Below are 120,934 nucleotides of genomic sequence, written 5' to 3'. Positions count from 1 at the left end.
TTGTCTCCCCACCGAGACACACAGAGGACAAGATGCAGGTGCTAGGAGGTCGCAGACTCCTCTCTGTGGGGGCTGCGGCTGTGGGTTGCTGGGGACACTCCTTCACCAAAACATTTCTGCATTAACATTCCTAAGCTCACGTCACAGGCAGTCATATTGGTACTGGCACTCACTCTCGCTGCCAGGCTCAGGCAGAGCGAGAACAGGAAGAGGGAGGGCAGGGGGGGAATAAAAAGAGCCAGGAATGAGTCACCAGTCCAGACAAATTGCCTCCAAGTCACTAAAATGAAGCTGAAGAGAGTGGTCCCAGCGGTACTATGGATCTGGCAACTGTGAGCACCTGCCTTCCTGATGCATTGCAGGGACTTGAGAGTAAGTGGCGTTACACAGGGTGGCTGCTTCTGCCACTGCTTGCCGGAGGGAGGAGGGCTCAGGGTGCAGTGATTGGCACTGCAAAATCCTGCAGTCCTAGGAGGGCACAGAGAAGCTGTGGATCCAGCTCACTGCTCCCCTATGTAGCACCACTTTTGGGTTTCAAAAGCTGCTTCCTGCACTGAGGTGGTGCATGGATAGCGCCAGCAACAGCCCCCCACAGTGAACCGCTGAGGTACCCTGCTGCCAGGAAGATTTCTGCACATTCAATTCATGGGCAGATCAAAGGCAGTTAATTCAGTGATGAGACACATTTTCACTGGTAATGTCCAGAGCAAGCCGGGAGAACATCCTGTGGCGGCAACTTCCACAAATGTCTGCATTGCACATGCGCTGCAGGATGAATTGCCCAAGCCCTATCCAAATGCAATGTAAATTGTGACAACACAAGGCCAGAAGGGCAGAAATGAAGTTTCTTGTGCGGGTATATACCTGTGGAAGGGCAAGGGACACAAAGCCCTTGAGACTGTGATCTAGCCAGCCTTAAACTTCCTAAACATTACTCAAACCAATGAATTCCAAGTGGGTTATTGCTTCTTCTCCAGTTTTTAAGCCTTGGCTTTTGCCTTCTCAGTCTGTCCTGTCCTGCATCATGTACAGCAATGCAGAGAGGAGAGGCTCACCATCTGCATGAAACAACATTCATGTGTCTGCCTACCAGTCGTGGTGCACAGGCTGAGCTCTCCTTCCAACACAGTTCAAGCAGTTTGCACAACCCCGTTAGAGCTGAGGCAGAGAATAGGGCAGGACTGAGCGTTGAGGAAGCGAGCTGGACACCTGGAAGTTGTGATCCTGTGGCTCTGCTTATGCCAACAAGTCCTGCAAGGGGTAGCTGGCCTGAAAAGAGCTCTGCTATTGCATGGCTCTGTTTCTTCCTGCTCCCTGCATAGTGCTGCAGATACCTGCCCTGCCATGACAAAGATAGCCACTGGGTGCTACCTGTGTCATTCTGTGTGTCTCCAGGCAGCACTGTGGCCAGGCTAAGGCATCCTGGCAGCTTTCAAGCCCTTCAATGCCTTCACCTGTTCACCTTTGAGTAGCACTGGCAGGGCATAAAATTGCACAAGCAGGCTTGGAAGGCAAGGTTTTAGACCCTGGCTATATTCTGCTCACAGAGATATTCCCTGCTTCTATTAAGGCTGGAATTGGCCTTAGGAGCTCAAATGCTTTTAATAGCAGTGCCAAATGTCAAAAGCACAAGCACAAGGAGTCACTGATGTTGGCTGCAGGGGAGGGAATGGTGTGAGGACTACAGGGAAGCACTTTGTGCAGGGAATGGGATGGGAAAAGCCTGAATTCCCTTCCTGGCAGAACTGCTCGCACAAAAGGAGCTTAATTTCTTGCCCTGCCCCTTTTCTTCTGGGTCCACGCAGATGAAATCTTGTAGGAGAGTTTGGGGCTGTTGAACTGGAGCTTTTTTCCAAAGAAGGTACAAAAGACATGAGATTGTGCATGGAGCCAGGGGAGGGGGAGATTTGAGACAGACAGCCTCCCTGTTTGCCCATCTGCCCTGAGCTCCATCCACGTGGAGGTGCTCGTAGGGCAGAACAGGAGGGAGATGGGTTTGTGTGCTCAGCATCCACGCTGGGTTCTGAGCATCTTCCCAGCCAGGAGGCTTTGCCGTGTCCCTGCGGCTTTGAGCAGCACCGGTCCTGCCTGCAAGATCCTCGGAACAGGGAGCCCCTCTCCCTGGGCATTCACGGGATTCATAGGGCGCTTTGCACTGCCCAGGGGAGCCGAGCTGAGCACCCCCCTCGTCCCCCCCCGCCACACCACTCTCCCACCACACAACTGCTCTCTGCATTCCTCTCTCCACTGTCCCTAGCTTCTTTTACCACGCTCTCCATCCTTTGCGCTCTCCCTTTGCCCCTCTCCTGCATCTCCCTCTCCCCCTTTTATTCCCCACCCCGCTCTCTCCCCTCGCTCCCCTCCGTTCTCCTGCCCTATCGCCCATCCCCTCCTTCTCCTTCTCTCTGCCGGTGTTCCCGTGCGTGGCGCCCATTGGCTGCAGCCATCCGTCCCGCCCGGCAGCCGCCGCTCCGCTCCGCTCCGTCTCGCCCGGCGGACGAGCCCCGTCTCCCGCGGATGGCGGCGGGAGCGGCGGGAGCGGCGGGCAGAGCCCCGCCGCCGTGAGGGTGAGGGGCCGCTTACCCCGGGCCGGAGGGCAGAGCGGCCGGCCGGACAGCAGCGAGCACGGGAGCGGGTCCCGGTCCCACACCGGCCATGGAGGGGGCGATGGGCAGGTCCGGGAGGAAGGACTTGAGCCTCCGGTAGCGCACGGTGGGACCCGCTTCCCTCCTGGGACCGCTTTTCTCAATTTCCTTTAAGAAAAGAGAAGGGGGAAAAAACATGACACGGATTCTCCCGGTGAAGCAGAGGAAAATGTACATTCCAGCGACACGTAAGTACCAGGCGGCTCTTCCCAGATGTCTCCCGCGGGCGTGAGTCCATGCAGAAGTTAAGTCTGCAGTCCCAGAGGAGGAACCCTGCCCACCCAACCCTTCCGACCCTCCAGTCCCGCCAGCCCAGCCTGGACCCCACCAGAGAGCTCAGCCCCGAGGTGAGGCAGGGGGAGTCCTGAGCTGGAACAGGGCCTTGGGAAACAAGGGGGATAGATGGGGAGGGGGTTAAGAGGGGCTGCAGGTTATTGGACTCTGTTGTCCCTCTCAGCTCCTACTCCTGTTTTGTAACCAGGTCCAGGCTCAGCTTTCAGCATCCACCTCCTCCTCACTTCCAATGCAGACATTTATTAATTTTTTTTTCCCCTACAGAAAGTGATAGCACTGATTTGCATCTCTTCCCTCCTCTCTGCCTTCCTCCTGCTCTGCAGATGTATGCACCAGGTATATTCTGGCAGCACGTTAGGGGATCCCAAGCCACTTGCAACAGGTACTATCCACGTGAGGGACAGACCCCAAGCAGATGACAACACGTTATCAGCCTGAGGGCAAGGTTCCTCATCAATGCAGTGGGTGCTGCCAAAGCAGGCAGCAGAGTGGATTCAACCTAGATGAGGCACTGGTGTTCAGTGGGACACCAGTCAAACTAGCCAGAATGTGCGTGTGATACAGCATTTGAGTTGGTAGATGGTACTTGACAGAGTTAGAATGGCACAGGCAGACCATGCTTGCTTAAAGACAAAGTTTCTCCACTGCAGCTGTCTGAGCAGAAGAACAAATTTAGAGGGAATCGGTGCTTTGTGTTGCATGCTTTAGCATTTTTAACAGGGCTTTTGAGACCTGCAGCTCCAAACTGGAGCTTTACTTGGTTGCTATATCACAGCCTGAGCAACCAGCTTTGAGGTCTGGACCCCAAACACTTCCCCATATGCTCTTCAGTCCCAGCATGAGTGTCCCCATCTGTATTTGATATTTGAAGGGCTCTGTCTCCAAATGCTTTTTTATTTTGAAGTTCTCCTGCATTCTGGAGGAACATCCAAAGGGATTCCTAACTATGTCCCCAACTTTTAGAGGACCATCTTTTTATGAACATACCATTCTGGTCTCTGCCACCCTTTGCAGGGATCTTCGTGTCCAGAAGAGCCACTGCCCTCCCCTTTCCTCCAACAAGTGATTTGCGTCACTGGAACAGCACTGTAAAAACAAAAAAAATCAGAGGAAAGATCCTTGAGCTTAGAAATAGTGTTTCAAATCCCTTTTCACTTTGCCCTTTCATTGCAGTCACTCATGATGTGTGGTACTGCAGGACCCCAGGAGATGGGCTTCTATCAGGACAGTGTGTCACAGCCCAAGGCACCTGCAAATAAAGAAAGTCTAAACAATTCCAGTCCTTCATAGCTCATTTAAGTACAGCAGGAAACATTTATGCAATAGCCTGTAGAAATGGCTTTAAGACATATCTGCCCGTCTGTGGTTTTAAGGGGCCTACTAGATGCTGTTCTTTCAGCATAAGATTTGATACACCTGTGGAGTCTGTTTACATATCTGATATCCATCTAAAGTTCAGGTCTCCCCTAAGGTTTCCAGGAGTTGGAATGACATCTACAAAAAAGAATAAAAGCTGTAGTATTGAGACATTTGTGAAGAAAGATGTGATGCTACAGAGAATCCCATCTGGAAGAAAAGTCTCTGGAGTGTTTCTGGCCTCTTAAAAGTAGTTAACATTATGAGTCCTTTCCACTGAGATCCCCAGTTTTCATTTACATAACAAAAGAGCTTCAGAGCCCTAAGAAATTTATTGGGATGGGTAAAGGTGAGCCTCAGAGTCCCTGTTCTCTTCCACCAAGTCATCCTCCCTTCCAAGGAGCTAGTTCATCAAGATGATGCATAAGGTTTGCCAGGATGTCTCTAGCCTGGAGTATGTGCTGGGCTCTCTATCTCACATATCTGGAGCCCTGACAAAAGGCACAGTCTTCCCTTATCTGTCCCTTCTCTCCCTGCAGCTTCTCACCCAGTGTCAGCAGAGAGCTGGTGGTGAATGGAAAGCTTGTTTGTTCAAGGTTCTCTCTGAGTGAACTGAGTGCTGTTTCCATGCCAAACCCTGATGTGACAAGCCTTCAGGTTAGGAAGGCTGGGATACTGCTTTGGTGTTGCAAACAGCTGGGGCAGGCAGAGCCTCTTCCATTAGCAGTGTGTTACAGGGTACAGAAGGAGAGAGAGAAAACAAGAGAGAAAGAGATGAGAGATCTAGGGTGATCCTTCTTGGTGTACCCCACATAATCTAGCTCTTCCTTTACTCCCAAATTGGTTTAACAGAAAACTAGCCTCCAGCTCAGGTGCTGTGATAAGCCTCTTGGCTTGGATTGAGAGTGGACATGCTTTCATTTCTGCTGGTGGGACTAACAACCCCATGATAACCTGGCCAGTCCAAGACGAGCTGCAGCAAGCAGGAGGATACTCAACGAATGGAGGAACCAGAGCTGGAGTTGCACTTTGTCACTGTATGCTCTTCCCCCTTTTGTTCCTAAGGCACCCATCACTCATAAATGAGAATCAGGACCCTGGTAATTCAAGCCATTAGCAGAAAATGAGAAATTTCCCTGTCCTTATCCTAGCCTGTGGTTCTTCCTCCGGAAGATCCTTCCCTAAGGGAGAGAATCCATTGGCCCACATTGAGCCATGTTTCTGTCCCTCCATGCCCACTGTGTCTCCCAGAGCTAGATGGGGCTGATATTGTCCTACATCTTCCAGCTGCCAGCATCCACAAACTCACCTCAACTTCCCATGCCTATCCATGTTAATGTGGTGGTTTTATCTGTGGCTTTATCTGTTCAGTTGTCATGTCCCCACTATCAATGGCTTTTTTCTCCTCTTTTCACTTCCAGATTGGTAACTGATCCTGCAAGGACACTGCCCTCCGCCCTCTTCCCTGCCTCTGCTATGGACACTTCTGCTTTCAGCCTCCCCACACCGGTGGTGTCCGAGGAGGGGAATGCCTCTGGCAGCTGGGCGGGCTTCACCACCCCTAACAGCTCCACCATCGCCAGTCCTGGTGTGGTTTTCAGTGGTGTCCTCATCCCCGTGGTCTACCTCATTGTCTGTGTGGTGGGGCTGGTTGGGAATTCTCTGGTCATTTATGTGGTCCTGCGGCACTCTGTGAGTGAGTCAGTGACCAATGTCTATATCTTGAACCTGGCCCTAGCTGATGAGCTCTTCATGCTGGGCCTGCCCTTCCTGGCTGCCCAAAATGCCCTGTCCTACTGGCCGTTTGGGTCTTTCATGTGCCGCCTGGTGATGGCTGTGGATGCCATCAACCAGTTCACCAGCATCTTCTGCCTGACGGTGATGAGTGTCGATCGATACCTGGCTGTGGTCCACCCAGGGAAGTCCTCCAAATGGCGGACAGCACGGGTGGCCAAGGCTGTGAGTGCAACTGTGTGGGTGCTGTCTTCTGTAGTGGTGCTGCCTGTGGTCATCTTCTCAGACGTTCCTTTAGGGATGAACACTTGCCACATCCAGTGGCCAGAGCCTGCTTCGGTGTGGAGAGCTGGCTTCATTGTCTACACTGCCACCCTGGGCTTCTTTGGGCCACTGCTGGTGATTTGTCTCTGCTATCTTCTTATCGTTGTGAAGGTTCGTTCCTCGGGCAGGCGGGTGAGGGCTCTGTCCTCCAAGCACAAGCTATCAGAGCGCAGAGTGACCCGCATGGTGGTGGCTGTTGTGGCTGTCTTCGTCCTTTGCTGGCTTCCCTTCTACGTCCTCAACATAATCAATGTTGTCTGCCCACTGCCGGAGGAGCCATCCCTCTTTGGTGTCTACTTCCTTGTCGTGGTGCTGCCGTATGCCAACAGCTGTGCCAATCCTATCATCTATGGCTTCCTCTCCTACCGCTTCAAGCAGGGCTTCCGGAGGGCCATCTTCCGGCCATCCCGCCGAGTCCAGAGCCAGGAGGTGCCAGAGTGCCCCCCTGAGAAGACTGATGATGAAGGGGAAGAGGGTGAGATCAGCAAGATCACACAGAATGGTAATGACAAGCAGGAGCACCCTCTAAGCAGTGGGGAAGGAGAAAGCAACCAGCGAAAACCACTCCCCGAGGAGCCTGGGGGAAGCGAAAAGAGCAACAAGTTGCATGTCAGTTATTTATGATGAAAGGGATGGTGCAGGGGAAAGAGACACTGGGACATGGGATCCCCTTCACCCTCTGTGCTCTTCCACCTCAAAGGCAATGGAAGACATTCATACAGGGGAATATTAAAGTCCAAGACTCTGCTTAAAGATGAAGAGGACTCCATGAACTTCTGGAAAAAGCAAGGTGGTGTTCTTGGCTTTGGAAGAGACACCTGAGGTTTTTGTGGTACCAGGTAAAGGAAGGACTGCATCCTGGGAGAGGGGAAGAAGTGATGGGCACTGACAGTATGGAGAAAGCAAGGTCAGCCCTAGATTGCATGATTCATCCTTAGATGACCCAGTGGTGAAGAGCATCAGCTGCCATCTGACTGTGGCACCTCAAGGAAGTCCTCAAATGGCATACACAATGAATAGGCACCCAGTGCTTTGATTATTTTCCTTATAAACATGAGAAGCGGTTTACCCTGAAAGAAAAATAGGAAAGAAGAATGTGTGCAGCAGACATACCAGCCAGTTGCATGTATGGCTGACCCCCCTTTAGCTCTCCAGTAAGTCACGGGGACAACATTCCTACCCATGCTGGCTGTGGCAGGAGACCACTCTGACTGCTCAAAGCTTCCTCTTTCTTTCCAGGGCTCTCATGGACTCTGGGCAGGCTGATGAGATTTACCTGAGAGAGCAAATGGAACATTTCTTTCCTGCACCTCACATTCTTCGGTGTTTTCCTGGTGCCTATGCACCCTGGTGGAAGGTATAACAAGAGTAAAAAAGAAGACGACAAGGCATGGGTTGGAGGCAGGGCTTCCTACAAGCTGAAATGCCCTTTCCCTTTTTCTTTCCCTAAGCCTTATTGTAAATAAACAGAAAGCCTTTGGACTTAAAAGGCCAACTGGGCAGAACTATCTGTGTGTTTAGGGGAGTGGGGTGCTATAGATTTGGCTTTTGCTCTCCTAAGAATACACAATGTCTTTGAGATGAGTTGATCTCTGTATGGAGTAGTGTTTGGCTAGTACAGGAGATCAAGTCATGTATCCCTGCGTGGGGCAGGGAGCAGATGGAGGTTGGGGGATCTCCAATGTGTGAGAGCTATGGTTGCAGGAGCCTGGGCAATACTACGAACTGATTCATCTTTGGGAAATGGTAGAGTGGCTCAGGATGGATAAGAAATGATGTGTCTGCATGTGAACAAAGGTGATTGTATGCAGAAGTTTGATCACTGGACTGTATGTGTATGGAAATGGCTGAAGAGGATTGTAGATCAAGGAGCCAGGGCTAGTGGAAGGTATGAGTGGGTTGGGCACTGATGCTAATCTGTGTGTGGCTGTGGGGTGTGTACAAATGTGTACAAAGCTACAAAAAGGGGTATGCATGTGTGTAAGTGTATACAAACACTGATGTGGAATAGTGTGTATGTCATTGTGGGATGTTTTAAGTGTAGATAGAGGTGTGTAGGCATGCAAGTACATATGGAAATGTGTGCGCATACGTAAATGCTTGGGTAAGAGCGTGAGAGTATGTGTGTTGCCGAGAGCACTGGATGAGTGGTTGCTTCGGTGCATCAGTTGTTGGAGGGAGGTTGTGGGTGAGCCTGGCTGAGCGTGCAGGCTAGAGGAGCAGTGATGTACAAGGGTGGGTGGGATGAAGGTCTCTCTCTCCACTTTGGCTTCATTCCTGCGGGCTCTGCTAAATGTCTGTCCCCACACCTTGAACTTCTCCATGAGTGTTGTTGCTAAGCTACAGCCACCAAGAAGGCTCTCATAACAGAAGAGCCCTTCATTATATTTGGGCACTTTTCTCCACAAGTAATTTGAGAAATGGGAAGCAGGGACCCACCAGGAGGAGAAATGCTTTCCTGAGGTCAGGAGAAGTTGGAGGAGGCAGTCAATGGAGGGCCAGTGACAAGAGCTGGCTGATGGAAAGATGTCTCACAGATCACTTGAGAGAAGTCACGAGATGTGAAGGGATGGCCTGGGGTCAGGTGTGCTGGGACAGAAGACAAAAGCCCTGGTCTGGGACGAAGAACAAGCTGCAGCAGCTGAGGATTACGGGAACAGAACCACTTTATGAGGAAGCAAGAGACAAGGTCACCCAAAGGTTATGTGTGAAGTGGTGGCCTGGCAGACATTAGGAGAGTTGCAGTGCAGAGCACCTGAGTTCGGGCAAGGACCAAAGGACCATCACAGGGTGTAAGGTGAAGAGACATGTTTTAGCCAAGCCAGAGAGCAGAGGAAGGGTGGAAAGAGACTGCAAACATGAGCAAGCAAAAGACATTGAGCTGTGCTCTCAGCCACTGATACAGCCATCACCTCCCTGACAGAGAAAGATTGCCCCTATGAGTCCTCCATCCTCTTGTTTCCTCTTCAAGCCTGGGGTGCGGATGCCAAGCTGTCCATGTCTGTAGGCGCAGCCTCGGGACCTGAGCTACCAGTGATACCACACAGCTATGGCTTAGCTCCTCTTATTAAGCACGCCTGAGCATGGACAGTCAGACACGCCAGAGGGCAGGCTCAACTCATGGGGAAAAGAAAGTGCTTGGTACCCAGTTTCTATCCCCTTCTACCTCTTCACATCTCCTCCTCCTTCAATCCATGCATCAGCTGCCCACACTGTGGGCCCCAGTGAGAAAAGCAGCCAAGCTATTCATGGGTGAGGGATACACAGTCTGTTGGACTAAAAAAGCCTCTTCTTTTGGGGAAGCTCCCACAGCATCCACTGGAGGAATCACAACAAATCCTAGTGGAATGAAGATGAACTGCCAAAGCTGCTGCCTCTATGTGGGGCAACAAATAGTAGGAAGATTCTGGCTATCAAGTTGTTGGATAGACAGACAACAGCACTTTAAGCAAGGAGCTGTGTTGCTCCTCTTGCAGTGAGGAGCAGGGCAAGGTAAATGCTGGGCACCATTGGCACAGCCATCAGTGTAGGACAGAGGAGAAATGGTAGTAGCTGGGCATCATGTAGCACTGTTGGTGGTTGATGACCAGGCACTGAAGAAGGCATGTGACAGTGAATGAAGACCTTGAAGGAGGCAGCTCAGATGAGTGGGGGGCACATACAGGAAGGGTTTCCTTCTCCACCAAGGGGCTGCCCATCTGCAGTGGGGAGGTGGGGGAGTTCCCTGGCTGCCAACATGCTTAACAGAGCTGCTCTCCACCACCACTGAATTGAGCTGAGGCTTCACTTCGCACGCCTTTGCAGCTCCATCTGCTGCAAGTCACCACTCAAGAAACTCCACCAACTGGTTGGCTTCTTAAAATACCTACATCTCCAAAGAGCCCAAGCACGGCGATGTCAGCACCAAGCCGGTGTGCCAAGGAGGCATCATTGTGATATATGGAGTCTGAGCCCACTAGCAAGGCAACTCTGCAGGGGAGCCTGCTGGGGAAAACCAATTGCATCCCAGAGAGACCTGCAAAAATAGGGGGTATTTAGTTTAAACAGGAGTTTAAAAGGAAAAGGTCACAAGCATCATATTTTTCTGTCTTGTGTTTCCTCCTCCTCTCTATGCCGCATCCTATTTTTCAGTGACAAATCAGGAGAAAAAAATAAAAAGGAGATGAACCAAAAATAAGACTAGGGGAGGGAAAAGAAAAGGTATTTTTTGACTGAAATTCAGGAGGAGAAAATGATCATTACAAAATTTTGTAAACTATCACCACTGATTAAAAGGCTGTTTTTCACTGGAACAGATGTTTGGAATGATGGACAGTACCTTGCTGCCTCCTGACCCCTGCCTCTCTCCTCAGCTCTGCCTTCCTCCTCATGAATCCCCACCTTTTCCTGTGGTGATAGCACCAACTGCCCTTGTCATCCCTCTCCTAACAACGGTGCAGTTGACTCTGGGCAACTCAGAGGCCGGGGGGACCGTGCGCAGGGGCTAAGTGAAATTCTGGCTGTGTTGAGGGGGATTTGTTCCAGTCAGATATGGAAATGGAGTTTTCTATTCTGGGTGCAGAGGCACGGAGATAAGGGCTCCATCAAGCTCTGTGCTGCACAAAAGGTTTCATTCTCATCACGTAGAGATCGGAGCTGCGAGACTAGAAAGGGCCGCAGTGATTTTGGCAGCGTTGTGCAGTGTCTCTTCCCAACAAACGTTTGATGGGGTGTTAGGGACACGGAGAGCCCATTCTGCCGGCTGCTCAGAGAGTTCATATGCGTGTGCCATCATGAACAAGAGCAGATACAGAAAGGTATATGTATGTGATGTGTATACATGCATACAAATGAGTGTTTATGTGATTGCATGCACGTATCTTGGCCTAAGCATGAATGCAAGAACATGGCACATACTCTTTCATATGCACAGTCCAGGCATGGGCTGAAACTGGGAGATGGCAACTGAACATTGCAAATGACCCCTCCACACACACAAACCCACAATACGTGTGCACCCAAGCACATTTCGGCCAGCCCAATAGTGGCCTGGGGTATCTTCAGACCCACTCAGTTTGACCCTTTTGCTCCGCAGTGGAGCTTCAGGAAAGAAACTAGAAGGGCAGAAAGCAGTGATTGGAGGGGGGTTCCAGCGTGGAGAGGTGAGGATGCATTTCCAGGCTGCTAGTGACACAGCCCACACTTAATGTCATTTGAAGCTGTTGTTAGGGAACCGCTGTATTTGTCATCAGCAGGGAAACACAGCAGCTCAGCTCAGACAACAGCAAACCTGTCCAGGCCACATTCTGCTTCAGCTGTTGTACAGGACCATGGAATGGGCGCGTGTGGGGAGTGGGCAGGAAGCAGTTAACCAGTTGTGGAAATAGAGTAGCTAGTAGATGAGAGACAGAGTGGTACAAGGAAAGGAAACACCCTCGAACAGAAGATGTTCCTGTCTCTCCTGAGGATTCAACAGAGAATGGAAATGCTTTATCTGCTCGAACGAGTGGAAAATATGCAAATATTTGCCCATGAAAACTTGGTGTTCTTTGCCTTCCCAAGCATAAAATATGCAAACGCCACGCACAAGGCAGCCGGCTTGCTCAGATCTCACACCACGTCATGCACAAACACATACACACACATCCCCAGCATGCCAACTGCAGCCAGCTAAAGACACGTGCCTGGGCTGCAGCATGTCCTTCTATCCATGACAAACAGGGCCGTGTGGGAAGGAGACAGGAACGCCTTGGCTCACGAACTGGGCGCACACGGACCACTCTCTTCCTTCGGTGGGCTTTAACCGGGGCAGTGCTGGGCGAGAGTCTGCAGAGAGGACGAAGGAGCCCGAGCCACCGGTGCCACCCGTGGGCAAGACCAACAGCGGGCACCGGGGCAGCGCCGGGAGGGAGCCAGGAGGAGGCGCAGGGAGCGGCGCGGCCGGCAGGGGGCACTCGGCAGCCGCCCGGTGGGCCTGGAGCCGGGATCGGGAACCGGGATCGGGGCGGGCGAGGGGGGCCAGGAGCCGGCAGCCGGACCCTGCCCGCTCCTCACACCGCCGCCCTTCTCCCGGTTTAACTCGGGTTTGAGGCAGGGCTGTGCCCGGCGGGGATGTCCCAGCACCCCTGCACGCCCCGCGATGTGCTGGCTGCGGGAACAAGGGGTGTTGTGGGGGTTTTCACCGGGACCCCCTCTCTGACACCACTGTCGTCTTGGAATTCCCACATATTCGCCTGGAGATCCGTGCAGAGCCCTCTGTCAAACTCTCAGAGGCATTGTAGCTACTGGAAGGCATCGTACAGTTGCAGCAGAGGTCTGATGCTGTGAAAAGCGTTGAGCTTTTCTGCACAGGTATCAAACAATGCACATGCCCCATGCCTTGAAGATGGAGTAAAGAACATGCTTGTTCTGGATCAAAAGGCCAGAGAACATGGCAGGACTCTTCCCCTGTTCACTGGTTCTAGGACCATAGAACAGTTTGTTTTGGAAGGGTCCTTCAAAGCTCATCTAGTCCAACCTCCCTGCAATGAGCAGGGACATCTTCAACTAGATCAGGTTGTCCAGAACCACATCCAGCCTGGGCTTGAATGTCTCCAGGGATGGTGCATCCACCACCCTGGGTAACCACCTCTCTGGGTAACCTGCTCCTGTGTTTTATCACCCTCATTGTGAAAAATCTCTTCTTCACATTCAGCCTGAATCTCTCCTCTTATAGTTTAAAATCATCACCCCTTGTCCTATCGCAACAGGCCCTGCTAAAAAGTCTCTCTCCATCAGGATAGTGCTACCAAGCAGTGGCGGAACCTCTCTGTTTCAACCCCCCCGGTGTCAGGGTGGTTCCCTTAGTGGGAAGTACCTGTCACAGATCCAAGAGTTTCTGTGAATTCTTACACACCATCTCCTGCCTTCCCACCTCAAAGTGCTAGTTTCTTTGGTGAGATAGCTCATGGGTACCTCTGAAAAAAGAATATCACTGTCGACCTTCCTTAGCACTCTTTGTGAGAGTGGGGATGCCCACAGAAGTGATCTGCTGTTGGTAACTGCTCAAGGCAGGGCCAGGAGCATTTGTCAGAGAGGACAGCACAGGGGTTAAAGCTCCTGGGTCTACATAGGAGCGGATGGGAGAAGGAGGTATTCAGATGCAGAGAAGCAGAATGCAGCAGACTTGGGTGAAGGTTATCGTTAAGAATTGCCTCAAACAGGCTGCAATGGTATCTCCCACCCAGTCAAGCTGTTGGGCCTAGATGCTCACAAGACTTGCTGGTTGCAGTAGGGTTAGTGCTTGTATTCACATGCCAGCCTTTGGGGTGGGTACCAGGCAGAGATTCTTCTCTCAGTGGTGGGACACTAGAGCTGGAAGAGCTACCTGTGGGCAAAGCGGCAGCCTGGGCAAGGCTCCCTTAGCTGAAAGGCACCTCCAACTGGCACAGCTTGTCAGCCAGTCTCTGATAGCCCGTTCTGCAGTGTCTAGCAGACATGCAGAGTCTCGGACTAGCTGTGGGGGCAGCAGGAAGTGGGAGACAAGCTCCCACTTTCATGCTCAGCGCTGGAGGCTGCCAAGTCTAGCAACAGCTTTGCTGTAGGGATGAGTACAGGTGAACGGCTCCTCCAGATGCTCCTCAGCAACGTGGCACTTCAGCAATGAACAGCAAGAAAATGCAGTGGCTTTGCCAGGCCTTGATCTCTGTGTGAGATAGTCCAGGCTGCCAAGCAGCACGAAGCAGCAATCCCTGCTGGCACAAGCATCCTGGAACTTTGCAGCCAGGGAATGTGTCATTCCTGGTTGGTCCAAGCCCTGCATGGGCAGAAGTTAAAAGGGAAATGTAGTCATACAGCTGACATCCAACAGGCCTGCCCCTCCTCAGCGACGTACAAGATATCCTAAGCCAATAGTTTCATATCATGTTGGTGCTCCTGGGTAACAAGGGCTGGCTGTTACACAAGCCTTGTGCACAGCTGTGGAGTCCACAGGCTGGAAAAGATTTGTCTTATAGAATCACAGAAGAGTTTGAGTTGGAAGGGTGACCTTTAAAGGTCATCTAGTCTTCCCAACTCCCCCTGCAGCCTGGCCAGAGACGATCAGTGATCCCAATATGGCAGAGGGCCAGCTGCTGTTACAGGATAACCCATGGGCACCCCAAACTACTGAGCATAAAAACACACTGCCACCTTTCCATGTCTCATGTGCCACCCTTTCACTAAAGAAGAGCAAGGCAAAGGTACCTGGTAGCGGTCGGGCAGTGAATGGAGAGGAGATGAGCACAGAGCAGTGCTGCCCATCGCTTCCCAGCTCTTGAAACACATGAGCTCTCCTTCCAAGGTTAGCGATGGCAGTAGCCAAAAGCCTGAATTTTGCTTCCAGAAGGAATCAGCTGTTGAGCTGAGCAAATCGTGTGATGCTGTGCGGGGTGGGTGGAAAGAAGGGAGGGAAGGAGGGAGAGCCAAGCCTGACACGGGCCAGAGCAGGAGGGGAGGCACTCACAAAGGCCTCAGAGGCAGGATGGGGAAGACAGTAATTACATAAGAGCACTTGGAAAGCATCTGTGTGGAGTCAGCTGGGCCCCGGCAGCCCTCCCTCCTCGCGCTGCTAGCCAGGAGCAGCTGAGGATAAGGATAACCCAGCGTGGGACCCCTCCGGAGGGGACCGGAGGTAAGAGCTCCTCTGCTTCCCCTCCCGGCTTGTGATGCTCTCAGAGAGTGGGGGTAAGGGGGTGGGGAAGAGGGGAAAGGGAAAGCAGCTGGTGTGGAGAAGCATCCAGGAAGGGGAAGAGAAGGGGATGTTTCTCTTGGTGCAGCTGGTACCTCTGTGCTCCAGAGGTTTTGGGGAGGGAGGAGCAGTGAAGGGCGAGTGTATGTGTGTTTGTGGGTGGATGAGAGTACGTGTGTATGTATAGCAGAGCAGGGGATCCACGTGTGCAGCAGGGGAGCTGAGCTGTACACAGGGGCTGGACAGGGAAGGAAACATCAAAGTCATTTCCTTCCTTCTGCACCTGAGGTAGAGAGGGTTGATAGAATGGAGGCAGTCACTGGAGAGAGCCCGGCTGTATCTCCCTATTTAGCCCATGTCAGGGGGGTTGCAGATAAGGGAGGAAATGGAGGAGGAGGAGGAAGCAGCTGTTTTTGAGCAGGGATTATTGCAGTCCAATCTGGCCAGAGCTCCCCTGGGCTGCCTCCAAGGCAGAGTGTGTGATGAGGGAGAGCGAAGACTGTTGAGCACACAAGGTGCCTTCAGGCTTGGATTACACTTAAAAGTGTGGCTGGCAGAGGGCAGTTGGGTAGCATTATCAAAACTCATATCTTTGAGCACTTCACCATACAAGCCAAGACCTCCTGCAAATGGGGCTGCCCTGGGGAAATGTTGCTGATACAGACAGTTCCTTTCAGGGGGCAGGGTGATATTACCCTGGCAAAAAATGTCTTTAGTGGCATAAACTGCTTCCTAGCTGGGCAATGCCACCAGGGCAAGTCTGTTTGCTGGCCCCCTGCAGGTCGCTGTTCAGCTTAGACGAGACATTAACTACAAAGTCCTGCTCGCTGCCCACTGTGAGCTGTTCTTGCAGCCAGATGAGACAAAGGCAAAGGCCCCAGCTGATGAGGTCCTCCATGGAGAACATTTGCTTGGTTGTAAGCAGGTCAGGAGTGCAAATGGAAATGTGGGATGGAAATGAGGACAATGGCCTCCCTGCTACCAGTTCCCCTTTGGAAAAACAGAGGAGGGCAGACATAAGGCCAAGAGCTGCAAAAGGGGATAATATCATGATTGGAAGTAAGCCAGGCAGGAACACCCGAGGAAGTGAGGCACTGCAGTAGCTTTGATGGGACAGAGAGGAACTCTGCCTCCAGTGTCAGTGTCTGAGCTCTCATGCACCCCAGAAAAGTTACTGGCTTTCAATAGTACTGTCAGCTGCCAAAATCCTCACCAGCAGCAGGCAGGAGTAGACAACACAATGGATCACAAAACCCAGCTTCTGTCAGCTGGCAAGGCTCCATTAGCAAGAAGGGTTGCCCTAGCCTTTCCCCCTCTCATTTTCCACAAGGGGAAACCGAGGCACAGGCAGACATGTGAGACTTACAGTGAGGCTCATTGAACGTCAGTGCTGGAGCCTGGCTAGGAACTCACGAGCACAGCAGCAGATTTCTTGGTCCTCTTCCCGTCCCGGCTGAGAGGCATATTCAGCCCATATTCATTGAGCTCCAGGCTGACAAGCAGCCTGAGAATATCTCCAGGCTTCCCAGCCCCCCTTACTCCCTTCCCCCCAGCTCACAGCACATATTTTCCCAGAGTTTTCCGCTTGCTTCTCCAGTGGTGCTGGGGTCCTGCCAAACGCCAGCCACTCTCTGGGAAGCAGGGCCTCCCATTCCCAAACCAAAGAAGTGGGAAAAGGAAAACAGTAACGAAAAGTCCAAGCACACATAGACATGCACAGAAAGCCTTCCCCCTCAGAAACCTTGGAGCCTTCAACAGCTTCTCTTGGAAACTGCTGGAGGCACAGTGCTGACTTGGCACTTCTGGGGCCCGCAGAAGGGAGCTGTTGCCTGTCCTTCCTTCTGCCTCCCAGAGATAAATATGTGCACGCTCCCCAGGGTATAAGCTTCCAAATCCAGTTTTGCTGCTGGGTAGAATCCCCAAAATCCTCTTCCAACAGATTCTGCAGTGTAAGGAAAGCCTCCTGCCTGTCCCCCTCTGCAACATGCCCTTCATTCCCAGGTCCTTGTGCAGCCACATAGTGCTTACCCCAACAGCATAAGCACGTCAGCTTGGCGCCAGGCTGAGGGCAAAGATCACGGCCAGGGTTTGCTCCAGATCCTCAGCTTTGCTGGCAGGCAGCTGGGATCTAACCAGGGAACATGACCGGTGGATGACACGCGCCGGAGTGCAAGGCTTGGGGCGCTGCCCAGGGAGAGGGGATGACCAGAGAGGAAAAGGACTGATGCCTCTCCCAGTTGGCAGATAAACCTGCTAGAAACATCACGCCTGGGGCGAGAGGCCACAGTGACGTGCAGAAGAAACAATGCAGGACAGCACGAAAGATGAAGTGTGGAGACTGTGAGTGGGACAAGCGCAGCTGGGGAGAGAGCATGGCCAGCCAAGTGAAGGGCTGGGACCCATAGCCCACGAGATAAGGGACTAATGCAAAGGAGCAAGGGCAGAGTCCTGCACTATCCCACCTGAAGGAAAACCTGTCTCTTGCACCGATGCACCTCACCTTTCCCACCCTGAGATGCTCAGGGTGGGCAGGCAGCACTGCCCTGCTGCCTGCCCACCCTTTGCACAGGGAGCTGCAATCTGTGCTGCCTGCATTTTGCTGACCAGAGCTAGGCCGTTGGAAGCAAGAAGGCAGAGAAAAAAAGAACAAACCACAATACATAAGGACAAGGCACTACCTAGGAAAGAGTTAAAAGGCGCCGAAACCCAAGCCGGTTTGCGATGGAGAGTGCCCAAAGCCAGGGAGGGAAAGGGAGGGAGAGGGGAGGGAGCAGGTCCAAGCCCAGCTTGCACACCCAGCCAGCGCTCAGCAGCGCCTGTGCCAAGAGCCAGCTTTCTTAAAGCCATGGGCCGGGGGGCCGGCCTTGCAGGCGAAGGGGAACCCTGGATCAGGGGCTGGGAAGCACCGAGGGGAGCCCTCAGCCTCCCGGGTGAGCTGCCACGCTGCACAGAGATGCAGGCAGAGGAAAGGGGGGCATAGGCTGCGAGAGGGGCTTGCTCGGCTTGTTTGCGTGTCTGTCTTTCGTAAGCATACTTCTCTGCAGGCTGCCTGCTCCGCGCTTTGCTTCCTTACCCTCTGCAGAGGAGCAGCTCCCCTCGGGTCCATCTGCAAAACCCTGGCACTGCTCGCTGCTCTTGGAGGAGCCGCCATCCCCTTGGAAAGGTGCTGGGGTTTGGCTGAGAACCCAGCTGAGCTTTGGGGTTGGGAAGGATGGGATTTGGTGTGGGGAAGGGGCCTCTCTGAAGAGAGATGTGGGTCAGACTCTGGCTGGGACAGGGGGGTTAGATTCCCATGAAGAGTTGATACCTGGAGGACTGGAGAGGTTTTTTATAGCCATCCTCACAGATTTAGCAGCTACCAGAGCATGCTTTTGCTAAAGGGGGTGTGTGGTTTGCCATGTCTCCTTCCCCTATCCCAGCCTGGGGACTGAATCTTCTAGTGGCTCCAGTGGTTTGGCTAGTGAGAGTCAAGCCTTCTTCCAGGGCACCTAGTCTACATTGGTCTGGGCAGAAGGGCATCCTCTTGGGCCATGCGGTTACTGCTCAGATTGCAGCCTTGAGCCTTCAGGGACTTCAAGCATGTGAACTCCCTCCACAGGACCATGCCATTTTCATCCCACCCTTGGCTCCAGCCACAGAAACATGTTTTGTGGTGATCTCTGCTCCATTGCCCGTGTCCTCCCCTTCTTACACCTCACTCTGGCACTTCCTCATATCTTCTCAGGTCACCATGGACATAATTTACCTGCGCACACCCCTCGCCCTCCTTCTTCTCCCTCTTGTTGTGTTTGGGGCACCCACTGATGAACCCAACCTCACAGAACCAGCCTCTGGTGCTTGCAAGCGCTGTTGTGACCCACTGGACTCTTCCACAGATGCCCCACCACTCCCCCCGAGCCACCATCACTTGCCTTACCCAATGCCGGAGGTCCGTCCCTATATCAACATCACCATACTGAAGGGTAAGTGCCCATTTTGGCCCCAGGATGCCAAGGCCTGCTTGGGGACCAGTGGCATTGCATTGAAGGTGACAGCTGGGTTGTTGGCATGTTGGTTATGCTAACAGGCTACCATCTGCCATCCTGAAGGGCTTGTGCCCATCTAAACACTGCGCCCAGGGTTTAGATGTTTTGTGCTGTGACCAAGAGTAGCCTGAGCAAAGGGAAGTCAGTGCATATCCATGCTGTGACCTCTGTGTCTCAGGATGCTGCCTGCTACCAGCTCTTCCTCCCTCCTTGCATAAGAGTGGCAGTGGCAGCCACTTGCCAAGATGGGAGGACACCTTCCTTGCTTCAGACTTCCAGAGTCCCATAGTGCCTAAGGGAAAGAGCAGTCTCTACCCAGCTGCAAAATAAGCATGTTTGGAGAGTAGGCATTGGCACCTGGGAAGGCTGTGGGAAAACCTTCTCCAGCTCCATGGACCACATGCATTTTGGAGCAGGAGGAGGGCAAAGGGAGGGAGCAGCTATTTGTAAGCACCTCCAGGCTAACTAGCAGCAACCTCCAGCTCATTCCACCCTGCTTTGGCTGGCTTGGCTAACGGGAAAAGGATCCCTATTTTAGATCAGCTCCTCCCTTCAGGGCTCCCCTTTTAGCCTTTGCTGTGGGCAAAAGCTTGTTCCCAGCTGGATGCTGCTCCACTCGCTTATGGTTGCTCTGTGGTTCCTCTGGGCTAGCTGGGCAGACGCTCCCCCTTCCCTGCCCAGCCTGGAAATAGCTGCAATCCATCAAGGCTCAGAACTGGGGCAGATAGAAGCCTGGACCAGAGCAGGGTGTTGCAGGGGGACCTGCGTTACCATGCAGGGAATGGAGAGGGGGAAAAGAACAAGGCACACATATGGGATGCTGTCGCTTGTGCTGGAGGCTTCTCTCTGACACCCGTCTCTTCTCTCTATACACAAAGTACATACTGGCACTGCTTTCTCTCTGTATTGATGCCTGCCCAAACCCCAGGGTAGAACTGCAGAATTAATTGTACAGGATGCCCAAAGAATGATGGTATTGTCAAAATACCACCCCTCTAACTTGCACTGCACCATCACCAAGTCCAGCTTGGATCTTTTCCCTCTGACCCACTTCATTGTTCATCTCTAGTCATATTCTTCCACAGGCATTAGCACTTCTTCCCCTTCTCCTGCCTACAGCAACAACAGTGTGCACACTACATGGATAATTGGGTCATAGGGGAGGTGTGTAGCAGGGCAGAGTCAGTCCCTGCCTCCTGTATGCTATTACAGTGTCCTCCTGGAGATAAAGGAGTGTGGAGGACAAAGAAGAGGTCAAGAGCCACAGTAGTACTTTGCACTGCTGGGCTCTCTCTCAGGCTGAAGTCTCCTAGGGATAGGTTCTCCTGCCTCCAGTAAGTCCATATCATCTAGTGAGCAGGGGGTTTGTAAAAGAAGAAATCCCAGTCGCACCCAGATCTCTGTTAGCTCCTTTCCCATGGAGCACAATGGTATCATGACCCTCAGGAGTGTTCTTTTTTCTGGCATTGCCGCATTATGGAGCCATCCTCTGCCTCCTTATTAGGCTTTCTCACCACCACTTCCACCTCTCCTTCTGGTATCACACAGGAGTTGTGTCCTCTGCTTTCTCTTGCAGGAGAGAAAGGAGACCGGGGAGAGCCTGGGATGCCAGGGAAATGGGGCAAAGAAGGACCCCGAGGCGAGCGGGGAGCCCAGGGCCAGAAAGGCAGTAAAGGACAGATGGGCATAGCAGGAGACCCCTGCAAGCATCAGTATGCTGCATTCTCCGTCGGTCGCAAGAAGGCGCTGCACAGCAGCGAGGGCTACCAGGTCTTGATCTTCGACACTGTCTTTGTCAACCTCTACAGCCACTTTGACATGTTCAATGGCAAATTCTACTGCTATGTAGGTGGACTTTACTATTTCAGCCTCAACGTCCACACCTGGAACTTCAAGGAGACCTACATGCACATCATGCACAATGAAGAAGAGGCAGTCATCTTGTATGCCCAACCCAGTGACCGCAGCATCATGCAGAGCCAGAGCCTCATGCTGGAGCTTCAGGAAAATGATGAGATCTGGGTGAGACTCTACAAGCGGGAGCGGGAGAATGCCATTTACAGTGACGATGTTGACGTGTACATCACCTTCAACGGGTACCTGGTCAAGCCCAGCCTTGACTAACTGCCTCTCCTCCTTCTTGGGGTCTCTTTGGCCTTTTCCTTCTTCCTCTCTCTCTCTCTTTACTGCCCGCAACCACTGCAAATCACTTGGAAATGGGCCTGTCAAGTCTCAGGCACTGAGTGTGAAACTTGCCACACTGGCTCCCACCTCACACTCTCTTGTAGCCAGGCCTGTATCTGTCCACTTACAGCGTGACAATACCATCTCTTGCCCCCTCACCTCATGGCCCCAAGTTTGGTTATTGGCTTCTTCTAAATCTGCCAGTGAGCTGTGTCTGGCATTTTGGGTGCTAGAGCAGGAGGAAAGCTAAAGTGCTGCTTCTGGGGATGCACCCCTCCTTGGAGCTTCATACACAATGGGCTCCTGTAGAAAGGGCTAGAAAGTCTCCACTGCTGGGTGCATCCTGGCTCCTCTCCATTCCAACTAGACACACCAGTTTTGCAGCCTGCAACACAGCTTTAATGTCGCCTATAGACCAGAGAGTGGCCTGGGGTCTGATGACCTCCTGTAGCACAAGGAAGATGTGGAAGTGGTGAGGGACGATACTGTCTTTCCAAAAAGGGGGCTGATGGCCTTTTGAAGTATGCCATTGGCTTTCCTTAGACACCCAGCTGGGTCACAGAGTCCAGGCTGGCTGTAAAATCTAGGCCTGGTGGGACTGTACTCCTCTGTGCCAGCTCTGGCTCTTTGAAGAAATGAAAGGCCAGACACTCAGCCAGACCCTTCAGAAGCATCTGCCATTGAATCAGTAGAGTTCACCACTCTATTCCCACTAGGGATCATAAGTACAGAACAAAAGAGAAAGACAACCCTACCAAACCTGCCTCCCAAGCCTTCCCTGGGGTGCTGCTTGGTCTCAATTCCCCAGTTGTAGGAAGCTAGTCCAGACAGTGAACTTCTTTGACAGATTTGCACCCATGCCCTTCTACTGATATCAGCAGTCATCCCTGATGTTTGCTGTTGTGAGGGGAAGAGTCAGTCCCTGCCTCCTGCATGCTATTACAGTGTCCTCCTGAAGGTGGTTCTCCCACATTGGTGTTGAGGGACCGCTGTTTCAGGACTTGAGCTGGAGGCTATAAGGGCAATTACTGTTAAATCAGTTCCATACCTGGTCAGGTTGGCACTTCTTTGCCTCTATGATGGAAGAGAGATAGAGTTGAGACTACAGTGCCTCATCCCCAGGGTTAAAAACTTCCCTGCCACAGTCTGTGCCCTTTTCTGGCAACCTCATCAGAGCAACTGAGAAAAACATGTGGCTAAAACAAACCCTCCCTCTTTTTGTCAGGTTGTAAATATCACAGTAGGAAAGGAATGTCAGTGGTAGGTTTTTCTAGTACCATTTTTACTGGTCTCACATCCCTCTGGGATTGCTATTATCCTGGGAGGAGCAGGTGAGGCTGACTCAGCACTTTGGGAAACCTACTTCCACATGTTGTGGTGCTCCATAAACAGCAATGCCAAGAGTTGTCTCTTTTTTGAGTCTCAGTAGAGGACAAGCAGGAGAAACTGCATTTCTCCACTGCCCATCGCTGATAATGAAGTCTTTTAACTTATGTAGCTTCTGCAGTCTCATGATTAGCTGTGATGTCTGCCTATAGCACCTGGGACTCCCAGAGCTCTCCCATAGGAAGTACACATCGTTTTACAGGACTAGGTCCAGTACACTCAGCCCAGGCTGGCAAAGGTAGAGGGACCCAGGCTAAATGTTACGAATGAACTCGAGAAGAAAATTTCAGGACATTTTCTCTCTTACCTTTTTCACTTACCCTCTCTGCTTTGCTAAGGAAGCTGTATAGACTGGAAGGAGTTTCAGGCACTTTCTGCCCTGGATCCTCTGCACCACTGTCACTTGAGGCAGTGGGTATAAAAGCAAGGTTTCACTGAGGCAAAGCTGGGTTTTTCCCAGGGAAATAGGTGATGATGGGATCATGGGAACTAAAGGAGACTGTGAGTTTCTTCCCCTCCCTTAGCAGATCAAGCATGTGGAATTGCTCAGAGGCAGGATTTCAGGCCATAGCATGCCTGAAAGCAGCATGCTGGAGGAGATACTCAGGTCCGAATCCCTTTGTCTCTTCCTCAACTGGCTGCAAACCCAGGTATTGTCTATTTACAGCATATAGTGGCCCCATGTCTCCCTGGACAGAAAAAAGCCTCAGTAACACAGAATATCTCCAGAAACAAGCTTCCTGCTTCCTCCTTTTCTCTTTGGTGTTTAAATGCCGGTCATAGGTCTCACGTGCTACTCATGAGCAGCCAGATGGTGCCTGATGCACATGAGAGAAGAGGGCAGGGGGACCAAAGGGTATGTTTAACAGGCTTCTTGGTGCTAAACAAGATGGCAAACCCTTGGTGCTAAATCAGATTTCAGGAGTATTGGGTGCTTTCTGGAAGGTGTAGTAGGCTGAGTTGTAATGTACTGTGGAATTAATGGTGCTTTATGTTACAAAACCAAACAAACTCCAAGAACTTCTGTATATATATTTTTTTTTTCAGTGGTATTAAACTTTTTTCGCTGGTTGTTTTGCACTTAGATCTGCTTTTTCCTCCCAGTCTATTCCTTCTATCTCTGGTTATTGCCAAATAGTGTGATGGAAATGACAGTGACCTGAAAGAGACAGGTACAAAGTCTAACTCAGTTCTGAAACTTCCCACGGCAATCCTTGGCAATCTTCTGTTTACTTTGTGGAGAACCATTACCTTAAAGATATTTACTGCTTGAACACTTCTAATTATGACAACTCTCTCCTCTTTGCTGGGAAAACTTTAAGCAAATTCAAGGAAGGATTCTTTGGATATTACCAAAAAAACAGGACAATAAAATGAGTTGTAGGATTAGGGTTCAAATAATTATATTGAGGAAGACTAGGCTAATGCTGGCATGTTCTTAAGGGGTATCAGTCTCTTGTGGCATTTTTAGCACATCCTTCTATCAAGTACTTAGTAAGCATGTGTATTTTCTGTTTTCCCAGTGGTGTTTCTCTTTTCTTTGCCAAGAGGTGAAAGCCAGGAGTACAGATGTAAGAGGGCCATTAAGCTGCTGACAAAACACTTGTGCTTGCTAACAACGCGGTGAGTGGCAGTTCCAGAGTTAAGCTGGACACACATTTTTGGAAGACATACGTGTGATGAGAAAGGCTCGAGGTTCAGGTCAGAGGTGGAAAGACAAATGGAGATTGCTCATAAAGTTGGGGAAAATGGGGAGACATGAGGAGCGAGTAGAGACTTGGAAGCTCGAGTGGAACATCTATGGGGGGCAGAGTTCTAAGAACAAGGAGAAGCCTTTTGGAGGTCTCAGTGCAAGTTGAAGAGGTAAGTGGGATTTTGTTTAACATCTTAGCGGTTTGGACTGAGGGGACTCTCACTGAAGTGGAGAAGTAGACAAGAAAACAAGAGGAGATGCCCATATAGGACCTTCTGTTTTGAGTTTAATTCGTCTTCACATAGCTTCTCCTATGGTTTGACATGTACCAGATGCTTTGTTTGGCAAGGGGTGGAAAACATAATTAGTCCAGCGCTAGGGCTATATATATCTAGTAAATGCAATACTCTGTCAGGTCAGAGCTCAGCCTTCTTCACAGTTTTTATTTACTTCTGAGAAAGAAGGTAGAAATGTGTCCTCAGGAAGTGCAGGGGTTGTGCTTGTGCACTTTCCTGGCCCCTTGAGGTGAGATGCTGGTAGATTGGATGTGACTTTATCATACTTACAAAAGGTGAGGAAGGAGGGAGGAGCGGAAATGTGTAGCCAGACCTTCTAGAAAAGTTTTCTACAACTCATTCCTTCAAGCTACCCACTTTGAGAAGAAAGTGCCACCTGGTAAGTCCCTTCAGCCAAATCCCTTGGCGCTAAGATGCATGGTAACAGGCGGGGTCTGTAGCCAGTGCCACCCATCACACCATGGATGCCTGACTGGGGAGTTGCCGTAGATGAGGCTCAGCTAAGGCAAGGTGGACCCTGCAATGGTGTAGAAGGAACAAGGGGTCAGATCAGCCCTGCTGCCCTGCCAGTGGGTGCAGCCATGCCCTGAAAAGCCATGAGATCTCCATTCACCCAGGGCTGGGCTCTTTTCCATGCAATGGGGCCGCCCTGTGGTATGTGAGCCTGGGGTTGGTGACAGTCAGTACCTCTCTCATGGGCAAAGCAAGAAGCGTGCCCTGGCATGGGCAGATACAGCATTGGTCCTGGGGTGGTTCCTCTCTTTTACCCTAACAGGGCCAAGCTCTGCTGCAAAGGGATCTGCAGCCATATCTCAAGCTTGTTGAAGGTATCTGCCATGAGGATGGCCCTTTAAACTGGTTTCCTGCAGGTTTGTGGTCTTGCAGGTATGAAAAGAGGCAGGGGAGTAGGAGAGAGGAGGCAAAGGGAAGGATATGGTGCTATCTCTGGGGAAGAAGGCACATGTCAGGGCCAGCTCAGGAAGAGCTGAAGGCCCTGCAATAGCTCCTTGCCCAGTGGTAAAGGGGAAAAGAGAAGCAGGGCAAGAATAGGAGACCTTTGACTCTACTGGAGGCACTCAAATAGGCACTGGTGAATGTGCCTGCACTCAAAGCGCAAGGGAGGGCAGGGGCACAGCACAGCCAGACCTATCTCTGTATCTCCCCTGACTCTCTGTCACAAGAGGGGTAGCCATGGGAAAGGTCTCTGGCAGCCCCTTGAGCCTCACCATGGTGCAGAGGCTGCCCCACGTCAAGGGTTTGTGCACCACTCAGGTGGCTGCCACACCGTACCACAGCAGGTTTCCCCTCTGCTCCAGCCTGCTGTCCCTCCTCCCCTCCCAAACCACCCAGACAACCTGCTTCACTCACACCTCAGCCTTGCTTATCTCACAGAGTCCGTGGAGGGAGAAAGGAGTGATGAAATGCCCAAGCCAGCATCGCTCAGCGCTGCAAGCAGAGCCCCTGCCTCCCTCCATCCAGTGCATTGCAGCCAGATGCCAGCAATGGGTTGATCCTGCCCCAGATCTGGCTGGGATGGATGTGGACCGTACCCATGGCTGCGCGGATGATGGGGCAGAGCTGCATTGCCAAGGGCAGTTGTTCCACTGCCTCGCATGGCATGGCCCACCTCTGACCGCAGCGGTGAAACGGGTGCTTTCTGAGCCATGGTGGGCTTCAGAGGGCAGCTTGGTGTGCACCCTGCTGTGAAAGCCACACGTGTACCCATGCACATACGAGCCCCATATGGACATCTCTCACTTTCCTGCCAACGGAAACTGTTGCCCTTTGCAAGCCTGGCTTGCTCTGAAGATGCTATCAGGAGGTGGGTAGAGGAGGGCTGAGGCTCCAGTCCTTTTTGGTGCAAGCACAGCTCCCTCACCTCATGATGTGCCTCCCCCTTCTCTCACAGGCCCTCTCTGATGTCTCCCCCTGCAATTATGCCACGGTGACTGCTAGGGCAGAAGGTTTAAATCAAAGGCTTCTGACAGTTTATCAACCCACAGACCATGCCGTCTCTCGAGTTTGTGTCACTTAACTCACAAATAACCGGGGCACTATTGCAAAATCTCACACTTTCCCAAGAACTCTTGGATTGGATAAGCAAGGGAGTTCGGTGGTCCCATCCACCTGGGAAGTGTGGGAATCCAGCTGTGGCTGAGTGGGAGCTGTGGGACCGGGTTGTTTCCTGATTCATTTAACCTACTTGCATCCATGTCTTCAAGATGCTGACCTGCATCCACCTGCAAGCTGCCGAGGTGCCTCGTCTGCCAGGGAGCCCAGACAGTGAGAACTGGAGTTCACCTCTGAGGTGGGAAGTGTGTCCAAGCCTCACTGGATGCTATGGAGGACAGTTGCAACACTTCAAAGCAGTCAGGGGAAGAAAATGCCCAGGGAGAGGAAGAAGAACAGGTCTCCTGGCTGACACCCATCCTCCAGGCATCATTTTCACTGTTCTGGTCCCCTGCTCTGAAGTCCTGACTACCTCCAGGTGTTTGGCACAACAATGTCCGAGAGCAAGATGTGGGCAAAACACCTCCCATGGGGTGCCTGAGGCTCACTGAGTTCTCCTCTTTTCCCCACACATGCCTTTCTGGGCTCATGGTATTCTCCTATTTGCCCTTACAAATACTGAGGGTTTTTTTGTTCCCATACATCCTCAATTCTTCCCCTGAAGTAGTGGAATGAGGCAGATCACTAGAAAGGGCTTCCCAGGCAACCAAGCCCTGTCCCCTGCCACCACAGGCAGCAATTCAGCAGATCTTCTGGGCCAATTCTGCACACTATCCAAAACACTTCCCAAGCCCTTGCTTTGCCCCAGCTCCCGCTTCTCTCTATGTGGTATGCTGGTGGCATTGTTCGACTCTTCAGAAGACTTACACAGGCTTTTACAGTTGTTCCATGTTTCAAATTTGGTCCCACAAGGCTTTGAAAAGTTTTTTGTTTTTTTAAATTCCATTTGTTCACAATGTGCCAAAGTCTGAAGCACTCCCCTGACCCCGGGACAGGCTTTGAGCTCCTTTGAGCTGCTTCTCCTCCCTCATCCCCAACCCCACCAGCTGTGAAGGCAGAACAGCTATGCCATCATTGCAATGGCTAGACCAGGCAGGAACAGTGGTGTCTTGGCTCAGCCCCTGACCCTCTTGTTCTGCAAGGTGGCAACCTGAGCTCTGGGGAAATGGAGAGAGGATTAATGCATTGCCTTCTCTTTGCTGTGGGGTTGTTTTGGGTTTGTTTTTCCAGTCCTTCTTCTTTATATTCCTGTGCCAGCCCTCCATTGCAAAGCACAGAGCCGGAGAGCTCTCAGTGCAAAGTGCAGGGGAAGCGGTGGGAGGGTCAGGTGAGGACTGAGGAAGGTGAGAAGAAAAGGTCAGTGACGCAAGCCCGGAGCACTGGCTCTCAGCTGAGCCGCTCTGCTGTTTGTCCGGGGTGTGCTATTTCTACCCTGCAACCATTCACACATCTGGGGACCACAACTCCTTCCACTACCCACGCTCTTCCTCCCCCCTTGCGGGGGCTGGGGCAGGGGAGGGGGGAAGGAGGGAGAGATGCTGCACCAGGCTGCCAGCATCATTTCCAAGACCAAAAGGGAAAAAAGAATCCCAAGCAATCCTTTACAGCAGCCACCAGACACTGAGCATCTCTGATGAAGGAACCTGCTGCCTGCAAAATGGGTGGGGACACCAGGAAGAAAGTGGGGATCCTTTCTCTTGGGGAAATGTACTGACACTCTCATCCTTAAAACATGAAAGCAACAATGCAAGTTTCCCCTTAGAATTAAGGTCCCACCTGGGGAGACTGTGGCTGTGTATTGTCCTTGGGCTGGTTCCAGGGTAAGCATTCAAATGGAGCCAAGTGCTTGATCCCCTCTGTGTTACCCCACTGCGTACGTGCGTGTTTGTGTTTGTGCTCATGGATGTGTGCACAGGTGCAGGCAGAGGCCATGCACCTTCCACCACAGCCTGCTCCCAACCATGGGGCACAGCACCCTGCCCAGGGGAGCCCTCCTTAGCCCTACACTGGCTGTGAGGGCTGCAGTTGCTCCTTTGAGCTGCAAGGAGAGGGAGGATGAAATGATGAACTGCTTCAGTGTTCTGTGCCTTTTCCTGCTTCTTATGTGGGAGGTACTGGAGCAACAGGAAATAGCAATATGCTAAAGGGCATTCCCCTCTTGTCCATGCATGCCACTCTCAGGAACAGAAGAGGAGGAAAGTGACACCCTGGTCTTGTCTTCCTCTCAAGGAATCAAATCCTATTTCCCCTGAGATCTCCTCATCCCATGTCCCAAATACAGGCATAGTCAGTGGGTGATGAGAGGTGGTGAGATGTGGCTTGGGCTTTGTGCTACAGCAACAAAACTGGAATGTATCACATGGAAAGGGCTCTGTGTCACCTCTCTCGAGGAGCACCTTTAGGGTCCTCAGAGACCATAAGTGGGGAAAATAGTAATTTCCACACTGCTTGTTTTTTCATCCAGTGGTGGCCTTGCAGTGTTCACCAGGATCTGGATCTCCGCTAACAAACAGCCTTTCCTATTCCAGCCCTGGAGCCAGAAAACTGGCTTTTCAATTCCATGCAGCCATACCCAAAAGCCTCATCAGGCTGCAGAGCCACTGCTACAGGCAGTTCACCTCAGAAAAAATGTCCCTAGGAGGAAAAGTGCTCAGAGGAGCATGCCCACAGCTGAAACCCTGAGGGATGAGGAGCCCTTTGGGCTGACCTATTTCACAAGGCAATACCTTAATTGGGGGAGTGAAGTGCCCTCAAGTCCTTTGGTCACGTTGCAGACCTGGACTTCACCATTCTCTTCCATTCCTTCCATATAGGCACACTGGTTGTGGTCATTTCTCATCATATCTTCTACCTCTCAAGGTGGGGAAGAGAGAATAAAGGGATCATGAGCAGCAATATTAGAGAGGCAAATGGGAAGCCTGGACCTGGGAAACCACAGAGGAGGGGAAAGAATGGCTTTCCTGACTGAGCCTGAGCACCAAGCTGTGGGGAGACAGGCAGCTACCTCCAAATAAGTGATTTCTGTTCAGGCATTTTAATGATGTGAAAGGTAGCAACTGCCATAGTCACAAATCAGTGACCCCAGAAGGGCTTAAGGAGGAGCAGGGGGCTGGCCTTTGGATAAGCATGACATCATTTTAGACCAAAATCAACCATCTAATTAACTCCCCTTCTAGGTACTGCTGAGGCACAGAGATGAAGAAAACGGAGGAACAAGGAGAGCTCTGAGCAGATGGGGATGATTGTTATAATGATTTTTTCCTCTAGAGAAGGAAGGGAAATGTGATTAAATTGGGAGCAAGCCTCACTAATCAAAGCACCGGAGGGTTTATTCTCAAGAATCTCCTTGCAGTATCATGTCTTACCTTCAAGCAATTTTCAGTGTATAATAAATTTCTGAATTCTTCTCAATTTATTAGGTCTGGAAGCCATCTTTGCTTCATATTAGGCTTGTCAAGCAGTTGCACACAAGCCCCTCTAACTTTAAATAAGAGAGATATAACACATTGGCAGGCTGCAAGACAGAGCAGGGCTTTATCTTTCCAAGACCTCCCAGGTAACAAGGTAATGGTTTCCCTCAAGGACGAGAGCAGTCACTGGTGCTGAACAGCAAATTGGCCAGCATTCAGCTCATTATCTTGCTCAGGCATAGATTTGGTGTAGGGCTGATCTCTGAATCAATGCTGCCCTCCTGTAGATCATATATCTTGCACAGGCACTCCATCTTCAATACAGGTCCATGATCTGTAGGTGCTCTGGCCATGCATCTTCAGCATTCAATGCCAGGGAACCCTCAGGGACTTGCATAGGCATGGTTTAATACTAGAATAATGTCCCCACAGACCTGGGCAGTGGACACCCGTATGTGATGAAGGATCTGGTGCCTGGTCTGCAAGTCTCAGTTCTTGAAGAAGATGGGAAAATGTCCTTTATGCTCCTTCTTTTGTGTGGAAATTGAGACACAGAGAGGATGTGAGAGCTCTACAAATACATCTACAGTCCCATGGGTACGCCACCTTCCTTCCAGTTCACACTGGTGAGTTTTCCATTGCAGGTGCACCAGGCAAAGCCCATCTGCATGCACAGATGCCACATTAGATTCAGCTGACAGAGATCACTTGCCACACTGCTGTGGCTCAAATGCCTCCTGTGCCTCACACACTAGGTCCACAGGATCAAACAAGGGCATAGGTACTGGCCTTCCTTCATGCTGCTGAGCCCTAGGGTACTGAGGGACAGAGAGTGCCAGGGTGGCAGCCCAGGTCTCCCATGAGTGTGTCTATGGAGGGACTCCAGGTATAAGCAGCCCTTCTGGCACCACAAGCACCCATTAGGGAGGCAGGCATCCACACTGAGGAGCTCTCTTAAACTTTGAATCTGCTGCATGGGCTCCAGCCCTTCAGACCAAAGTCCTGGCACTGTGTAGTTCAACCCAAACATAATGAGGAGCCAGGGCTCAGGTTCTGAGTGGGGGCACCTCGTGACTGTCCCGTGCTCATGCTCATGAGTTCATAGCTCTGTGTTCACAGCCAGGCAGGCTAAGAGTGAAACTGCTCAAAAGTGACATGCTTTCCCTCCCACCCTTGTTTCCCCACTTCTCTGGGCCTGTGACCATCACTGTCAGGGAGTGAAAGTGAACACCTCCTCCATCCCCTCCCACCTGTGGCCCCAGACTTGCTGCGGGTGACGATGCCTGCGAATGCCTCAGCTTCCTACCACTTCTATCCATGCTCTTCCGCAACCTACAAGGCTAGGAAATCCCTACTTTTGAACATTTTGTGTATTCATGTGTATATTTGATGTCTCCTGCTTTTACCATGTAGATCTATCAGGACGCTCTCTGAGGGACACAAGTTGGAAGGGAAGGAACAGGAATATCATCTGCCTTGTAGGTGGGCTTAACACTTGCTGCCCAGCATGCTTATTCCGTTGTGGTACCTGATCCCAGAACTTAAACTCCATTGCTTAAATGCCTCTCCACTTTAACATGGTGATGGAGATTAACCCAAGAGCAATATTTAGCCTGTAGCAGCAATATTCCTAGGGATGATCAAGCAGGAAGAAAAAAATCCTCTTTAACGTCGGCCCAAGGTTGCCATTTTGATACAAGGCAAAGCCTCTTTTAGACTTGTAATATGAACAAATGCGGTGAAGAGCTCACTGATACACTAACCAGTGGTTGCCCGCAGGGCCATTTTTACAGACTTTTTTCGGAGTAGAACCACAATTTTAGGGGAAAATAAGGGCAGATGTAGAGCGATGTAGTTTTGAGAAGCGCACGTATATGAATGGCAGGAAATTCAATGTAAAGGTTATAGTTAAAACAACATTATTTGGAAAGTACCAAACCTGCAGAGCGTCTAGAGGTCTTCACAGCGTATCCTGTCAGGAAGCAAACCTCGGTGGCCATTTGGGCATCTCTGCCCTCATCCCCTCACCTTCTGCTCGCTCTGCACCCTTCCCACTGCTCCACTCCAGAGCGCCATGGGGTCAGCACACTGAGATGGAGCCTCCCACTACACTGAGCTCACCCCTGGTGTGCTGGCTGGTTTGTAAACTACAGGCAAGGCATCCCAGTTAGCCTGGGACTCCAGTCCCGGCTGAGAGCCAGCAAAGGGAAGGCATGTGCCTAGCCTGATGGCAGCTGATGAGTTGAGGAAGCATGGGGTAGTTTGACACCATGCAACGCTTTTGCTCTTCACACTTCTTTACTCTCTTTGTTCTCCCATTCAACTCTGCCATTCTGCAGAGACTCTCAGTGGACACAACTGGAAATTGAGAAGCTTCAGCAGTGCTGAATGGAAGCAGAATGAAGGGAAAAATATGAGCCTGTGCGTAAACACCTGCCCTAGCCTTGAAGATCTTTAAAACTTACATTGCCCCTGAAACACCAATCTGGCCCAAACAACACCTTTAACCAAACCTCCAGCAACACACTTTTACCTGCCTGCTTTAACATCAAACAACAAAAGGACATGGAGCTGTTGGAGCAAGTCCAGAGGAGGGCCATAAGGATGATCAGGGGGCTGGACACCTCCTGTGTGAAGACAGGCTGAGAAAGTTGGGGCTGTTCAGCCTGGAGAAGAGAAGGCTGTGTGGAGACGTCAGAGCAGCCTTCCAGTATCTGAAGGGGGCCTATAATGATGCTGGGGAGGGACTCTTCATCAGGGACTGTAGTGATAGGACAAAGAGTAATGGGTTCAAACTTAAACAGAGGAAGTTTAGGTTAGATATAAGGAAGAAGTTCTTTATAGTGAGGGTGGTGAGGCACTGGAATGGGTTGCTCAAAGAAGTTGTGAATGCTTGACCCCTGGCAGTGTTCAAGGCCAGGTTGGATGGAGTCTTGGGTGACATGGTTTAGTGCGAGGTGTCCCTGGCCATGGCAGGGGGTTGGAACTAGATGATCTTAAGGTCCTTTCCAACCCTAACTATTCTGTGATTCTATGATTCTATGATTCTATGCTGACTAGTGAGTTCACCCATCTCAGTCACCATTATGGGGACAGGAAGGTAATTACAAGAACATCTCGCATGTGTTTCTGACAATGTGGTTTTGTTTGGCTTCTCCTGTTACAAATGGCACCGTTCCTAACAATGTTGGTGTAAAGGAGATAAAAAGTGCCAAATTCTCAGTAGCACAACATCCTGGGCAATCAAGTCGGAAAACTGTGCTGACACCAAGTGTGTTTCCCTGTATCAGATGGAGCCTGGACGCAGTCATGGTATCATGCCTGGGTAAGAAATCCTTTCCTAAGAGATCCAGATCTAGAAAAAACAGTCTCCAGGGAACTGGGTGACCAGATAAATCCTTGCTTTCAACTATAGCAGCCACTCATCTTCTCTAGGGACCAACTAACCATTCTATGATTCTATGATTCTCAGATGAACAATAAAAAATGGGTGCTTTGTGCTCTTGCTTTCCCAAAGTGATCTGTGGTCCAAAGGAAAGTGCTGATTTCTCAGTCTGAAGGACAAATGGGAAAAACAATGGTTGACATGAATACTCACTCCATTGCAGCTGCAAAGCTGGTGATACCAAGAAGTTACTTATAGAGCATTTTGTTGCTTCAGCTGAGGACTTCTGCACCAGAGCAAGCTGCATTCATTTTAAGTGATCCTGGGAAAGGTGGTCTGTGTCCTGATGATACATGCCATTACAGCTCCACCCTAGTGGGAACCTCCAAGATGCAACCACCACAGTCAGTGATTACCACTGCAGGAGAGCGCCGACCCATCCTCTCCCCTGTGCCTCTTCAACAGAGGCTGGCTGGTTAGATTCCCTGATTGCCCTCACAAAGAGTGGCCATAACAGAAGTCTTCAGATGACTAGCAAGAGCATCCAAGTGGCACTCTCAGACTCCTGGTCCATGTCATACATGGTAAGGAAAGAGATATTGCAGTCCTGACGGCTGGCTGAGTGCTCAATGCTGGGTTAACTGCAGTGCTCTCCCAGAAATGGCCATGAAGATCCGCTATTGAAGCCTTCAAATCACTGTTTTGCTCCAACACTATTTCTTTTTGAGGTATAATATCTTCTGAGATCCAGTCTCTGGGTTGGGTTGCCTGTGACTAAAGACTCATCCACCTCCCACACCCTTTTTCCACTACCTGAAACCAAGATCCCTTTGTAGTTAAAGGAGGTCCCATCCTCCAGGTTTCTAGAGTCTTCAAAAAGGAACTGCCTGGAGACTTGAGATTAGCCTCTGGCAACTTTTGGTCAGCAAAACCTGCTTGCTGGACCTGAGCTCAGGCCTTGAGCTGCTCTAAGAGAGGTGAGGAGCGTGGTTACCACTGTGTGTATAAAAGGACATTCTCATCATCTGGCCCCACACCAGCGGCCATCTTCGTGCAGCCCAGACCAGACAGGAAACGTGATGTGTTGCACTTCAGAGAATTGTATTTGTGTATGGAAAAAGAGAGGTATACAGGAACACGTATTGCATGTGCATGCCTATCTGTGAACCAGGCAACCATCAGGCTGTGGATTTGCATTTGTGCATCTGTCTTGGCTTGCAACGTGAAGGCAAAGTGTGCTGGGGAAGACGTCTGCCCGTGGTGAAAGAATCTTCTAAAACTAACTCGTAGGGCCTGTGAGAGGTTATCTGTCTGGGAAGGTGAGGGCACATGAAGCTTTGGAAGAAGGTGGACATACTGCCTCTCTGGCCTGTTGAATGGACAAGCCATTCCGAACAGGCACTGCCGCTGCTGTGGGGTGGTGTTGCCTTCCTGGACTAGCTGCAAGGCCCAGGTCGGAGGTGGTGTTTCTTCCTTCCGTGGAGCGAGTAGGGTGCTCAGATGGGTAGAGAGGCCACGGGATGGGTGTTCCTGTGGTGTCACACCATCTGCAAGTGTGAAGGTTGTGCCTCTAGCTTGTTCACACCCAGCGCTGCCCTCATTCCACTCCTGCTCTGACCCATGATGGATCATCTGAAACTGGGGCACTGATGTGGAGGCTGGTTTCGTTATGGTGTTGGTTAGGTCAGCGTCTTGAGTTATTTTTCACAAAGTGGTCCATGGTATTTCTATGACAGACAGACTCCTATCCCCGGTTTCAAAGTGATCTGTGCACATGTGCAGACCCTGAGAGTGATATGAGTGATCTGCTTGGGTGTATGAAAAAGCAAGCTATGTGTCTCTTGCCAGTGCCCCAAGAGAACAGGTTCTCCTTTCCCTCTCTTTGGCTTCCCAGCAATAGTTACAAACTGGTCCCAGTATATGAGCACTGCAAACTAACACCTGATCCCTCCACCCTTGTTTCTGCACCTATTGCTTTACCAGCAGGAAGTAGGACGTGGTTTGGGGCTTTTTATTCTCGGCCTCACTAGCCTTTTCGATACTTCGGGGCCTCGTCTCAGTCTGACAAGGCAAGCAAGTAGCAGCTTCCTGTACAAAGGTAAGAGGGAGAAGATAGATAAAGACCATGCATGTATGAGAGGAACGGCTCTGCAGAAGAACTGCCAGTCTGGAGGCAACACTTGTGCCAGCAGCACTGGTTGACACCTGGACATGCACTGAGCTGTGATATCCACCTCTCTCTGTTCCCCTCTGCCCGTTCCCCTCACTGTTTGATGTTCAGTGCCTGCATCCACCCAACCCTACGACCTGATCCCTGGGGACTTCCTTCATCAGGACCTCTCAGTGCCTGCAGCTGGAAGGTAAAGGGGGTGATGCCAGCTCTCTCCCATATGGGGGTGGCTGATCTGAAAAGCATCTTGGAAGGAGTTTCAGTCTGACAAACTGAATGTCGCTGTCGGGGAGGGCTTAGCACGTATTTATCTCTCTGTCTCTCCACAGTCCTCTCAAATCATACTCTGCATCTCACAACCTCATCGCCTGCTTTCTTTCACTCTCTCTCCCCTTTGTATGTTAATGCATTGTCGTCATGTTTTAATTCCTCTGAACCTAATCTTCTATATCACGAAGGGAATCAATATTATGCCTCATGTCAGTCCTTTATAAACTCTCTCTTCCCACTCCCCTGGTAGTCCCAGTCGGGTCCAGCGGGACTCTGTCTTGTTTAGCTCAGCTCTGCCTGGGCTCCAAGCTTAATGAGAGGTGAGTATGGCAAGAAAGCACGGCTCCTTCCAAGGCAGTGCAGGGTCTACTTGGCGAGGATGGTGCGTGGTTTGTACGTGACTATGTAACGTTTTGTGGTATGGTAAAGCCTTGACTTTCCAGAACCTGGCAAACTCCTCCTTCTCCCAGATTTCCCACCCTGTCCGAAACAAGCTATTCAAAATCTACCTCCTAAGCCATGAGCTATGCAACTAACTTTTGTCAGTTGCAGCCAGAGCCCCCACTTACTCAGCAAGCACCTAGTTATTTCAGCTCTGGGGCTTACCAAAAAAAGATCCTCTTCAAAGCACAAGCTATGTGCAACCAAGGCAGCACTCTCTACCTGAGTCAGCAAGCAGCCTGAAACAACACATGCAGACTGCTGTGCACTCACACACACATTTCCAGGAGGCATTACTCCCGCAAACAGCCTATCTGTGCTGCACTGCAAATTGTTTCAGTGCTGAGCAAAGCACCCAAGGCAGGAAAACAATGAAGTGCTGAGAGGAGAGCGCAGACTCCGGAGTGGAAGGGGTATGAGTTCCTGAGCCTAGAATATTGCCACTGGCTTTGAGCCCTGCCCTAGGACAGTGGACGCCTCCTGTGAGATGACATCTTCCTAATCTGCATTGCTGAGCCACGCTGGTGGGGCATCTTCTCTCTTTCAGTATGCCACCAGTACAGATGAAGCTCTCTTTGCTGCTTCTGTGTCACCTCTGGCTGTTCAGCCTCACACCTCTCTCATGGGCATCAGACTCAGCACAAGGTAAGAAGTGATTCTCTTCATCCATGCCAGCTGGGCGAGCAGGAAGGGGAGTCAGACAGAGGAGTGTGAGTGCCACAGTGTGTTGCTGTGCAATGCTCATGTTGTAACATACAGCCAGACGAGGCTGTAATAGCTACAGGTCTCCTATAAGCACATCAACCTCCAAGGGCACAGACGAGTGAGTGGCTCTGCCTTTCTTACCTGGAGATAGTTATGAAGCAGAGAAGTCAGTCTGTAGTTTGGGATGGGGCAGGGTTGCCTGGTGTGATGGTTAATGCTAAACATCATTGCTAATTCAGCCGTGTTACTGTCCGTGTCTTCTCTGCTGGCAGGCGTCTCCAGCCTCACTTGTTGGTATGATTCGCGGGCAGCTCTCTTCTGTGACTGGATCCCAGGCAGGGACCTGGCTGAAGCACCATGCCAGATGGAGATTTTATCCAAGTTAGCATTCTGTGACAGGTGGGTGACTGGAGAGGAGGAGAAAAGCCAATGCTTTGAATGGAAAGTGTCCTGGGAAGTTTAGCACTTAGCAACAGTGCAGGTTCTCCCTACCCAGGCCAGGTGTAGTGGAGTCGTAGAGCCAAGGGGCTTTGTCTTGAACTCCGTCTCTAACCTCATGTGGGCTGAGATGCTGGTCACTGCTCAGTGTTTGTCATCTAACAGTCCCACATTGTCCAACACAGCCCATCTTCCAGCTCCATAACTGTGTCTGTGATTCATTTCCCAAAAAATCCCTCTTCCTTGGAAGCCACCCTCTGGACTGAAAGGTATTTTCAATGGAAAAGGAGAATGTACAGAGATGGGGCTGGAGTCGAGTGGAATTAAAGTTATACAGAGGCCCATCGCCAGGATGAGCTGGGATGTTGCAACAAATGAAGGAAAACATTTTTCCCCTTATCTGCCCTGGCCCCTTCATCTCTCTCAGTTCATGCTGTTTTCCTCTCCCACACGTCTCCCAGCAGAGGGGTAGGTGTGTGACCAGTACCACAGTGGTGGCTGGCTGAGACTCTGTGTTCTCCAAGTATGACATCTCCAGCCAAGAGACTCACCAGCCTACCCCAGGGCTTCCCTTGGTGCCTGTCATAAGGAAAGGCTCAGTGTGATTCTGACAGTGGGTGGGTTGCTCATGACTGTCATAGAGATACCTCCAATGGGGTGAGATGGGCAAATGTATTCCGGGGCCTCGTGCATGCACTTAGAAAGCCAAAACATTTATGTTGCTCCATGGGTGTGAATCACAGAGACTGGGGCTGGAATTTAGATCGAATGTGGAACTGTGTTATTGCTTGACCTGCAGGAGTCTAGGACACCACCTCTCCCCACCATCAGCAAGTTCAGGCTTGATCCAACCTTACAGCTGGAGCACGCAGCTCAGTCTGATACCCCCTCAGCTGTAACCTCACAGAGACTTTCCCAACCTGTCACCCCACGTGCCATGCAAAACAGCTTTCCAGCTCACTGGAGTTCTGCTTAAATCCCAGGTTATCATCTCCCTTATCTGAAAATTTCAAGGAGCACTGTGAGTTACCCAAGGCAGAACACACGACAGGACTGAGGAGGTGCATCAAGACCTTCAGCAAAAACAGTAATGTGAGTAATTAATTGGGGATGTCCTGAATAATGACAAGGTGGAAAGAACTTTCATGTGAATTTTGGGTGTATAAACAGTGTGACACCCAGGAGCAGTATAAAAAGCCCAAACCTAACCCCTGACTCCAGTTCCGGAATTGGGTTTGGTGTTGTGTGTTAATATATGTCACCCCTGCAGGTTTCCCTGCAGGAGAGATTGGCTTCATTGTGAGCTGAGCCATACTGAACAGATCACATTCAGTGTCCCATCTCTCAATTACCTGGGTTTGGCCCTAATCCCTTCTTCTGAGGAGGGATGGACCACCACGAGCTCTGAAGTCACCTCTTGACCTCATTTTCCTTGAAGAGTTTAATAGCATTTTCCAGATAATTAATTGTGATAAACTCATAACCAGGTCTAATGACAGACAAGTTTTCTTACATTTGCAATCATGTGCAAAGACAAATTGCATGGTTGGTAAGCAGCTCCAAAATCTTTTCTTTCCAATCAAGCCAATTTCCTATTGCTTATTTAATACTGCATGATGTATATGGGCCTTTAGTATCATTGCATTTCAAGAGTAATATTTAATACTAATGTCGCCTCAGTCTTGCCAATGAAGACAACATGTTTTAGTAAAAATGTTTTTTTCTCAACAAATGTCACTCATAGAATGTAACTTTTTTCCTGCTTAGTCAGCACATACAGCAATCCTAGCAAACTGGCATATCGAAATATTTTGTGCCCTGCTAGCCAATGAAAAACAAAAAGTCTAACCACATGAAGTATAAGTCTTTGATTCCTCACTTACCACTGAGGCTTATGCCTTTCAGCCACAGATATTGTCCATATTTATCATCAAGTGTTCCCTAAACCTCTTATATACAGGCAATGCTTAGAAATATGAATGCTTATTGATGAGCCATCAGTGTCACTAATGGTAAATTTTCCTTGCAGGCTCAATGCTTCACCACTGCAGACCGTCTTACCATGTCAGTCCATTGCCAGATTGGAGAGAATAGGTCTATACCTGTGCAAATAGAAGATTTCAGACCACTTGCAAATAGTAAGTACCCATCTCTCTTGCAGTCCCTGAAGCTTCCACACAAAATGATAGTTAATTTCTCTTTCCCATCCACTCCTGTGCAACACCATAGCTGACTTTCAACCTGTGTCTTTTCCTCATCCCCTGCTACAACTAACACAGATGAACCACGTTGACTCCTGTCACTTGCATCTATTACATGCAGCATCATGCCAGCCACTTCCTGTCCTGTCCTGTATCTGGGACAGTGTTAAATAAGAGTGCTTTGTGCTAGGAGTTCTGGCTTCAATGTCAGCTCAGCTGACCTCCTGAAAAGGCATGGTGCAGGAAGGAGGGAAGGAAAATCTTGCTGCTCATCCCCTGCCCCTCTACCAGATATGTGGTTCCACTCTCCTTTAAGCCAGCTTTGGCATGCACTTCAGTCTTTGCTGAAAGGGTTCAACTCACTAATCCAGCAGAAAAACATCTGCTTGGGTCTTTTTTTTTGTTGGATGTGTGAGTTTACTTCGCTCAAGGAGACATCCAATAGGGCTGCTGCAAGTTGAGGCATAAGAAAGCATGGCTAGAGTCAGAGGTTGAGAAGGATCAGCCTGGACAGCCTGTGTAACTCCATCCCCTGTGGCTGTAGCTCTCTGTCTATACAATTGCCTTGTGGATCACCCCCACAAGATAGGATGCATAACCATGTGGGATTGATTGCACTGCAGGGGCCACTCTCGCAGGCTCACAGGAGGAGCTGCCTTTAATGTAGCCCAGAGACAACAGGCTTTTTGCTGTCAGTGGCAGTGGGGAAGAAGGAGAAACAGAGGGAGAGAACTCACAAACTGTCTCCTATTGCTGGCTGGAGTTTGTGAGCAACCCTGCTGCAGTGGGGTTTGCGGTGAAGTCCTGTTATGGACACACAGTGTGTAGGTATCAGCCCTTCTCCTTTTCTCTTTCCAGTAAAGCTGAGGCCTCCAGGCAATCTTCAGCTGCTTCGCAAAACTGAAAACACCTACAACTTAACATGGAGCCTGAATGTTTCCTCTCACTATTTGGATGGGGAGCGGGAATACCAAGTGCGGTACCGAAACACGACTGAGTCCTGGGAGGTGAGTACAGAGAGGGATACTGGGACCTGTCACCATACAGAGGACCTGCTCCTGGGCCTCCCCCCAGGATGAAACCAGTTTTAGTGAAGCTGACCCTTTCATCTGTGTCACCTGCTGCCAGTGTTTGTTGATGACATGGAGGCAGATGGAAACCCTATTTTACTCAGTGCTGTCACAAAGAAATCCAGACAGCTCCAGGACAGACTTGAAAGGGGTGAAAAAAGCAAAGTGAAGAAGAATTTTCCTCCAGGGTGAACAAGCAGTGCATGAGGTATAGGGATCTGAGGCAGGTCTTCTCTGAGGGCCTTGGAAGAGATGGTTACGTGAGGCTGTAAGCCAGGGTCGTTGATGATGTTCTGATTTTACCCTACTCCCAGGAGGCCAGGAACTTCACCATTATGCAGGACCAGATGTGGGTGGTGTTTGAGAGCCTTTCACCCAACTTGAAATATGAGGCAGCTGTCCGTGCAAGGCCAAGTGCCTCAAGCATCTGCAAAGGCGTGTGGAGCGACTGGAGCGAGACAATACTGTGGAGGACACATGCTGACCGTAAGGATCAGAGTCAGGCAGTCTGACATGGAGGGGAAAACAGGGACTCAGGGAAAACAAGGTAAAAGGACCAAAGCAGGCTGAGAAGCTGGAGGAAGATGGGCAGGGAGGATTGTGTTGACCAATAGAAAGGTTGGAAACCATCTGTCCCTCCTAATCTGTTAGGTCAGGCTGGCTCAACAGAGTTCAATGGTAAAGACTCCCTGACCTAACAGAGCCCCTCTGACTTCCAGAAGCCGGGCAAAATCGACAAGATGTGAATCATGGACTGCTTCCTCAGAAGCAGTAAGGCCAGATGTCTGACCTGCAGAAGCAGTGGCCAGGACTGGCATTTTCCCAGGTGCTAATGTGACCTAGCAGCATAAATCCACCTTTCTAAAATGGCCCAGTTCATTGGCGCCATTGATCAGTGAAATGCAGTGAAACAGAACACTCAGTTCCTGAACCAAAGGACACCTGAGCCTAGGAAGCAAAATCTCACAGAGAATGGAAGAGACTTACACATATAGAATCATAGAATCCTAGAATGGTTAGGGTTGGAAAGGACCTTAAGATCATCTAGTTCCAACCCCCTGCCATGGCCAGGGACACCTCACCCTAGACCATGTCACCCAAGGCTCTGTCCAACCTGGCCTTGAACACTGCCAGGGATGGAGCATTTACCACTTCTTTGGGCAACCTGTTCCAGTGCCTCACCACCCTCACAGTAAAGAATTTCTTCCTTAGACCTAACCTGAACTTCCCCTGTTTAAGTTTGAACCCGTTACCCCTTGTCCTATCACTACAGTCCCTGATGAAGAGTCTGCCTCTGGTATCCTTGTAGGCCCCTTCAGATATTGGAAGGCTGCTATAAGGTCTCCATGCAGCCTTCTCTTCTCCAGGCTGAACAGGTCTGCTGAGACTTACATCAGTCATTACTGTGAACCACAGCATGGAGGACACCTCCAGCCTTGAAAGACAGTGCTCTGAGCAAGTCCCTTCAGTGAGTGATTGGCTGTGGTCTCTGCCATTTCTTTTCCAAAAAATAAGCAGATGGAGGTTATTCCTTCTCATGTCACCCCCACTCTGCCCCTGCTCAGTCCATCCCTGTTGTGCCGCCCGGTGCTGGTATAAACAGAGGAGTTATGTTTAGAAAGGGCACTGTGTTGCTGTGGCGATCAAATTTTGACAGTGTGTGATGTCAGTGAATAGGATACAGCCGCAAACAGTTGTCATAGCAACCAAGACCCAAAGATAACCAGGGTACCAGAGGCAGAGGAGACAAAGTGATCTGAGTAGCATCTCAAGGACAAGCAAAGAAAGAATGTCCTAAAAATGTCTCCTCCTTCTTTTACTTTTCTTTGCTCCCTCACAACTACTCCAGAGATGCTCTGCAGGCCCAGACCAAAGGACATGAGGGATGGAGGGAGATGAGGAGGCAAGCAGAGGAGGCAGGCACCAGAACAGCAAGACCAAGAAAAGGTGCACTGGGAAGATGTGTGTGAGACAGATTAAGAAACGTTTGAGATGATACCAGACAAGCCTGAGGAGTGCTGGCAGCGCTGGCAATGTGGGAACTCATCTCTTTCTCCTAAACTTACAATCCAAGTACTAAAATATGGTGGAAAGCTGTAACCTTCCTAGTCTCCTAAAGCTTTCCTACACATCTCCAAAGAAAGAAGCTAGCCCCTTGACCACTAACCTTCTCCATCCTTGGTCCTCCTGCCTTCTCAAAGACCCATGAACTCCATGACTCTGTCTCCCCCATTGACTCATAATTGACTCAAGTCTCCAGTCCCACTTAAGCTGATTTTAGGATTCCCTGCTTTCCTTTGCAAAGAGACAGGCATGTTGATGGACACTTCAACCAGTAAACTGTGGCATCTCATCTGTGGCAACCCCCAGCTGCGGTGCTGTTATAAACAGAGAGTTCAAGCTGTTTAGCACAAATTATCTATTAAGCAGACTCTGAAACCCATATCAGTTAAAAGGCATCCTATACAACACAGCAGAAATTAGTTCAATTTATCTGACCTGTATATGATTAACATGAGCCGGCAGTGTGCACTTGCAGCCCAGAAAGCCAACCGTATCCTGGGCTGCATCAAAAGAAGCGTGACCAGCAGGTCGAAGGAGGTGATCCTGCCCCTCTACTCTGCTCTCGTGAGACCTCACTTGGAGTACTGCGTACAGTTCTGGTGTCCTCAACATAAAAAGGACATGGAGCTGTTGGAGCGAGTCCAGAGGAGGGCAACGAGGATGATAAGAGGGCTGGAGCACCTCGCGTATGAAGACAGGCTGAGAGAGTTGGGGCTGTTCAGCCTGGAGAAGAGAAGCTGCGTGGAGACCTCATAGCAGCCTTCCAGTATCTGAAGGGGGTCTACAAGGATGCTGGGGAGGGACTCTTCCTTAGGGACTGTAGTGGTAGGACAAGGGGTAATGGGTTCAAACTTAAACAGGGGAAGTTTAGACTAGATATAAGGAAGAAGTTCTTTACAGTGAGGGTGGTGAAGCACTAGAATGGGTTGCCCAGGGAGGTTGTGGATGCTCCATCCCTGGCGGTGTTCAAGGGCAGGTTGGACAGAGCCTTGAATCACGTGGTTTAGGGCAAGGTGTCCCTGCCCATGGCAGGGGAGTTGGAACTAGGTGATCTTAAGGTCCTTTCCAACCCTTACGATTCTATGATTCTATGATTCTATGATTCTATGATTATAATTGGATATAGTATTATATAAAATTATAATAAAGGCCCTGTATATTATAATTATATATAATTTTGTACTATTATATAAAATTATAATAAAGGCCCATTTTGATCACTTTGAACAGCCATGGAAGAGCTGCAGCTCCTACCTGCAGCATCCTGGCTAAATTTTTACGGCAAAACCCTTGTTTTCTCTCATCTTGCAGGAACATCCCAGCCAGTCCTGCCAGCTCTTATAGTGAGCACTTGCATCTTCGTGGTCGTTGGAACTGCTTTCCTTATTAACTTACGGACCCTGAAATGGTAAACGAGAATCATTTTCCTCTCTGTTTCTCTCCTGTATTTTGTGCGTCTTCTCAAAACCCAGCCTATTTTTCACTTGGTGTGATTCAGGGTAAAGAGCGACTTAAAAATACAGTTTATAGCCCAACCCTTTGAGGCTGACATTTGTCTGGGGAGATATATCACCACCTAAGATGATGTGGTTTCACATCAGTGCATTGTGCTGCACTCCTGTGACCTGGAGCCGTGCCCTCACTGAATTAAAAACAGCTGCCTTAGAACTTCTGTCGCACAGGGCTTAGAGTGGTGTCCCCTGGCAGGGATGCACCAGACTTGCCTCTTAAAAAGCAGGCCACTGGCTTGAGCACTCCCTCAGCAGAGAAGACCAAGCAAGCCTAGGTACCACTACCTTCTCATTTAAACACTCCAGCAAGGGCTAAGACAGGACGTGGTGACATTTGGTCTGTAGGCAAAGCTCCTGAGTGAGAAGTACAATTCTTCCTCTCCCTTGTCTGTGCAGTCCTGAAGTGTCTCATCACATGCTGGTAAACATCTACCTGATGCTTTAAAGATCTCTTTGCCAGCGTTCCTCCCCAGACATTGCTTTTATTCAGAACTGAAGATGTCTCACAAGGTTACCCCATGCAATAAGACAGAGAGTGACCTGTCAGCATGGCAAGGTTAAAAAAGGCCACAGGTATTCTCATCTTAGGGCAGGGGCAAAGAAGCAGGGTGCTGATATTCATGGCAGGGAGCAGGGAGAAATATTCTCAGGGATGAAGCAGCAAAGCCTGGATGACTTCTCTGTAAGGATAGATGGAGAAGCGTGTTGACGGAAGATGGATACTGGGAAAGTCACTGGTCACTGTGTTTTACCTTGAGTCATAACACAAAAGTGAGGAAATGTTAGCTATATGGCACAGAGAGAGAGAAAAAAGCCTCCTTTCTTCACAAAGTATAATTAACCTGGGGGAATTGGATGGAGGATAATGCTGAGGTAAGATCCAAGGAAGGATTAGACATGCATGAATAATAATAGCATCTGCAGTGATGTAAGGTAGTTTATATGCAAGAACTAGAGAATTCTGATGCTTCAGAGAGTACACTGATTGCCTCCAGAGGTCAGGAGGGTCTTTCCTTAAAGCATCCCAAAGCAAAGCTTCAGAAAAGAGCTGACAAGATCAGCCAACCTCTCTGAGGGACTGAGAAACAGATGAGATCACTTCATGATACCTTGGGATGACAACGGACTAGTTTCAGTACAGTAGAGGCCTCTGGACTGCTGCAAGGCATAGTCAGATGGCTTGCATGGCCAGTATGTCCTAGCTCTACCATGCAGCATCCTGCTAAGAGGGCAGAGATTTGTGGAACAGCTTTGCCAGTGATGGTCCCACTCAGGCCATATGGTCTTCAGAGTCACTGTGAGAGAGGGGGGAGCTCACAGCAGCTGAAGCTTGGAAACAAGGGAGACCTGCCTGGCTTGTCACCAGGACAAGGGGCTTAAAGGGTCAGGTGGGGAAGTTCAGGTGATCAGCCAAGTCAGGGAAGAAAACAGTGAACTGTTGGTTGTGCTTCCCTAGGGAAAAGGCTGAGAGCAATGTATTTCCCAATGCTAGGTTTAATTACCCCATCTCTGTACATCTCATCCCTCACCTACTGCTTTTCAGTCCACTCAAGAGCAAAGAGAGCCCTCAGCCTTGCTCTTATGTTACCTCTTCCCCACACCAGGGTAGCTGCAATGCTTTCTCCTATCCCTGCCACAGTGCCAGATGGTCAGGATCAGTACCCACTTCATTCCTCCTTCTCATTCTCTTTTCTCAAGGTTTAAGAAGATCCTGAAGATTCACATCCCAGACCCCGAGAAGTTCTTTCCCCCACTTGTTTCAGTTCATGGAGGTGACATTCAGGTATGGGACTGGGAAGGGAGCCATGTGGATATGAGGGAGTAATGAGGGAAAGAAGGATCCAGCTACACATGCCCAAGGGCAGACAGGCAGTTTTGAGACCTACATATGCACACCCGGCACATATGCCTGTAGCACCCAGCTGCCGAGTCCTCCACTCAAGAGAAACCTTCTGACCTTCCAAAACCTGACACTCGGCTGAGGCATTTCTAATTACAGAACTGAGAAACGGCAAACCACACAAACCCCAGCACGCTGCTCCCCTAACAGGGAGCCCGAGAGAAAACACGGGACTTGCAGCAGGGAGCTTGGCCTCTCAGATCCCTTTCAACTCCACTTCAGTCCCTCCCTTCCTGCTCTAGGCTGCCCATCTCTTCCCCAGATTTCCTGCCATGATCTCCTCCTCCTGGCTGTGAGCCTTTCCTCTGCCCCTAATCTGAATTGCCGTCACGCTGGGTGTCACTTCACTGTTTTCTGCATTCTTCTTGTCTCTTTCCCTTCTTCCTCCACCTCCACTTTCTCCCTTCCCCTAATCTCCTTGTGAGCACAGGCAGTTGCAAGTAGACAATTACTATTCTGTGCAGCATTAAAGGGAGTGTCAGATGCAAGGTGTGGGAGGTGATCCCAAGGGGCATCTCTCTTTAAGAAGGATGGAAACAAATTGCAGAAGGTCCAAAGGACACCAAAGCTCTGGAAAAGCCTAAGTGCAAAAAGCCTTAGAAAGCTTGAACTACAAGGCAAGAGTGCAGAGTAGGGGATCTGGGGTGTGCAGCAGGCACTGAAGACACTTTCCCAGTGCAGAAAGAACTAAGAAAATTGGCTTTACTGGCCATAAAGGCAATGAAGTTGGGTGTAACCAAACCCAGATAGTTTTTAAGGATAACGATGCACTGGGGGATGTCACCCATAATGAGTGTGGAAATCTAGGCACAAGGGGCCTGGAAGAGTACTTGAGACAAGAAATCTGCATAGTGCCATGTAGATGTATCAGAAGCTGGTTGAGCACCTAGGAACAGATTGCATGAGAAGTATCTCAGTACTGCTTTTCATGTTTCCACCTTCATCTTACAGCCTTGTAGGGGTTTTTTTTCTTCCTTTCACTTTAATCCTCCATTTTCCATTCCCCCTCCAGAAATCTCAAAACATAGGCTTGCAAGATCTGCTTTTGCTTTCAAAGTGACAAAAAGACATAATTTCTCTGAAAATCCTGCAGATAAGATATCATGAACGCGAATTTCCCTCCCCACCACCTCCAGCAACTCTTGCTTAGACAAAGAAAAGTTCACTTGATTGCTGTGGGTGCTCAGGAGAAGCACTAGGTGTTATACTTTGTGTTTCTTTCCCATCAGAAATGGCTCTCCTCCCCATTCTCCACATCTTCCTACTGTGTGAACAGCACAAGCCCAGAGATCTCCATGCTTGAGGTGATGCAGAAGAATGACCAGGATTCACAGTTTCTGCTTTCCAAGGGAACCCTAACTCCTGATCCACCCTTAGAAACCAGTGGCCACTCTGTATCCAGCTGCTTCACCAACCAAGGCTACTTCTTCTTCCACCTTTCCAACTCCTTTGAGATTGAGCCCTGTCAAGTCTACTTCACCTATGAGCCTTTCACCCAGGAAGGCAATGGCAGTGAGAATGGTGAGTCTTACCATGCTCTCTCCACCCCAGACCTCTGCACACTGGCAGAGGACATGCCCGTGTTGTCCCACAACTTCTTGCACTGTATCAAGACGACCCAGGGCTTACAAAGCAGCTCCTTCATGGAAAAGACAGAAGGTGAAACCCAGCAGGCCATGGCTATTTCTGGGGCTCTCCAGTCAAGTGAAGGCACCTCACCAACACCAGTTCTGAAACAGGATGAGAAGGTGGTGGACAAAGAAGTTTTACAACCTCCTGCAGCCCCCTTCCAGCTGGACACTGACTTTCCTGACCCACCGGACCTGTATGACAGCAATACTGTTGATGTAACAGAGGGGAGTAGGAAGGCAGTCCCTCCGATTGACCCCTGTACACCAGCAGCACATGATACTTCTTCTTCCTCTCAGCCTCCACCTCTAAGGCAAAGCCAGAATGAGGATTCATGCAGAACAGTCTTCTCCAGCCAGGTCCTCAACACTGGTGCCTACCTTTCCCTGAGGGACCTCCAGTACCAGTACAACCATTGCTCTGTCTAGGATCTACCTGGAGGAAACCCACAGGTGGGAAAGGCCTTCTCTGCAGGAAGGGCTAGAAAGACAGTTTTTCTGTTCAGGGCATGAACGTGACTTCAGCATCAGACCCATTGGGACTGTTCTTCAATGAGGCTGGAGAGCACAGTTACTCTAGAGGGTTGCAAAACAGGAAAAGGGATAGGATGGACAAGGTGTAAATTCATGGATGGCTAAATAGGTAACACTAGTTCCCAAGGTGAAGTGTTAGTGAAACAGACGACTGGAAATGAGAGGACATTTTGTATAGAGAACTGAGCTAGTGGACAGTAAAGCAACACATGGAAAATTATAAAGGCACATTAAAGCTGTTCAGTGGCTACACAGCTAATGGAGACATATAAGCCTGATTCTTAGGCATACAGGCTAACAGGGACTCACCTTCGTAACTGAACCTGTTTCTCTGCTATTTCTGGATCTGATGGCATAGAAACCCCTTCCTGTACTGCTCAAGTGCCATCCCAAATTGCACCAGCTTGTTTTTTCCTTCCCAGCTCCTTAGTAGGAGGCTGTGCCAGCACTTCCATGCTCTGCATCTTGGTGTAAAATAGCACTCAGCTTTGATGCTGAGCAGTCACATGGTCCATTTGCCTCATGCCAGCCTAAAAACCTCTAACAAGAGGGACCAATGCCTGAAAAGGTAGATATGAGATTTTGTACAAGGGACAGTAGCACTGCTGGTCAGTGCTGTTGCCAGTGATGAAATGGATGAAGACATCTGACAAGGGTGTAACTTTTCCTGTGATGTCCCCACTTAAGGTTTCAATCAGAGATTACATTCTAAGCTACTCAGCCCTGCTTTGGACTTGAGTCTCTAAGGTCAGGTCCAAGCCCCAACTGTGTCAGCTACCTAAGGCAGTGCAGTGTAAAAAGAAATCCCCATTACTGGGTTAAAAATACTGGGAAAATCCCACCCCCACCCCCTCGCTCCCTTCTTTCCCCCAGGTCTGATGATGGCAGTAAAGAGAATGCACACAATTTCCCATTCTTGATGCAATATTTTTCATGAAATCGAAAGCCTCTCTGCCCTGCTGGCAAAATATAGTTATTTGACTACGATAAGCTGATTGCAGAATAGTTCATCCCACATCCTGTATTAGTGGAAAACATCGCAACGGTGCTGCCCATTCCTTCCATTGCTCAAGGGAAACCATTGCCTAATTAGCAGCAAAGATGTGGTGAATAAGCCCAGAAAACTAACCCACAAATCAGCACCTTTGCTGAAAAGAAAACCCCAATCCACTCACAAAGAATGGGGATAGCAAAGTCTACGTTATGTTTTTTTCTTTTTCCTCTGCATTTGCTGATCTCACTTCAGAAAAATCAGCTCAACACAGAAGAAAAGTGGCAAGGCAGAGGAAGACAAGCTGTTCTGGTTACACCCATCCTTGCATTTAACATCTGCACTGTCTATCCACTTTCTTGCATATTTCCGGACTACTCAGCAGTGGGAAAATATCAGCCCTGTGCTAAAGATCCTTCTTCTAAGAGTTCTTGTATCAAAAAGGTCAAGGATATCAAACTCGTTACTTCTGTCACCCCTGTGAGTATCACCCAGAACTAATTCTTCCTTACCCCTGTCTGTACAAGCATTGAGCTTCGCCTTTGTCACAGTTCCACGCTGTTACCTGACCTTGCATTATGCAGCCTGAATGTCATTAGAAGTCCCAGCTATGGGGTACCCACTGGCTTGGATTTCACCTCAAAAGTGCTGCTCAGAGGAGCTGAGCCTGAGTGTAACTGAGAGGGATGGGGGAGCTAAACCTCTCCTCTCACCAGCTTCTTCACCACCTGCATCAAGATGTGGACTGCTCCGTTGTCTGCAGGAGACAGTAGGTGAAGAAGACCCTACAGCTTCCCAGATAAGGAAGCACAAGGCTTGCCCAGCTGCTTGTTGTACATTGAGAATCTTCACAAATGGACTTCAAAACGACATGCTGAATCCCATGCCCCTGATGGGCAATTTTCTATTTTATATGGGCCAAGGATCCTAATTGTAATGGTGGTTATCCTTTCCCAATGTAGATCTTCATAAGCTTTTCAATTATCCTTGCTGCTGAGTACAGAAGAAAAACTTTGCCTCTTTGCAAATAAAAGAAATATTTAGGAATCTACAGTGGTTTTCTGTCCTTTGGGGTGGGAGGAAAGGGTTAACAGCTTTTCCAAATAGGGGACTACGCAAAGCTTTGCTCAATATACCTTTAGCCCGCCTTCCTACTTCCTCCCCTCAGGGAATCAGCCACCTAAAACAGAAAGCAGAGTTGGAGGTGATCCTGCCACAAGGCCCTGAGGACCATCCTGCTGGCTCAGTACTTTTCCCCCTCCTTGTGAAAATGCTGACAGGTTTCGAGCTGGCAAGCTGTTAGCACTGCATTCGCAGCCATGCTGGGTGTGAATGTGTGACACACTGCGGCAGGAAGTGCTCAATATCAGATCTGACGATAACTGGACCTTTCTTCCAGGAAGACATGATCATGTGGTCTCGTACGTGAGTAACCCAGGTCGAGAATACTAAAGGCATAACACTCTCAGTGATACGAAGCCCCTTCTCTGCTGTGTCCCCAAGAGCTCCTTGGAAATGTCACACGGGGAGCAGTTGCCTCTCAAGCCGATGTGAAGGCACGGTGTGTGGTTCTTAAAACCACAGAGATGCTATGATGGTGTCCATTGGTACCACAGGCAAACCCAAGGGGAACACCAGCACTGTGTGGAAAATAGTGAGCTAACAGTCACAAACATGAGCTTGTTCCCCATCTTAAGCCTGGGGACAGCAATGATAGCAGTCACATCTCTCATCAACCTCTTCCCAAAATACCTTCTTCATAAATAGACATCAACTCTCAGCCCCCTCCTACATCCCTTCTTTTCTTTTTTTACAGTGGAGAAGCAGAAAGTAAAGGGTACTTGCAGTAAAGGAATTCCTCTGAAGTCAGATCTGATCAAGGTTTTGGGTCCTTCGTTGATTCAAAAGCCTGCAGTGAAAGATGTGGTATGCTTGCTTAGATAGATCAGACTGAGATTCTACATTTTTTGTTCTGCTGAAAAGAACAGAAAAGGAGGATGTTTCTTTCCAGAAAAGCTGGACACAAAAAAGTAAAGTCTCTGGCACTGGGAAATACCCTCAGCTGGGTTCTGACCCACTGTGGCAAGCCCTCATAGTATAAACTTGGGAAAGCTATATACAAATACATATATGCCTACAGATGCAGCTAGTTCCCAGTTATCTGGGGAAATTTTGGCTCAAAGTAACTTCTAAGGAGAAATCTGGTCTCTTAAATCTCTTCGCCAGTTCCAAAAGCAGTTCTTATTGCCATTGCATGCCTCAGTTTCCCATATGTACAGCAATGAGTCAGTCAGGATAACTACACTGACATATTCCTAGACAAATCCCTTTTGTGTAGCTTTTCATGCACATTTAACATTTATCTACTACAATCCACCATGAGGCAATGACAGCAATGGCTTTTTGGTCTTCTTGTAGTCCTGGACTAAACCTGAAAGAGTGACAGAGCTGAAAACAGCTATCCCTGCCCAGCTGCCAAATGAGCCCAAACAAGCACAAAAGAGCTCAGCCCCAGGTCAATGCCACTGGCTGGAGCTCAGTCCCAGGTCAAGAGTTGCTCATGTCCACATTCCCTCCACCCATTTATTGACAGAATAACTCTATTCACTCTGCTCTAGCTGGAGCGTGATTCCTTTTTTTGGAAAACAAAGGGGCACATACAGAGCTGTGGGGCTGTAAGCAGAAGGTGGTGCACGCAAGGTAGGTGAGGAGGACCTGGGACTAGAAGAAAAGCAGATGCTGCAGGGAGGATTGAGTGGCAGTGCAACAGAGTGCGGGGAGCCCAGTGTCTGAAGAGTGGCCAGCAAGATGGCAAGAGGGAGTCTTGCAGGTCAGGACTGAGAGACACTGTGCTTTGCTTTCATCTGCATGACTACTGTGGTAACCGGACCCACTGCCTACTGTCATCTTCCCCCCTTCAAGCAATCTACACCTGCCAGCCAGCATCTGCTCCATCCCTGTGCTGGGGAGCACACACTTTGTGCTTAGCCTCTCCCTCCAATGGGACCAAGGAGGGTAGCTAAGAAATACAGCAGTTGCTCAGCAACTCCCTGTCCCCCAAGGAAGACAACGTAAGCTATCTGCACCAGCCTTCTAGGTTGTTCTCCTCTGCACAGCTGGAGGTACTTCTAACCTGACTTGTTCCAGGCTCCCCCTGCAGATCTTCTCCCTGCACAAGCCTCTGAAACCTTCATTTCAGAGAAAAAAAAGCCATTGTACGGGGTGCACTGACCCATCGCAGCAGGACAGCGCAGGACAAAGGTCGAACTGAAGGGATATGGCACCACGTTATTGATTGCTGAGACAACCTTGAGCTTGGGTAAATAGATGTCCTCCTCTCTCCCCTCTCTCCATGCATGTGTGAGCTGGCTTGCGTAGGGGGTGTGGGCCAGGCTTCACAGGTGGCAACAGGATTCAAAGGTAGGTCTGCAGCTCTGGGGGAAACCCCGGTGCCTACCATCAAACCTTCTAACAAAGAGACTCTGCTGCTGCTGCTTCCTGCTTTCCTGCCCCCGCCCCTCCGTCTGCGGTTCTTTGCTTGTGCCTGCTGTTTCTGAAGGGATGCTGTGATAGCGGAGAAGTGCCTTTGCTCTCCTGGACTGCCCAGCTTGGTTCACTGGCGAAGAGATGCTCCCCAGGGGTTGCACGGAAGGGTGACCCGTGAGAAGCAAGCGAGGGCAATCTGTGCTGGGCCTGTCTGTACCATGTGCCTCTCTGGAAGGGTGCATTAGAACAGTAGATATGCGGCTGAGTGTCCAAGTGCCGATGTTCACCAAGCTGGGTTTATTGTTGTGGAGTGAGTTACCTGGTGCTTGCATTCTGCAAGCATGTTTTCATGTTGCAAGGCAGCCTGGAGGGCTTGGGGCTCTGTAACTGGGGGAAAGCAAGGAGACTGAGAAGCCCATTCATCCCTATATTCTGAATGCTCCATGGCATCCATGCAGGCTAAACTGTGCATGAGGCCAACCATCTCTTCCCACATCTGCAGCAAGCCCCTCCCATTCACTCATGCCCCATACTCATATGCACCGTTGGGCACAAAGAGGACTCACAGACATGTAGACAGAGCACAGGCATTCCCCAAAACCTCTGTGCCCTCCCACATGGATGCATTCACACCCCTTTCCTCTCCAGCCACAGAGACACAGAAAGCCTTTGGGGGCAGCCATCCACTCAACGATGGCAGAGGAAAGAAGGACGTTGGGTCAGATAACCAAGATTAATGTGGCTCTCTTCATCAGTGGCATTTCCTACCCTCAGTCTGATGTAGACAGAAGGGAAGTGGTGAGGAGGAAGCAAAAGAAGCAGCCTGGGGGAGACAAGGGGCAAAGGAAGACAGAAGGTGTGCCCTGACACAAGCAGAGGGTGGTAGAGGGCTGAATGTTACTCTAGTGATCTCTCTTCACTAGCTAAGCCAGAATGGGCTTAGCCCTGGGGCACACGGTCTGGTGGGAATGGCAAGGCTTGCTTACTTTTAGAGGCCGAGAGCAAAATGGCACAGCAGGCAAAGGGCAACTTCAGGCTCACAGGTTGTGGCTGCTTTGTGCAACTTCTGTGCGCATCCAAGGTCACAGATTTTCTATTGCATTGATTTCTAGGTCAATAAAACACCAGTTTTAAAACTATTCCCAGCCTGGGAGGACACCACTTGTGTCTCTGGAGAAACTCATTATTGTATTCATTTGTGGTTTTGGCAGAAGCAAACCCCAGGGAATGCCTTTGAAAATTAAGAGATTACCAGGAGGCATAGACAGGACAGTGTCTTAGAAGCCTGTCTCCCACTGAATTAGGAGTTTTACTCACATTTGCACTGAGCAAAGTCTTCGATGGCTAGCACGCAGATCTCTTGGGGCTGTAGAGAGGAGCACAGAAATGGCAGAGCACCTCTAGAGACAGATGTGAAATGAAGCAGAAAACTCATCCTGACCATGGTGTGCTATGTCACTAGATGCCCCTGATGGAAGCTGAGGAACAGGAGGAAGATGCTAACTCCTTCTCAAAGGACAAGTGTGAGACTAACTCACGTGACTGCCTCCGCTACGTTCCTATTGGGTTAATCTTTCTTCTGCTGGCTGGAGCTGCTGCAGCAACCTGGTATTTCCTAGGTAAAAATCCAACATATTTTGTCCCCACACAGAAGGTGGATGGAGCATAGTCAAGGCAATGCCCAGTCCAAAGTGGGACTCTGGGTGATCTTTACAGGCTTATACACATGGGTAAACTCCTCTCTCCTACCTATCAGCAGGGTAATCCAGTAGTGTCTTCTGTTGGCAGACTACAGACCATGGCACCTGGAACCGGCCATCCTGCAGTATTACTGTGGCAGCCTCCAGGTCCTCAATCACCGGTACTCTCCGGACCTTGGGCAGGTGGAGTCCAGAGCCTTCTGGTTGGAGTCAGCTAAGCTCCAGAAGATGGTGAGGCCAATTTCATGACCAGAGCTGGCCCTGAGGCAGTTCAGTGAGTAGAAGGAGGAAGGGGTCACGTACCCTCACTCAAGTGACAGACTTGGTGGGTCTCTACAGCAAGAGGGATGAAACATAGGGTTGGCCATAGGTCCTCTGCCACTGTAACATTGCACAATAGTTATCAGACTACATTCTCGTTACAGCTGAAGGAACTGATTTGTGCCACAGAGCTGGGTCGATATTACAACTCGAGCACAGTGTATGCCTTTGGGTGAGTAGCACCCACAGCATATTTGCTTGTTCGTGCATGAAAGCTTCCAGTCAATTGTACTCTGGTTTCACCAAAATTTGGCCGTGACAAACTGCTGCAGTCCCTACCATGAGCTCTAGGCTAGGCTGTGCAGTCTGGATCCAGAATGGTTCCAGCATGACAGAGCTGGGGATGTTTTGATGTTTGTGTTCATTTGAGGTCATGATGAATAGCCAAAACTGAGGAATTTTTCAGAGAAGCAAAAGTTCAAGAGAGGGGAAAAAAAAAAAGGGCTTGGCATTCTCAGTAGAATCTAAGCAGATGGAAATTAATTTGTCTAATTCAAGAAAGTCATTTTATGGCCTGATTCTGGGCACCAGAAGGGAGAGGCCAGAATGCACCATGGAAAAGGTATTCCAGCCGAGAAGCATGGTCCACATGGGAACAGAGTAACAGTGGAATTGGACAGATTTGTGGGACTGTGGGACTACAGCTTTGTGGATCAAGAAAGCAGGAATAACTTCCAAACTGACATATATATTGTTTTCGATTTTTTTTTCATGGAAAACTACTGCCCTGAATTTGTCCTTCAGCTAAGGAAAATTGCAATTTTAATGAAACTCCATTTTCAACTGAGGAAAGAAAAGTTTCGCTTTCAATTCTTCCTCTATCCTTTTACTGAACAAAGGTTTGTTCAATTTTCTCTGCCAGCTGGTTGAGCAGAGCTTTCTCAGTCATAGTCTCCTGCAGCTTGAGCCTGCCCAGCATTAATGGTTTGTGGTAAGGTACTGAGTCATAAATCATCCACTTGTCACCACTGGGACGTGACACAATGAAGTCTTGAGTGCTTCTTTTCAGCCCCTGGTCAGTAGTAACCAAAGGTCATTTCTGCCTGAAATGAGACTACTCATTAGAAGAGTCTTGATTAATTATCACATTAATTTGACCACCTATGGTCATCACTAAAGCCAGATGGCATAAAATGGTTTCCTCCCCCAAAGGACTGAGCATTAACTAGCACTATGGACATAGAAGCTCTCCCATCCCACAGAGTGGTTCCTCTGGATCACAGCAGAGAGCTGGAAGGTCCACACAGATATGTCTGATTTGTGGAAAAACAGTGAGGGGTTAATCTCTGGGGTTTTCCTCTCCAGTGATTCAGGAGAGGAACAGAGAGGATATTTAACATGCTATTTCTCTGTTAGGGAGGGGCCTCTGACCTTCTTCTTCTGGTTTGCCCTCCAAATCCCTGAGAGTCAGCAGAAGGAGATGACTGCCGAGAAGGTAAACACAATGCTCCACCAAGAGCTCTCCACCAGCTTCAACAGCTCGGGCAGCCTGTCCTACCAGACAGAGTATGCAGTCAACCCAGACTCACTGGTTCTGCTGGGTAAGTACCAGCTGCCCAGCTGTGGCCTGAGCAGTCAGAAATGCTCCAAGATTTATAAGGTGCTGAAAGGAGGTTAGGAGAACAGGCCAGAGGCCACTATTGAAGGGAATAGGGGAAATGTGAAGGGAATACGAAAAAGTGAGGATCAGGAGATAGAATTACATGTGTTTCTTCCTGACAGAGAACTGAAGTTTGATTAAAAAACCCCAAAACCCTAAAACATTATTCCTTTGAAGGATTAAAGATTATTGGAGATAGAGCTGACCATGACCAGCTAAGTAACTTTCTTTTTCCTCCCATCAGCTTTGGCTTCTGTGGGGTAAGATCTTACACAGATCATGACTTTGATCAGCTCACCTCAAAAATAGCAAGCAATTAGATTTCCTGCTTTCCTTTGGGAGATTATTCCAGGCTACTTGATTGAGAGAAGAACAAAGGCAACATACCTGAGTCACCACTCTTTTTCCTCTGAGACAAAACATTGTCACCACTTCATTTCTTGACATATAATATTAACGATTGTTTATTTTTGCCCACAGTGAAGATCACAGCCTCTTTATAAAGCTACCCTTACAGAAGTTCTCTAAATTAGGTGTTAAATAAAGGACTAAGGATGTGTCTATATTCAATGCATCCAAGCCCAATGGAATTTGCATTTGGTCTTTCTAACAAGACTTAACTTCTCAGCCTTATCTGATTCCTCTTAGAAAGCCCCAAACCTCACAGGTTTTAAAATACACTGGTTTTCTTTTCTCCTCTTGGGAGTTTCATTTCCAAGTTTCTTCTTCCCATGTTACATTTCCAAGGCTTTTTTCCCTAAACATTTTATCTTGTGTTTTTCTAAGGTAAATCTTATTTTAAATATCCCGCTCATATTTTCTGTAACTTTTCCCTCCACATCTCAATTGGTTTATCTTGGGGGTAATTTTTTTTTTTTTTTTTTTGTGCCCCCAAAGAAAATTTGATTTCCTCAAAATGATTTTAACTCCCTCACCCAGAGCATCATGTTAAGATCTTATTCTGGAGACTCATTAGCATCTCATGAAGGCATCTCCTTCTGCAGTTACCACTAGTCACTTACTTCTACCTAGGATTTGTTTCCAGCATACCAGACCTTATGCTCAACCAATTTAACTTTCTTAAGAAAGGTATTATAATACGCTAAATGCTTCCAAGTCAGCCCATCTAGCATTTTCCCTCTATTTACTTACTTCATAATGTAATGCATAAACAAATAAAAAAGATGGTGCCATTCTTTTAGCTGTTGCCACTTCCCTCTTATTCCCTTTGCATCTATTTCATTGGTTTATTCATTTCAGCAGACCACACTCTGTTTTGGCATTTACATACCATTTGTAGCTTCTCCAGCTTCTTCTGCTTTCCCTAGTCCTTTCCCCCACCCTCTCAGAAGCACAGTTTAGCAACTAAGGCAAAAGCCAGAAACCTCTTATACTGCTGGGCCAGGGTGACTTCAAGCCAGCGACTGAACCTCTGGCTTCATTTGCTCTGAAAAATTGGAGTGGAAAAAATAGCTAGCTAATAGCAACTCATTAGCACTTCATTGCTTTCTTACAGACTCATTTGCTGACCTGCTTAAATGTTAAGACACAAAGCTGCAAACTATTGACTAGTGCAGGAACCTCTTCAATGCTTCATTTTTACTAATAGGTCTACTTGTCCCAGGACACTAGCTTCGCTTTTCCCCCAAAGAGTTTCAGGACTTTCTTCTTACAGGAACTCAGTCTTATTAACTTCAGATGAAAGAGTACTTAACACCAATTCAGTATATGTCCTTCCCTACAGCACATGAATTTCTCTAGGAGCCTGCCTTATGCTGGCAGGATCATCTTTTCCAACACATCTGTTTTTGCTATGACAAATCTGTTTAGCTCTCCCCACAGAATTGCAAGCTTTGCTTAGGAACTACAAAAGACCAAAGCCCTGACCTAGTCAAGCCCCCAACAGCAATTCTCACACCCAACTGACCTCACGGTGCCTCTTATTTTGGCAATTATTCCCAGTAGCACCTGATCTCTGGCCGCTTCCAGTTCAGCTGGGAGGCTGGAGCAAAGCCCAGCTCTCCTGAAAATGTTGTCCACCCTGTCACTCTGTTTTGCACAGATCTGTAGTCCTTGCTGGTGGCTTTCTCTGCATCTCCCTTCTCTAGAGGTGGATTCTGTAAGGGATGTTCAGTAGCTCATCAACCAGTGGTCATCAAATGAGACCTCCTTCCCCATCCTCAGTAACTCTCATACTTTTTAGTGAAGGTTATTTAAACTGGGAGAGCAGGAGAGGGGATAGAAGATGGTGAAGGCTCTGGGAAGTGGGGTTGTGCCTTGTGGGGTGGCTGGCAGAGGAGTGGGGTGGCTCCCTGAAGCAATGCCCAGGGCATGCTTCCCCATGCTCCTGGGCAAGGGAAGAGGTCCTGGAACAGCACACAAAAATGGGCAAGGAAAAATGGTAGAGAAGCCCATGGTAGGCTGGAAAGTATGGATTGGGGCTGTTGGGTTTGGGGCAGAGGCCAGAGGGATTTCTCAGAGAGATGGGGTGGGAAGGGCATGACTGAAACAGGTTCCTGAGAGCAGATGGAGAAGAACCTGGAGGATACCCCATACTGAAGCTGTGAGCAAGCCATTTACACAGGAAGGAAGGGAGTCATCACCTGCCATGCTAGTATTCAGATACTACCAGATTTATCTTTTTGTTTACCTTTCTTTATGTATTTTCTTTCTAACAGAATCCAGTGTGAAAGACATAGTAGTGCTGAAATCCACGCTGGGTAGGCTATCTTTTCCTATCCTTTTGAGTTTTTTACTTTATGGGAGGGATTTCTGCAGGGCACAGAAAGCTGCTTGGCTTTCTGGAGTTGTAAATCCCAGGAAAGAGAGATGAGAGCAGTAGCAAGGGAACACCAATGTTGCTGCTTGATCAGATCCAAACTACATAAAGCAGCTACATGCTGGGCAGCTTTGAGCATCCTGACACCTCTGCACCTGTAGCACACCACTGTGTAGAGATACCAGCTCCCAGGTGCAGTGCAGCCACCTTAGTCTTGTCCTAATGAATCCTAATGAATGACTCCTAATGAATCCTGCCAAATTGCCTGGTGTACTGGTATAACAGTGCTAATCCCAGGCCCCATGAAATTCTGCTGAGTGGGGATTCTCCTGTGTTGCTCTGAACTGGTTGTGTTGTCAGTCATTTAGGGGTCTGTTGCCTCAGCAATGTTTGAAGATGCTTTTAGAAGTTTCAGGCAGTGTTGTAAGAGCTGTGGCTGGCAGCTTGCATCAGATATACTGTTAGAAACTCATCTTTAAGCTGACTTTTATTCAAAAATCTTGATATGGAAGCCTGCTGAAGCCTGGAAATAGATGAGGAGGTTGTAAAGCAGGGGAGAACATGGGGGTGAGAGGAGAGAGAGGTGAAGAAGAAAATAGAGCTAGTAGAAGATAACTGCGCTGTCCTGATATTTAAAGCCTGAGGTAGCACTAGCTTAACCATGGAAGAGGGGTCAGTTTTTATAGAGAGAAACTGGGGCAACAGTAAAAAGGGACCGTTGACACCACGACATGTGTAAGAGTAAACTGAGATCACTGGGATGAGTCAGCCTTACCCTGAAATAGGGCTCACATTGATCTCATTAGTGACAATACCGTATCTTAATTTCCCTTACAACCACCACTAAGCCCCCCTTTGCCTCCACTTACATCACCCGAGGTTTCAATTCCTCTGTCTTTCCTCTGGATTCAGGTTGCTACAGATACAGCTATGTCCAGGAGGATGATGTCCTAAGGCTGGAGGGCCCTGACTACCTGGCCTCCAGTTGTCTTTGGCACCTCCACGGCCTCGAGGGCTACATGATCAAGCTACGCCTGGAGTGGACTCTGACGGACTGCAGGGACCGCCTGGCTATGTACAACGCAGCCGGGCCCCTGGAGAAACACCTCATCACCTCGTAGGTATCTCCTGAGCAGGGCAAGCACGGTGGGGAAGCCGGGCAGGATGGCGCAACACACCACAGCAGGGGAAGGTGTTAGACTGCATCAGAGGAAATTCTCTTTGATGCAGAACTTGCCTCTTGCTGTTGAGCTGAAGTCACTGATGTGGGATATCACAGAGCCAGCCATGCAGTCTGAGACACTACAGCAGCACAAGCTGCATCTCTGCTGGCCCGTTGTTTAAGTCAGTGCCTCACAGCAGGCATGTGCTGTGGATAACACCGACATCCATTGTCTCTTTCTCATTCTTCTTGTTCGTTGCTTGCTTCACTCCCATCCTTTTATCTCTTTCCCCTGAGGATCTACGGCTGCAGCCGGCAGGAACCTGTTGTGGAAGTCCTTTCATCTGGCCCTGTCATGTCCATCGTGTGGAAGAAAGCCATGTACAGCTACTACGACCCTTTCATCCTCTCAGCGCAGGCGGTGCCTCTCAAAGGTGAGGAAGGCTGGAAGAGGGTGGCCATAGATATAGGAAGGTGTCATGGTTTAAGGTTATTTCCTACAATAGCACAGCTCCTAGATGTGCTCCATCCTCATTAGGGGCAAAATTCTCTCTATATTGCAAGGGCAGAGGTGGTCAGTAAAAATCAGGTTAGATATTGCTCCCTCACCTGGACTCACACATTAGCATCTGGCTCAAGTCTTTACAGTCCAGGGTGTGGCAAGCAGAGCCCAAGTGATTGTGATACTTTACAAGAAGGCTAAGCTGTCATGCATGGACAGACCAGATGTGGCCTGGACATCACACCCAGACGCACTTGCAGATAAATGTCAATTCAATATGAGTCTAAAGCAGCAATTTACATTACCATTACCCTCTCTGGACAGGAGAAGGAGGCTAAAAGTTTTGCCAGGTAGAAATGGCCCCTTGAAGGGGGATTGAAATGGAAGACCGCAGTCACCTTTAGCATCAAGCCTTAGAGCCCTTTTTCTCCTACAGTGGGATGAGTATATGGCATCCCCAGGCTGAGGCTGAGCTGACAGGTAGCAGAGCTTTGAATGTTTGTATTTACAGCCTGTGAAGTGAACATAACCCTGCGGGAGGGCCTAGAGCTGCAGGGGAAGATTGGCACGCCACACTACCCCAGTTACTACTCACCCAAAACACAGTGTACCTGGCACATGACGGTAAGACCCAGCTTCTACAAGAGCATCCACCCTGTCCCTGAAATCCCTGCGGCACTCCCCACTCCCAGGAGGATGAGGGGTACAGCCAGTGCTCTCAGTCAGATCACCATGAGAAGCAAGCAGAGGGTGGCACCCTGTCTCACCTCCACATAATGTGTGTTTCTGAATGGAAAGGAGTCTATTATTGCATGCCATAGCTGAGGAGGAACCTGAAATCTGGTCTCCAGAGGAGCTCTTGAAGGCAGAACCAGATTGCTAGAAATTGCTAGGAATTACCCTCCTTTGACACCACCAGCAGAGCTACCCTGGGCTGCGGCAAGGCCCCAGTTTAGAGGGTGTTTCCTTCTGGCTTGCAACGTGTGAATTGGCAGCTCTCCCCTTCACATTTACCCTGCTCGTTTCTGTCCTATGGAGTGAGCTGCAGCACTCACAGGAGCCATCGACACTCTGCTCTGGACCCCCTTGCCTGCAGGTCCCATCCCTTGACTATGGGGTCACCCTGTGGTTCGATGCCTACGCGCTCAGCAGACAGAAGAACGAGCTGCCCTGTACCCAAGGCCAGTGGATAATTCAGAACAGAAGGTGTGTCCTGGGGTCCTTGTTTCTGACACTCACTTCCCACCTGGGATTAAACTGGGATTAAATTTCTGCAGGTTCCCTGCTTACCTCAGCCACCAGGTCTGAGGAATGACAGGCTATCACCACACTCAGTGGCCACTGCTTGTGCTGGTGCCTCTTGCTTATCTAGTTCTTTTTCAGCCTCTCTCATTAACAGGCTCCCCAGTGAGCAAATTTCTTGCAGAATTGCTTCAAGTTACCAGCCTGTCTTCTCTGACTTGCTGTTTGCATCAGGCTTTCTAGTTTTCTCCCATGTGTAACCTTGGTGTCCTCCCACGTCTCGTGTGTTTGCAAATCTGCCTCTCACCACCTCTGCAATATTATCTCTGTGTGCCATTGCCTTGCATCCACCTCCGTACAGATCTTCTGCCTAGCTCCATATCCTCCTGCTTTAACTGCAGCTGCTTTCCCCTGCAGAACTTCCCAAAATTAGCACCCATACATAGCTGGGGCTGCTTCCACCACTGAAAGCTGCTGCACTCCACCTCCTCAAAGCAGGCTCGGACATGGATGGATCCATGGCTTTTGTTTTTCCTCTTATGTACTGCAAAATTTCCTCTTTTTCCCTCCAAAACTTCCCCCAGCCCGTCTCATTAACTTCCTCTCCACTCCTTCTGTGGGGGTAACTTCTTTTTCTCTCAAGTGTCTTATCCAGAAGCTGTGTTCACCTGCTTTAGGATTTCCACTTTTTCTCTCCCTGCCTTCCTCTCTTAAACTGTCAGCACCACAGTTTCTGCAACATGGCTTCTTCAGGAAGATAAATGTAAGGACTGAATTGGTTTGTGTGGCCTGAATTCAGCACTTGCCCAGAAAGTGGGAAATGACCAAAGACAGGGTTGCTCTGGACACTGGATCTCATGCCATAATTGAAGGCATTTTGCCTTCCTGGCTTTCCCTCCACACCCAGTCTCTGTGGCTCCCTTCCCACCCCAGCCCCACTGACCTCACATTGTTGTCTTCTTTCTCTCTGCCTGAGGCATCCTGCTTGTGTTTGCTCCCCAGGTTGTGTGGTCTGCGGACCCTGCAAGCCTATGCTGAGCGGATCTCAGTCACGTCCTCTGCTGATATCACCATCACCTTCGCCTCACAGATCTCCTTAACTGGCCCCGGCGTACAGGCGGCTTACAGCCTGTACAACCAATCTGACCGTAAGTTGAGGCTCCTGCCTGCTCCTCAGTGGGGTGGTGGATACCCGCTGCCCCTGTGCACTTGGCTTGCGTTAGGACAAACACAGGGCACGTCCCCTGAGATCTAGATGCCATCAGTCCTTCAGGCACATGCTCACAAATGTGCACACCACTCATCTCCCAAAGAGAAGAGGCATTTATGTGCAAAGCTGTTTCTGCACATGCGGCCCTGCCTCATGCTGCAAAGCATCCATGTGCCAAAACCCAAGGTCAGAGACTTGACTACAATCTCACTCCAGTGCCCACATCATCGACTGGCCTTGGGAGTTCAGTGAGAGACCATTTTGAAGCAGCTTTTATTTCAGTTATAAGAGCTCTTACAGAGAGCTGTTTCCTGCTCACCTTGGACTCTGTGCAAGTGAGAGACAAAATAAAACCACGCACAAATACACGTACACACATATGCAAATGCACACCCGCAGTCTGTCTTTCCAAGGTTTCTTCATCTCCCTCCGGAAGGGTGCCTGTAACACATACCAGTCCCTGAATATGTGCACCTGCAACATGTCTAATACAAACCAAGTTTTAATAACAGCTCCAAAGGACCTGTTTCAGCTTTCCCGCAGCATTCAGGCATCAGAGGTACAGCACGCCAGGTGGGTGGTTGTCCTGGCTCTGCCCATTGGTACACCAGGAAGCAGGGACAGAGCCCTCCTTCTCCTGCTGTATAGCCTAGCTCTGTTAGCCCTTGTTCAGAGCAGATGATGTGGTGAATTCTGGGAAGCTGCAGCACACGTGAGGTCAGGGGGGTGTGCAGCCCCACTTTTGAGCCTCGGTGCTCTTTTGCAAGGAGGTTTCCAGTCACTGGGGACTAACTACTCTCTGGTGGTTTCACAGCTTGTCCCGGGGAGTTCCTGTGTTCCGTGAACGGTTTGTGTGTCCCAGCCTGTGACGGGATCAAAGACTGCCCCAATGGGCTGGATGAGAGAAACTGTGGTGAGTGATTTCTTCTCCCCTATGGTCCCTGCTCTCAGCAGGAAAAAGCCCCTTGCTCCTCCAAAGGCAGGGAGAGATGGAGAGGATTCGTTTGGCCTAATTACAGGCTTGTACCTCCCCTTCAAGAGCTTAAACCTCTGCATCCTTAAAAGCCTCAGCCCACTGCTTTATGGCTTCAGCCTGCTCAGGAAGGAGCAGCCACGCTTCTTGCTCCTGTGTCCAGCACAGTCTGCCTGCGAGAACTCCCTAGTGTCCGTGCACCAAGAGCTCCAAGCAGCCTGAAAGAAGCCGAGGCTGTCCCCCATCTTGTCCTGCTCCCCCCCTCTTCCCAGCCCCGACAATCAACCTCAGTCCTGGCCTACAGCCCCCTCTGCTGTCATACCACTCAGCATCCCCCTCCCAGCCCTCCCATCCTGCCCACATCTCCCCAAGCCCACTCACTGCCCTGCTCTCTCCCCTTTCCTCCCCAGCCACTTGATCTGTCCAGATCCCCACCCACATATTGTGCCCCAGGTTGAGAGCATCTAATTCCTCAATCACCCATCAGTTCTTCATGCCAACAGCAGTTAGCAGTGATGCGGACTCCATCCCCGGCATCCCAGGACTCCTGCAAAGCCCCATTCTCATAGGAACAGCTATTCAGGCTCATGCGTGGCACCTAATTCATCTATTCTCCCATCCCTGATGTAAGTGGGAGGTTCACCAGTTGTCCCCTGTAGCTGGGGTTTTTACAGATAGAAAGATCCCTGAACCACTGGAAGCAGTGGCCAATTATGAAAGATTCAGAGGAAGGTATAGAAATGTCTGAAGTGAAAGGAAGGAGAAATCTTTCTCACAGAAGTTTTCATTCAGTGCTGGAAATGTGAGAGCTCTCACAGGATCACTGAGGTTGGGTTTTATACTGTCTATGGTCTTGCTGACAGTGCGCTCTGTCCCATCATCCAGCTGTCTGACATCAGGGCTTTCTTGCTTCTCTCATGCAGACACGAATACATATACATCCTTATGAATATCTAATCCTTTCTTGAATCTTGGCCCCAGGCATTTCTTGTGTCATTTAGTTCCAGATTCAGACCAAGACTGAACAAAAAATGTATCTGTTTCTCAGTGTTTTCGAACATCCTTTCATATTTGAAAAAGAAAATGGGAACATCATGACTTCTTTCCTTTCTTATACTCTTGCCACTGTTGCATCTCTGCTTATTCACTCTATGTCTGCATGGAAACACCCCTGTCTTTAAAATCAGTCTTCACATTGCCTCAGACCTTCACGCGCCTTTCATCATCAGGAAGCCTCATGCTAATTACTGAAGAAATTTTAGTCATTGTAGTAAGAAAATGCCCTGGAGATACTGGCCCATCATGTTTGGTGTTGAACAGAGATGCATACAAACACCGGGCAAGTTCCTGCTATGAAAATCTATAACCAGAAGTCAGACTCTGTGATGGGTGGGCACCTTAAGCCCATCTCCATCCTGAGCAGCTGTTGGAGCTCATGGACATTGAGGAGCCCATTGTTGTTCAGGAAGGCAGGAGGAATAGTTAGCTCACCACACAGGATGCAGTCATACAGAACCTGAACAAGGCAGGTGGACCAGGTCTGGTGATGGTCACCTGAGAACAACCGAGAGTCCAGTGACCTCCAGGCAAGTCCATAGTGATGAGGCAGGTCTGAGGACAAGCCAAGAACTCAAGGAAAGTCAGCACCAGCAAAGTGTAAGACAGGGTACAGACATACCTACAACATATGTCAGGCAAAGACCACACAGCTGCACTATACCAGAGCTGGTCTTAATCACACCTATGCATGAGGTGGGGAAAGAGGTTGCAGAGCCTACTGGTGGATGTAGGACCCTGACCTCACACATGATGTCTTGTCTTGCATGGCTAATTCCCGGGTGCTTCCCTCCCTTCCCTTGCAGTGTGCCCTGCAAAGTTCCAGTGCCGTGAAGATAGCACTTGCATCAACTTCAGCAGGGTCTGCAATCAGCATCTGGACTGTGCCAACGGGAGCGATGAGGAGCAGTGCAGTGAAGGTAGGGAGGGGACAAATACCTTCCCCTATGCTCAAGCCAAGGCTGTCGGTAGTGTACTTCCCTCTTGTGAGGTAAAGGCACCAGCTGGGGGTTAACATGCCCAACCTGCTCATGATGTTTGCTCTGTTCGTAGCTGACCAAGCTTGCTCAGGAAATTCCCTGTCATCGTTTATGGAGTTCCCCCAAGCTCTCCATTGCCTTTTTCCTCCCACTTAAAGGACTGCAGGCTGTGCCTGCAACCAGCTTCTCTCGCTCAGTCTCGGCTCCCCCTCCTCTTTGCAGGGGTCCCCTGCGGTCCTTTCACCTACCGCTGTGAGGATGGGACCTGTGTGAAGAAACCCAACCCCCTGTGTGACACCATTGCAGACTGCAAGGACCTGTCCGACGAGAAGAGCTGTGGTGAGGAAATGCTCGGTTATACATGCGCCAGGCAGTTTCGGGATGCCACATAGCCCCCTTTTCCCCACCACCATCAGCACCCACCCTCTCTTGTTCCACCACCTTCTCCCTACCCTAACCCCGTGGCAACAGTGCCAGTGCTCCATCCTGCAGTGGAAGGAGCAAGGAGTCAGCTCTGTGCTGAGCTGTGAGCAGGCATTTTTCTCTTTGGATGGCTGCTCCCCATCTCCTTCAGACAGAGGCATCAGGCCAGATAGACACGTCTCACATGCCGGGTCCTACCCACAGGCTGCCTGCTGGACCACGATGCTGGCTTATGTGAAGTAATGCCATCCTACAAGGCTCCAGCCAGGGAAATCACCCATGACTGCATGGTCACTGGCAGGAAGGGAGCTTATGTTTTCATTTCCCTGCTTGTTTTATCCAGAGCTTTGGTGGGAGGTGAAGAGGAATGACTGTGAGGGTTCCCCAGCAGCACAGCAGGTAGCGCAGGCAGGCTGCTGCCCCAAAGACATCCCAGGCTGAGGCTGTGCAGGCATCAATGGTGGCACATGCTGGGCAGAGTGCTTCCTAGACCTGTCCTGCACAGTACATAAAGCATTTTCTTGCTGGGCAAGGCAAGCGATTAGAGGTCAAATAAGCAGGATTTAAGTAGGAAAGGAAGGGCAGGCACAATGCATCATGTTCCCTTCCTCCCCTGAAGTACCTGCTGCGTCTCCTCTTCCTCAGACTGTGGGCTGCAGGCCCCTCTCAGCAGGATCGTGGGGGGTGAGAATTCCGTGGAAGGGGAATGGCCGTGGCAGGCCAGCCTGCAAGTTCGGGGGCGCCACATCTGCGGGGGAACACTTGTTGCTGATCGCTGGGTGGTCTCAGCCGCGCACTGCTTCCAGGATGACAGGTAAATGGAGAGGGGAACGTGCTGAGCGGGAGAAGGGGTTGCATTGCTTTCCATGTCATACATGATAGGAGGATCTTCATGGCTTGGAGCTGGAGAAAGAGGTATGGATACACATAGTGTTTGAGTGTGCATGCAGGGAAAAAGGGGCAATGCTGGATTTGCAGAGCAGCTTTGGGAGGGCAATTGGTAGTGGAAGATACTTCACAGTTGGCCTTTGCTTTGGCTCTGGCTATCACAACCTTGGAGGCATCAGCGTGTGCTAGGATGGGGCTGGAATGGCATTACCTGTGGAGGATGCTGTTTGGGTCCTGTGCTGGCAACCCCCAGGTCCTGCCCTTTCGGGAGTCTCTCCCCCAGTTCCTTCCACGCAGTGTACGTGCCACAGCAGTGGCAGTAACATACAGATCAGGAGGGGTTCATTCCTTCTTTCAAACTGTGAAGAAGTGAGGAGGAGGAAGGTCCACGGCTGTGTTGGGCAACAGGGCTGGGTGGGGGAAGGAGTGTGCACCCTCAGACCCAGTCTCCACCTCCTCCAAACTCCCCTTTTCCTCTATCTCCACCTCCCCAGCTGCTACAGCTGGGCTTCCTTGGCTGCCCTTTCTTCCTGATGCCATGTGAGCTTATGGAGGAAGAGCTGCTGGTCATCCTCGGTATGGTGACACCAGCCTTGGTAGGCCCGGGCTGCATTGCAATTGCACTTCTCACCTCACCCTGCTCCTGCCATGCTCCTACCTGTGTCCTACGATCCTGCAAGGAAACCCACCAGCACTGGGAGCAGGGCTTTCAAGTGGCCCATGCAGGCTGAATTGGCCATTTTGGAGTGTCCCAATGCAGGATGGGTGGGAGCCAGCACAGCCCTGTTAGATGGCTGTGCTTTTCTCTGAGGCATCACCTTGTTAGGCTGTTCCTGGCGTTAGCCTCTGTTTCTGTAAAGGGCTGTCATGCCTTTTAATGCCCTCACCTCAAGCTGCTTTTCTCACTTCACTCCCTCTTAGAAGTCTCTGAGAGCTTGCTCCCCTTCTCCACGTCTCCTTCTCCTTGCAGCTTTGCTTCACCCACTCAGCTCTTGCTCTCTGCCCTATCATAGGCACTTGCACATGACCAGCCCCACTTGCTTGCCTAACCTATATACACGTTTTAGCCTGTTTTGCTAAGGAAAATAAGCAAATATCAGCAAGTTTCCTGTGTGTATGAGCATCTTCCCAAAGTTGGTCCCAGTGTACAGGCATGTTGAGGAATCAAAAAGGTGTCCCACCTATTTTCTTCATGTCAGTAGCCAAATAAATAAGAGGCCTCTCTGAGGGAGACGATCGTCCCTATCAGATACCCCTCAAAAGACTGCAATAGAAGATGCCAGGCTCTGCCCATCCTTCTCTGTCCCTGTGATGAGTTGTCTTCTCTGCTGCATCCTACAGGCTGGCCTCCGCCTCCATCTGGACTGTTTACCTGGGGAAATACTTGCAAAATGCCACCAGCCACACCGAGGTGTCCTTCAAGGTGATCCGCCTCTTCCTCCACCCTTACTATGAGGAGGACAGCCACGATTATGATGTGGCCCTGCTCCAGCTGGACCATCCTGTGATCATCTCACCCTTAATCCAGCCCATCTGCTTGCCTGCTCCTTCTCACATCTTTGAGCCTGGCCTTCATTGCTGGATCACTGGCTGGGGAGCCCTTAAGGAAGGCGGTAGGTGCAAGGTCTTAGCTGGTGGCCTGCTGTAGCAGAGCCAGGGCAGAAACATAAGTTCAGATGGGGGTAGGCAGAATAGGCTTCTGTTTACCCCAAAGCATTATGCCTCTTTCATCCCCTTTGATTTTGGGCCACAGGTTGGCTAAAGTTACCTGCTGAGTGCCTTGAAACCTCTTTCGGAGAGGCCGTCATGAGAGTGTGGTAATCTATATGGGGACAGTATGTGTTCCTTCATCCAAAGACTAGAACAGCCCTCCAGGAACTAGGGGTCTCTGTAGTGGCTATTCAGCCATGGTCACAGCATGGAGCAGGTCCAGTCCCTAAGCCCAACCCCATGCTTACATAAACATTTACTTATAGCAACATTTTTCCCATGTCAAAGACCCCAGAACCTGGATCCCCCCAGCCACACCTGTACTATGAAATTCAATGGGAGCAGTGCAGGGTCCCCTGAGGATCGCACTGTGTGATTGTTAGCATGTGCCCATTTTGACCACGTAGTGCCCACACACTGCTGGGGGACAGCATGGGCCAGGACCTGTTCCCATGGGGTGGTATGGATCAGTCCATTCTGTTCTGTGAGGAAGAGTTTAGCTGCATGGGTATTCACCTTTCATGTTCCCTCCCCATAGGGCCACCAAAACAGGTCCAAGCTGTTCTCTAGTAGTGCATGGCACAAAAATATAGATGCGGTCACCCAGGTCAGTTTAGTGCCTTCACTCACTTGCACACTTGCTCCAGCTGCCTCCTAAATGAAACATTTGGATGTTTATCCAGAACTGGACCTTCCTTGTTTGTATATTTAGCAGTAAGAGCTCAACATCGATTTCAGTGAGAAGGAGACCCAAAACTTTGACATCCCAAAGGTTTCCCCAAACCAGAATCCCCCTTGTCCCATAAGCTGAAGTGCTCACAACATATCCCTGTAAAAGGGGGGCTGAAAGGGAATATTATTCCTTGTATGTAGGTGAAGTGCCCTGCTGAAAGTTAGACTGTGATGCCAGTGAAAAGCAGAACAGAAACAGCAGCTTTCAGCATGCAGTGGGATGGGCATGGGTTGGGGATCACAGTAAACAGTGGGAAGCTCCAGAATTGCTCACCTGCACTGCTTTTGGTGCTGTACCCCTCAGGGCACATCAGCAATGTTCTGCAGAAGGTGGACGTGCAGCTCATCCAGCAGAACATCTGCAGCGAGGCCTATCACTACATGATTTCTGCCAGGATGCTGTGTGCTGGGTACCACAAGGGCAACAAAGATGCCTGCCAGGTGACAGAGGAATTGTGGAATAAGGGTTGGCTACTGGAGGTGGGGTGTGTTCCAAGTCTCCCAAACGCACTCCATAGCCTGAAATAAGGGTGAAAAGACTGTAAAATGCCTGACTCTCCCAACACTTCCTCTGATCTAAGTGTCCAGCAGTAGTTCTCAGGACCACTTTTCCCAGCATCTTTGCCTTAGACAGGATCCAATTACACTTAAACTTCTCCTTTTCTTATTTCAGCCCATTCTCCCCTCTTTACCTCAAACTTCCAAGTCATGTGTCTATATGAGTCTTTTACCCCCTCAGCCTCTTTAGCACTTGTCACACACATTAGCCTGTCTGTTCCTTCATTCCTATCAATCTCGAGGAATTCCTCTGTCTCCCATCCCGCCAGGTATCCAGTTAAACTCTGCCAGCTTCCTTCCTCTCCACATATTTGGAAATGCCACACAGAGCAGCAGGAAACAATGGATCACCATCACCTCATTTTCCTTTGCATTTCTCTAGGGTGATTCTGGAGGTCCACTGGCCTGCAAGGAACCCAGTGGCAGGTGGTTTCTGGCTGGTTTGGTCAGCTGGGGAATGGGATGCGCACGTCCAAATCACTATGGAGTCTACACCAGGATCACTCAAGTGCTGGGCTGGATGAACCAAACCATGAGCTGAGAAAAGTGCATCTCTGCCTTCTCCCCATCAGACCTACACCCACATCGCACTCATTCCTGATCTTGCTCACTTGCCTCTCAGAGAAGGAGAGTTTCTGTGTGGGATGTTGTCAGACCCAGGAAGGTGCTGTGGGAGTTGTGGAGAAAAGCAGGCAGATCCTCTTCCCCCTCAGTGCTTCCCAGGGAGCATCCCAAGGTTTTTTTAGGCCATCTATCCAAAAGAGTTGGGGGTTGGGGGCATCGACACAACACACGGCAATGGTCCCAAGTTGATGGAATAAGGGGAGTTGAACTTTCCATGAATCATGTGATTCAGCTGCAATCTTATGCTGGAACATTTGCTGAAAGAAAAATGTGACTGATGTAGTTAGAGATTCCAGTAACTGTGAAATCAATCTGCCTCCCTCTTCCTTCCTGCTGCTCATCTTTCTTCCCCCTTCCCCTCCCATCACTCCTCCTCTTCCATCTCCCTAATTGCTTCTTTTCTTAGCCGGCGTGTGCTGCTCAGTGTGCTGCTCAGCTCAGCCAGGCAGCTCTTCACATCTCGCTGACTCCCAGGCATGAGTCCAGCATCACACCCCCAGGCACGTGTCCTGCCTCCCTGCTGGAGCAGCACCCAGCCTCCGCTGCTGTGCTTTCCCCAGGGAAAGGCCCATCAGAGCAGCCTCCCATCCCCTTCCCTCTGTCCTTCTAAATACCTTTAACATGAGGGCACCTCAACTGCTTCCATCTCCTAACTCAGATAATCCAGGAGGTGAAGGAGAAGGCTTCAGTGCTTAAAAAGTAACTGCTAAGGGTTTGGGTTTTTTACTGAAGATATACATATATATATGTGTGTGTGTGTGTATATACAATGGGCCACTCTCTGGAATTAGAAATAAAATTCATTTGAGGGGTTTTTTGGTTCTAGTTTGCATTACTCTGTTAAAAATTAACTTGGGATTTGTATCTTTCTCACCAAACTCCAATCCTGGTACTGAGAACTGGCAAAAATTTCCACATCTCTATGCTCCCTCTCAGCTGTCCCGCAGGCACAGTGGGGTCTAGCTAGCTAGATGGAGGGTCCTCATTTAATGTTATGATTTAGGGTTGCAGATACCAATAATACCCGGTTGACTGCAGTGGAGATGCAGCACCATTGCAGTGGGAAGTACCTCTAGCCCCCAGAAGACAGGCGCAGCACAAGCAGCTTCTGGTGGCTCCAGGTGATGAATCCTCTTCTCCAGCTCCCACCCTCTTCTACAGTACTAAGTTTCTGCCACTTGAAATGAGAGGCGGCAAGGAGGAACAGTGTGAATTTTATTCAGGAGTTACAACCTGGTGTCCTCAGGCACAGCAGTGAAGCCAAAACCCCGCCCCACAAGACAGGGATCACCACATCGGGTGCCAGCGTGTTCTGGGTACACGTCCATCTCCTCCTCACCCTGCTGACACAGGGCTGATCTGGGGGACAGGGAAGGAGGCACCAAGGATGTGGTATCCAGCACAGGGAAACCCCACGAGCAGTGCGGGTGGCACAGAAAAGGGCAGTATCTCTGCACTTGCCCTCTGGCCACAAGCCCTGGCCAAGCTGCCTGCAACAGCAAAAGGACAAGGGGTAGTCCTTCTGATGCTGCCACCACCTCGGGGCCCCAGTTGCACCCAGGGTGTTGAGGAAGGGACCGCAAGCTGCAGTGGCTTATCACTGATGTCCCCAGCAGGGGCCACTGTGACATTAAGGAAAGCCAGCCTGCTAAGCAGGGTGGGGGGGAGTGGGGCTGGGATCCAAGCCCCTACAGCAGCCATGGGGGCTCCATGCAGCATCTGCCTTCCTCCAGGGATGGAGGCTGAGGCCTAAGAGGTCAGTTTGTAAAACAGAGTGAAGGGGACTGGGGCGGAGGGGGCGGGGGTGTCACCGTAAGGCAAAAGGCCGCCGTATGCCGCAGTACAAAAATAAAGATATAAACAAGAAATGAAGAGGCTGGAGTGCAGTGTCAGGATCACATCCTCAGACCTCTGGCTTGTAACAGCTAGAGAATGCGAGAGAAAGAGAGAAACAAATCAATGGCAGGGAAATAAAGCAATTGAGCATAGAGGGGAGAGTGAGAAACAGGAAAAGAGAAATGACAGGAAATAAGAACAGAATCAAAATAAAAGAGATGAGGAGTGAGGGTGGGAGAACAGAGAAAAGGAAGGACAAGCATATGTGATTAACATACATTGACTTTTAAGAGAGTAACACGCAGGTCCAACAGCCATGGACAAGGAGGCTCTTGAACAGAGGGAGAGAGAAATGTCAACCAGCTAACAAGTGCCCTCCACCAGGATGGAGAGTGGCACTGAGCACCTCTGGTTTAACAAAAGCCCCACAAGTTTGCAGTATGAGAGAGGAATCCTCCTTCTAAAGCTTTCTGTACCCAGCCCCATGCACGCCAGCCAGCCAGCCAGCCCCCTGAGCAGGAGGCAGAGCAGAGGCTCATTTTGCACACAGCTGTAAGAACATCTGAAGAGGGGACCATCCGCTTCTGCTCTGCCTTCATCACCTTCTCCCACTGCACTCTCACCCTGCCAAAGGCCATGAGGGAAAACCCCAGGGAAACGAGAGCAGGGACGGAAAAATAACAGGCTGCCTTCTGCAAACTGCTTTTGGGCTGGCAGGCAAAGGAGCTGCGGGCGGCAGCCTGGAGAAGCGATATGGCATGCGTGTCAGGCAGACACGTGGCAGACTTCCCCCCCTGCCCCAGTTTGCATTCATTCCCACCAGCTCTGCTCTCCTTTCTGCTGTCAGAGCCTCTGGTCCGGAGCCGTAGGGCCTGCTTGGCAGGTAAAGGCACACATAGGATGAGAATTGGAAAAGCCACCTTAGAGATGAGTCAACCTCCCCTCCCTCCTTCCCCTCCCCAAGCTCTACAAACCAGGGCCATACCCACAGGAGGGAAGTGAGTCACTCATGCAGAGCTCAGGCTGGCAGGAGCTGAGAGTGCAGACAGGTAACATACCTGCAGAGGAGGAAAAGTGAGGAGCAAAGAAAAACAGGGTCCAGAGCAGGGAACACTTTGAGCCCTGGTACGCGAAGAGAGCAGAGGGAAGGATGCTGGAGAGTGGGGAAGGGTGGGAGGGAGGTGACAGTGCTGGGTTGGGCACGGAGGGGAGCAGGAGGGTGGGTCTGAAGGAAGAAGGAGTTCAGAGCAATCCCGAATAGGTGTACAGTCTGCAAATAAAAGTATAACCATAAATAAACAAAGCTGTTTAAAATACAAAGCAGCAGCCACAGTAACAGCTCTCCTTGGTCAGCTTTGTCTCCAGAGAACTTCTGCTCCTGGAGAGGACTGTCCCCATGCCCCACACCTGCCCTAGTCCTTCCCTGCCGCTGGCTGTGAGCTCTCACCAGAAAGGTGGACGGGTCTATGCTTGGGGGTTATTTTTATCATTTTCCTCAAGGATTTGCTGCACCTTTCTCCTCTGCTTCTGCTTCTGTCTCTGCCTCCTCCTCCACCTCCTGCTCTTCCTCCTCCAGGTCCTCCTCTGTGCTCTGTGGCCCAGCATGCAGGACAAAGGGAAGAAAGAGTGGATACTTGCAAGATGAGCCATGGCAGTTCTTTCTGACACACAAGAGAATAAAGCAATGGTCATGACACTGGAATATAAAGGGACCTTTCCCCATGGCCAAGACAGCTCTGGGTCAGGGAGCAAAGAGACTTTGTCTTCCTCCGGAGCATCACATCAGGGCTATCTAACCCATTTACAAGTGCTGTGATCCCACTGCCAAACAACCAGTCCCTAGTGGTCCCAGGACCACCAGTCACTAGTGGTCCTTGCTGTATCCTAGATGTCTACAGGCTGTCATGCACTGCCACATGTTTCTGTCCTTCCCTCAAAAGAGGAACAAATGATCTCCTGTCTCTTAGGCTGGGACTCAGCAAAAGGAAAGAGAACACTGCAAAACCTCTAGGGAAATCACGCTCCGCAGGCAGAGTGACACACATAGCACAGTCATGAGGAGGCATGAGGGGGATGTTAGAGTAGCATAAGATTGCTAGAGTCACTTGCTAAAGCCATTTGCCACACACAGCCAGACACCACCACTCTCAACTCACACTCCTTTTGGGCAATGGGTATAATGCCACAGTGCTGAACACCAGGACAAGCCCTTCTATTCCACCACTGAGGTGCTCCACAGTCACACTGGAGAGAGGAAAGAAAGAGGGAGCAAACAGGAGCGAAGGGTCTCATAGGCAATTGGAGCAGGGCCATAGAAATGTTGGTCGCACCTTGGCTTTGTGGCTGGGCTCAGAGCTCAGGCCATTGGGGGAGTTGTACAGCTCTTTGGAGACCACGCACAGGAACTCTGTCTGGTCCTCATTTCCATAGTTATAGGATGAACCAATGTTCACAAGCTAGAAAAGACAAGAGGAAGAATCACTAGCACATGTTACTGCAAACATCCATTCCACCTGTAGAGCAAGGCAGAAAGCCCACCACACAGCATGGAGTCCAGTCCATACCCCCAGTAGAAAGACCAGGAGAGGAGTCAGCCAGGATGCAAAACAGCTTAACCTCAGACAGTATCCTCCAAACCTCTAGAGAAGGGGCAAGATAGAGCCACTGTTGATAGCACCATCGATGACTGACCCAATATTCTCAGAGAAGAAAGGTGTTTTGCCTGGTACTGTATGGTACCCATGATCTTTTCCCCAAAAGACAACTGCTTCCCACCCTCCTTTACCTTCTCCATACCTGCTCAAAGCGCCATCCATCTGACATAGTGGAAACCATCTGAGTGAGCTCCTCTTCCTGGCACTGTAGCACACGGTAGACATGCTTAGGAGGTACCTGACAGCAAAATTGCAGAGCATGTTGACAACAGTCAGATGCTAAAGGCTGTTGCCCTCCTCCAGAATGAAGTGGTAGTACCCCTTCTCAACAAACCTTTCCTCTTCCCCATGTCCCAGCTTAAAGAGGAGTGAAACCACAACCCAACTTTCTGCTGTGCTGTCGTGGGGAGCAAGAACAACAGTATGTCTTCCGGAGAGGAGGGACCGAGCTGAATGCTTCCTGCATTGTCCCCAGAAAATACTGGGCTCTTGTGATGGGGAGTTTACATTTGTCGTTACAAAGTCATTTATGCAAATGCCACAAATGCCGGTGTAGTTTGGAGAGCACGAAGCGACTGTGCTGCTGGAGGCTTGCAATCTGAGGCAGACATGATGAAAAGTGAGGTATCAGCCAACACTGCCAGAAGACCAATTTTAAAAGGTTATTGGGCAAGACAAGTTGTGATTGTGCCACAGGTTTGATTCTTTGTGCCTCATTGTCTGCATTTAACTCTTCCGCAGACATGTCTTCACCTGTTCTGTCCAGGCTTCTCTAGAGGTATCCCCATGCTCTTCACTGTGATTACACTCCCAAGACTCCCCACACCAGAGCCTTTCTCCCCACGACATCTTCACTCTTCTCACTAACATTCTTCCATATCCCACAGCAACCAGCTGCCTTCTTCCAAAAGCTAAAGGAGCTGATTTGCTTTCAGGAGCTACATCCAGCATTACTTCTGGGGATGCAAAACAAGCCTGTAACTTGTTTATTGCAATTAAAATGCTGGGAGCCTGTTCCCTGAAAGATTTTGCTATGTAGACATTAGCACATATAAACTCAAATTAGTTGCTTTTTACGATTCCTTGCTGCTTCTCCCAGGTCTGCTCTCCCTCTAGACTCACCTCTCCCTTTCCACATGCCCTTCTTTGCCTACGTCACACTATCTTTCCTTGCCATTTCTCTCCATACCTGAGTTACTGTGTAGTCCTTCTCCTCCAGTCGATCCTTGATTATTCGGATTAAAGGACCAATGTTGTAGAACTCGGCTTCTTCTAGGACACCTGAGAAAGAAAGACAGAATGACCACAAAACAGCCCATCTTTGGTTTTCAGCTTGCAAAAGATCAATTCTGAGCTTCCCAAGGTCCACAGGGAGAAATGATGCTGCAGCCTCACTTTTCAACAGGTTTCTGTTGCTTGAAACTCTTGCTGCAGAGAATAGAACCCTGTCTTCATAGCATCTCTAATGCTCACCCTAATATCCGTATGCTGCCTGTTACTACAGAAACAGGCACTGCCAGTGAAGGCTTGTGCAGAGAACTGCTAACACTTTTCCCAGATAACTGGCCAAAAAATGTAGGTTCCAGCCTCTCTCAATGACCACTAGTTATCACCTTGTTCAGGCCCTCTTCCAAAGACAGAGAACTACAACTTGTTCTGACCTTGTCACTAAAAGACAACCTCAGAACTGCGTTTATTACAATTCTGTATATTTCCTAGATACATTTTTGGACTTATAACTCATAAAATGATTCTGAAGAAAACTTTCCTTGCATTAGGTAAAAATACGTAAGAGAGAGAGGCAACAAGACTAATCAACATGCAGAAACTGTGCTTGGCAAGGGCTGAACAGCACAGGCTGTCTTTGGACTTGGCTCCTTGTTAGGCTCTAGCATCCAAGAAAATAACAAGGCACCAGGGACTGCTGGCTGGTAACACCATGATGTTACTGAGTTCCCTGTTGGACCCCCTGTAAACCTAAAACGAGAGACGTTTTTTGTCTGGCTTGGTCCACTGGAATTGCTGCAGTTCACAACCCATCAGAGCACTGGTAGCATACATTGCATATCACTGATTAACGATGATCTTTATTACAGTCAGTAGAGGAGAGAGGCTTGGCTTTGTTTGGTCTTCTGGGGTTTTATTCCTAATTAGAAATGCTCAATCATTAACAGAAAAGTCAGTCACAGAGCCTTGTTAAAGGTGGATCAGGAACAAGTTAAAAATGGCTTATTGAGGCTGAGACATCTTGCCTACTTCTGTCTTGGTGGCATCTCTGCTGAACAAAGAGTCGTGAAGCCACAACACCTGTAGGATGCCTTCCTCACCTACTCCAAACTCCTTTAGTAAAGGAAACATTGCTATGCTTTCCAAGAATTGCAGGGATAGCCCTCTCAAATCCCCCCACATCAACCTCCAGAAGGAGAATAAAAAACAACAAGGTCAACAACAACTCCTATTGTGTCCTGCCCGCAGCAGCAATATTAGGTGGGAAGTTTCTGAGCTCCAAGACTCACCTTCTTCAGCCATATCTTTATCCAGAACCAGCTTCCCATGACGGAGGAAATTCAGGATTGGTCCAAAGTAAGTGGGGTCCCGGTCTATTAGGTATGCACCAGTCTCATCCTAGCAACACAGATAGACCACAAGGAGAAAAAAAAACCATGGGAAACCTGTAACCAACCCTCAAATGCTCGAAACTATAAGAAAAATTACAAACCTAAGTAAAAAAGTCCACTATTTCTAAGACTCTTTGGAAACCATATGCCCCTGAGAGACCCTACCTAAGTCAGCCCAGCTTGGATTGTAACTCCTGCATTTCTATGCTTAGCATGCCCACCTCAGCATGGACCAACCCAGCTGAGAAAGCCAAAAAAACAGCCCTCAGTCTCCTTCTGCAGCTGTGCATACAGGCCTGGTGCAAGGGAGCAGAGAGCCCCCTTACAGGGAACAAGGCCGAGCCAGGCAGATACAGCTGGGAGCTAGATCCAGGGGATGTGGGGTGATAGGCAGGAGAGCAGGGATGGAGGGGAGATGTCTTCTCTTTTTCCCCGCTCCAGAAGACAGGTACCAGGCTACAACACAGCAAGGTGGGATCTGGGAAGGGAAAATCCTTCCCGGGAGAGGGGGGAGAAAGAGCAGGCATTTTTCACTCAGTTACTCCTGCAGCTCTCAGGGTCCGGCTCCATCCCTGCATCCCTCCAGCCCTCCCCATGCTCGGTGGGGCATGGTGCGGGAGGCAACCCAGCTGCCTTACCCGGTCCGACTGCAGCTCCTCGCCCTGGCACAAACGACACAGGAAAGATTTCTGCTCCCGACACAGGGTCTGCCTGGTGGTGAGGAAGACTGTGCCCCCCACATTGAGCCTCACCCACTTGGGATGGGTGCCAGTGGGTGGTGGGATGTCCCAGGTGCAGCTTAGCCCCACGGCATCCTGCATGTTCTCCCTGCCCTCCATCCTCATCCTCACCCCCCACACACACCAGCATGCAGGGACTGCCGCAGGTGCTCTCTGCCGGGGAATGCCGGGATCTGTAGTTTATCCACCTCTCCCTCCCCAGTAGCCGTGTTTCCTGGGGCCCCTGTGACTGTCAAGTGAGTACCGCGGGGAGAAAGGATGCTCTGTGCTGGAGGATATCACTGCGGCTATAAGGGGTGAGCAAAACCACAGCTCCACAGCGCTGACTCTCCCTGGCTTTTCTCCTGTTCCCGTTTCCACTAGCCAAGGGCTGCCAGCACTTCAGCAGTGCAGGGTGTTATGCAAAAATCGTCGGCATTTATTTCCATAGACATCCTCTCTGGCTCATTAAGAGGTTCTGGGAACTGTAGTTTACATGGACATGCACAAAAGGGTGCTGGGAACTGTAGTTTTCCCAGCCTTCCGTCCCTGCAATTAAGATGGGGTAGTGAAGGGAGCTGCACTGTACTACATAACCCCAACCCTGCACGTAGCAGTCTGCCTGCTTCCAGTCCTGGGTCTTGCCTGCGAGCTTCCTCGGAGTCAGGCAGAACAATCTGCTCCCTGGCAGCCAGCAGATTAAGCCCGTCAGCGCTGTACTGCACAGATTTCCCTTCAGGAGATGTATTAAGCCCGGGGTCCCAGCTCAGTGCTGCATCAGTTGCCGTGCTGTTCTTGCTGCAAAATGTGCAGACAGTTGCCTTCTTGCTAACATATGTAGGGACATTTCTGGGAGCTGTATCCTGGATCTGCATTAAGTGCTGGCAGGGGCAGGAATAATTTGTCTTCCAGCTTGGAAGAGTCGCTGACTCAGCAAACTCCTCCCCTCAGCACAAAACATGCCAGGCAGAGACCCTCTGCATCCTTCCCCTGTGCTCCTGACATCCCTGTTTGTGTCTGAGCAACAGAGAGCTCAGATTTTAACTTAGCTCTGTGTGTTTTACCTCTGTCCCAGGCACATATCACCCACTGAGGCTGATGTGCCAATCCTGCCGTACCAAACCTAGCCCTGCCTCTGCCACTTGCTCCTGCCTGGAGCTCAGCAACTCATGCCCCATGGGACTCTGTTCTCTCCTTGGCACAACGCAACCCAAACGAGGTCTCTCTCCAGCAGCTCTGCTTTTCCCACTCCCACCTAAGAGCAGCTGTGCTTGCCCACTCCCACCTAAGAGCAGCTCAAGCATATTAGGAATAGAAGGAAAAGGCTGATGTTCCACATGAATGTAGCCCAAAACCTTCCTTCTCCTAGGCAACTTTATGGCTCTTCCTTGCCAGGGCAATGCAGCACTGCAGAGACACCATGGTGCCTTGCAGACACTTTATCTTGCATCTAGATCTTTGTGTCTTTTGAGTTGGGGGCTTATTGATGAAAGAGGGTGGGTAAAGAAACATTATGTTTTACTCTCATATTCTTTTCTTCTTGTTCCTTACAAGAAGAAGGAACTTCTTCTCCCTTCTTTTATTTACAAATCACTCCCCTTTATCATTACGGGACCTGAAAGCACACCACCCTTCCCCCAAATCATCCAGGACTTCCTACACAAAGACAGTCTGTGTGTACTTTCCTCCTGCTGTGGAGGAGTGCAAAGGGGAGGAGGGAAGAGAGGGTAACACAGAAAAGGCTTCAAGATCGCTGACCTCCAGCTAATTTAAGCACAGGAACAATTCAGCTGCTGCAGGGTGTAACTTCAAATAACTCTGGATCTCCTTCAATTCATATCAGGAGCAGGCCAGAACTAGAGTGACCGAAAACATGGAGAGGATGAAAAATTATTTTTGCCTACTTATATGGAACAGACTTTGTCCCAGATTAGTGTCCAGATCTTGGACCAGTTTCCACTGAGTAGTGGTGTGTATCAAAAATGCTCAGACTAACACCGACCTGAGCTGAAGCATCACACAGCACAACAAGAACTCTGGGCTGTGGGACTGTTGCCCTCCTACTACATGGTTTGACATGAATCAAACCATGGCAAATCTGAGAGCTCTCCCTGCACTCTGGTGTGCAAGAGTTGCAGGACCCTATCTCTGCTGGCTGCAGCTCCAGCAGAGAATTAGGGTGAGGACTGTGGCTGTCTGATACGAATGCAGTAGTTGGGTGGCAACCTACAGCCCCTTATCTCCCCCTCCAAGAAATCTGCCCTCCCTTAGTTTTCTTCCTTCTATCAAGGGTCCACCCTGCCTCACTTTCCTTCTCTCACAGCCTGTCAGCCTCTTGTTCCCTTTTAGATCCATTTCTTGACACCTTCTTCCCTAACCTCTCCCATGGCAATGCTGCTCATGGGTCAGGAATGGTCTGTATGCAGAGCACATTTTCTTCCACCAACACCAGCCTCCATCTGCGGCGAGCACTTAAGTCTTGCTCACCCCAGGGCCATGGTGTGTAAGGTTAGTTGGTAAATCTAAAGGTATAAAAGGAATAAGGAAAGAGGTCACGGTACACCACTCCCATTCACAGAGCCTTCTTTTCTGCAACATGTAGCACAAAATTTATTGGAAACCCCTAGGCCAGGGCGCTCACCACAGTACATGAAAATCCTCTTTAGGAAGGAGTCGGTCTGTGATGAGTTACCAAATGAAATGCTATAAGGAGTTGGTGGTATGGGCTAAACACAGATCTGACTTGCACACCATCACCAAATAAAGCTGTGAGACGCAATTAGCATGCCCTTGTTAAGGTCCATTAAAATCAAGCAGTAAAACAGAGAATAAATAAATGTAAATAATTTAATGGCTGTTCTTCCAGCTTTGATGATACATATAAAACACATGCACAGGAAGAGAGACAAGAGTAGGCCAGAGCTTATATGGGGCAGTGTGATTGTGTAATGCTGTACAGCTCTGCTGAGTACCCAGTTAAACCACAGGGACAATTGCACAGACAGACTGGGGGCAGGAAAAACTGGACAGCCACTGGGCAGTCAGGTGATGGGGCTGAACAAGAAAGAGTGGAGGAAAACTGAACAGGCGGTAAACAGAGAGTTTCTTGGTTCAGCAGCCAGCAGGTCTGCAGTGCAAACCTGCAGATATACACACTGCAGCACTCCAGACATACATCACAGCCTGACGAGTCAGCTGCATACATGGCATACATGGTGTATCAGTGACATTGCAGATCTGCTCTTGTTGATGTACTAGTGAGGCCAGTGATGAGCAGTGTTCCTCAGTGGTCAGTGTTGGGACCGATCCTCATCAACATCGCCTCATCGCCTTTGTTGGCGACATGGACAGCGGTATCAAGTGCATCCTTCGGCACGTTTGCTGATGACACCAAGCTCTGTGGTGTGGTCAACATGCTGGAGGGAAGGGATGCCATCCAGAGAGATGAAAGAGAGTAGATTTAGATTAGACTTTAGCAAAAAAGTTCATCATTATGAGGGTGCTGAGGCGCTGGCACAGGTTGCCCAGAGAAGCTGTGGATGCTCCAACTCTGGCAGTGTTCAAGGCCAGGTTGGACGAGGCTTGGAGCAACCTGGTCTAGTGGAAGGTGTCCCTGATCGTGGCAGAGGGTTGGAACTAGATGATCTTTAAAGAATCCAAACCATTCTATGATTCTCAGGGAATTGTTGCATTGTGCAATGGCAGTGGGAGCAGGGATCACCCTCTGTTTGCCCAAACAGTGTCACCAGTCTGGCAGGCTGGGAACACAGGTTTAATCTGGGATTAAACCTGTGCAATCATTTACTTAATGAACATACTGTGGCATGAGGCACTGGAGAAGAAACCATCTCCTCTCTCTTCTCTATAGGAAGTGGGTAAGGGAGAACAAGTAATGCTCTGACATTTTGCCATTAAGCCAACAGTGAATTGGGCAAAGAAAATTTCTTACACTGGCCTTGGGGGTGGAAGGAAGACAGTTCACTTGTGACCAACAGAGGCCAGCTTGACTGCCAGGTGAGCCAGGCACACTGAGGCAGGAAGAGAAAGGCCCCAAGGAGGACTACAGGGACGCTAATCTTCCTCTAGTCCCTTGTGCTTTGTGCGATCTGTGAGCAAACTCTGTGTGTATATGTGCATCACTCAGCACCTTTGCTGGAAGAGTGCTGGGAGAAGGAGAGAGAACAGAACATAGCACCTGGTTGTGAGCTGGGACCAGGAGAGATGAGAGGATCAAGAAAAGCGCCTGCAGGTAATAGCAATTACCATTGCTCATGCAGTGGTCACTGGTGCAAAGGGACAGCTGTGCTGGCAGAAGAAGGGCTACTTTAGAATTTCGGAAAGTTTGTAGAGGAACAAAAGATTCATCGGGAAGCGGAGTGTGAAATAGTGCAACCTGACTGCTAGGCAGCAGCAGGGAAGGAAGAGGAAGGCAGGGGACAAAGACTTGTGAGGAACGAAGGACTGTAGGATTACTTTTGGAGAACCACTGACCAGACTGTTTTTACAAAGTCCAAAACTGCTTCACAAGACTACTGCAGATGGTAAAATATACCGATAAACCATTGAAGAGTTTACATGCTGCCCTGGGATTCTCAAATTTATATAGAGCTGTAAAATCTCCATTCTCAAGTTAGCCACAGGACAATGTGACCCTCTTCCTACATGAGGGCTGGGGTTTAGGCTATTTTTTGGCCATTAAGAGCCTTGTCCCACCAAAGTTATGCTACTCACCTTTCCCTGTGGCAAATTTTCTACAGGAGAGTCATGTACATTAGTGATTTGCATTTATATCCACTTCTCCCCTTCCCAGTTTTCAGTTCTCATAGGAAACCCACCCACTGCATCAGGGACATAAAGATCTGCAGAACATTTACAGTCCTGGTGCAAGTCCCCTCAGCTGTTCCATATGTCCAGTAGCATCTGTTATGGCTCAAAATAGGTTTTGCAGTCTCCAGGCTTTGAAAACATTGTCTCAGTCTCCACAATGTTCCCAGTGTTTTGCCTGCAGCGCAAGAACAGATCTCCACTAAAAGAAGGGAGAATATGTGAAGACACACTTGGACAGACTTTTGCTATGTGATGTAACAGGGTATACCCTAGAAAGACAAAGTATCTTGTGTGGAGGAAGTTCTCAATTTCTCCTCTGTGGAAGAATCGAGGCAGAGCTAAGCATCTGGTAAAACACTTGCCAAAAGCTGGGAAACTGAAGAACCACTGGGATTTTGTGGTTCAAAACTCAGCCAGAAAGGCAGTTGAGTACTGCCAACCTTGGCACACGTACCAGAGAGGAGGAAGGGCCCTGTTGGATGTCATCAAACCACACAGTCAAAACATAGGGCAAGGGGAGAGGGAAATGTTTCACTTAGTTCTCCAGGTGGATGGCTGAGCTGCACCAGATACCTCCCTGTGACACACAGGACAGAGAAAAGCAGCTGTCTTGAGAGGAAGCAGAGAGATTCCCACTGACACCAGGGACTGCTGGTGTCAGTGGGAAAAAAGAAATACAGGGTTTAAACCGAAATGCCAAATGTTCTGGAAGGACAAGAGCAAAAGCCAGCCCCCTGCACCCATTGGAAATGATTAACAAAGTCTGAAAGAATATGTCAATTTTTTCTAACAATGAATTTTTCCTGGAGAATGAGCACTACTCTTTGTCTGTTTGTACACAGGAGCCTGGACGCATATTCACAAAGTCAGCCTCACCTCCCAAGCAACACCCAGGGTGTTAAACCTTAATGACCAACTATGTTAGTGAAAGACACTTAGTTAACGTTGATGTGGCTGATGGTGGGAGAAACCAGAAATCCTGAACTGAAAAGATGTCACAAGCCAGATCCTGCTGTAAGATCCCATACTAGACAACACTGTCTGTACAAATGTCTTCTTAAAGGGTCTTAAAAAGCAGCACCTGCATTGCTCAGACTGGGAGGCCCCTCCACAGTTTAGCACCACTTGCTGTTCCCAGCCAGTGCTTATTCTTTTGTTTTCATGTCAACACCACACTTCAGCTTTAAAAGTTTCTTTTTAAGTGCTCTCAGTTACAGACTGCAATCAAATGTCCTACATGACATGCTGACTAGTTCTTCTCTTTCCCCTGCAGGAAACAGTTGCTAGAGAATTACCCCACTTGGGATAAAGCAAGGTGTTGCTACCAGCCTTTAAGAACACAGTGATTGCCTGGATGGGGAAATTCATAAAGCATGGGAGTGAAAACCTTTCCTTACCAGGAAGGAGAAGAAAATTAATTAAACCGTAAATCAGAAAGTCTTAACAATTTGCAGGGCATGCTATAACCTGCAAAGCAAGCCCTTTTGGGAAATCTAAGCCTGAAGAACTAAATGGAATCTGGCAAATACAAAGGTTTATTATTTTATCCAGATCTGTGTCTGGCACTCTGTACTAAAGGGTCATGCATTTCAGACCCCTGCACACTTATACCGAACACTTGCTGTAATACCAGCCCCAAGTCCCTGAAGAGCTAGATTGTTAAACCGGATGTAAGTAAGGAAATTGAATGCTTTCAAGTCACTGCAAGTGGGTAGAAAGAAGGGTCAGGCTCAATTCATGAGTGGGGAGGACAGAAGAAGAAATCATGTGGACAGTGAAACTCTAGCTTCACAGGAGGTGAGCAGAAATGGAGCTTGCATGCAAGCCAAGCCCAGTAAGCCAGGACTCTGGCCAACACAGGCCGAAGGAAATGTAAATAAACAGAGGGAAGGATCCACTGGTTAGGAGGGGATGCTGCAAATCTGCAAGCGTAAGCATTCACAGCATTCCCTAGAAGGGATGACCCCGTCATCCTCAGATGTCCACAGGTACCTGTTGCAATAGGTGCAGGGTTTCTTTTCTTCCCCCCCCGTCCCCCGCTTTGTTTTTTTAGAGGAGAAAACCCCAGACAGAACAACTTCTTGAACATTGCCAGGGATACCCAGAGGGATTTCAACTCTGAAATTGTCTCAAATGTCTCAAGTAAGACAATGATTTGGGGGGAAAAAAATACATGCCATTGTGGGCTATTCCTCTGTAGGTCTTGGTTTCCCCAAGACTTTAAGGTTACATGGTAAGTCTCATGGAAAAAACAAACACCCGTGCAGTCCAATTTTCACCATGTGAGCTGGCAACCAGTCTGAAACACAGAGCTGCGAGTGACTAACATGGAGTTTTAGGCCAAAAAGCAAATGAACGACGACTGAAAGGAGAAAGATGGTGAGAAGACACGAGAGAAAGGCGTGTCATTCTCTTTTCTGGGCCAAAGAGCTTGTTGAGGGCAAGTGACATAGTTCTACTCATGGAGACAAGGCAACACCTCATTTAAATCATCAAGACAAAGTGATCTCATAAAAACAGAATTCCAGAAAAGGAATCACCCAAGCAACACTAATGTAAGTTCCAGTCAGCAGAAAGACCTTGAAACACATGTTTATTTACCTTTTTTAAATCCCAGAATGTTTTTTCTCAAGGCGGATTTTGGCCCACGAAGGTACAAAACTGGCTAAGTAACATTGCAGTTACAAGTCCAAGTGCAAGAAAACATCCAAACCAAGTCTCTAACCTAACTGCCAACCTGAAAGCCATACTTGCTCCTTTAACAGCTGTATTTCCCCAAAGTTTTGCATTCAAAATGGCCATAAAGTGCATGGATGGCTTCTAGGACAACGGCAGAGAGCCAGATCATGAGGCACAGTTATAAAAGTATAACCATTCTGTGAGTGAACACAGTGCAATGTCCCAAGTCATGAGCTTGGCTTGACTCAGTTACTTCCCCATGCTATCACCAGCACTCTCTCCCATCCAATACGGTAAGGTCTGAGAGTCACAGAATGGCTAAGGCTGGAAGTGACCTTGGGAAGACATCTGGTTCACTCTACTTGCTCAAACAGGGTCACCTAGAGCTGTGTACTGGGTTCAGCTGTAACAGTTATTTTTCTCCCTCCTAGTAGCTGGTGCAGTGCTGTGTTTTGGCTTTAGTCTGAGAACAATGCTGGTAACACACCAATGTTTTTAGGTATTGTCAAGTAGTGCTCACTCTGATCAAGGACTTTTCAGTCTCATGCTCTGCCAGCGAGGAGGGGCACAAGAAGCCAGGAGGCAGCACAGCCAGGACACCTGACCCAAACCAGACAAAGGGGTATTCCATAGCACAGCACATCATGCCCAGTATATGAACTAGAGGAGTTACCCAGAAGGGACTGATTGCTGCTCAGGTTGGGCTGGGTATCACTCAGCAGGTGGTGAGCAGTTGTACTGCACATCACTTGTATTTATTGGGGTTTTTCTTCCTTTTCCTTTTTAGTTTTATATTCTCTCCCCTTGTCATTTCCCTTAACATTATTATTAGCAGTAGTAGTTTTATATTATACTTTAGTTATTGGACTGTTCTCATCTCAACCCATGGGGTTTACATTCTTTCGATTCTTCTCCCCATCCCACCCAGAGTCGGGGGGACAGAGAGGAGGGTGAGTGAACGGCTGCGTGGTTCTGAGTTACTGGCTGGGCTTGAACCACCAGAAACTGGCTGCCCAGGACATCTTTATGCTCCTAAGCAGCAGCAGTAGGGTAAGGAGAAAGTGCCAAAACACTGTGTGCCCGTAATTGTTACCCAAAACCTTCACCTCAAGATACTTAACCAGGAATGCTAAACCCATCTTTTCCAAATCCTGTTTCAAGGCAAATCATCTCCATAGCTGGGAGACGGAGCAGCTTATTACACCGTCTTCCCCTTTCCCTCAGAAATAATATTTTCAGGCTGTGCCCGCATGTACCATTCCACCCAGGCTCCATCGTACACAGCAACATCTGGTTTGCCACAGAGGTATGCCCCCAGAGCCACATGGCAGGCAGTGACGCCAGAGCCACACGTGGCTACCAGTGGCTTCAAGAGGTCCACCTTCTTCTCCTGGAACAGACTGCGGATCTGCTCAGGGGTCTTCTCTAAGCCAGACTCTGTGAGGAAATTGGTGAAGGGGATGCTTGTCGACCCAGGGACATGACCAGGCTCAATTCCTGGAGGAAAAGCAATACAGATAGGAATTAACCTCTACTGTGTGGGACAAATCTATTGCAGAACCCATTCTCTCTTTTACTGGGAGAAATATTTATTGTTTAGTGTATTCTGTTAAAACAAATACTTTTCTTTTTTTTTTGTTAAACTTTGCTTTACTAGATTACTGATTACTCAGGAAGGATAGCTCTAACTTTCAGGTTACCACATGGACACAATCCTGTCAAGTTCTATTCTTCCTCCACATCTTCCTGGCATCAGAGCGACCCACTCCGATGAGACACTGACTAAAGCACCTCCACAGGCCCTTCTGAGGGGAAGAGTGGCACCAGTACATGAAGAGACCAATGAATATATTTGAGGTGTACGAAAGACACGTTCCTCACCCCAGCCCCTCACGAGAAAAAGTAAACTGCTTCTCCACTCCTGAATTTTCAAAGAACAGCACTTGCCATCAAAAGGAGAAGACAGGTGGATACACTGCCTCAAGCCCCATCCCATAAAGAACAACCATATTTCCCTTCATTACTTCTACAGGATTCAAACTGATGGGCACCTTAAATGAAGCCCCTTTTTATTATGCCAATATCTCAGAAGGCACATTACCATCTCGGGGCTCTGGCTCTACTCCCCGGAACCGTCCTGCAGCACGTGCATCCACTAGTTGGAAGCGGTGGGAATCCAAGTTATCCAAGACATCCTCGTACGTTTTCACCAGGGACTTGTCCAAGGAGGCATGGAACTCAGAGGGAGCTACCTGGCTTTTCCCAGAGGTCAGCGCATTCCCCTCGCGCTGCCAGTTCTTCAGGCCACCATCCAGAAGGGAGACGGCTTCATGTCCAAAGGCCCGGAACATCCACCACACCCGTGGCGCTGAGAAGAGGCCTTGGTCGCTGCCATCGTAGACCACAACATGGGAATCATTCCCCACACCCAGCTTCCCCACATACTCAGCAAAGTCATCAGCTTTGGGCAGCATGTGGTCATAAGGTGACGTACGGTCGCTGCACTGGTCAATGTCAAAGAAAACTGCACCAGGGATATGGCGCTCCTCGAATTCCCGCTTCGGGTCACGCTTCATCTTTGGCAGATACCAGGATGCATCCAAGATTCTCAAGGCCAGACCAGCTTGTTGGGACTTGATGGCTTCTGCAAGCCATTTTGCAGACACCAGAGCACGGTAGAGGAGTTGTTGCGACATTGCTCCCGAGTCCTGGCCAATATTACCTGATTCCTGGGGTCTGCTTGAATTCACCAGACTGAAAAAGGAGGAAAGCCACAAATGAGAAACCAGCCTTAGAAAAGCAACTGGACAAAGATGTGTTTTGGGAACAAAGAGCTGTGTCTGCACTGAGGCGCTAGCTAAGCCTACAGCGAGTGGTTTGAAATGCTCCAGCCCTGAAAAGAAGTTTCACAGAGCTCGCCCAAACCCTGCCCTGGGCAGGACAGCCATGGCACAGTCCTGCCCTGCACTCAGACCCCCATAGCCCACCCCGGCCCCCCAGCAACCACCAGTTAACACTGACAGCACCAAGAGGGAAGCAGTGCAGCCCCAGGGACCCTGATCGGAGGGAACCAAACGCCCCGGGGTGAGGAACAGCCTCACGACGAGGGGGCTCTGCCCCACCGTTTTTATCGCAGACTCATAGAATGGGTTGAATTGGAAAGGACCATCTAGTTCTAACCCCCTGCCGTAGACAGGGACACCTCGCACTAGACCATGCCGCCCATCCCAAAGCACACCTCCAGCCGAGCCCCTACCGAGGCCCTGCCGCCCCTCACACAGGCTGGACCCTCTCCGCGACTCCTCCCGCCCCGGACACCCCCAGCCCCGGCGGGGCCGCGGTTCCCTCCCCGCAGCACCGGGTGAAGGCGCGGGGCCGGCCCACCACACCGCCCCGTACCTCCGTGCTAGGCCTCAGCCGAAGAACGCCCGTCCTCAGTCCCCGCCAGCCATGGCCGCCACCGGGAGGCGGGAAGCGGGAGCCGGGACCCTCCCAGCGGGCCGGCCCCGGGCGGTGCCGCCCGGCCCCGCACCGCCCCCCTACCCGCATCCCCCCGCCGCCGCCGCCGCCGCCGCCGCCGCCGCCGCCATTTTGTGTGTGTGTCCCCGCCAGCGGCGCCCCCTCTCGGCCTCGGCCCGTTCGAGATGGCGGCGCAGGTGTTGAGCCGGCCGCTCGTCACCGCCAAATGGCTCTCGGAGGCCGTGCGGGCCGGCCGGGTCGGGCCGAGCCTGCGGGTGTTGGACGCCTCCTGGTACCCGCCGCAGGAGCGCAACGCCCGGCAGGAGTTCAAGGAGAGGCACATCCCCGGCGCGTCCTTCTTTGACATCGAGGTGTGCCGGGACCAGTCCTCCCCTTACGACTTCATGCTGCCCAGCGAGTCCCACTTCGCTGACTACGTGGGGCGCCTGGGGGTCAGTAACAACACCCATGTGGTGGTGTATGACGGGGACAACCTGGGCACCTTCTATGCCCCCCGTGCCTGGTGGATGTTCCGGGTCTTTGGGCACAAGGAGGTCTCAGTGTTGAACGGTGGCTTCAAGAACTGGGTGAAGGAGGGCCATCCCGTCACGGCGGAGGTCAGCCAGCCCACCCCGGGTGTCTTTAAGGCCAAGCTGAACACGGGCCTGCTGAAGACCTTTGAGGAGATGATACAGAATGTGGGGTCCCTGCAGTTCCAGGTGGTGGATTCCCGCCCCGAGGGCCGGTTCCGGGGGACCGAGCTGGACCAAGGTAATGGAGATGGGAACAGCACCCGGCCCCTGCACCAAGGCGGGATGGATGAGTGTTGGTACGAGTCTGGGCATAACAGCTCCTCCCAGCCAGCAAACTGATATTGCTAATGCACAGGCACGCCTTAGCCTAACTTTGTTGATTTATCTTAAGGGATCCATAGCCAGGCATTCAGATCCCAATGCCCTCACAGAATGCTTTCCTCATGGTTGGTTTTAAAGCTGGAGGAGGAAATAGCAGAAAAGGTCTTTTTGTCAGTTGGCTCCAGGATCCCCCAATCCACACCCTGCAGAAGTTAATCAGACAGAATGCAAACACAGGAGGCGAGAGCTCCCAGGGGTTTGTTCAGTGTCCTATCTTATACCAGCACACATGCATACACTATCAGTATTCATATAGGCACCTCTCACCACAATGAATGCACCAGCAAAAGCCCAAGTTTTAGGCAATACAGTAGCCCAAAGGACTTTGTCCTTCTTGCTCTGGTTCCCAGCAAATAGAGAACTCGCTTGAGCTGCTCTTTGTCCTTTTGCTTCGATAGGAAAAGCCCCAAAACTTTACCAAATGTATGGGCTGTCAAGGTCTCTGTTTTGGCTGCCCCAAGAAGCCGGAACAAAAATTGGTTTTGTTACCTCAGTCAAACACTGGACATGCAAGCAGCAGGGGTGGGAGAAGTCCTGTGCGGTGGGGTAGCTGGTACAGCAGTGCGCCTGGAATGACATTCGAGTTGGTTGTTAAAGGAGGCCCTGAGAGTGTAATTTAAGCCTTGGTATATCCCAGAATAGCCTCCCCTCTGAAGGGGAATCACAGAAATGGCTTAAAAAACCCCCAGAATTTCAAAAACAAAGCACAGAAAAGCTCAACAACAGTTGTTGGGTCTGAGTCTAGCTCCATGCTGCAGGAGCGGGTGTGCAGCAGGCTTCTGTGGTCCTGAGGCAGTGCTGTGCTGCCTTGCAGGTTGGTTGTCATTCAGTTCTGGCTGTTGTCTTATACGTGTGCAGCTGTACAGCCATTAAGCGTGACTCCATGGCCTGAAATAAATTCCCATGTCCGAACCTCAGGAGCATTTAGCTGTAAATGGCTGTGTACACGTGGTTTGCATAAGTGTCTACAGCGAGCCCTCCCCAGCCACGCTCAACCTGTGCAAATCAATGCGGAAGGTAAGAGAGGTAGCAGGAGTGACAGAGGAGACTGTTGCAGGGAGAAAGGGGGAGTTAGGCTTATCATGCGTTCTGTTTCTTTGTTAACTGCAGCCCCTCAAAGCGAAGGTTGAATTTTAACCTCAAGTCACGAATAAAACACTCCTCACTGGGAGCTGGTGGATTTTGCATTCTCTTTCCCAGAGCAGGAGCTCTCACCAGGTGACAAATATTGCAGCCCCTGACAGCTTCTTGAAAACAGATTTTTCTTTTGAAATGAGTCAGCATGGAACAGTTTATTTGCGGTGGTCCAGTTTTGCTTCCCGCAGCAGATCCAACAGGATAAGCATTCCAACTGCAGCTGCTTGTTCCAGAGGAGCTTGACAGCCTTCTGACCCACACCAGCCAATAGCTATGCTACAGCCAGCAGTGGGTAGAAGGGAGCATTTACACCTAAAAGAGCAATTTGAAATCAATGCTGATTAATTACAGGGGTCATCCAATAGGAGGAGAAACGTTGCCTGCAATTTAGAGAAGAAGAATGGTCTTGAGGTTAAGGAACTTGCTGCATTTTCAGGTGATTTCAGTTTAATTATTGCTTCAGCTCTTGACTTCCTAATTAAGTCAATTAATCTCTCCAGTTCCATGAACTCCATCTCTAGAAGAGGCTAAGAGGCTAATTTCAGCTGACTCTTTTGCCTCTTTAGTTTTTCAGTTCCTTGTGGTAAGAATCAGTTGTCTCTGTTTTATTTTTATGCAGCGGGTACCTTGCTGGGATTTAGACCTCCATAGCGTTTAAAATAAGCCATAATACATGGTTATTTTTTTAGTTGCTGGGAGAGCTTTACCTAGGTTGCCAGGGTGGAGAAAAATGCAGGTATTGCTTTGGATGAAAAAGCTTGGATGTTCATCCGTGGTGTGCACCTGAGCCCATCAGATACGCAGCCCTGACCTATGCTCTGGGTGGTTAAAGGTGTCCCTGCGCAGTGTTCTGTGTTTCTGGCGAAAGTAGCAACTCAGGCCTGCTCGCTAGCTGTGGTTCAGCAGTGGTCCAACCAGGTTACTCAGGCACTGTAGGGTGCATGTCTATGGAACCAGCCTGAACTGAAACAATCTCAGGCAATCCAGGGGCAGGTGATAAAAATAATTACGTGGTGGTTACTAGTGCCAGCTCTCTCTGAGTGATGGGTGCTGAAAACGGAGAAACAAGAATTACAGGTGAACAAATGTGTACCAAAAAGTTGTGAATTTCTGAATTCTTTTGCAGACATCTGAGAAAAGAGGGGAAAGTAGCTAGGTAAGAAATCCATCCTGCAAAAAAGAAAGCAAACTCAAGGTCATTTCATGAGCTTCCCACTGTTTTTCTTCTCATTCTCAGCCCTCAGGTAGTCTTTGTCTCCCTTGCATATACACAACTCTTAAAGTTTTGCCTGTTTTTCCAGCTCTTATTCCTCCCTGCCCCAAACATAAGGCTTTTGCTCAGCTGGAATGTGCAGTGGCAGTGAGAAAGGAATGTTGCTGCTTCTTCCCTCTCTTCTCCAAGTGGAGTCTGCAGCTGGGAGTGGACTGGTTCTGCTTTGACCATGACTCAAAGCACAACATGGAGAGTGAGAGACTTTATCAAAGTCTGTTTCAACCCACAGGAACCTACAATGCAAAGCTGTCCATTCGTGTGATGAGGTTGAGGAGCATCAGCTGCCAGAATTAGCACGATGGCCCTGCTGGTTCTTAGAGTTCAGTCTTCTGGCTGTATATGCACACAGTATTTTGACGTTGGTGGCAACATGATCTGGCTGCGAGGACTCTCAGGAAGCTGGCCAGGAGCAAGCTTAAAGTGTTCCTTCCAGTGAGTTTCCGGTAGGTTAGTTGAGATCGCTGATGGTTCCTTCTGAGGCATGCGATTTGAATGGAAGGGAGAGATAAAAAAAGGAGGCAACAGAGGAGGCAGTTGGAAAGGAACTGCTATCTGCAGCCAGCCAACTCCAAGACCACGGGGAGTTAAATGCGGACAAGGCACATCTTTTATCTTTTTGACATTAAGAAATTCCATCTGGAGCTTTCATTGTAAAGAGAAAGGCTAGAGAGAAGGAGCTGTAGTCTTAGCTAGATAAATAGCCAACAAAAAAACCCCAACAAACATTTAAGCAGAGAATCTTAACAGATGTAGAAAAGGGGATTAAACAGTGAAGAAGATAACATCCTACAGGTTACAAATTGTGAGGGAGGATTGCCAGAAGCCAAGCTGAGTGAGACTTGGCAAAAGGAATTAAAACAAATAACAGAACCTGCTGGAGCAAAGTGAATAAAAAGAGAACAAGGAGAGAAAGGGTAAATAGGGTTGCTATGCAGTTAGCAGGAGTTCCAGATGAAAGATTATTTGTGTACAGCCTCAGAATTATAGTTTGTGCTACCTTTTTTGTGTTGTTTGTTAACTCCTGAGGATAAGTCTTCAGAGTAGGGGGAGAGGTGGCAAGAGGGGGAAAGAAGTGGAGATTATAATTTTTAGAGAGGGAGTATAACCAAAATATATCCATGTGCTCAAATCTGTGATGCAGATGATCTCCATCCCAAATGCATGTCAAAAATCAGTCACTTGGCATTGCAACTCCATGAGGCAAGAATTTAATAAATTTAATCAAATGATGGTTCTGTAGGACAGAAACTGGCAAAGTTTGTGTTTGTATTTAGGATAGGAGGTACAGCACGACCTAGGTAGCTGTTGATCTGTTATCCTAACATGGATAGATTGGAAGGTTTTAAAAAAAAGTAAAATTATTTTAAATTAAGGCAAAATTGAATAAAATACCTTGGTAAACTTGCACTGCAGCTAAGAGCTCTATTTCCTTGCCAACAGAATTGATTTGCCAGGTAAGAGAAATGGGAACAGGCATGCCTGGAAGTTATGTCTGATCTTTTCTTCCAGCCATTGGAAGCACCTTCGAGATAGACTTGTTCCATTTGGACTTCATTAATACTTTGGGCAGAATATTAGAGGGATAATTATTAATTCAATGTGAGAAAGAAGGCAAATAGCACAAGTACTGTTAGATTCAAAAAAACCCTGACTGAATGGGAGATAAGGGAGATAAGAATAGCTTGAGCTGAAAGCTGATCTGTGGGGCTGGAAGTTGCCAGCATGGCCCCATCATTATGCTGCTGTGTTTTATTTCATATTTTCTGCATCATCAAGGCACTGAAAATAGAGAGTTGCTACTGAAATGTGCTGCTGGCACAGCTTTGGGGAGGTTTAAATGGTCACATGGGGAGTATTATGTGAGGTACCATCTGCAGCCATAGAATTGACAGGAGGTACAATGCTACAGAGAGCAAGGTTGGATGCTTAGTACCCCGAAATACTTAATTGCGTGTGTTTCTCTTACAGCTGAAGACCCCACATTTGGAAGCAATAGAATAGGGTAAGACTTGGATGGATTAGTTGGGTTCAATGAACTCAAATATGATTTTGCCTTGACAACAGCAATTATTAACCTCCTATCTACCAGCTGAGATGCTAGGAAGTGCCACTTCCTTATCCAAAAGCCTAGAACTGTTTCTGGGCTGGCCAAGGCAGTGAAAAGCATATCTAATTGAGTTCTTACTGGGTTTAGACTAAGGCTGTGTACGCTGGGTACGCACCATGGAGCAGTAGCAGAGAGGAAGAAAAACTATTTCAGTCACAGGGCAATGTTAACTCAAGGACAAATGGTGTATGTGACGAACTTAATGTTGCAAATTAATATTCCTCCTCACATGGGCAAGGAGGTGCCTCAGTGGGAACTTTTATGGCAAGAATCCAAACTGGTTCTGAGATGGGTGCTTTTATGAGAGGGAGCCTATAAAGTGGTCACTGTAGTAGCTGGGAGCCAGGCTCTGTAATCCTAGGGTTCCTTCCTGGATTTTCTAAGGGTGACTGTAAATCTGGCATGGAGTATCCTCTGTGTATATGAGGCAGGAGCAGATGTATCTTCTTGCCTGTTGAGATCTCAACTGTGTCCATCCGTACCGTCCAGTCCTGTGTTTCTCTGCTCTTGTCCTAGAAGAGAACAAGCTGATGAAACTTTCTCAACCACTCCAGCACTTTTTAGGCAGTCCAAGGGTTTGTGGTTGTGCAATGTCAGCTCTTTCTTTCAGCTGAACACCCACATACATAAGTAAATACAGTTTCTACAGAATTCCTTATCTTTCACTCAGAGAGTGCAAGCACTGGTCTCTGACTCCAATAGACTTTTGAATCTCTAAAGCAAGGAAGTCTCTCTATAGATCAAAGTCAAAAACTCTTTAAAATTAGATTGTTCTTTTCAGATCTGCTCAGCTTCTAAGAGTTAAGGCTGGTGAGTGTGCCACGACAGTCTCCAATTAGACTACCTGTTTTAAGATGTGTGAATAGTCTAGAAAAGCAACCATGAGCATGGGGCTTGGGACACCTAAGAACTGAATCGGTGGCCCAGCAAGCTCCTTTGCACCAGCCCTTTTAGTTCAGCCCTAAGGACTTCTTGATCTTGGTACACCTCGCAGTGCCGCAGGATGGTGTGAGAGCATTGTTCTATGGCTCACAGGCTTGGCTGTAGTGTGGTGGTCTCCAGTACTGCAGCAGAGTCTTGGAGAAATCCATTGCGAAATGACAGCATTGGGACCATTCATTCTTGCAGGAAAGTGGTAGCCTAACCTAGGCGTGTAATTTTCCAATAAGAAGTTCTGCAGCCTAAGAACTGCAAACAAGGTTTTCTCCCACTCAGTATTTGTATTATTTTTATTTCCCCTCTGTCATACAAACACTGTATTAATGAGCATGGATTTTGCAGTTCTCTGTACTGAAATGATGAACTGTTGTTTTCTGGAAATGGAGAAGATGTGGTGAAAGCATCGGTTTGAAACACTGCCATTTTTTGTTGGTGGGTTATTTGGGGGGTTTTTTTTGTACGTTAGTCCCTCCAGAAGTCAGCAGTTTTTCTCTCCCAACTTCTCCCTGTAATGATAAACACTTCTGAAGGGATGCATGAGGTGACTAGTAGACAACAGTGCCAGGTTTCTAAGGTACTCCGGGAGGATGAATCAAAAGACAAATAGGGTCCACCTGGAACAGGGAGAGATATTGCAAAGCTGACTTAGGGCAGCTTTGATTGTCTTTAGGCCCTCAGTCTTTGTCCAGCAGAGCAAAAATCACCTCCTCAGTACCCTGCCAAAACCCTGTTTTCCCCTTATGACGTATCTCTAAACTGCAGTGTCGTTGGGATGTGTGATGTCAGTCTCTGATTAGGTGTACTTTAATCATTTGACTGTGACCAAAGTTCCCTGCCCCAGTCTCTCCCATCTCCTGAGATCAGTTACCCTGATGACTTAGGCAAGTGGGAAAATGTCAGTGAAAGATTACTGTTTATGTGACTTTCCAGGGCTGTCTCATTAGAAGTTCAAACCTAGCAAGGAAATTCCCTGAAATGCATTTTCAACGTAATGTAATTTCCTGCTCCAATGAGGCTTGATCCAAAGCCTCTCAAAGTCAATGGAAAAGCTTCTATTGAGTGTAATGGACTTTGGTTAAGCCTGTAGGGACAGAGTGTGAATTTCAAGGGCATGATGAAAATCATATCCATCATGTTTTTATATCTGCTTCTTTCTAAAGACCTTGTTCTTGAGATGCAACTTCTAGCTTGCCTGAAGTGCAGCAGCAGAAAAACAGAGTCCATGTTGATTTCATCCACGGAGTGGAAAAAAAAGTGATACAAAATCTATATTCTCACTTCTCTGACCCTGTTTCCCTGGGATAGCTGCCTCAGCAGTAATGTGGCTGACTTAAAGGTTGCTTTACTTTTCTAAAATATGATTTTAAGGAATAAACTGTGAACAGATAACTGCTTTCGTGAATTCCACATACCAGCCACGCTTCCTGCTTCTGAAAGCTGTGTCGCTATGCTCTACTGGCATACTTGGGGAAGGTCAGAAACACATTGCTGCGTTGCTCTTTACACAGATCCCTTAATGTCTTTGTTAGGATCTTTTCTGTGGTGGTTCTTTGATTCTTGTCACATCTAGGGCTTCTTCAGATTCCTACCTCTCATTGCTTTGAAGGGGGAAATAGTTTGCAAAATGTTCTGGAGCCTTTGACTTCACCAAAGTTTAATAATCTTTGTCCTCCTCTTTTTAGCCCCATACTGCTGTGCATCTTCATCGTCACCAGAAGCAAATGAGTATCTTGGAGAAAGTGGAAGTATCTACAGTGGTGTCTCTTTAATGTCTATTTTGTAGGTGTCTTTCATCACCTACATTAATGTCTCCTTGCTCATGTTTCCTTTTCTTGTTCACTCTTGTAGGGCTGGAATCTGGTCATATCCCTGGTTCAGTGAACATACCCTTCCAATCATTTCTAACAGAATCTGGCCACGAGAAGAGTATCGAGGAGATCCAAGAAATATTCCGTGAGAAGAAAGTGGATCTCTCAAAGCCACTGACAGCCACATGCCGCAAAGGTGTGACGGCATGTCACATTGCCTTGGCAGCCTTCCTGTGTGGCAAGCGTGATGTGGCTATTTATGATGGTTCCTGGTCAGAGTGGTTCCACCGTGCCCCACCTCGGTACAAGGTCTCTGAGATGAAGCGCAACAAGGCCTAGAGGGACACTTGTTTCTTGGGCGGTGAGACCTAGCAGCTGCCTCCAGCCCAGGGTGCAGGGCAAGGGAAGAGGTGGAAGTACAGAAAACACATGCTGATTTATATTTTGCTAATTTTTTAAGAATGATCAGTAGATTTCTATCCGTCTTTCGGTTTCTCACAATGAATAAAGTCTAATTCTAAGACAATGCATCTGTGAATATTTCTAATTCTCTGTTGCCTGTGACCTGCTTGTACTGGGTGGGAAAAGCAGCTTTGTAACGTGAAGGAGAGTTGCACTCTTCCTTGGTGACTTAAAGAAATTCCGGTGGCTTGGAGAGAGCTGAGGTCCATGGTGGAACAGAATAGGTGAAAAATCTAGGGTTAAAATATAGCACTGGGTGCTGGACACAGGAGGGCCAAGCTGTGGTTCTGTCATTGGCTTAGTGTAAGACCTTTAGGCAGCCCACCACCTCCCCTTCTCTGATGTGAAAAACAGGGGCACCTTCCTCTCTGATGGATGTCAGTGAACTTGTGTGAAGCATTTGGAGATGCTGGAAGATCCAGTTCTGCGGAAATAATACAGTCTAGTTGGTTATCATGACTGTTTTAAAAGAGTCTCCAAGAAATCCTGTGTATGTGGTAAGAACTTCTGAGCACAGGTGTTTCATGAGACCTGAGCCTTTTACTCTACTCCTTGTTTGGTTTTTTCGGTCAGCAAGGAGAACCGTGATCTCTGCCACGTTTCTTCTGGTTCCCATAGAGATGACAGCTCATAGATAGAGGGAGGGTTGTTCCCCAGCAACCACCTCTTCAGCCTTCATCACACCCCCGTATCTGGACTTCAGCAGGACCTGCCTGCTGTGACACCACATCATGGACCACATGAGAGAGGTAGTAATGGAAGAGGCTTTGCCTCCTGTCGAATCCTGGATCTTTTTCTTTTGTAAAAAACAAGGGGTAAAAGATCCAATGTCATTTTGATATCCATGGGGCCTCTCAGGTCTGGAAAGTCACTGAAATCTCCTCATATTTTGGAGGCCCAGCCAGATGTGGAAGGCATATGAGACCATTCTTGACCACAACTGGAGAGAATGGCGTATGATTTCCTACACCTGTTTGAGGAGGTTAATTTTCTGCTTGCAAAAGACAGCTTCCTCTTTCCTCTATGGCTGCAGATCAGGGAAGTCAATGTTAGGCTATGCTAAACATGCATTTTTGGGTTTGGTTGTGGGGTTTTTCATTTAGAAAGAAAGATCAAGATGAATAATTTTTAGTTCTTTAATCAAGATATGTCTTTTCTGGTATGTAGCCACTTGTCCCTTACAGAACTGGCTTAGCAAAGGAATAAGTAGACATAGCTCTGTAGCTTCTGTTATCCAGGAGGGTGGTAAAATGTCCTTAAAGCCCTTCTTGGCATCAAGATATAGGAGTCTCAAAGTGGTGCTTTGACTTTGAACCTTCATGCTCAGAAGTAAAAATGAACAATAGGCAATAACAATAGCATCATATACAGTTACAACCTAGAAAGTAAGAACAGTTGCAGGCTTCAGCATCATTTTGTGCGGGAGGAAGTGGGGAAATGGAAGTTACCAGTGAATGGGATTTGAGAAATGAGCACATTGCCTCATTACACAGAAATTCTGCTTTGTTGGAAGAAATGGGAAAGGAGGAATTTCTACAACAGCAGACTGGAAAGTTCTTTCCACTGAATATAGTAATAATAACAGACATGGTTTTGTTTTAAGTAGGAGGTGGGAGTTAACACAGGAGTTTATTTAGCAACATAGATTCCTGCACTTTGATCATGCGTAAATATTTGGCTCTTCTTTAGAAAGAATAAAAAGCGATACAGAAAAGCAGCAGATCATGCCTTGTGAGCCAAGACTGCCTTCCTCTCTTCATCTCTTGTGACCCCGTTCTTTCTGTGGGAGAGATTTTGTCTCTTAATGCATTTGCAGAGCACACAGCACTGACTCCTGAAGTCTGACTGAGAGAGAGAACTTCAGCTTTAGGATCCCAGTAGTGTATCAGACATGGTGCTGCAAAGTACTGTCACAGTGTAAAACACAAGCTGTCAGTTCAAGTCAGCCCTGGTGAGTTAACTTTGAAGTGGTAGGCTTCCTACTCTGTTGGCTGGTGTCTTCATTCCAATAACTAGCCTCAGGAGCAGAAGGTAAGGATATATGTCATTTGAGAAATGCAAACATATATCCCTGTCTGAGCCAGATCCCATTTGTACTGCTAGTGCCAGCAGGCTCACCATTGCCATATTGACCATGGAGGTCCTTGGCTTCAGTTGTCACCTGTCACAGGTTTCACACGGGCTAAGCCTGTAGGATGCTGCTGGAATGAGAAACACAGACCATCAGGAAGATAAGTCTGAGGGTTAAACAGACATTCCCTCTGCAGGAAAGACATGAGCTTCCTCCTAATGCAGGAGGCAGTCTGCAAAGGCTGAGTGTTGGATCAGTCACATCAGCAGGACTAGCAAAGCAGAACAGGGGACAGTCTGTGCCAAAATCAGGGAAGAAATCCTGTCTCCAGCCTGTCTCTTTTGCTTTGCATAGCCAGCATTGCACAGGTGTTTTATGTTTATCACCTCCTGTCCCCATTTTTTCTGGCCTTACTTTAAGGCACCAAAAGAAGGAATTGTAATTGTACAGCATATGACCAATCTGACATGTCTAGGTGCTTTAGAATAAAGAAAAATAAATTACATTTTCACTGAGGTTTTTTTTCCGTTTTGGCTTGTGTCTGCAGCACTGTTCAGCTCTTTCAGCTTGATATTCCCCAGAGGCGCTAGTTGGCCATGTCGTAGGCAGGCTATCCCATGTGAGCTGTTAATGTGAAATCGTGCAGGGCTTTGGTGGTTTTTCTTTTATAATCTGAGAGGATTATGTGTTGTAAGACCAACCATGCAGGCATGTAGGGACAGCTCTATCTTGATCTAGGAAGGCACCTAATATCTTTGAGAATAATCTATGTCATCTAAAGATGAGCAGGACCACTGTCCCCTTCCTTCCCATCTCTGGGCCTGACACAGCCTTTGTTTCTCTTCCAAGGGTGTGCTAGAGGTTCCAACTCCCCCTGCACCTGATGTGGCAGAGAATGACTTTGAGCTGGCCAACCGTACTTCAGGTAAGCAAGGTGGCAGAGAAGCTGTCCCTGCTTCAGAGCTTGCTTTGCAAGCTTGTGAGGCTGTGTCATTCCCTCCCTTCATGCCTTCCAGAGGTGCATGTACCTTTGTGGGTGAAAACTCCTTGGACAGAGATCCCATGTGCCATGGGCTGATGGGTTAAAATCCCCCCCGGCCAAGTATGTCTTCCTCTGCTGGTGGACTTGTCTCGCTACCTCCTTGCACAAGCGCAATAAGCCACTGATGTGCTGTAAATTCTTCAGCAAATACCATGAGCCACAGAGACTGTAAGTGTATGTTCACAAGAGTGATCGTGATCGTGGATTAGAAGGGCCCCTACACTAACAAAACACGGACCTTTGTGTGCGTGTTTGACCACAAGATTTTTACTTCCACATTTCTGTGCATGTTCATCTCTTAAGAGCACTTAAGACTCCTCAGGAACCTTCACCTGGTTCAGCAGGAAGATTGATGTAATGCTGCTAGGTTGTTGGGGTTTTTTCTCGTTCCTTCTTTGAGACCTTTCATGTTTCTTTCATTGTCTAACAATGACACAATGACATACCCGGTTCTTTCCAGCGCCATTTACAGTACCACCTGTCATCAAAACAGTATCAAATTTGTTGATCTATTATTTTTGTCTTTAAGTGGAACCTGAAGAAGAAAAAAAGGAGCATCTTCCAGAAAGCAGACACAAAACACCCCAAAGGAGCTCCAGCAGAGCTCAGGGAACAGCAAAGAATCCTGCACCTGTTAAATCCCAGGTATCTCTTTCTGCAAAGTATGCTCAGACTAAAAAACAGAGCAAACAGAATCTCCAGGCCAAAATTCCCCCCGTGCAGAATTTTCGTTCAAGAGGACTTGAAGAGAAAAGAGAAGATGCTTCTGCCACCAAAGACCCAATAGTGGGGCTTGAGCCAAGAGAGAGGAACAGCACTTCCTGCCTGTCTGCAATATCTACACAGAGGGAGGCAGAAGACACCAACTTTGTCTCAAATGCCAAAGAATTAGTAGCAGGCGAGCAGCAAACACTGAGCGCTAGAAGGCCTGGATCTTCCCAGAAGACCATCAAAGACAGCTATGAAAAAGCCAAGGAGACGGACAGCCTGTTAAGTGCCAAAGAATCCTTAACATCATTAGGGCCAGATATGAAAGGAGAATGGAACCCCCTTCTGGCAAAGAAGAACAGCTTGATCCATGCTAGCAGCAAATATAAATTTGCCACTGCAGATGAAGTTACCAATGAAGAAGAGGTATTGTATCCTTTGTGGCAAGCTTGAAGGCTGTTTATATGTAGCAGGAGGCTGAGTGGGTGGGATATTAGCTGTATACTAGCAGTTTCTAGAAGACATGTAGAGGGATGGATTTGGGCTTCACGCTACAGCCCAAACATTCCACAGACAGCCTTTCCCATGTCTTCTTTGACTTTGTTTTTCCATCCCCTTTTCATTTATAAGGTTCCTGTAGCCAGGCAAAGCCCTAACTCAGCAAGGCAAAACAATGTGGTACCAGGACCCAGTCCAGAGCCCAGCACCATCATCCCTTTCTAATCCCTCCCCTTCATGCTTTTTACCAGTCCTCATTGTCCCTTGCAACTACAGTGCCTACAGAAGTCGGTGGGGGAGGCTCAGAGTCAGACCCAGGTCCCAGGGATTAGTCATAGCTCAAAGATCCATGCAGGGCTGGAAGTACCAGGAGTTTGCTGCACTTTGGGAATGTGGACTAAGTGATTCCTTCTCGTTTGTTTTCAGGACCGGCGAGCACTGTGCAAAGCAGCATTAATCATGGGACAGAAAAGACTCAGCGACCGTACTGGAATGCAAAAAACCTCGTCAAACTCTGCATCTCTTACTGATTACAACCAGCTGGGTTTTAACCTGAGATCAAATATCTTCCAAGGTGAGGGGACAAACCTATGCGTGACCTACAAAGCTGGTTCCATCTACACTTTGCCAGGGCTCACGGCAGCCACACTGCTTTTAGTAGAGATCTGACTGTAGGTGACCCTCACTTCCCCCTCTTGTTTTTTCTATCCAGAGTCACTTCTTTTCCACACTGTGGTGCTTGCGGAAATGAAAGCTAGAGCCTCTCTTTCTATGTGTCCTATGCCTTTCTTTTCTTTTCTTTGACTTCCTTTTTTTCCAAGGAGTGAAAAGTGAAGGTGTAGCATGATCTGTGTCCTCCGTGTTCAGAGCTGACCAAATGGATACCATTTGCGATTCAATGTCCCCTGTCATCTCCAGTCCAGTTACCTTTAGTTCCAATATTGACATTACTTCTCTTCAAGACCTGTAGAGATGTGGGGCTCTGAAATGTCTTCCCCAAACCTCTGTTTCTAAGGTCCCCAGGGATAACTCCATCTAAACAAATATTGGGAATTAAGCATTCACCTCATTCCTGTTACCATCATACCTAAGAAACTCTGAAATAATTGTCTTCTGATTCCAATTTCTCATGTACCAGCATGAAACAGAGTCCTTTTCCTTATACAGTACACTGTACCCTTGCTGGATATTGAAGACTATATTGTCCTGGGTATGTGTAGTCACACAGAAAGAAAGGACATCTTATCCCAGGGAGCTCAAAATCGTTGTCAAGGAAATGGTACAATAAAAAGGAAGGAGAAGAGGAAAGGATGAGAAATTAAAATAAAGCCTCCTCAAATGGCTTAAAGTCAAGAGGGGATTAAAAAAAAAAAGTCACAGCTGGGATCTCTTTGTTAAGTATCGTGGCAGAGAAGGAGCTCAAGTAGGTACCTGAAGTGGTAAGATGGTGGTTTTTGTGGAGCTGTGCTGCTGAATAGGAAGTTACTCACATGAATTGAGAGGATTCAACAGGAAATAAGTGGGCACTTGACTAAAGAAAGGGCACTGGGATGCAAATAAAGATGATGCCTTGCAGCACCCTCTGTGTGTGTCTCATACGTGAGGAGGAAAAGCAGATAAATTGTCAAACACAAGCTCCCTCCTGGGTGATGAGCCCTTGAAACTGCTGATTTTACTCCCCTGCTCAATTCCAGGACTGCAGTAGGATGATTTCTACGTACAGTTCCTTATTTGTTGTTCCTTGCAGGTGGCCCACTGGAGAGCCGAAGCTTGATGAAAGATTCCTACACCCCTGATATAACTCAGAGAGTAATCAGGGATCCCAAAAACTGGCACGGAAGGAGGACTGATGAGCTAGGTATGGCTTCTGCCAGGAAAAGTACATTGCTGAATTCCTGAGATAGCTGCTGCTTCTGCCAAGGACAATGGATGGGTTTGGGCAAAGGTGTGGGGGGATTAGAAATTGTCATTTTCACAAGAGACGAGCTCCACAGCTGGAAAAATCCATGAGGAATAATAGCATTGGAAGGGAGATTGTAACTGAGCTATGATTTGCCTTCTTTACAGGGAAATGGCATCAGAAAAATGCCTTAAATCTTAACCTGCAGAAAGCACTGCAGAACAAATATGGGAAGAAAAAAAGCAAGTCTTAGAAGATGAAGGTTCTTGGAGTGCATTCAGCGAGGGATCTTTTTCCTGAGCTATCTAATAAACCTCCCTATAAAGCATGAACTTATTGCTTGCTCGTTTGCCAACAGCAGATATGTTGCTGGTGCTCTTCCCCTCTCAATTAGGGTGGCTTTGGGGAAAGCAATGCAAGATAGATTTGAATATGAATACCAAAAAATCACTCTTGGTCACTGGTAAGACGGGCCTAATCAGTGTGTGAGGCACATGCCCTTGCAGAGGGATGTGGTGGTGAGAGGGTGCCATATAGAAATTCATCTGCTCAGCACATAAGGTGGAATAGGACCTGTGAGCGGTGTAAGAGGGCGATGGCAGGAGGGTGCATGTGTGTGTGCAGACTTATGTTCGCCAGAAGATTAGTGATATTTCAGCAGCTGCCCCAGCAGTTCTGAGAGAAGTATGGAGGATGCACTGGGAATGAACCAGGGTTGTCCAATGACCTGAATGGTGCCTACCTCTCCCCACACTGAAGTCTGTAAAGCCCCTGTGCATGAAGCTTCAGAGCTGTGTGTACATAGTAGCTGGACACACCAAGCAAAGAGCAAACTTTCTGTTGGTGCTTTCAAGGTGAATTCAAGCTCTCTTGCCAGAAAGGCAGCAAACAGTGCCCACTCAATAACCTGAGCACAGCTCTGTATGGCTGGCATCAGATGCCTACGTGGAGTAGGAGAGGAAGGTTCTCTGCCTTCCGCTCTAGTTTTGTTGTTGCATCTGCCACATGGAGGATTTCAGTGGAAGCTCTTACCCTGGCAGAGAGCAGCAGAAGAGGAGGCATCAGGGTATTCACTAAATCGCACACTATTTGCAGGCCCAGCCAACACAAAACCCCCGTGCCTGTTCTGCCTAAAGGGAAAAGGAAAGCAGAGAGAAGCCCCAAGACTTTCCAATCTGCAAATCACCCCACAATGTGAATGGACCCTTACTGAAGGTCTTGTAAGCCCTACTTGCCTCTGTCAGCCCTTTCTCTAACTCAGACGTCTCTCAGAGAGAAGCAGATGCATCAGTTTGCACAATCTAAAGCTCAGAGGGTGTATCTAGATAGTAAGGAAGGACCACCCAAGGGCTTGAATGATGCAGGACATGAAGAGTCTTCAGGGCTTCCTGGTGTGTTTTTCTCCCAGTATTTCATGGCCTTGATATTGCAGGATCCTGCCTTCCAGCTCCAAAGTGGAGCAGTTTGGTGTAGCAATCACAAAGTGTGTGTCTGCGAATAGCGATGCCCTGATCTTTCCCATCTGGTCCCAAGCTTTCACCATTTTAAAAGATTGATGCTTTGCTCCCTGATATGAACCGTTTTGGAGCAGAATTAGGATTGTTACTTCATCCTTCATCGGCTGGTGATTAGATAGCAATATGCTGACTTTGTAAAAGTAGTGAAGGAGGTTAAAATGTAACTAATGATAATCAACCGATAATCGTTTTCCACCACCAATAATTAGCCATTTGGAATTCCAGTGTTTCCAGGCACATGTCCAAGTTTTTCAAATTAAGGAGACTGGCCAAATGGCAGCTTGTAGAAACCTCCCTGTGGGTTTTCCTTGTACATTAATACGAAGCGGCTCCTGTCTGAACACACACCACTCCAGCTGAACAGCACAGCTCTGCAGGAACACCCTGTCCTCTGTGTTGCATCCATCACTGATGACCAACATAATTGCAGGTACATAGTAAATGCTGTCATCTGAGAGCACAGCAGGTCCTAATCCAGAAAACACGGAGCTGAGCAGAAATCTACTGACGTCGTTTGGCGTACTGGAAGCAGGCAGTTCAGGGCACAGTTAGCTAATACACAAAATATAGTACGTAGGCTGAATCAGCACATAGATTTACAGACCTATTTCTAACAGACATTAGAAATAGACATTAGGGCAGGCAGACTGGAGGATTATAATACAGCTTGGAGCAAAGACCTTTTGCTACTGATGAAAGGCTCATGAAGAGACTAGATCGGAAGGGAAACAAACTGAAAGGTCTTGTTGGTGCACCACTACACTGCCACAAACTGTGTTGCTTGCGTCCTGCAGTGAATTAAAGTCATTCTGTACACTTTTTACAAACTATTTTGATAAGCACTTAAATATACAAATTGTATAATGCACTCAAATGGGTGACAGCTGTTCATTGCCAAATGAACATACGTGTGGCAATCCCCCTTAATCCTCTTTGCTTTGCCAAATATTACTGCCCTGCCAGGGCAAACACTTTCTGATAGGTGACACACTGAAAGCTGCAGAGATAACTGAGATGATGATAGCTTTCAGTGAGACAGTGCAGCTACAGGGGGCAATCAATACCTGAAGCCTCTGAGTGCTGAACAGACTAATTTAGCCAGAATCTTGGCAAGGACCATTACCCTGTGTGGCACTCTGTGTTGATCAGAGTACCCAAACGGGTATTTAAAGCCAGCTTTGCAATCTCCAAGAGGCACGTCAGATGCAGTTAAGGTAAGGACAGGGCTGAAATAAGTGCTCACCGCAGCTGAAATCTCTCTTCTACCCATTCTTCTGCTCTTAGCAGTTCGTTCCTTCTTGTTTTGCGCTGGTGCTGACACTTCCCTGCCCACACTCTGAGCTGGTTCAACTTGATAAACCAGCAGAAAATCGATACAGAAGAAAAACCAAAGTTAACAGTTAAACAAATTAAATTTTCTAAGCAAAGGACCTTGTTGCAAGCAAGGCAATGAGTGATGGGGAATGCAGATGTTGGGGAAGAGGAGTGGAAATAGAGTGGAGGGGGAAATGGCCTTTCACTGCCTTTTTTATGCAGTAGGAAATTAGTTGGCCTCTGCTGTATTGTCTCACTGAACTCGGCAGTTTGCAACATTGGTAGCTTGTATTTAAGTGATTTTACAAGGTCTGATCATTGGGTGGCAGCTCTGAGCCAATATTTTTATCTGACAGGCAGAGCTTGGAAAAAACAACAGGGTTCTTCTTTGGTTTACCTAAACCATTCACCAAAATAGCTACTTAAGAACTGTTTCAGTCAACTATAAACAGGCAATGCACTTGAAATATAATCATACTAAAGCAGTTTGAAATAGAAGAGACCAACAGAAGCATCAAAGCTTCTGCAGCACTCTCCCCTGCATTTCCCACTTTAGGCTAATGCATCCTTGCATTTAAGGCACAGATCATTTTGCAGGATATCAGTTTTAATAAAGATTGCCTGCTGTCCAGCCAATCTTTATTTTCTTTCTTTCATTTCATTTAACCCTCTGACTTCTGCCTATCTTATGCTATCCTGAACAAATCCAACCTTTGGTATCTCCACTGCGAATGCTTTTGAATTGCTCATTAAAGAAATGGTAACACTGTAAGGACAGGAGATATTCACTGCACGAACTCTTATCAGAGTCTTCAGCCTGCTATTAAATTCAATCCTTATGCTGCAGAGCTTGCACTGAAGTAAAACTTAAATTCAGAGCTATATCTATCCTGAGGTAAGCCCAGTATTCCTAAAAGAATGGAGTACTTACTGCTGATCCTGCCTATAATGGGATAAAAGAGAAATCCATCACTGTCTGAAGTGGCTAGAGATCACAACAAAGGGGGTGAATTGTCTTCAGTGGATTTCACTCTCAGGCACTGCGGTTGAAATACAATTGTGTCTTAAGTTTAAAGGTATTTAAAACACTTATTGATCAAGAGAGAATGGTGGTTTTGAGGGTTAGGAATTACCTGTGGTATTCCCCTTGGTACTGATAAAGCAATGGAGCCATGGAGCAAGAAAATAAAAGAAAGAAAAAAAGGTCTGTTCCTCAAAGTTCTCTTTTTCTTAGGGTTTTGTTTGCCATGGGCTCCTCTCTGACAGAACCAAGGCTTCATGGACTGAAGCTGCCAAGAGCAGCCACCTAGCATCAGAGGTGGGATCACTGCTCTTGGAAACGGTGAGAGAGGTTTAAGAGCGACATCTCCTTGCAAATCAACAATGGACTCTCTCAGCTCTGGGCAAAATAGGGGAGTAGGCTACATTTCCAAGAAGCTTTCAAGTTCTACTGCTGTTTTTAGTAAATAGGCCTACTAGTGGGTTGCCATTTTATCCCTTTTAGTAACACTCCTTTTCTTTTAAACCTTTGGATTCATTGCTCCTGAACAGGAAAACTGATTATCCAAGCTCATTATGGTCCCAGGCAGAATCATTTTCTTTCCCTATAACCTGAGAGGCTTGAACTGAAATTGATTACCTATTTTTAGAAACGAGCCCTGGCTAAATCTAGCTTCTTCCCCTGCCAATCACACCTATCAGGGGAATGCAAAACAAGCCTATCTAAATGCAGGTACATGGGAAATATCGCCTGTCCCTTTTAGCGAATACATTACTGTAACTAAGAAAGGGGTAGGGTTGCTTGAGATCTTTCACCATGTTGGACTAGAAGCTGGAGAGGAGAGGAAGCATTTGTGTAAAGAAAATCAGATTATAATGGTTTGTCTTTGTCATCTAAGACCCCACTATGACTCCAGAAGGCTTTTCTGAATCTCAAAGCTGGCTACTTTCCTACTATCTTACTATCACGGACTTAGTGAAATTAATTTAATTTATTGCCAATCAAATAAGAGTAGGATAATGAAACATAAAAACCAAGCCTTAAAACACCTTCCCCTCACCCTTCCCTTCTTCCCAGGCTCAACTTAATTCCCAATTTCTTTACCTCCTCCTGAGCAGCACAGGGGGATGGGGAATGGGGTTTGTGCTCAGTTCATCACACATTGTCTCTGCCACTCCTTCCTCCTCACACTCTGTCCCTGCTCAAGAGTGGGGTCCCTCCCACGGGAGACAGCCCTCCATGAACTTCTCCAATGTGAGTCCTTCCCACAGGCTGAAGTTCTTCACGAACTGCTCCTGTGCGGGTTCGTTCCGTGGGTGCAGTCCATCAGGAACAGACTGCTCCAGCATGGATCCCCCACAGGTTCACTGCTCCTGCCAGCAAATCTGCTCCAGCGTGGGCTCCTCTCTCCATGGGTCCACAGGTCCTGCCACAAGCCTGCTCCAGTGCGGGCTTCCCACAGAGTCACATCCTGTGAAATAAGAATTGTGTTGCACAGCCTTAGTGCAAAGCCTGCTAGAATACTGTTGAAGGACACGGGACACAGTCTAACTTGGTACAGTCGTGTCCATGTTGCCCACTGGGAATGGTTGCTACCCTGTGCTATCTCCCAAACTGTGCCAGGATTTTATCCTGGAAACCACTAGTTGGCACAGGCCAAACCATGGCAGGGAGAGTGCTGACATCAAAGTAGTGCGAGCAGTTACAAGACAGTACTCGATACTACATCTTGGACCTGATTTATTTAGCAGTATAGACTCAGGCAATGTGACTGCTAGCATCAGCATTTAAGCAGCTCTCTAGCTTTCAGTGATGCTTTGCAATTAGTTCTTCAAAATAAAGAGCCCCTGCCTCTTACAAGCACTGGATTTGAAGCTAGACAAAGGCAGAAGCAAAGATTTCAAAGAAGTAACAAGCATAATACATCTTTCCTCCTCATGACTTACAAAAGTATACAGTGAAAAGAGCTGACCCTTTCTCCTAAGAGGCAGATAATTATCACGAAAGCCAAGAGACAATTTACTTTGTGTCAGCCTCCCTGAATGCTCTGTAACCTAGGACAGCTTTCTGAGCAGAGCACTATGGCCACCTCCCCACTCCATCTTTGAAGACCTGACACAAATTTGAGGCTGTATGGACAATTTGGAGCGATTTCTGATCAGCTGCACTGGGTGGACCACTGCAGCTCTTCTTCTTTCTTCACATTCCACTTTCAAAGTCAGACTTTGCTTCAAGGAGCAGAAAGCATGTCATTTCTACAGGATGAAGAGGTAAGGGAATATGTGTATATCCCTCATGAGAGGGAGGCTGTGTTCAGGCAGGCTGGGAGGAATTCAGCCAGCAACATTTCCACCCTATTAGGTCCGTGCCTTTCATTCAAGCCTATTTCCAAAGGAAATGTAGAGGTAGAAAGGAAGAAGGTTTCTATCCTCAGACTTCCAGCCAGGGAAGCCAAGGTCTGCAGCTGCAGCAATTCATTAGTACTTCCACAGATGTTTTAGAAGGTGTACACAGAGCTAGGAGATATACAGGTGAAAATGCTTTATCCTCCCCATCGCAGTGGGTGATATCCATGTGCAGCCTGCTCTTAGCCCATGGTTAAGTAAGGAAACTTGCAAAAAAGGAGTACGGAGTAGGCTTCTTACTTACCCATGCCGTACTTGAAGGTGGTTAATCTGCTCCACCTCCTCAGAAGTGCATTGAAGCCTGTGGGGCTGAAGAGAGACAATAAAGAATAACACTTCTGAGAAAAGAGAGGCCACATTGAGACCAGGAAGAGCCAGGAGCCATGGGCTCAAGGACACTAGTGGCACATTTGTGATAGACAGGATCAGAACGAGCTTCCAGGCAGTCAGGTTGTGTAATTAGTTTCACCAGTTTATCAACCTGTGGTTTAGAAGCAATCTTTTCTGAATAGCTTTTGTCCCAACAACCTTGCTGTTCTCATTTTTAAGGCCATGCTGTTTCCCCACCTAAACACAGTAGAAACATTGCCACAGGCAATCTTTAATAGAGTGATGCAGGTTAAAAAACTGCCAATCTGAAAGTATTCCTGGCACTTTCATACCCCTTTGATTTGTTCTAACATCTTCAATGAGCTTTTCCCTCCTTTGTCCTTGCTTCAATCTGCAGATCCTCTTCACATTTCAACCTTCATTCTCCAGCCAGAACAAGCTGAGAGCTGTTTCGCTTTGATATTCGTTAGCATTGCTGCTGTACTGCAAGGATGCAGACTGGGCAGCTACTTTGCTAAGTGATCCCAGCTAGCTCATGGCTGGACCTAACTTTAAATCCAGCATAAGAGAATGTGTATAGAAATGCCTTCTATAGAGGCATTTCAGCCATTAAAGGTCCAATAAAACCTAAGGAAGCAGCCTGCATGAGAAGTACCATCCTCAGTTGCCCAGGTGACACTTTTGCAGGTGGCAGCACCTCAACTGGAACACATGGAATGTCTCAAGGTACTCATCATCATACTGGTCCAGCACTCCCTTTCACCACTGTGAATAGCCCTGCTCTGTTCCATGTTACCTTCAGGGGTCTTGCATGACACCTCCGTGCTCCACTCGCTGTACTGCCCAGAGAAGCCACTGTCCCACCTTGGTCTGGCTTGCACATGGGCAATGAAGCTGCTCCCTGGACTAGGTCCTTGTGGCTGAGATGACAGCGGGTGGTGGTGGAGAGCAAGAGTGAGGCAGCTTTCTGCTGTTGGGGGAAAGAAGGGACAGCAGGGAGGGAGGAAATGAGGGAGCTGGGATATGCACACTTGAGTTAAAATGGAAAGAAACAAAAAAAGAAAAGTGCATCCTGGACAGAGAAACAGCTTCAAGTGTATTTTGCCATTTTCCCAAAGCTCCTGTTGGAACGTAATTTAATCTCATCTGGGAGGGATTCAGGACAAAATCAATTCCAGCTCAAGGAAGATCAATGAACAGATCTCTGCATTCAGTTCAGGAAAAATGGTATTTCACTGGGTAAGTCACTTGCAAACAGAAAGAGAGCCCCTTCTGCCTGACCTGAAACTACCTTTGTGGCATGTCCTCATAGTGCCTGAGAACGGAAAGGCCATTCATTTGCACAGCTTCTACCACAGGCTCTCAACTGCCCAAACCAGGACAGCCTGGTTCCTCCACTCTTACCTTCCAGGACTCCCAGTCCCACTTGTAAGTGACTTCATACTCCAGTGTGTTGCCCAGCCCTTGGCTTCCGTCAGCTGCTTTCCAGGTCAGCAAGAAGTCTCCTGATCTCATCAAGCTGACCAAGAGGTTTTAAGGTGGGAGGATCTGAACTGGGAGGTGAAGGTACAACCCATGAGAGGACATAGTGAAGACAAGGACATGAAGAGGAGAAGAAAATGCCCAGCTGATACTCTCTGAATGACAGAATCTGGACTGATGGCTGATCACTGTTCTGCTTTTCTTGTTACTGTGGGATTACGCCATTGTTAGTGAGGTCAATGCCTTCCTGTCACCCCCAGCTCCTAGCTCACTTTTCCTTAGCAAGCAAAGGTTGTTGCTTCCATAATAGTAGGGTTGCAGTTTACATGTGTACATATGTATGTCATGCAATGCTTGCACGAGAGAAGCCAAAGAAAGTAAGTCAAATCAATGCAGCTAGCAGTTGGGACAGAAGTTCTGTGAGGACTATGGGACTGCAGTCCTCCATGCAGACTGTGGAGTCCTTTGTGCCACAGGAACACTTCTGCGGATTCTAGACTTCAATCCACAGCAAAAACTGCTAACATTTGGAATATGACTCAGTACTTTAGGGACTGTAGCAACACCTTCAAGACTTGAAGAGCTGTCAGGTCAACTCATGAATGAATCCTACAGCTCTTCCTCAAGAATAAAACCAAGATAACTTCTTCCTATCCTTTTTCTCGTTTTCTTCCCACCCTCCAATCTCTCTGCTGTTTACCCCTCTATGTCCTGCTTTTACTATTATTCTTTTTCTCCTTCCCCTATCTCTTCTTTTTCTGTCCTTCCTCTCCCTCATACTCTCCATTTTGACTGTTCTGTTTTCTTCTTGAAAGGAAGCAGAAGTAGCAAAAAGATAGTGCAAGACATAGGCTAATATCTCTGAGAGGAAACCAAATGAGTCAAACACGTACAACTTCTGTTTTTCTCACAGTTTGTTTTGCAGAAATTATTTCAACATAGCTATGCTCTTATTGGCATAAGCCTGCTTTGCCATTCTGCTTAGTTATTATCACCACAGCATCTAGTGTAACACATTCTTCTCCACTTGGATGCAATAATTAACATGTCCCGCTGTATTTTGTGTGTGTGCTCTCACATCAAAAGCACGGGAGAGTGATTGAAAAGATAATGAAAACAACTTAATTAGCATGTTCTGCTTCTTGTTCTTCCTCATCCTGTACAGATCCATCTTTCTCTCTAGCCTGGACATAACACTGGTGTCTGCAATCTGTCTCTGAAAGAGAAAACAATCCAAAGATGGGACTAAAGGAGGTAGTGGGAAATGGTAAAATAAGCACAAGCTCTGTTACTGTAATAGAGAAAACAGAGACAGAGAAGTGAGGAGCTGGGTGATGAGATCTGCTAGGAATAACCTCAATGTTATTCATCTCATAGTGCATGGATTTCACAAATAAAATTCAGCACTTCTTGGGAAAGCCTGAGGGCAAGAAGTCTCCAACAGCAGCTGCTGCTTTCAGAGAAGGTTGGACTGTCGTTATGTCACCATTCATCAGAATTTTATCATGAGTTTTATGACTGAGAAAGCATCAACTTTTTGACTCTGCTTGTTTGTAAATCAAAATGGTCATGCAAGGAAAATAAGATATTAGTCTACAACCTGTGAAGAAAAGCTGGAATTGGTTTTTATTAGGTAAAATTAATTTTCAAGAAATATTCAAATTCAAAAGATAAGTCCAAAGGGTTAAGCTTGATGTTTTTAAGCCTCATTGAACTTCATGCCTTTGAAGCAAAAGGGCCTCATAACATTAGCTAAAACATTAAACACGTGTTTCCTTTTCTGTTCCTCTCCCCCAGACAAGATTCACAGCTATTCTAATACAGTGAACTATGATCTAAGACTTCTGATTGTAGCTCTGTCTCTCTTCCTGAACTGCAGAGGCCTGATGCTCCATGAAACTCCAGCACAGTTAGAAAGCTGGTCAAGCTAAGCCTGAGTATAACACAGAAAGCCTGAAAGAGCAGCTCTCCCCAGTAAGAAGACAGTTGTCTGCTATGAATGACGTTTTTATATTCTCAGTAGGAGGAAATGAGAGTACCAAGATCAACTGGGCAATGCTGAATGTGGATTTATTTAGCCAAGCACTCAGCATCAGTGTCCTAGGATCAGCATAATTGAGAGTGCTGGTAAATCTCTGCATACTTCTGCAATAAACATGGGTCCCAGCCAAATGGGAGGACTTCAAGGCCCTAGTCAGCGAAGTGTTGACTTTTATACCCCATAATGACAGAAAAAATCTGGGAGATGTTTAGAAAAAGAACTTCTAATAATATAATTGTAGATTTAAAAAAAAGCCACACAAATGCTCTTGCCAACTTACTGCTCTTCTAGCAGTCAAGAGTTGTCTCAGTGGAAAGGCAGTAAGTACAAGAGATGAGTGAGTGCTTTACTGTTTCAGGCATAAAACCAGACGCCTCATTAAGCAGGACATTCAGCTTTGCCTTTGTGGGTCGTTGTTGTGGTGATGAATACATTCACATGCCTACTGAATAAGTCCGCTTGCCTTAGCAAGAATTATGGCTCTAGGAAGTCATATGCAAAAGCGAGAGACACCCTTTTTGGTTAGCTACAATGACATTTAAGCCACAGAAAGGACAAAGCTTCCTGAGAAGGAAAACTTATTTGAAAAGTCTAGTGGCTGAAAAATTTCTGTCCCTCTATCAGTAAATAAACATACCTCATAGGTGGATTTGCAGGGAACTTCCTTTTCCTTTTGTAAAAAAGGCCTGTGCAAGGAGGAGCTGTGTCTGTATTGAGGAAAGGTCACTGTTAACTTGGGAGAATGAATGTTCCCTTCCCTGAGAATTCAGAGTCCAAGAACCCATGTTGGAGTTGTCTCCAATGTGATGGGAACTATGACCCATGGTAAGCTTGGACGAGAGCTCTGATTTTCAGAAACAGCAGCCAAGAGATGGCAAGAACAGATTTGGCCATTCCTAGCAGCCCTAGGGAAGAGGATTCCTAATCTTGCAAGAAGCACCTGTGCACAAGTCAAGGTGTTTTCAGGTCCAAAACTGAAATACGCTGCAAAGATGCTGTTATTTCATTCATCGTAGGGTTATTGTTTTGGAGACCACAGAGTCCATGGCATGTGCTACTGCGAATCATGTTAAGCATGGGAACATAAACCTTCCAAGTACCAGAGATACATGTCTATCTCTGGAAAGATAGTTGTACGATGTTGTGCTGGTTTTGGCTGGGATGGAGTTAATTTTCTTCACAGTAGCTACTATGGGGCTGTGTTTAAGATTTGTGCTGAAAACAGTGTTGATAATACAGAGATGTTTTAGTTATTGCTGAGCCGTGCTTACACAGAGTCAAGGCATTTTCTGCTTCTCATCCCACCAGCGAGTAGGCTAGGAGTGCACAAGAAGCTGGGAGGGGACACAGCTGACACTAACTGACCCAAGGGGTATTCCATACCGTATGGCTTCATGCTCAGCATTTAAAGCTAGGGGAAGAAGAAAAAAGGGGGACATTCAAAGTGATTGTGTTTGTCTTCCCAAGTAGTCATTACGAATGATGGAGCCCTGCTTTCCTGGAGATGGCTGAACTCTTCCATGGCCTGCCCATGGGAAGAGGGGAATGAATTCCTTGCTTTGCTTGGCCTGTGTGTGCAGCTTTTGCTTTGCTTATTAAATGGGTTTTATTTCAACCCACTTGTTTTCTCACTTTTACCCTTCTGATTCTCTTCCCCATCCCTCCAGGGAGGAGTGAGCAAGAAGCTGTGTGGTGTGCAGTTGACGCCTGGGGTTAAACCATGACAAATGGGTACATTTTTCAATACCTTTTATTTCAATACCTGTTATTCAATACCTCAGAGGCTCCAACACTTATGAGCAATGGCTAAGTTCCTCACTTGCACAGGTGATGTGCCTCTGCCCTGCCACCTGTGTGATCAAATTGCTCTATGTTCCCTGTCTCTTAGGAAGCAGCCAGCCCTCACTGTGACTCTAAAGAAAAGGAGAGTATCACTCGGAGGCAGGACAAGTCAACAGAAATAATGAAGAAACACCTATTGTTGAGGAGAAAAAGGCAGGTTGAAAAAGATGTTTTCTTCTGGTATAAACCAAAAAAGATATCTAACATTGGGACAGGCAAGGTCACAGCTCATACTAGCAATAGCCAGGCCTACTCAGATCTGAAACTTGATGACTAGTCAATTTAACTAAATATATCAGCAGGCTTTGAACATTGTCTAGGCCATGAATTTCGGGGTCTTGCCTTTACCATTCACAAAGTATCTCATTGGTATACATCTGGAGTGTTTGGTATAGCTCTGGTAACTACATATGTGTACACTCACAGAGTCTCTTTCTCTTTCTGTCACCAAGATGAAACTAGGAAATAAAGGGAAGATGGAGAAATATCAGGCTAAAAGAAAAGGAACAATAATAGGAGACAAAGGAGGAAAAAATAGAGGCAAAGTGCCTGAAATTCACCTCGAATAGCTTCAACCCCCCAAAAAAGCATGGAGCCAGAAGAAGACTGATAAGCACTCTCATCTTTTCACTGTTGCACGCAAGCATGATCTTATGTTGGGTAACAACTGCCTGCACCACTGGCTGTTCTTCCTCAAATGCAAACCCTACAGCCACTGTTCTTCCTCCTTCTTCTTGTCACCTCACAAAGCAAAACTCAGGTGGTTAACTAGGAGAGCTTGGGCCTTCTGTTGGCCACAAACCACCTCTCCCATCAGCACTGACATGGTCTCTCAGAGTGGCTTCGTAGGCAGATAATTTATTAATGCTAAAACTTTCTGCCTCTTCACCAGAGGACAAGGACAAAGCTTGCTGTTTGGAGCTAATGATAGGACTTTCCACCCCCTTCCTTCACCTTGAGAGTAAGAAATAACCCCTAAGTTATGAGAAGGAATTAATTATCCATGTTGATTCCCCCATCTGATCCATACAAAGTACGCCCTGCTGTTCCATTGAATCACAAACCTGTCCAAAAAGAAACACTTCTTTGCCTCTCTTACCACTTCTACTCACGAAAATGTATTTCTGGTAAGCAGAGATTCAGTCCTCCTATTTCCTCACTTTAAGGCCTGATTGACAGGATTTTTAAGTCCTTGTTCGTTTGAGGAGAGAGGGCTCCTTGCCAATTCCTTCCCCACAGTATGAGTGCATTTGTCTTACCTGAATGCTGAGTGGTCTTCAAGGCAGGTGCTTCACAGCAGGTGGTTATTTGACTTCCTCATTTATCACTTCACGTGGAGTCGGTGCAAATGCAACTGCCAGTGGGACACACACAGCCCTACCCCTTCAAATAAGCCTGTGCTCTTATTTCCCTTTCAGTTATCCTGTTGTAGTCTTCAGCATCGCAGCATGTTTGATTTGTTCTCTCTGACCTTCCTGTTTATAGCATAGGTCCAGCAATTAGGTTCCTGATTAGAAGTCATACAGGTAAGAGGAAGAGCAAAGGAATTACTTTTCACTGTTTTGTTTTGCTTAAATGATTTCCAAGAAATGCAAGGTTTTCCCTCAAATAAAGTGTAATAATCTCTTAACAGAAGCTGAACTTTGCTGCTGTTCTCTTTTCTTTTGATCTGCACTCAAAACCTGTTTTGCATGCAATGTTTTCTGAGAGGAAATTTCATTGCCATAAAGTTAAGTGGTCATTAAACAAAACATTAGTTTACATTGTGAACGTTGCCTTAAAGACACATTGCTGTTGCTAACCCTGACCTGTATAAAACTGTTTCCACCCAAATAGTAGCACTAGAAGCATGGATTCTGCTTAAAATAAACCCACAGTGTAAGGCATTAAAATTCAAGCCACGCTCTGATTGCATATTTTAATTTAAGTGATAAGATCACTCTGCATCAGTAGAAGTGAGGAAAATACGCTCAGAGACAGTGTAATTTACTATATATTTAGATCTTCTCTTTAATCTTGGAAAAAAAAAAAAAGAAGGGGAGTGGTGTCATCTAAAGAAGTGAGAGGCAGTGAAGTTTCTTACTGTTTTCTCTAACCTAGACTGCAGTCTCTGTGAAAAGACTACTACAGTTTTGGGCAGGACCTTTATTGATTGAAAGTACCAGAGTCAGGCAACTTTGGGTTACATCCTCCACAGCATACACAATTCCTTATGAATCAGTGGCAGCTGGAAGTGTGTCAGAAACATTTTAAAAAAGCTGCAAGAAAAGCAGAATAAGTCAAAGAGAGGAAGAAGAACGGAAAGTTACTTTGCAATAATTTTCAGGATATGCTGTAAAAATGAACATTGCTCACAGTGTATGGAAATAAGCTCGAGAATGGAGACCTTTTGTCTTTGTGGTCCCCAAATGGCACACATGCACTCTCCCTTTCTTCATGCTTCTTTCACAGATGAAAAAGAGGTGTAAGCTTATTCCTTTGGTTTCCTCTTAACAGGCAGAAGAATTATCCCACTTACATGCAGAGACCTCAGTGGAGAAAAATGAGAACTGGTAGTGAATACTCATGCACTATGCCTCTTGAAACTTCACTCATTCATAAGTAATTGCCTTTTCTTCTTTTCATGCTTGTTAAGCCCACTCACACTGTGTGTGATTCCAAGCAATAGTCTTGTTACTCCTCTCACTTAATTTACTCCAATTAGGTTTTGTCGTCCTTAGACACAAAGAATCTACCTATCAGACGGAGTGCTTCTGCAATAGAGCAACGCTTGCTGAGCGTGAGATTAAAGTTCCTTTGGATGGAATTTAGGCATGCCTCTTCAGCAAAGCTGCTACAGTAACTTGCACTTGCACGGCGTGTGACCGGATCAGTGATAGCAAATTCACCACCATCAATTACCTTGTTAGTTTGCACAGAAATCACTGTGCCAAGACATACCTATGCTGCAAGGGCCTGAAGAGCTTTGCCTTTAGAAAGTGGAAAGGCAACTTCCTCTATATAATCAGGCTGTGAAGTGATGCCTTTCTTTTTAAAGGCCTCACAAAGGGAGTTAACTAGCATGTTAGTTCTCTATCTAAAGTGAAATCCAGTAACAAACTTCAGCAGCAACTTAGGGTAGGGGTTCAAGAAAACTCTTCTGATACAAAGACCAGCAAGGAGGGCTGAGTCTAAATCCCTGGATTTCTCCTGCTTTGTTTGCTGAGCCACAGTGAAAGCAGCTTCCATAGGTATATATAAAAAGCAGCAAGCAGATAGATAGATAGCCATAAATTCAGTGAGATAACTCGACTGAATGGATGCATGAGTCAAACCTTTCAGCTCCAAGACATGAGGATGAAACTAAACCATCCTTTAGACACTGTGAGTCTTGTCATATCTGTATAAGACAAATAGGATTAAGATCATGACCAAGTAAATAAAAACATGGACAAACATTTTACTAGAAAAGACACATGCAGTTGAAAAGATGGCGCATATCATGAAGAATCTAGACATTCTGTTAGTAAGCGCTAAGAAAGACCCAGTGGTTCTGGCCCATATGCACACCACCAACAAAGAAACAGCAGGCTATGAGCTTCAGAAAGAAAAGTTTAAATCAGAAGGCTAAAAATGCAGTCCTACCCAGTAGCATTCTTCAGTGGTCCTGGTTTTATACACTGTGTCAGATAACAGAGGCTCAATGCATGATTGATTAAACTGTGTAGGGGAAAGGGGATTGTATTTATTAGTATCTGGTAAATTTTTGAAGCACATTAAGTTAATATAAGATGGGTTCCACCTAATCAAAACAGAATCAGTGCTGCTGACACTTGAGATTAAAAACACTATGGGGCAATTTTAAAAGGAAAAACAAGGAAATCATGCCAGATGTGGGAAGTAAATCATTCAGATTGATCTGTCTGTGTGGTCTGAAATCACAGAAAGCCTATGACTGAGAATAACGGACAGAATAGAAGATAAGAAAATAAAACAAAGAAAAGCAATAACCCAGGTAAGCAGAGCATATAAAACCATGCAACTAAATCAAGATAAATGCCCAAATATGTCTATAC

At 48.3% G+C, this 120,934-nt stretch overlaps 8 protein-coding genes and 1 long non-coding RNA gene across 21 annotated transcripts; 6 read left to right on the top strand and 3 right to left on the bottom strand.

The window, feature by feature from the left end:
- The first annotated feature begins 2,462 nt into the window (after positions 1–2,462).
- SSTR3 (somatostatin receptor 3) lies at positions 2,463–10,645 on the top strand. Of its 3 annotated transcripts, none has more exons than XM_030478994.1 (2): positions 2,463–2,833; positions 5,717–10,645. In XM_030478994.1, exon 2 carries the CDS (start codon positions 5,772–5,774, stop codon positions 6,975–6,977), a length of 1,206 nt encoding a protein of 401 aa, XP_030334854.1. In that variant the 5' UTR covers positions 2,463–2,833; positions 5,717–5,771; the 3' UTR covers positions 6,978–10,645. The 3 variants fall into 3 exon arrangements, 2 of the variants coding, with proteins under 2 accessions (XP_030334854.1, XP_030334855.1); XM_030478995.1 differs by lacking the exon at positions 2,463–2,833 and adding an exon at positions 3,250–3,275; XR_003990507.1 differs by lacking the exon at positions 2,463–2,833 and having other exon boundaries at positions 5,507–7,192; positions 7,593–10,645.
- A 4,203-nt stretch (positions 10,646–14,848) lies between these two features.
- C1QTNF6 (C1q and TNF related 6) lies at positions 14,849–23,847 on the top strand. 3 transcript variants are annotated; one of them, XM_030478992.1, is made up of 3 exons: positions 14,849–14,982; positions 18,764–19,001; positions 20,641–23,847. In XM_030478992.1, the coding sequence occupies exons 2-3, from the start codon at positions 18,770–18,772 to the stop codon at positions 21,186–21,188; spliced, it is 780 nt and encodes a 259-aa protein (XP_030334852.1). In that variant the 5' UTR covers positions 14,849–14,982; positions 18,764–18,769; the 3' UTR covers positions 21,189–23,847. The 3 variants fall into 3 exon arrangements, with proteins under 3 accessions (XP_030334852.1, XP_030334851.1, XP_030334853.1); XM_030478991.1 differs by lacking the exon at positions 14,849–14,982 and adding an exon at positions 17,797–17,969; XM_030478993.1 differs by lacking the exon at positions 14,849–14,982 and adding an exon at positions 18,128–18,202.
- A 13,025-nt stretch (positions 23,848–36,872) lies between these two features.
- Positions 36,873–48,619, top strand: IL2RB (interleukin 2 receptor subunit beta). The gene is made up of 9 exons (XM_030479690.1): positions 36,873–36,954; positions 37,287–37,413; positions 38,436–38,544; positions 39,482–39,590; positions 40,512–40,660; positions 41,038–41,209; positions 44,099–44,195; positions 45,997–46,081; positions 47,428–48,619. The coding sequence occupies exons 1-9, from the start codon at positions 36,873–36,875 to the stop codon at positions 48,253–48,255; spliced, it is 1,758 nt and encodes a 585-aa protein (XP_030335550.1). The 3' UTR covers positions 48,256–48,619.
- A 3,537-nt stretch (positions 48,620–52,156) lies between these two features.
- On the top strand, positions 52,157–72,071 carry TMPRSS6 (transmembrane serine protease 6). Of its 3 annotated transcripts, none has more exons than XM_030478559.1 (18): positions 52,157–52,670; positions 54,300–54,456; positions 54,626–54,768; positions 54,963–55,030; positions 56,215–56,399; positions 59,137–59,178; positions 60,150–60,354; positions 60,697–60,833; positions 61,413–61,525; positions 61,998–62,107; positions 63,146–63,291; positions 64,168–64,266; positions 66,189–66,302; positions 66,585–66,701; positions 67,431–67,599; positions 69,015–69,286; positions 70,420–70,556; positions 71,056–71,968. In XM_030478559.1, exons 2-18 carry the CDS (start codon positions 54,300–54,302, stop codon positions 71,212–71,214), a joined length of 2,373 nt encoding a protein of 790 aa, XP_030334419.1. In that variant the 5' UTR covers positions 52,157–52,670; the 3' UTR covers positions 71,215–71,968. The 3 variants fall into 3 exon arrangements, with proteins under 3 accessions (XP_030334419.1, XP_030334420.1, XP_030334421.1); XM_030478560.1 differs by lacking the exon at positions 52,157–52,670 and adding an exon at positions 52,680–52,771; XM_030478561.1 differs by lacking the exons at positions 52,157–52,670; positions 54,300–54,456 and having other exon boundaries at positions 54,742–54,811; positions 71,056–72,071.
- LOC115604929 lies at positions 63,609–70,475 on the bottom strand. Its single transcript, XR_003990442.1, has 2 exons — positions 70,390–70,475; positions 63,609–67,688 (listed from the first exon to the last, which is right to left on the bottom strand). It is a non-coding gene; the product is annotated as an uncharacterized LOC115604929 (long non-coding RNA).
- Positions 72,072–72,077: 6 nt separating the features above from the next.
- KCTD17 (potassium channel tetramerization domain containing 17) lies at positions 72,078–79,290 on the bottom strand. Of its 5 annotated transcripts, none has more exons than XR_003990441.1 (8): positions 79,044–79,290; positions 78,304–78,412; positions 76,977–77,068; positions 75,930–76,025; positions 75,464–75,589; positions 74,581–74,724; positions 74,119–74,191; positions 72,078–73,222 (listed from the first exon to the last, which is right to left on the bottom strand). XR_003990441.1 is itself a non-coding variant. In XM_030478562.1 (8 exons), the coding sequence occupies exons 1-8, from the start codon at positions 79,248–79,250 to the stop codon at positions 73,201–73,203; spliced, it is 939 nt and encodes a 312-aa protein (XP_030334422.1). In that variant the 5' UTR covers positions 79,251–79,290; the 3' UTR covers positions 72,078–73,200. The 5 variants fall into 5 exon arrangements, 4 of the variants coding, with proteins under 4 accessions (XP_030334422.1, XP_030334424.1, XP_030334425.1 ...); XM_030478562.1 differs by having other exon boundaries at positions 74,581–74,794; XM_030478564.1 differs by lacking the exon at positions 74,581–74,724.
- Positions 79,291–86,507: 7,217 nt separating this feature from the next.
- Positions 86,508–91,568, bottom strand: MPST (mercaptopyruvate sulfurtransferase). Of its 3 annotated transcripts, XM_030478556.1 has the most exons (4): positions 91,493–91,568; positions 91,008–91,081; positions 88,732–89,384; positions 86,508–88,127 (listed from the first exon to the last, which is right to left on the bottom strand). In XM_030478556.1, the coding sequence occupies exons 2-4, from the start codon at positions 91,019–91,021 to the stop codon at positions 87,829–87,831; spliced, it is 966 nt and encodes a 321-aa protein (XP_030334416.1). In that variant the 5' UTR covers positions 91,022–91,081; positions 91,493–91,568; the 3' UTR covers positions 86,508–87,828. The 3 variants fall into 3 exon arrangements, with proteins under 3 accessions (XP_030334416.1, XP_030334415.1, XP_030334417.1); XM_030478555.1 differs by lacking the exon at positions 91,493–91,568 and having other exon boundaries at positions 91,008–91,098; XM_030478557.1 differs by lacking the exons at positions 91,008–91,081; positions 91,493–91,568 and adding an exon at positions 90,030–90,229.
- TST (thiosulfate sulfurtransferase) lies at positions 90,152–98,795 on the top strand. Its single transcript, XM_030478558.1, has 2 exons — positions 90,152–90,860; positions 98,308–98,795. Exons 1-2 carry the CDS (start codon positions 90,275–90,277, stop codon positions 98,604–98,606), a joined length of 885 nt encoding a protein of 294 aa, XP_030334418.1. The 5' UTR covers positions 90,152–90,274; the 3' UTR covers positions 98,607–98,795.
- An 886-nt stretch (positions 98,796–99,681) lies between these two features.
- TEX33 (testis expressed 33) lies at positions 99,682–105,276 on the top strand. The gene is made up of 5 exons (XM_030478554.1): positions 99,682–101,725; positions 102,372–102,976; positions 103,475–103,622; positions 104,796–104,906; positions 105,116–105,276. Exons 2-5 carry the CDS (start codon positions 102,872–102,874, stop codon positions 105,199–105,201), a joined length of 450 nt encoding a protein of 149 aa, XP_030334414.1. The 5' UTR covers positions 99,682–101,725; positions 102,372–102,871; the 3' UTR covers positions 105,202–105,276.
- Positions 105,277–120,934: the final 15,658 nt, after the last annotated feature.

Source organism: Strigops habroptila, chromosome 3, assembly GCF_004027225.2.
Source record: "Strigops habroptila isolate Jane chromosome 3, bStrHab1.2.pri, whole genome shotgun sequence".
NCBI classification, from domain to species: Eukaryota; Metazoa; Chordata; class Aves; order Psittaciformes; family Psittacidae; genus Strigops; species Strigops habroptila.
The sequence above is the reverse complement of the archived record's forward strand: the minus strand, read 5'-3'. Positions and strand labels throughout refer to the sequence as shown.

Bases quoted from the DNA above. Each gene is read 5' to 3' on its own strand.
- SSTR3 (XM_030478994.1), top strand. From the start codon at position 5,772: ATGGACACTTCTGCTTTCAGCCTCCCCACACCGGTGGTGTCCGAGGAG.
- C1QTNF6 (XM_030478992.1), top strand. From the start codon at position 18,770: ATGGACATAATTTACCTGCGCACACCCCTCGCCCTCCTTCTTCTCCCT. The intron at 19,002-20,640 runs GTAAGTGCCCAT...TTTCTCTTGCAG, and splicing joins CAACATCACCATACTGAAGG to GAGAGAAAGGAGACCGGGGA.
- IL2RB (XM_030479690.1), top strand. From the start codon at position 36,873: ATGAAGCTCTCTTTGCTGCTTCTGTGTCACCTCTGGCTGTTCAGCCTC. The intron at 36,955-37,286 runs GTAAGAAGTGAT...CTCTGCTGGCAG, and splicing joins GGCATCAGACTCAGCACAAG to GCGTCTCCAGCCTCACTTGT. The intron at 44,196-45,996 runs GTAAACGAGAAT...TCTTTTCTCAAG, and splicing joins AACTTACGGACCCTGAAATG to GTTTAAGAAGATCCTGAAGA.
- TMPRSS6 (XM_030478559.1), top strand. From the start codon at position 54,300: ATGCCCCTGATGGAAGCTGAGGAACAGGAGGAAGATGCTAACTCCTTC. The intron at 60,355-60,696 runs GTAGGTATCTCC...CTTTCCCCTGAG, and splicing joins GAGAAACACCTCATCACCTC to GATCTACGGCTGCAGCCGGC. The intron at 60,834-61,412 runs GTGAGGAAGGCT...TTGTATTTACAG, and splicing joins GCAGGCGGTGCCTCTCAAAG to CCTGTGAAGTGAACATAACC.
- KCTD17 (XM_030478562.1), bottom strand. From the start codon at position 79,250: ATGAGGATGGAGGGCAGGGAGAACATGCAGGATGCCGTGGGGCTAAGC. The intron at 77,069-78,303 runs GTGAGTCTTGGA...TTTCTTTCTCAG, and splicing joins TAAAGATATGGCTGAAGAAG to GTGTCCTAGAAGAAGCCGAG. The intron at 76,026-76,976 runs GTATGGAGAGAA...TTTTGCTGTCAG, and splicing joins AGGACTACACAGTAACTCAG to GTACCTCCTAAGCATGTCTA.
- TST (XM_030478558.1), top strand. From the start codon at position 90,275: ATGGCGGCGCAGGTGTTGAGCCGGCCGCTCGTCACCGCCAAATGGCTC. The intron at 90,861-98,307 runs GTAATGGAGATG...TCACTCTTGTAG, and splicing joins GGGGACCGAGCTGGACCAAG to GGCTGGAATCTGGTCATATC.
- MPST (XM_030478556.1), bottom strand. The intron at 88,128-88,731 runs GTAATGTGCCTT...CTTTTCCTCCAG, and splicing joins AGAGCCAGAGCCCCGAGATG to GAATTGAGCCTGGTCATGTC.
- TEX33 (XM_030478554.1), top strand. From the start codon at position 102,872: ATGAAAGGAGAATGGAACCCCCTTCTGGCAAAGAAGAACAGCTTGATC. The intron at 103,623-104,795 runs GTGAGGGGACAA...TGTTCCTTGCAG, and splicing joins GAGATCAAATATCTTCCAAG to GTGGCCCACTGGAGAGCCGA. The intron at 104,907-105,115 runs GTATGGCTTCTG...CCTTCTTTACAG, and splicing joins AAGGAGGACTGATGAGCTAG to GGAAATGGCATCAGAAAAAT.